At 44.9% G+C, this 144,179-nt stretch overlaps 2 protein-coding genes across 2 annotated transcripts; one reads left to right on the top strand and one right to left on the bottom strand.

Annotated features, from left to right (window-relative positions):
- The first annotated feature begins 40,835 nt into the window (after positions 1-40,835).
- LOC138248875 (uncharacterized) lies at positions 40,836-44,255 on the top strand. Its single transcript, XM_069202844.1, has 2 exons — positions 40,836-43,004; positions 43,531-44,255. Exons 1-2 carry the CDS (start codon positions 41,845-41,847, stop codon positions 43,640-43,642), a joined length of 1,272 nt encoding a protein of 423 aa, XP_069058945.1. The 5' UTR covers positions 40,836-41,844; the 3' UTR covers positions 43,643-44,255.
- Positions 44,256-47,909: 3,654 nt separating this feature from the next.
- On the bottom strand, positions 47,910-112,717 carry LOC138248873 (zinc finger protein 583-like). The gene is made up of 8 exons (XM_069202840.1): positions 112,553-112,717; positions 95,862-95,988; positions 93,184-93,294; positions 91,467-91,676; positions 88,188-88,298; positions 86,312-86,422; positions 52,008-52,280; positions 47,910-49,385 (listed from the first exon to the last, which is right to left on the bottom strand). Exons 1-8 carry the CDS (start codon positions 112,574-112,576, stop codon positions 48,916-48,918), a joined length of 1,437 nt encoding a protein of 478 aa, XP_069058941.1. The 5' UTR covers positions 112,577-112,717; the 3' UTR covers positions 47,910-48,915.
- Positions 112,718-144,179: the final 31,462 nt, after the last annotated feature.

Raw genomic sequence — 144,179 nt, 5'->3', positions numbered from 1 at the left:
CGGTCCAGAGAGGACCTGGCCTAGCAGTTCGGGCTGGACTGTTCCCATGGGGAACAGGGTCAAGACTGATTTGCATATGGCTGGGCCCAAACTGGGTTGACGTTGCTAGCAAAATAACGATGGATTAAACCCAGATCTGTGACTGGGGGTGAGTGTTTGAAAAGTTTCAACACTCCGTCCATTATTTTATTTTGTTTTGTTTTGTGATGTAACCTATAGAAGTAACCATCTCAATGTAAGCATTATAACAAAAGGGTTACGTAAGCGTGGGATGAGGGCGGCACAAATGAATGTTCAGTTCAGTAAACTTTCTAATGTTATAAAAGAGGTAAATAATAAATCTCACAACATAGAATGAACAAGCAATGGGAACTGAATTGAATTATGGCATTTGGAAAATGAACAATGAGTGCCAGACGGGCCTTTTTTATCAATACTACTCAAGTGAAACTGAGGAAATAAAACAGAAAAATGTTGTGGCCAAAACAGGGAATCAAAAATCATTATATCAGGAAGATTGTGTTAGCAGTATTCAGACAAACAGTGTCCCCGGGACATTGGAGATAAGAGAAGATTAGTGGTACATAGAGTGAGAAAGCTAAAAACCTCAAGAATTACATATTATACACAAGAATTGGCGAAGCCACAAGGTCTCAGAAAGTCGAGAGCTATTGGCATTGTCAATGTCTTTTAGCCATGTGTTCTAGAGCGGATGTATGTGGAGATTAAATATGTGTAGTGTAATGTAAATATGTGGCATGGTGTAGAGCTGAATAATGTGGAGTGTAATTATAATGCATGGTGTGGATTTGCATGGAGTGGCATTGTGTGCAGTAGCATGTAATGAGTTGAACTGTGCCATGATGTTGAATTATATTGTGTGGATAGCAATTATGTGGTGAGAAGTGAAATTATGTGGGTTGGAGTGGAATAGTTTCTTGTGGAATTGTGTGGCATGGAAATGAGTGGAGGTATGTGTAGTGGAATTATGTGGCATGGTGTGCAGTGAAATTCGATGGATAACAATTAGGGTTCCATCTTTTTCATTTTTACCAATTCTTACAGATAAACACAGACAGAAAACATTATGTTTCCTGTCTGTATTTATTTTTAAACAAGACTCTCCATGCTGAGATTAATGACCTTCAGGCCAATAGCTGTATATATTGGCAGCATGGGGAGTTAAAAAATTTAATGAGATTTGCGTAAATTACTGCATGTCTCAACATGTGTTTGTGCTATTATGCTAAATTTTAAATGTGGGATTACTATTTTATTATTTTTAGCTGTGTAATGTGCTGAAACCTGACAGGCATCAAAGCATGAGTGCACCTTTATCCATTGAATAAATGTGGAAATATACAAGTTATCACCTCATCTGTTCACAAAACACAAAATAAATATGGATAAATACAAATAAGATGGGCAAAAATAAATATGGATAAGTACAGACGGAAATATTAAAAAAAAAAAAACATAAAACTGGGAGCCCTTATAATAATTACGTGGTATTGAGCTTAGTGGAATTCTGCAGCGTGAGACTGTGTCATGGAGTGTAATTATGTGGAGTGGTATTGTGTGTTGTGAAGTGGCATGCAGTGGAGTGGAAGTATGTGGTGTGGAGTTGAATTATGCAGCATGATGTGGAATTCTGTGGTGTGGGGTGAATGTATATGGTGTTTAGTGAAATTATGTGGTGTTTAGTGGAATTATGTGGTGTGTAGTGGAAGTATTTGTTGTGGAAATACGTGTTGTGGAATTCTGTGGTGTCTAGTGGAAATATGTGGTTTAGTGTGGAATTATGTGGTGCGGAATGGAATTGTGTGGAGTTGAAATCTGTAGTGTGAAACTGTGCTGCTGAGTGAAATTATCTTGAGTGGAATTATGTGGTATGGAGTGGAGTTTGCCATGTGGCGTGGAGTGTTGCTATGTGGCGTGGAGTAGATTTATTTGGAGTTGAATTAGGTGGTGCTGAGTGGTATTATGAGGAGTAGATTTAGGTGGAGTTGAATTACGTGGTGTTGAGTGGTATTATGTGGAGTGTAATTATGTTGGGTGGTGTCAAACTGTGTGGTGTGTAACTGTGTGGCATTGTGTTGAATTATGTAGCATGGTGAGTTGAATTTTGTGAAGTATATTTATGTGTTTTGGAGCAGAGTGGATATATGTGGAATGTAATCATACGTGTGTAGTTAAGTAAGTTGCAGTGGAATGATGTGTAGTTAAATCAACTGGAGCTGAACTGTGTTGGGTGGAGTGGAATTATGTTGTTTGGAGTGGGAATTATGTTGCGTGAAGTGGTCTTAAGTGAAATGGAATTATGTGGAGTTGAATTTGTTGGATTGCAATTATGCGGCATGTAGTGGAATGATGTATAGCGGAATTGTGTGGAGTTGAATTGTCTGACCTGGAATTATGAGAAGTTGAAATGTGCTGTGTGAAGTGGCATTGTGTGGTGTGGAGTTGTGTGTTGTGGAATTGTGTGGGGTTGTGGTGAATTATGTGGAGTTGAATGGCAGCTGAGTGTGGGGCACAGGCAGCATCAGTCGGCTATATTGTCCAGTGATCTCTGCAGGGCTTACATTGGTGCTGATCTGGAATGCAGGCAGCGTATCTCCTGCAGTGCTGAGGTAGTCGCCTTCACAGGAGGTGAGGCAATGTTGTTTCACATTTCTATCCTCTCACCCTTGAAGTTGCATGAAACAGTGTCAATCCCACCCAGCAGCAGTTTCTGCCTCCCCTGCCGGCGCTAGAGTCTTGAGATGACTTTTGCTTCAGGGGGTTGCATTTATCACCGCTGGGTCCACTATATTTACTCAGCGAGCCAGTGGCATTTCTGCAGCTCCTCTCTCTGGTAGCATGTTCACTTTTTAGGTGTATCGGCGTGAGGGGCAGAAATAAAGTTACTATGTTCCTCCTGCTGGACCACAGCAGTAGCAGCTTGCTACTGTACTTTAAATTACAAGCATCTGCAGGGGCAGCATTAAAACAGGAAACAAAATATTTTGTCTGGAGAGGTCTTCGGTCTCCTGTTTATAAACGGAGTGAGGGCAATGGGGGGCATAAAAAAACATGTGCAAGGGCGGATGAGGAGGGGGATAAAGAAAGACATAACAGTAAGCACCATCCACGTAGAAAAAAAAGCAACAGGGATAGGGGTGAGTGGGTTCTCCAGATCACATTTTGTCCTGATGAGGCCTTAACATCCTCCTTAATGGTCGAAACGTCACCGACAGCCAACAAGGAAGGCCTTGCTACTCCTCATCCCATACAAGGATTTATCCTATGGATTTATTTGTTTAAATACCAAATGGAGGCTGTCTTTGTGATACTAAACCAACACACCAATTACTGTAGAAACCACAATGATTTTTTGATTGTCAAGTTTTTGTGGTATTTTTTTCACTTGGGGTGCACTTTTTTCACTATTGCATCCTTTGTTAGTAACGTAAACTATCTCTTATGCTTTGATGGTGATTCACAACAATAAAAGTATATGTCTTTGGTAAACTTTAGCTCTGGTTGCACTGGATATCACTGCAATATTTCTGACAGATTGGGAACTGTCCAGATACAAGCATTGTTCTTTGATTAATTCAGTAGCAGGATTTCCAGCTTTATTGTATATACGTGAGTTTCATGTGAATAAAAAAAACTTTGCACTTGTATAGCGCACTACTCACCCACTAGGGTCTCAAGGCGCTGTACGCATACCACTGTGGAACCCCTCCTGGGTTTTCCCTGTAAGGCACCCACTCCTGGACAGCCCCAGGGTGAAGCCAGGCATCCAAGCACTGTGAGGGCCATTATGGAGATTAAGCAAGCTATTGCCCAGAGTTACAGAGTGAGACCCATTAATTAGATTAGGCACCAAGGCGAGAATTATCTGGTCCAAGGAAATTGAGCCCAAGACCCATGGAGGTGGGAATTGAACCCTGGTCCCGGGCCAGATCTCTGCATCAGGGTCTGCCGCTCGAACCACTGTGCCACACTTCTCCACGTGTATGCTCTTTCAGACTAGGGGAAGGTTAAACACAAGAAGAGGCATGAAGCAGGCATGCCATGGAAAAACAGGAACAATGTTTACGAGAGAGACGTTGAAGTGAACAAATTGGAAGTCTGTGGGTGAGCTGAAGCCCACTGATTGTAAACAACCTGTCTCGATTTTAAGGATATACACATATATATAGTTAAAAACCGGTTTGAGCTTTAAGACAAAGAATTGTAAAATGCGGGCATAAGGTGGTGAGCAGGTCAATTGCTCAATTATATGAAGATGACAAGAAGAGTATATTCTCAATTTATATAAGGTTTTGATCAAAGCTCCATGAACATATTTTCAACGTTTATGTTCATAAGTGATTACTGTTCATTCTGAAGGTGTTTGTTGATATGTCTGTGAGACAGTCCCAGTATCAGATCAGCTTTATAATGTTGTGAAATCCAGGGGAAATGAAAGTTATTGGATTCAGAGAGCAAAGTACCTAAGAGAGCCATACTGGAAGCTTTAATAATTACAAGTCAGATCACAAGAAGAATCATTTTGTGTTTCAATGGTGACATAAGTGATTAATGAGGAATACAGATTTTATGCTCTTAACAGAGTGTTTTAGAAAGTGAATTTTAATATAGCTTGTAGATAATTCGTATCAAAACAATTTGAGGTCGATTATGACTTCGGCGGGCAGAAAAGTCAGTTCACCAATGTCCCGATGGTCAGGTTGCTGCCAGTTCGCCCACCTGTGTTTCCGACTGCTGGCCCAGCAGGAAACGGTCTACAATATTGACACCGGCTCATATTAGAGCAGCGGGAAATGCTGTTGTGTGTAGGGTGCACCAGCACCCGCAGCGATGTTCACAGTCTGCAAAGCAGACAGTGAACATCATGACGGGACTGCCCATGCACTAGGCATGGGCAGTGCAAGGGCCCCCTGGGGCCTCCTGCACCCAGTCTCTGCCAGAAGTTACATGGCAGTGCTACCGCCATGTAACCGCCGACAGAGAAGGGACTTGTAATCCCTAGGGGAGCGTTCCATGCTGCGCTGCCCTGCCCTGGTGGATTAGGACCGCCAGCACCACCAGTCCCTCCTGTGGAGGAAAACTGTTGGTGCTATCGGTCCGACTGTGGGGCTACCGCCACAGTCGTAATGTGGCTTAAGGGCTGCCACATTGGCGGCGGTCCGACTGCCACTGCTGACCTCCTTGGTTATGTATAACATCGTAAAATGAAAAGATTGTGATAAGCAAAAAGGTTAGTTGACACTGGAAAGATGGTGCAACCAGGAGGGACACATATCCCTGATGGAGAAAGTGCTTATTTCATTTTATTGCATTAAGTAGTCCCGTAATCAGTGGGTTACACCCATTGTTGCACACTAAACGCAAAGCATCTTGAAAACAGCTCCTTTGTTATGGTGAAAGATTTTCACCATAACAAAGGAGCTACGAATTTCTTGAGAGCAGATGGTAAAATTATCTAATCAAAATATAATTTTTAATACAATTTCAAAAGGGAGATAATCTGAAATATAGCACTACTTTATTGATTTGAAAAGAGACAGCAGTAATTAAAAAGCATATTCAGAGCACAAGGAAGTTTTAAACACAATTAAAGTTTGGATTAATTACTTTACAAAATTATCCTCAATGAAGAGGGTAACTTTTTTAGCAAGAAAGTTCCATTTATAAAATGTGGGGAAATTCTTACAGTATTTTGGAAGAACTATTACTTCCTTTCTGAATAGCACTGTTAATATGACCTGCTCACAGCTATTCACAAATGTATGATTATATTTTGTTAAGTTGCTATTGTACCGTTATATTGACACTGCAAATTATTTTCATTAAAAATAAATAAAGATCAGGTGGGCAGCAGCTGGAAAACTCTAATGTTCCATACACAATAAACAAATGTTCACACATGTCAAACGACAACCTCATAAGGGTTGGTGCCAAGCTTGCATGAAGAATGAACATTCCTCGTGGAACAGAACCCTTAGTTCAATCACCAGCAGAGCAGTTGTGATCACACCCTCATACTACACACGCACCACTTGTTATGAACAAAAACATGATGGTGCTGCCATCTCCCACTTTACTCATCCATTACTAAGAGCTTAATGTAATACAGATGTACATGGAAATCTGCTCAGCTACAGTGCAATTAGTGCTGGCAATTCTACAAAACGGAGTGATGAACGTGAAAATACCCGACATTTTAGCAAAGTGGTGGTATGGAAGCTAGTTATGTTCCTATGGACGAATGAGAAAAAAAAGAAGAATGTCTTTAATCAAACATGCACGTGGTTGTAGATCCGACAGAGCAGCAATGGTTTTCTCCATACTAACGACTTATTCACTTTCTGTGCATAGAGAGGGGCTTAAGCAGGACTTTTCTGAAGAGGTACTTTACGAGAGACAGTCTACAGCAGTGGTTCCAAACCTTTTGACTCCTGAGGACCCCCACTAAATCACTACTGGAAGCTGAGGACCCCCAAGCAATTTGTATGATTTAAATTTCAAACACTGAAACAGTAATTCACAAAAAATACACAAATACTCAAATTAATAAAGATATAATTATGTTATATTGAAACAAATATGCAAAAAAAAATGAAAGATTTTAATGGGAGGGTTAGTGCTGCATCTCGGTGACTAACTTTTTATTGTTTTATTTTATTTAGCAAAGCTTGATCCTCAGGTCAGATTCTACTTTTCAAAAGTGATTTCTGTTTTTATTTTTTAGATGCAAACGATCTGAGAAAGCCTTTTCACATAATTGTCGTGGGGACAGGAAATAAAACCATAAGGACCTATTCTCTCCATAGCTTCTCTGTCACATGTATTGTATTTGTTTTATAGCACCTTTCATACCAGTGTAGGGTGCCTGAACACTTTACAGGGGACGACTAGGTGTAGGATTCACATGTCATCCACAAGGGGTAGACATTTTCTGAGAGTGCATGGTCTATAGAAGTACAAACTCGGGATTCAGAAAATAACACAGTGGTTAGTGTTGACTTTAATAATAAAAATGTATTTCTACACAAGGACACCTTTTTTACCTGCATAAGGATAATGAACGACTGGGAAAAAAACATAACCTTCTAATTTGTGCCATGCAGTTTACATGCATCTCTTTGGCAGTTCATAGCTCAGTGTGCTAGATTACTATTGTAACTTATGAACTGCACAGTAACAAAAGAATATATGTGTCAACAGCAGTAACCCACTGTTATATGCACATAAAATACTGTTCTTTGCATGATACACAGTGTTTGCAGCAGGCATTTAACCATCTGCACTACCTTAGATGAGTCACATCTGCCACTAGACAACACTCCCAGGTCTCTCCAGCAGGTACAGTAATCACCAGAAAGCTGCTGGACAACTTTGCAGTTCTTTTAAAACTGCTGCACTAATGAAGTAATAAATATGGAAACACTCCTGTGTTTCTGTCAAGAAGGCCCCAGCAGGGGAAGTGATTTCCTGCCAGCCCAGGCCTGGGGACCCCCCAGGAATGTGTCACAGACCCCCAGGGGTCCGCGGGCCACAGGTTGGGCACTGCTGGTCTAAAAATAAATAGAAGCACATTTAAAACCCCAAACTAATATACATTCCTCTCAGCACACATTCAGGTGCCTTACTTAGCACTCCTGCTTGTTGTTTGCTTTACATTCCCATAACATACCTTGTCTACTTCCGACTTAGCATGAAGATAGAGGAACTCATTCAACCACATCACATTTATAAATATGTTGAACTATTAAGTAAGGTGCCATCAATCTGATGAGGCACATAGATGAAATGTTAAAGTTATATATTCAGGCACTGTCACATGTTAGTAAATTACAAGAATAGGAGGATCTCAATATGAAAACTGAGACACAATTAGACACCAGAGCTCAAGAGTTTGTGTGGTTATTTTTCTGAGCCATGATAAATATCAGTTAACTGTTAGCTCTGTAACCAAATGTAGTAAAAAAAGAAAAGAGAGGTCAGTGTGCCTGGCACTGTTCTTGCGTACCAACATGCACGTTCACGGGTCTGTTTGTGCCCGAGCATTGATGCACAATGTGTAACTGCAAGATAAACATCCTGACCAATCACCAATGAAGCACCAGCACCATTCTCACCCAGGTACTGGTCCTCACGGTGCCCCCTGCCGGAGGCATCGTCCGCAGGGCGCAGGCCTTCCTTTTCCTCTCAATGAAAAAACAGAGTTTGCAATCACAGGAGCTGTTTATAAAATGAAAGACATGTAAGTGATGTACAGTTCCTTAGCCCATGCCCCCAAAGAGCATCCAATCATGAATTTCTGACGAGTGGGATAAGTGGAATGAAGGGCACCCAAACTGTCTAGGAAATGGCCCTTTATTGCCTATGTAAGACGAGGCATCTGTGAACACTTCATCATGGCTATTTACATGCAACAGGGCAATTATACCACCAACACAATAAATAAACAATAAGTTATGACTAACAGCTGGTAAAAGTAAGGTGTATGCAATCTTTGTCGTGATGGTACATTCAAGCATAAGGGCAAGATGGTGATTTCAGTGGCAGCAGCAGGTTGTGTGTTGATGTGTGAGGGTGATGGGTACAAATGTTGACATCTGTGTTGGAAAGAAGGGTGAGGGAAGAAACTGGATTGGAAAGTGAGGGCAGTATGAGAAGCGAGGAGGAGTGCATGGAAGTGATGGGGAACAGGAGGGTCCTTGATGAGGTTGTGAAGGGAAGGAAGTACAGAGAACCTTTAATGTGTTGATGAAAGGGAGGTGGATTAAGGTCATCTCTAGGAGACAGCAGAACATTAAAATGGAGCTTCACATTTAGACAAGGAACGCAAAACATTTCCTCCATCCAACTGAAAGAAGACAGTCACGATCCATAATTTCTTCAAGATTAGCACTGAAACCCCAGCACTGGACAACAGAAATGATCTGAGAAAACCTATCTGTAGTGCTAACCTAGCCAGCAAAATGTATGTCTATATCATTAGGATACTGGCAGCATAATACAGGCTTAATCTGACATGTCTTATTAAGGAAAGCCTTCAAAGTACAGCTCTTTTGGAAGCAATGGGGTCAAGAGGACAATTAATTTCGTTCTCACCCTGCTGGGTACCAGCGCGCCTGCTCTAACCTAGCAAAGGACAGCAGAGCAGACAGTTCACTCTGCTGTAGATCATGACTGCATCCATCTCAAACTGCTAGTATGCGGTTGAACAGTGTGATACGCTTTCTGCTGTGTAAGCCCAAAGATGAACTGGCGTGCTTATCTTTCACTACAGTTGCTTATATGTGCTTTAAAACGCATGCTTTGTAACCTAGGAACAGTTAACCAAATCAGAGACAAGTCTACAACAACCAGCAGGTGTGACACTGCAGCAGCACAGTATGATTTCTACTGCATCTGTGCTGCCTGTTACCGAATGTGATGCATACCACCCCCCCCCCCCAAAAAATCCATGCAGATACAAAGGCCTGCACATGAACCATCTATTGAATAAAAGGTTCCTATAAAACTACATTTAGTAACCTTACAAGGTCTTTCACCACCATATATGACAAAGTTGCACCAGAGTACAAAGGCTTCAAGGAAAGCACCTCTACCATTTCAGGAGAGAAAAAAACATGCAGCAACCAGGACTTGAATCACCTTCTGAGACGGACTCCATCCTGTGACCACCCTATCAGATGGTACCTTGTTAGCCCATCCCACTGTCACTGCTGCCACACATACATCACTTATATTCTCCACCTCCAGATGTGCTTGCATTGATGCACTAACCAAAGCCATTGTGCAACAAGATTAATGAGCCGACATATTCAATCAGGGTCCATTTATTTTCATGTCAGACCCTAAGAATAATATTGTAGTTGACTTCAGATCTCATCTTATATATGCCTAAAAATGATTTAAATTATAGAACAATCAAGTGCAATAATGATGCTAACAGTGAAGGAAAGTTCATGATAGTTGATGATACTCTACCCAGAGACATCAAGACTTGGTGAATTTCCTTCATCAGATTTGCACAAAGATCCATCTGCCATTTGTGTAAAAGCTCCCACTCCTCGTGTGAGAAACAGGCAACAACATCCTGGAACGTATGCAGCGCCTATAAGAAGGATGTTAATTATATCCATTATGTCATATTCTGAAACTCTTACACAGAAAGGTGTAAAGACATGTAATAAACCGGTAGGGGAGGTCCTAACTTGTTCTGTCATGGATCATATGTAGAATTTACTGGATGCTATAATTAAAATAATTAAGAGGGTTGATGTACAAGATCAGGACTGAGTTTTCATAAAACGGAGTCCAAAGTCAACAAAGAACATTTCCACAAGACAATTATTCAAAGTCAAAATCATAAGGGTTTATTAAAAAATAAGATCATTACAGAAAGCACAATTTGTTTAGTTATTATTTAGCAATAAATGTCTCATTATGAAACTAAAGTAATGCAAGAAGATCAACACAAGGTCAACCTCCAAAGCAAGTAATCAGAAAGAACTAGAAGTATAATGAAAAGATTTCTAGCTTACGCGCTAAGAATTTTCAATTCTATTAAGGACACGGAGGCGAGGATTATGCTTTCTCTTTCTTTACTGGTAAATCACAGCAGCCAATTAAAACACGATTAAACAAAAAACAACATTTCCCAAAGTGCTCTAGTGTATAAGTCACATGCACCAATCAACCCTAGTGAACTTAGTCCATAAAGTCCATAACCTCTAACGTCATATCCTCTTTCTTTGCTTCAACCAAAAACTGTAATTTCTTTCTCACGATCTCAAAGTCTTTAGATGATACCAACTCTCATCTAGGAAGGAAGAAACCAACGAAGGAGACCAGACTGAACATCAAGTCGGTTTTCCAATAACGTAGACATCTGGATGGAAAGAACTTCAGGAATTCTTCTGATCAGTTCCTAAGAAATAAAAATAAAAAAACAGCCGGTAATATCTTCAAAATAATGGTAAAAACCTTTTAATATCTTTCACGTCTTATTATATGAGATAAACAGTGGGAGGGTAACAATGAATACAAATTTTTTAAGAGCAATAAAATTATCAATATTCATGAACGGGTGGGATAATCCTCGCCTCCGTGTCCTTAATAGAATTGAAAATTCTTAACGCGTAAGCTAGAAAAAATTTCATTCTATATCAGGACCGGAGGCTCGGATTATGCTAGTTCAAAGCTGACCCATAACAACAGAGGTCACATCCAAAACAGGCTTAAAATAAAACTTACGAAAAGTACTTTCAGACGACCAGTCTGCAGATTTCATAATATCCGTTAAACTGGAACCTAGTGTAAAAGACTTAGAAGCCATAGCTCCCCTTACTGAATGAGCTCCAAAATGACTAGTATCAATGCCTGCTTCATTCATAAGCCATCTTAACCACCTCGCAAGAGTGGCCGAAGCAACTGGTTTAAAGGGTTTCTGAAGCGCAATTAATACTTGCCCATTCATGTCCTGTCTAAACTCTTCTGTAGATATTTCATAATCTTTAAGACACTGTACCACACATAATTTTGGATTATCTTGAAACCAAGGGTACGTTACTGACCTGCAATTGCTCTTGGTTCTTCTGGAGATACTAAAGGTTACTCCCTCCGGAGAATAAAGTCTCCCCGATAGATCTAGGGCTCTCACGTCTGAGACTCTCTTGCACGAGACCAAACATAGTAACATAGTTAATTTAGCTGACAGTTGTTTCCGGGACAAGTATTTGTTACAGGGCCAAGAATCCAAAAATCTTAACACAACATTCACATCCCAAAGTACAGAGTACTTAGGCTGAGGAGGATTCGAAAATATGATACCCCTCAACAGTTTACATACTAGCGGATGTTCACCTACCTGCTTGCCTTCAATAGGTGGATGACCTGCAGAAATTGCTGATCTAAAGTTATTGATTGTTCTATAGGCCAAACCTGAAGAGGCTAACTCAGCCAGAAAATTAATAATCATGTCAATACCTGACCCCATGGGATTAAGATCTCTTCCATTGCACCAACTAACCCATTTACGCCATGCCGATGCATATCTCTTGTGGGTACTCTTTGCCCATGCTCGCTTGATAAAGCCTTCAGCCTGTTGCGAAATTCCCGGGGCTTTCCATCTTGCCCTGAAACCTTCCAAGCCATCAGAGTTAGAGTCTCCGAAACAATCAAGGGATGTTGATGGCCCTCCGGACTGAGCAAGAGGTCCAGACGAGGAGGAATTATCAGTGGAGGAGCACATGCTAATTGAAGGGCAATAGGGAACCACAGCTGAGATCTCCACAACTGGGTCACTAGAATCAGTTCTGCCTTCTGTCTCCTCACTTGAGCCAGGACTCTGGGTATCAATAGGAACGGCGGGAATGCATAACACTGGAACGAGTTCCAATTCTGTAGAAAAGCATCCGTTGCCGAGGCCTGAGGATCCGGTCTCCAACTGAAAAATTTCGGAACCTGATTGTTGAGGCGAGACGCAAAAAGGTCTATCTCGCAGAAACCCCAAGCCTGGATAATTTGTTGAAATATCTGTGGATCCAGCTTCCAATCGCTGGGATCCGTCAGATATCTGGAGTTCCAGTCCGCTACTAAGTTCTGATCTCCCGGAAGATACTCCGCCAACACCACTAGTCTGTGTTTCAGGCAATAATGCCAAAATTCCTTGGCAATTTCTGCCAAAATTCTGGATCGCGTTCTTCCCAGTTTGTTCACATATCGTACCGCTGATATATTGTCCATCCTCAGAAGAATGCAACAATCTGTCCTGATCGGGGATGAACTCTTTATTGCAAAAGACCCCGCCAAGAGCTCCAAGCAATTTATGTGCAAATCTTTCTCTGTTGATGACCAACGACCCCCCGTCGTCATTGAGCCACAACGAGCTCCCCAGCCCCACTGACTGGCGTCCGATTCTATGACAACCTCTGGGTGAGATCCGAAAATGGCCCTGCCATTCCACGCTTCCATGTGGTGAAGCCACCACTGAATCTCTTCCTTGACCTCTGAAGTCAGAGGAACCTGGGCTGAGTAACTCAGCCCTTGCCTCAAATATTGAATCTTCAATCTCTGGAGGGCCCAATAGTGTAAGGGGGCAGGAAAAATTGCTTGAATGGATGAGGCTAACAGACCCACTAGTCGAGCAATGCTCCTTAGCGAAATATTCGGCCTGAGCAATGCCGCTCTCAATTCTCGTTTGATATTGCGAATTTTCGCAGCTGGAAGTATCAATAGGGAGAGAATGGAATCTATCCTGAAACCCAAAAACTCTATCGTTTGGGACGGTTTCAACTATGACTTCTGCGCATTGATAAGGAAACCTAATTCCTGCAGTAACGTGACTGTCCAATTCAGATGTGTCAGTAGCGTCGTTGCATCCTGCGCCATCAGTAAGATGTCGTCCAGATATATGATAAGACGAACTCCCTTGGTTGTCAACCATTCCACTACCGGTCTCAATAGCTTTGTGAAGCACCAGGGGGCCGAGGAGAGGCCGAATGGGAGAGCCATGAATTCTAGGCAACGCCCCTTCTACTGGAACTGAAGATACTTCCTGTGGGGGGCGAAAATCGTGATTGAGAGGTATGCATCTTTTAGATCCAAACGAACCATCCAATCCCCTTCCAAAAGAATGTCTCGCAACATGTGAATTCCCTCCATCTTGAAGTGTCTGTAAACAATCCAAGAATTGAAGTCTTTCAGATTTAATACCAACCGGTGACCGCCTCCTTTTTTGTCTACCACAAAAATAGGATTGCAGAAGCCGGTAGGGTGTGGAGTTGAAAAAGTTACTGCACCTTTGTCCAACAATGCTCGCACCTCTAGATCTATAAAATTCTGATTTGATTGGGAAAAACACATGTTTATCGGAGGAGCATGCTGACACGGAGTGCTGAGGAACTCCAGGTGAAAGCCTGACACTGTCTGAATAACCCAAGGATCTCCTGAAATCTCTCTCCATTTGTGCACAAACAGACTGACTCTTCCCCCAAGAATAACCTGTGAATGTAGAATAATTCTTACCGTTAAAGGAGGGGTCTTGTATAGCTCCTTGCTGGCCTCTACGGTAACCTCTGCGGAACCTGGGTCTTCCTCCACGGGGCCGTGAAGGGTAGAAAGTGGTGTCTGCTTGATCTCCAGACCAGTTACCTCTACCCCTTGGGTAGTAATTTTGGGGACTGACAAAGTTACCTCGGCCGGGCATTTGTCCACCGTAACGCCCGGCCCTGACAAAAAGGCCCCTTCGAAAAACCTTTTTAAGGGACAGTTGAGCCTTGTCCAAGGTTGAAAAAGTAGAGCAAAATATGGCCAGTTCCTTAATGAAGGATGAGCCAAAGAGGAGACCTTCAGGTGCTGGTCCCGCTTCGGAAGAAGCCAAGTCTACTAGCTTAGAATCCATCCGCCTCAGTATAGATTTCCTGCGTTCAGTGGAGATAGCACAGTTTGTATTGCCTAAAAGGTAGACCGCTCTCTGGGCCCATCCCAATAAAACATCAGTGTTCACTGGGGTGCCTGATTCCTTGGATGTGGTAGCTAGATCAAAAATTTTTGTCAATGGGCCTGCCATGTCTAGTAATTTGTCCTGGCAAAGGCGCCAGGATCTGTCTAGGCCCTTTTTGGGATCTTTCCCGTATTTCTTCATGAAGGTAATCAATGTGGGATCAATTTCGGGAGTTTCCGCTACATTATTATCTAACTCCGGTCTGGGGCATTCCGCCTTGAGCCGGGAACGCACCTCTTTATCAAAACCTTTCCTTAAGTTCGCATGAACATAAAGTGCTACCTCAGGAGTTGGGAACCAACTCGAAGATCTAGGGTGTATAATCTCTGATGAGTTAAAATCTAAAATTTGAGGTGTAGTGGAGGTAGTTTTTGATTTTTTACTAAGGTTTAGGGTGGTAATGTCATCGGAATCTGATTCATCGGAGTCTCCCGATGAAGAGGAATTACGTTGGGAGCCATAATTGTGCTCCACGCTTCTTTTCTTGCGCAATTTTTCAAACATGTCTGCATGTAACTCTCCAGCTGAGTCTTCCTGTGAGATATTCTTAGATTTTGATTTAGATTTTGTGGGAACAGGTGTAGCAGTGTCTTTGGAGGAGCGGGAGGGGTCCCCAGTCATCCAGCCCTGCGTTTGGGCATATTCTAATAATTGGCCGAAAATGGGCCAAGAGCTCTAGCCAGAGCCTCATTAACCGACTGTTGCACTCTTGAATCTAGTGCTTCGACCAAATTTATCTCTAGTTGGTTGTCGGTATCCTCAGGGTAGAACCCTGCATCCTGGTCACTCCATTGGGCCATATTGAGTAAAATATATGACCAGAAGACAATAATAATTACAGGGGGAGTGAAAAAACCCCAGCAGGAGCACTAGCAGGTCAAAATTAAATATATATATACTTAAAACCACACCTAATGAGAGGTAAGTATATATATATATACATCAATAATAAATCACTGAGAAGGATGCCTGCAGCAAATAATTATTTCACTCTAGGCCCAGCCTGTGTATACATTTTTACAACCCAGTAAGCGTTCTCCTTATCTGGGCGTCGGGGAGGAGGTGAGCAGTTGCTTCAGGCAAGCTCCGATGCCTCACGCGCTGTCAGAGAAAAAACGAACCAATCTCATGTAAGGGCACAGGGGAAAGAGATCGGTTCGCAAATGACATGCGCATTTGGCAACACCGGTTGCCAGAGAAAACAGACTGCGCGTCTAAAGCGCAGCCCTCTCCCGTGTTCCCTTCACAAGGGAAATTCAATTAAATGACACTCGGTAAACTGAAAGGAAAAGCGCAGCGCGCTTGACATTCTTTACAAGAAAATTAATAACTCAGAGAGATTCCCTCCACGAGGGAAAATCAATAAAGGCACTTAACTCTACAAGAAAAATCAATAACCCAGAGAGATTCCCTCCACGAGGGAAAATCATTAAAGGCACTTAACCCGGTGGGAAGCCGAGTGCAGAGAGAAAATCAATATAAACAATTAACTTGTTAAGAAGCCAAAACCTAAAGGCTTAAAGTAAACACTGAGGCACCAGACTGCGGTGCCTGTAACATTTAACAATTTAACAATTTTAAACTTCAATACAAATAGTACAAGTGGGAATAGATAAAGTGAAAAGTTACTTATCTGCTGCGAAGCAGCAAAGAAAGAGGATATGACGTTAGAGGTTATGGACTTTATGGACTAAGGTCACTAGGGTTGATTGGTGCATGTGACTTATACACTAGAGCACTTTGGGGAATGTTGTTTTTTGTTTAATCGTGTTTTAATTGGCTGCTGTGATTTACCAGTAAAGAAAGAGAAAGCATAATCCGAGCCTCCGGTCCTGATATAGAATTCAGGAAGAGGACCGGCAGTCTGCATTACTAGAAAGCCCAAGAAAGTCTAGCACATTAAAAACAAAAAATATGTTATAAGACTTTGGACACAGAAATCACACATTTGTGGTGAGATATGACATTGAAGGGTTGGTCTAGCACTAGTATTACTCTAGTAAGCCAATGAACATTATAAAACATAAGATACATGCAATAATATACATATAGGAACACCTACTCTACTGCATATTAATGAATGGGGTGTGCATACCAAATGAAGGAAATGACATGATGTTTAGGGAACTGAAAACCAATCGACAGTTCACTTAATGGATGGTTCATAGAAAAGACTCAGGCAAAAAGCCTTGAAAGTTACAAAAACAGGGACATCCTAACATGGTGTCCTTGACAGGAACATATATGTATACAATCTGGTATTAGAGAAACCATGGCTATGGCTTCTATTTCACTGATTTTCTGAAAAGAAAAGGCACACAAAGAAACACATGCACGTGGAAAAGCCATGTTCATGTAAAATAAAACTGCATGCTTCTTTCTGCAAATATGAACTGATGTCAATGTAAGCTGGGCACGCCCGGGCTGCTGCCTAGTCATGCTAACTAAAATTCATCTGAATTATCCATTATTTTCTAATTAATAAAAACACTAACAGAGGCGGGTCTCTATTCCTGAATATGGATTGAATGACTGTTCTGATATACTAAATGTTCTCTTAGGCCACAGGGGGAAGTGGTCAATGTTGTCTATTGTGTCTATTCTTCTTTCAAGGGCACTGAGGTGGTTTATCCCAATTTCAGAAATGTTCTTCCAACAAAACCCTCAAATAGCCACTCGGAGGCTTGTTAAAAAATATATGATTTCTTATAGTAGTGGCCTGAGATGAATCTGTCTTATCAAATCACCCATGATATGCAACACCGAAAGTTAGCCTACCTGAAGCCTGTGTCTGTGTTAGTTGTGGTAAAACCCCTGCACATCTGCTGCTAGGGCACACATAACAAATTGCACTTTTTAAGAAGTGAGTGGCAAAGTTGCTTGCAGACTCCCTTGTTTCTGACCTTCAATTGCTCTTTCAGAGACAATCCGTGTCACTCTGGCATTGTTATTATAGATGTAACTCTACCGGAAGACGAGATTACTGAATATAGGTTACTATGGTGATGCATTACAAGGCCATCTTTGGAAATCAAAGGGCTGCGAAAACACCAATGCAGCACCATTTGGGCTCCAAAGATATTTGTTGTTTCAAATATTTTAGTTAGATCATAACTGAATTCACACCACCCAAAAATAACTTTGTTCACATTCCCTTTATGTATTTACTAACTTGCCCTCTACATTTCCACAGTGCCAGTCATTCTCACAATCGGAATGATCAGTTTCCACATTCTGTTGGGGGGTCCCAGGGTGCGGTGGAAGATGAACAATCTCTCTTCGGCTAGCAAAGAGATTTTTTATTTGAGAATGGGGATTCACAGATCCTTTTTCATTGTATTTCAGATAGTTGCAGATACAGTATATGCTCAAACCCAAATCCTTGATATCTTTATTTTTGAGGCGTCTCAGGTTTGGTTTACTGATAATCTGATAGATTCTCATGGCAATATCACCCTTAACTGCTGTTGCTCTAAGGACCTTAATTATATTGAGTGTGCTGTTGAATAAATGTAGCTTTTAATGCTACTTGTTAGTTTGAGAAATGTATAAAACTCAATTTTTGGCAGCATTTCGGGACAGTGTTTGGGCAATTGATATGCAGAAGCACTCTTTAACAGGTCTAGAACCCCTCTTTATCACCCCTGATAAAATCGTATTCCCTTTATTAAGAGGAGGCAAGCCTGAAGAATACATTTCAGAGCATGAAACACCTCTACATTTCCCATTATGCGGACAATGGTATTGATTTGATAAAACCTTGCTAGTAATATCAAATATAGGCAACAGACACAGAGAGTTATACACCCTTGGAGGAATTTAAAAAATGTTTAAGAAAATGACCTGATTGTCACTGTTAGGTGGGAGTTGCCTCAAAGTCTGCTCTCTATTGATGGACCTTTCTGGCTAAAATCAATATCCATCACAGCTAGGTGGCATAACTGATCAATTTATTAAGATTATTTTTTGCAAACTAAAGGAGCAGTCATTTTGAAAGATGCACACTCCCGCAAAGCTCACAATAGAAAGGGAAACAAGGTTGGTTAGCCTGACAGTTGTAACAGAGTAAGGACGAAGGTGACTTCATAAACAAGTGGTTTTCACAAAGGGTGCAAAGGTTCTGAAATTCAGCCTAACCTTCAAACTGGCAACAGATCAATTTGTTGCATGTTACAGCAAAAAACTGAACAAAACAACTATAAGTTGCAAGTGCTAACAAGAGAATGAACTGGGAAATAGTAGGTTAAGGGACAGACAGTACCAATGACAATACAAAAAGTTAAAAACAAAACATAAACTGACACAGAGCTTAACATAAACTCAAGCAAATTAAATCATGTGCAATCTTATTTGCCAACCCATAAGCATCATTTCACTAATTCAGTGGAAGTTGTAGTTACAGATGGACGTAAACTTGAGAAAATGTCAAAAATATCAGAATTGCAGAGAACTTTAATTGAGGCTACGTCTGCCGATATTACAATTGTGAGATGTAATTATTAAATTTAGCAACATACCTGTTGTGTCACTTAACAATGAATAGCAGAGGAGACACGTTTTACTTCTCACTATTAAAGGTGGTAGGACATCCAATACCACAGCTAGTTAGTTAAGTAATGACTATAAAGTCACTAAGATCTAGAAAGATTTACATGGCTGACTCCACAGTTCTAGACAAGTTGCATTCCATTAGATAACAATTCAGAGAATTTATCATTGTAATGAATCACTTCTTAAAACCATAGTATCCCTCAATGCTTACATTTATAGACATCAAATTTGGGGACCACTTCCAGTCACCTAATGTAGGAATAGGAAATGATGTAGGATTCTCAATGCTCTCAGAGGTGGCTCCAGATACAGGGAATTGGCATAGTCTAGGTGGAAGTCTAACAGTAGTAAAAACACAAGTTTATTAGTTAATTAAAACCATAAAACTTTCCTTCCACATAAACATTTAACAGAACAATTTTAGTGCAAGAAGGCAATTACAGTTCTTTAGCTTAGGGTGAAATGGTTAGAGAAATTTCCTTCCACATAAAGATTTTAAGAAAAGAACGTACTCGTGCAATAAGGCATTAATAATAGGGCAACAGAACAATCTTATTGTGATTTAGATAAATACAGCGCCAAATAAAATCCTGTGTTTAAAATGAAATGATATATGAAATTTCCTTTCACAAAGAAATTTAAAGAGAACAGTAACAGACCAATGAGGCATTGGTAAAAATAGGACAAAGTGGGAAGAGACCTTCTATCAATTTTATTTACCCCTACTTAAGTCTGATTGTTGATACCGGACTTTATTACGACACCAGCTAAACAACCCAATAGACTACCTAGGAGCCTTCCCTTCCTTGAGATGTTCAAAGCGGGTTATAGGGATTTCGCTATCGTTTCCGCCCTCCCTCTGTCTTGGTTATTTGGAGAGGCTGTGGTTTTAAGAGTAAAAATTTCCAAATATTGAACAGCCTAATGTTCAATATTGTATTTCGAGGGTTAAAAGCTGCAGTTAGTGCTTGTCTGCAGGATCTAATTCTTAAACCGTTAAATTATTTTTTCAGTAAGAGTCTCCTTTCGGCCGCCAAGGCAGGACAAATGCAGACCACATGCATCAAGTTTTCATCTGCTAGATGACAGAGACGGCACTCCTGGGAGCCTGCTTGCCGCTCCTTCTTCCATTTTGGCATGAGGTCTAAAGTAGGGACTTCACCCAGCCTAAGTCTGAGAAAGGATTGCTTGATTTTCCATGAGTAGGAGCCAGCCATAAGTGGTGATTCTTTAAACATTTTGTAGGAGTTAAGGATCAACCAACTATGCTCCCTTTTGGTCAATTAGATCTTATCTTCTAGCAAGCTCTGTAATTTACTCGCTTTATTCACTGCTTTATTGAAAATGGGGATGGGTAGAGACCGGTTCCATACCTCATCTAAGTTCAAAAGACTCTTACTTTCTTCTAGATATCTTATGTAGTTGGAGTTCCCTCTTTCTAGGATAATTTCCTGCCAGACTAGATTGGCTAAAGACCCTTTTGAAGCGCGGCTCAGTTTGTAGCAGCATTTAATATATGCCGCCGGTCGGGCTAACGACTGTATGACCAGCATGAATTCCAGTCTGACCTGGGCTGGCGATGCACGCCCAGGTAGCCGAAAAACTCACTTATAGGTTTTTATCAGAAGCTTATCCAGAAGACCTACTTCCATCCCCCTCATTATTTCGGTCCTATAGGTGATAGTTGGAAGTAGCTTTGCTCTCATTACAGCTGTTAATGGGTTCAGAGCATGACCACAGATTGAATTTGCTAGCTTGCAAAAGGCGTAAATAAGGGACTGCGTCTTGTTTTTTATTGCTTCTTTTTGTGGTGTGTAATTACCTCTACCATCCACCACCAATCCTAGGTATCTGTATGATGTTGCTTCCTCTAGGGTTTTCCCATTCATATGCCATTTACATTGGGTGGTTGGCCTGTGGTTTAAGGTAATAATTTTAGATTTTTTATGATTAATTTCTAAATCATTAGAACCTGAGTATTCTTCTAATGCCTTTAACAATTTCTGCATGCCTATTCTGGTATTACTGATTAGTAGTAGGTCGTCTGCATATAGTAGGATGGATACTTGTTGACCGCCCAGTGAGGGAGAGTGGGATGAGTGACCATTTAACTTGGTCGGGAGATCTGCTATGTACAGGTTGAAGAGTGTTGGTGCCAATACACAGCCTTGCTTCACCCCCACTGTTGTTTTGACTGCCCTGGATAGGTGAGAGCCTTCCCCCAATTTAACCTTCACCCAAGTATCAGAGTATATCATTATGATGGCATTTAAAATAGAATGTGGCAGCCCCCACTGTAGTAATTTGGCCCACAATTTGCCGCGGGAGACGCAGTCAAAAGCAGCTTTAAAGTCAACAAAACATAAATAGGTTGGAGTCCCCTTTGCTTTTGCTCTGTTTATGATCAAGCATAGCCCCATAATATTTGTTAATGTTCCTTGGTGCTTGGTGAACCAGGTTTGATTAAAGGGTAGAATATTGTTATCTGCAATCCAGGCTTCTAGATGTTTTAGCACACAGCAGGAAAAGTACTTGAGGTCAACGTCCAAAAGAGCGATTAGTCTGTAGTTGCTTGGGGAGAGCACGCACCCACCCTTATATATGGGGTGGATTATTGAGCCTTTCCAGGATGCCGGGACGTTGCCTGTTGTGGTCACGTCATTAAACATTGCTGCCAGGAAATTGGCCCATCTTTCAGTTTCTTGTTTAAATAGTGCTTGCGGTAAGCCATTGGAGCCAGGGGCACAGTCCATTCGTGACTTTCCAATGATTTTTAATAGTTCTGGTGCCGTAAATTTCAAAGGTTCAGGGATGTTGGGATCCTAGCCAATCATATGCGACTGAATTTGAGAGCCTTCTTCGATAGTCAGTTCTTTTAGATGGGACTTTAAATGGGATACCCATACTTCCTCTGTTATGTTTGCGTTATTGCCTGCTTTTGCACCATTGTCTATTGTATCAATGATTTTCCAAAATCTTTTGGAGTCAGATGTTTTGGTCGCAAAATGTAGTTTGGCCCACATGACCTCCTGTTGACCTTTTTTAAAGGTCCATACAATCCCTTTTATACAATTTCCTTTGCTCTCTCAGGGCGGTCAATATTGATCCATTATCTGGGTATTTACGCAATGACCTTAGTAATTTCCCTACAGCTGCTTTCCTTTTGCGCACTGGCAGCGGTAAAAGTGAACTCTGGCGGTGATTCCATTGTGCTACCTTTCTCGTGTTACTTAAGGAATCTTTTTTTTATGAGGTCGAGGGCAAAGTTCTCCCAAACTGTTGTCAGCTTTGCCCCACTTGTGGTAATTGATTCTAGCTTTCGTAGGGCCTCTTCTGCTTGACTTTCAATGGTGTCTGAGGACCATTTGAGTCGCTTTAGATTTTCGGAGCCTAGTGTCCCATTTAGGGCTGCCACTTTCTCCGTTTTTTGCGGTGATGCACAGATCCCAAATACCTGTGGCTTATGGTCGCTTTCCGTGCGGTCCATGATGGTAAAGGTGTTTACTAACTTATATAAAGCAGGAGACACCAAAGTGTAGTCTAGAAAGGAGACCGATTTCCCGGAGAATCTTGTCCATGCCGGTGGGATATTGGGGCACTTCCGTCCGTTTAGCGCGAAGAGGCCTACTAATTCACAGGTGCGTATGAAACTCTCCCCTATTTTGTCTTTCCTGAGTTTTTTTGGGAGGGTTTGGCTGGGCATTCTTGCCACTGTTTGGATGTGGTCCTCACTGGGGTTGTTAAATAAACCGAGATTGAAATCGCCCGATATTAACCAGAATGCTGATTTTACTGTACATTTTATCCTTAATAGGTGTGTTAAAAATTTGTTTGCTTAAATTTTTTTATTTTTAGGATTGATGTATGTGTTGACCAGAATCAATGGCTCCTGTGTGTTTTTCCCCCAATTGTCTAGCTGGAGAAATTGGAAAGGTTGGTCTTCCTCCTTATGCTCAGAGATTTTTACCAAAAGGCTGGTGCTAACGTAAATGGCAAGGCCTCCCTTTGGCCTACCGGGCCTATTTGTTTTCGTTGCTGGGTTAAGATATTCCATGAATCCGATTATTGGTATTGATTCCATTGCCCAGGATTCCTGTATGAGTAAGATGTTGAAGGTGCTGAAAATTTTTATTACTGCAGAATCCTCCAGTTTTGACCGTAGGCCACCGACGTTCCAGGAGCAAATGGATAATATGCTGTGTGGGGGTTGATCCTTGCCAATTCAATTGTTGCCCATCGGTCTTGGGGGTAAAACCGTTGCTACCCATTCCCTTTCTGGATACTTTTGTAGACCCAAGACCATTCTTTCCCTCCCTTCTTCTCTCCATACTTGGACTGTCAGCGGGTGCTTAGGTGGATTCTCCTCACTGCACCTTTCTTCCATGGGTCTGCTGGCCTGATGTACTCCTTTCAGAACCGACCATGTGCATTTGGGAGTTCCCACGTATTGTGAGGCTAGTAATGGGGTTGGATAGCAGTCTCCTTCGTAGGTGGTTACCTCAATGCCCCAGGCTTTCAATAGGTCCTTTCTTTTTATGATCTGCTTTGGAATATCTGGTGCAGAGAAGATGGTGAGTGTTGGATCAGTGTGTTGGTTGCCTCTTGCTTGGATAAATTTTATAGCTGTGAGGTCCTCCGAGGCTACTAACTGAAGATCCGGTAAGGCTTTTATGATTCTTAAGATAGAAGAGCGATTAAGAACATCTGTGGGGGACCTGGAGGTGAATTCTGGAATCCAGAGTAACTGGAGGGTGCTCATGTCTGTTACAAGTGACTGATTTTGCTCTATGTGCCAGTCTTGCTCCTTATAGCCATCTTCACTCTGACTAATGGCAGACTTGCTGCCCACATTAACCAGTGTTAGTTGGGGGGGCAGCGCAGGCGTAATGGGTTTTGGTTTTATGCTCTGCTGGCCCCTTGTGAGGCCAGGTCTTAAGTTCGTTATAGTGCCAATTGCTTCGGGTGGTCTCAGGGGGGACTTTGTTGAGTGGTAATGTCTGCTGAGGCGGGGAGTGTTATCCCATCTACTATTGTGTTAGAGCTTGTACTTATGTGGGTAGTAATGTCTCTATTGTACCCTCCATTTGACGTCGCCTGGTCTTTAGGTGGATCCTTTGATGAGTTGAGTTGATGAGGTTGGGCGGACTTCCTTCCCTTCCTTGCCCGCTTTCGTTCTCTCTTTGAGAGGGTCCGGGTTGTGGGAAACTCAGGGTTCCCGAGCGTATTGATGGACTGTAGCGGTGGATGATTCACCATGGGTTCCATTCGAGCACTTGCTAGTTGGCGGCTGTCAGCCAATATTCTCTCCTCACTTATAATTGATGAAGCGGGCGCCAGGGAGGAAAGGGGCTGCTGCTCTTTTTGTTTCTGCTCCCTCGGAGTAGATTTTAGCATGGTGGCGAGTGGCTTAGTACATGTATGTTCATCCTTCGGGTGGAGCCGATTTCTTGAAGTATTCCCTCTAAGATTTGCAGCAGTTGAGATATCTTTTCTACTATCTCTTTACAGGAACAAATTGTATAGGAGAGACAAATATTGCCAGGGTGTTTAGCAAGTCAACTTGAACATATATTTTATTTGAATGAAATTGCAGCGCCATGACCGTTGCTTGCATTGAATTTAGGATTGCAGCCCACATTTCTTCGGACCTGACTGCCACTGGGGCTTGTAGCTTTAAGTCGGGCTCTTGGTTACCACTTGATAGTACTTTGTTTATTGTTGTTTTATGAGGGACTTTCTGTGTGGCTGTCACTGTTTCTGCTTTTGCTGGTCCGTTTATGAAGACCTGTTCTATACCCCAGAGGTCCTGTTCTTCTTTTTCACAGTTGTACGTTGGGAATGAGTGAAGTTTTGGACTTTGACAGAATGGGCCACCTTCCTGAGATTCTTGTTCTGAATGTTCTGCGATCGCTACCAGTTCTGAGTCCAGGATAGGTAGTTTCGCTGGACTAGATGTCCATTGGTACTTAGTGGCATCTAGGGAGTTATTACATAGAGTTAAGTCTTGCCTAGGATTGAAGACGGATCCTGATGTAGGGGTTGCTGGTACTGCATTGTCCTGGACTATACTTGATGCGTCTACTTTCGTAGGGTGATTTTTCCTGATCACTACTGTTGGCGATAGGGGGAGGGGAGGAGGTGAATTAATTCTGAGTTTCTTTTCGCTGCTTCCTTGCTGTTGCCGGTCTTGGCTGGGTGAGGTTATTTCCCCAAAACTTGTTTGGGTTGGAGCCAGGGAGTCGATCCTTTTCCTGGTGGCGTTGGTACCAGTAGTAGTGAAATAATCGGTTATCTTGTGATGCTTGGGAGAGACACGGACTCTGGAACCCCCTCAGGCGGGGTCGCCTCCTTCCAAATGCCAGGTTCCCCCCAGATCGTTTCTTCCATGCTGGAATTTTGGTTGCCTCCCCCGCGAGTGCCATTTGTTAGATTTTGCCTCCTGCATGGAAGGGGGAGGGGGAGATCCTGTTTGCTGCTTGCTCTCCTTTTTGGAGTTGCTTCATCCAGAGCCAGGTCTCCTTTCCTTTTTCTCTTTCCTTGTTTTGCTGGACGGTTGGTAATACTGCCTCGTGCTTTGCCTGATCTCATGATCGGTAGGTTTTGCTGCCTTAGAGCGGGGTGATTTTGGGCGGGGTGTTGGAGTGAGGGAGAAGGGCCTTGTTGAGCCTTTTTGTGCCTTTTATTGTTTTGAGGCCGTTAGGGGTGCCGTCCTCCAAAAAGAAACTTTAACGGACGTTGATTTCTGAGTGTGCGATCACCCTCCGGGTGAATTTGGAGCTTTTGAGGGCCTGGGTCTGGGTCCTGGGGGGGTGCAGAGAGTCCGGAGTTGCTGGACCGTGCCAGTCCTTGTTGGGCCGTGTTGGTCCTTTCCGCTCCTGGCCCTGGCTACCCTGGGCAAGGTGCAAGGGCGGGAGGGGGAGCAGGGCAAGGGGGGGTTGAGGCCACGAACTGCCTGTTGGGACTACCGGGGTGGGTCGGGGTGAGGGGTGCTGCACGCCCTGGTGGTGGAACCAGCACCAGACCCTGGAGCAGCTTCCCCCCGCCCTGTTGCCCTCCTTGCCCCCCCTTTGCCCCTTTGCCCTCTGTTGCTCACCTGTTCACTTGCCTCTTGCTGGGGGTCACGTCGCGGTCAGCACCTGGAGCAGAGGGCAGAGGGCCGGAAGCTGATGTCCGAAAGCCTGGTGCCGTCCTTGAGGGGCCCCTCCTTTCTAGCCACCATAAAGTTTGTTAAAAAAAGAAAAAAGAAAATTATTGTAGCCCCTAAGCCCCTATGCCCCCCGCAAGCCGCACCCGCGATCGGGCCGCTTCCGCGGGGGTCCGCAGAGGGGGGGGAGGGGGCTGTCCTCTGTGCACTCTGTGCACTCCGCGCTGTCAGGGTGCTGCGGACAGGGCAGGGCTGCCCGTACTAGGGGGCTAGGAGCACTAGGAGCTCACCGGTGTGATTGCGGGTGGCTGTGTGCTCCGCTCCGTGCCCTGCTGGTGTGGTTTGCGGGTGGTTTGCGGGTGCCCTGCTCTCCGCTCCGGTCACGGTCCGCGCTGGCTCCGGCGCATGCTGACTTGACCCGGAACCGGAACCGCCGAGGAGCCGCCTTCCGCCTTCCTGCTCTTCCGCTGAAGCTGATCCAGTGGCTGGCCGGGAGTCGGAAGCGTCGGAGCCACGGCAATCTTTTATGACAGTGATCTGACCAATTACATCACCTAACTCCCGAAAAAGCAAGTACCATCACCTCTCTCTTCGTCAGATCTGCCAGTAGCGAAGTAAACATAAAATACCAGGGCAGTAGCAGCCATGTTCATGCTATCAGAAGACAGATAAGGTAGAACGTTTGTCAGCACCCTGATGTGGAAGGTGCAAGCCGAAGCTACAGCAGAGACTTGTATTGACATAGGTAACTGACTGTCAAACTTAACCCCTTGACTTTTTACAGTCTTGTCCGGTTCTGGAAGTGCACCTAGCTCAGCGGGCCAATAGGTGTTAAGCCATGCGCTGCTCTGTCCTTTGACAACAATATATAAATAATAAATCCAGGATTTGTAAAGCGCGGTAAATCACCCATGATGATCTCAAGCTGCTTAATTGTAGGCACTGGGAGATTAAGTGATTTCCCTGAATCACAGGATGTTGAGCCAATGCTTGAACCTGGTTTACCCAGCTCTGAAAATAGGCAATTCAGGCTGTTGGGCCACGTCCTCTCCCCTAACAAGAATTTCCGTCTACTTAGAATTAAGTTTTAGCTTGCTGCTACCCATCCACTACCAAATAAAATACATCTTATTGAAATGCAAATGAAAGGTTGTATTATTATCTAGACGGAGCAAAATCAGAGTATCTAGGCTACCTTTATGGTGTAACTCCTACCTCTGAGAGGGCATTTATTGATGGCCTGATCTATGCACTGAATAGGTGGTACATAGGAGGGCATTAAGTTTCACAATTTGGAAACAATGAATTACCTTTCTTTCCTCGAATTTTTGTTCTCCTACTTTCCCAACAAGAAGTCGTCTTTCGGGGTATAACTAAGTTTAACGAACTATCCTTGCCATTTTTAAAAAAAATAAAGAGTCTGTCTAGTTCATTAAACATCAAAGAAAGATCCAAACACAGCAGTCAGAAGATTTTTTTATTTTTTAAGGAAAGCTCCATCTGCCAACCCAAACAAGATATTTAAAGCAACTCCCTCAGTTAGAGCGCTTTCAGATGCTTAGAAGTAAACAATCCCAGAGCACTAGAATGGGGCACAACTGAGGTTCCTAAACCCCTGCTAGACTGCTGACCCCAGATACCACAGTATTGCTGAGGACATAAAAATGTTGTATATAATTTTTTTGTATTAGTAGTTCTAATGTTTTAATATCTGTTTAAAGCTCACTAAAACCTTAGCACTAGTGCACATTTACACATTTTAAACACAGTGTAATTTTGTTATTTCTATTGCAGATTGCACTTTTAGCCTAACTGCTTTAGTACTGAAGGAAACATAAGAAATGATGAAAGGGGTGCAAGACTTAATATCAGCTACTTCTACTCGGGCCACATCCCAATCCATTGTTTTTTTGCCCACAATGCCACCTCAGCTTAGACTCTGCTGCAAGTAAATCAGCCTTAACTCTGCACCAATAGGAATAATCCAGACCAGCCCAAACTGCCAAGCCAGTTCCTTTCCGAACCAGAACACAGGCAAGCCAAGACCGATTTTGCCCTCGTTGGGCGTCTTCAATCTGGTGCAGCTTGGTTCCAGTGCTGAAGTGAGCACAGGACCGAAATCTAGTAATACCCATCACATTTACAAACCTGCACTGAAGAAAACAAAAAAGTGATGGGAGGAATGCTTATATCAATCTCAGTCATTGGTAATTACTTGCGACGCATCCCAGCCCATTGTTGTTTTGCCCAAAATACTACCTAAGAATAGACCCAGAAATACGCAAACCAGACTTGGCCCTTGTTAGAAATGGGGTCTCTAGTTGGCAGTCGCTTTGCACCCTGTCCAAGTAGGGACCTTCACTCTAGTCAGAATAAGAGAGATACCCGTTCAGATAATCCCTGCTCACCCCCTTGGTAGCTTGGTACGAGCAGTCAGGCTTATCGCAGAAGCGATGTGTAAAGCATTTGCACATAACACACAGTAACACAGTTAAAACACTACAAAAGGATACCACACCAGTTTTAGAAAAATAGCAAATATTTATCTATTTAAAACAAGACCAATTATGATAAAAATCCAACATACAGTAATAAAAATATGAATTCTGCAAGATTTACTCAAAAATACTATTCCTTGAAGTCAACAGCTCCACCTGGGGCTATCACAGCATCGTGATCAACAAAACCAACAGTTCAGGCCAGCAGCGGCGTCGCGGGCCAGCTACGGTGTTGGGAAGACCCGCAAACAGTACCTGCAGGATGTTGTGATCCTCGCGAAGAGCTCTGGAGAGAAGCGCCGCTGACGTCGCGGTGTCGGTTCCAGAGTCGGTGCAGGAGTCTTCGGGCCCTTGAAATCACACACGTTGCAAATCCAACTCCGGCCTCATGAAGTCAGGAGCACTGGCGTGGATGGTGTCAGGGCTGTTGCAAGGGAATGCCTCCTTGGCATGGTTACCCCCTGACTTTTTGCCTTTGCTGATGCCAAGTTATGATTTGAAAGTGTGCTGGGACCCTGCTAACCAGGCCCCAGCATCAGTGTTCTTTCCCTAAACTGTACCTTTGTCTCCACAATTGGCACAACCCTGGCACCCAGGTAAGTCCCTTGTAACTGGTACCTCTGGTACCAAGGGCCCTGATGCCAGGGACGTTCTCTAAGGGCTGCAGCATGTCTTATGCCACCCTGGAGACCCCTCACTCAGCACAGACACACTGCTTGCCAGCTTGTGTGTGCTGGTGGGGAGAAAATGACTAAGTCGACATGGCACTCCCCTCAGGGTGCCATGCCAACCTCACACTGCCTATGGCATAGATAAGTCACCCCTCTAGCAGGCCTTACAGCCCTAAAGCAGGGTGCACTATACCATAGGTGAGCGCATAGGTGCATGAGCACTATGCCCTTACAGTGTCTAAGCAAAACCTTAGACATTGTAAGTGCAGGGTAGCCATAAGAGTATAGGGTCTGGGAGTCTGCCAAACACGAACTCCACAGCACCATAATGGCTACACTGAAAACTGGGAAGTTTGCTATCAAACTTCTCAGCACAATAAATGCACACTGATACCAGTGTACATTTTATTGTGAAATACACCCCAGAGGGCATCTTAGAGATGCCCCCTGAAAACATACCCGACTTCCAGTGTGGGCTGACTAGTTTTACCAGCCTGCCACACACCAGACATTTTGCTGGCCACATGGGGAGAGTGCCTTTGTCACTCTGTGGCCAGGAACAAAGCCTGTACTGGGTGGAGGTGCTTCTCACCTCCCCCTGCAGGAACTGTAACACCTGGCGGTGATCCTCAAAGGCTCAACCCCTGTGCTACAGCGCCACAGGGCATCCCAGCTAGTGGAGATGCCCGCCCCTCCGTCCACTGCCCCCACTTTTGGCGGCAAAGCTGGAGGAGATAATGAGAAAAACAAGGAGGAGTCACTCCTCGGTCAGGACAGCCCCTAAGGTGTCCTGAGCTGAGGTGACTGACTTTTAGAAATCCCCCATCTTGCAGATGGAGGATTCCCTCAATAGGATTAGGGATGTGCCACCCTCCCCACAGGGAGGAGGCACAAAGAGGGTGTAGCCACTCTCAGGAGGGCCAGTAGCCATTGGCTACTGCCCTCCCAGACCTAAACACCCCCCTAAATTGAGTATTTAGGGGCTCCCAGAACCGAGGAAGATAGATTCCTGCAACCTAAGAAGTAAGAAGGACTGCTGACCTGAAGCCCTGCAGAGAAGACGGAGACGACAACTGCTTTGGCCCCAGCCCTACCGGCCTGTCTCCCCACTGCAACAGCGACGCATCCCACTGGGTCCAGCGACCTCTGAAGCCTCAAAGGATTACCCTGCATCTAAAAGGACCAAGAAGCTCCCGAGAACAGCGGCCCTGTTCAACAAACCTGCAACTTTGCAACAAAGAAGCAACTTTTAAAGACCACACGTTTCCCGCCGAAGCGTGAGACTTTCCACTCTGCACCCGACGCCCCCAGCTCGACCGGCGGGAAAATTAACACTACAGGGAGGACTCCCCGGCGACCACGAGCACATGAGTAGCCAGAGTTGACCCCCCGGAGCCCCCACATCGATGCATGCAGAGGAAATCCAGAGGCTCCCCTGACCGCGACTGCCTGCTTCAAGGAACCCGACGTCTGGAGACCACACTGCACCCGCAGCCCCCAGGACCTGAAGGAACCGAACTCCAGTGCAGGAACGACCCCCAGGCGACCCTCTGCCTAGCCCAGGTGGTGGCTACCCCGAGGAGCCCCCCCTGTGCCTGCCTGCATCGCTGAAGAGACCCCCGGGTCTCCCCATTGATTCCTATTGAAAACCCGACACCTGTTTGCACTCTGCACCTGGCCACCCCTGTGCCGCTGAGGGTGTACTTTCTGTGCCGAGTAGGGGTGTACTGCAGTATGTTCCGGAGGCAGAATGTAGAATCATTGCCTGTTGTGCAGTGCTGCTATTGAAGGAAGGGCACATAGTGCAGACATTCAAACAATCATTTTTTAACTAAAGTGCATGTCAAATTAACTTCAATAATGTTGACAAGTTATGCCTGTTGACTGTTTGCTTGAAAATAAATCTTGTTCTTTTTTTCCCCACTGGTTTTACTGCAAAGAAATTATAGCTGCTGAGCATGACAGGAACTCGGTACAGACAAACTCTGAGATACAGTAAACAATATGTTTACAGTGCGTGTACCTGCCGATGACATGTTGTGAACACTACAAACAAGTGTTAGGCTCGGAACTGTGCAAGTTATTTCTTATGAAGGAGTTTTAATTTCGAGGTGACCTGGGTACCCTGCCTGAAGCGAGCAATGGACCAGGGCACATATTCCCCTCGGATCATTATTTTCCGCCCTTGGGTTCAGATATGTTTTGATTACTTCTTTACTGCTGCCAATCGGTCAAGAACTTTGGCGCTAGAGGACCTTAAAACAAAGACTTGCAAACAGTGCATTGATGATCACCCAGGACTAGGGTTGCTGAAGGTGCCGTAGCCCCAGCAGAGAACCTTGAAGAAGGTCAGATGAAGGGAAAGCAATAAAGATGGAACTGAATTGTTTTCTTCTGGCAACATTGGCTGAGTTTTCCAAAGCAAATTGCCAAACATTAGGCAACTTCAATGGACAAACTGATACTAATTATTTTAACATGGTGATGTGTGTTTTTATTTTCCTTTCTTTGACTCCAAAGTGGAGGGATTTTGTAATTTATGCCTAGTAGCCCTCACACTGGTTTACAAGAGGAGTGAGGACGGCGCAGCACTCCCAACATTTTACTGCACAAACTAACTGTTGCAGGCATTTCAAGCGTTCCAAGGAGCACGGGAATCACACATGAGCATCGTTTAATTTTATATGCAGAAATGTGAAGGGAGCAAATGTTTTTGAAAGCAAAGCCATTCTAATCATGTTTACTTTACGTGATCCAGTCAAGCAAGGTTAGACCTGTTCTGATTTATGTGTCATGTCTATTTATTTATTTTCAATGACTCTGTTGGAACCCCAAACCCAAATCACTGTATTTTCAATGTAACAGGCAGTCCAATTTATTATTCGTCATGATCTCTCATTAATATTAGCACTCGGAGTGCCGCAGAATATCTGCAGAGACCCGGCACCTGCATTCATTAGTCTTTGCACCCACTGAGGGTAGCTGTAAAATTGCTTGTGTAATACATTTTACCACACCAGTGGAAACTGCATCATGGCATCAGTTCAACCTGTAAACTCTTGTGGTGAACGTGGAAGAAAACATCTGTAAAAGCTTGTGATAACAATGTTATTGCATGTCAGGCCTCATTTTTACCCCAAAAGTGCAAATTGGGAGGTAAGGTCTAGTTCTCAATTTTGCACCATTGTGTGTTTTTTACTTTGTAATCTTGAATGTTCCATTCTGTGTTAGTGGGTTTTATTTAGTTTTCAGTCTTATATTCTTTATCTCTCTCTTTATGCGCTATTGTGTGGCCGCTTTATTTTTATTGGCCCTCAACTGTTGCTTGGCAGTTTCTCTCCTAATCCTTCAATCAAATGTTGAGATGTGTTCTTTGTTGTGCATAAGTTGACCTAAGTATAGTGCTTACCAAGCTGTACAATACACCTTTAGGCTCTACAAAAAATAAAATACTTGACTAGTAGAGTCACCGTTGGATGGTACAGTATTAAATAATAGTAGTAATTGAAGTACACAACCGTGGGACACATTGTGAATGACAGTGCTTATGGTGGCAAAATGTATAACAATAGGCCTTCATGTTTATTTTTAAATATTTTAGAATGCTGCTACTTGTTGTGACACAGTATTTCTACTGGCGCTTTGGCCCTCATTTTAACCATGGCGGTCTTTTGACCGCCAGGGTTAATGTGGCGGTATCACCGCCAACAGGCTTACAGTGGTTATGCCACATTATGAGTGTGGCGGGTTGGCCGCTGCCAACCCTCCACATCACCACTCATACCGCTATGGCGGTATGAACCACTGGGCAGGAGATAATCATCTCCGACCCGGAGGCCCACAGAGTACCGCCAGCGGCATTATGAGGCAGCCTACCGCCATGGTTTCAGCGGCGTTAGCAAGGCCACGAAAACCATGGTGGGAGAGCCTACCGGTGACAGGGAATTCCTTCCCTGTCACCGGTAGGTGGCTCCCTGTGACACCCAGCAAGTACCAAACCCCCCACCGCCCATCCAAACTCACCCCCCCAATTAAACATACACCCCCAGACCCCCATACACGCACACACCCGATGACACAACGCCCATTCATGCACACGCAGATCCACACCCACCACACAATTGCCCCCCAGCCATACACTCACACAGCCATATCACCCCTATCCCCCACCCCCCTACAGTCACAGCACCTCTCAACCCACCCCCCCCACATACACGCACACAGACACCCACACGCAGCACAGATACACCATTCACCTACACTTCCATGCACGCATTCACTCATACATACTAACACGCTTTCAGGCACACATTCATACAGACATCCAAACACCCATTCAGTCACGCATACATACTGACATGCAGACACACACTCACTTCAACTTTCATACACGCATACAACCACGCATAGACCACATCACTCACATTCACACACACATGCATACACACAGGCAGACACCACACACATGCACAATACACCCCCACCCTCCAACCCCCCTCCCCTGTTGGACCCTGACTTACCTTGTCTGACGAGAAGGTCGTCCGCCAGGGAACGGGAAGGGGTGCAGGACACTGCCATGCTGTTCTAATGGCCTTAATACGGCTGGTGGCATCCTACTGGTGGGGCAGTGCTGGTGGTAGCAGCGCCGGAGCACCACCGTCCACCAGCATGGCTACTGCAGGATTTCCACCCTTATTGTGGCGGAAATCCTGCAGTGTTCATAATATGGCAGGTGGAAGACCGCCAGCATTGGCGGTCTTCTGGTACCCTTGTCATCAGGGTATTCATAATGAGGGCCTTTGTGTTTCTGAAAGACAAAATTTGAGAAATTTCACACAGTGGGCCCCAGTCGCTTTTCATATAAATATAAATATTTGGACGTCAATTGTGAAAATGACATTACCTAAAATGTCACAGACCTGAATCAGAAATTCCCAAGATACTGTAGGGAAGGACAGCATGGGAACAATCAAAAAACTTACTAATATCTGCCTTGACCTCATTTCAGTATAGGGGTAACACACCCTTCACTCTATACCTGTTAATGTTCTGCTCCTAACCAAACGACTGCTATGGAGTTGATGCATTGATAACTGGAACGCTGACTCTCTATGATCTCCTCTGCTCGGCTTCCAAGGATAGCTGAATGGAGTGAGACTGACCCACCTTAAGTCCGGTCAACAAAAGTTATTTTAACTTACATTTGACTTAACTCCAACAGTTAACATTAAACACAACACTTGAAACCATCATGCACATGAAGAGGCTCTAAAATATTTAGGGGGTCATTACAACCCTGGAGGGAATTATGACCGTGGCGGAAACCGCCAACATAGACAGGCACTTTAACACACCGCCCGCCACGGCGGTACAGACAAGCAGCGTGGCGGTCACCGCCAACAGACAGGCAGAAGACAATGTACCTCCCACAGTATCACAACCCGCCAATCCGCCACCTTTTCCGGGGCGGATTCACCGTGGATAAAAACACGTCGGAAACAGCTTTTGCAATGGAGAAAATGCTCACCTCAACACACTCCACGAGGAAGGAGGACACCATGGAGCCGGAATTACAAATGCTCCCTGCCCTTGTCTACCTGCTCATCTACGAACACCAGCAACGGCGGCGCCGAAGACAACGGTGAGTACTGCACCTACGACATAGGGGAGGCAAAAGTCAGGGGGACACACACGCAACACCCCCACCCCCACTCTCGCACATTACAACACACACACCAATGCATTTCCAAACTTCACAGTAACAACCCACAACCCCCCCCCCCGGAAGAATGCAAAGACAAAAGGAAATCAGTCCAAACATTGTAATGTATCAAAATACAGTTCCAAATATATACAGATATATATACACATTCAAAATTCTATACATTACGAGAAGTACTGCAGGTATGCACATATCAATGTCCGTGCACCACTGGTCCAAAAATGCATGGGCGAGGCCCACACTAGATACCTGTCCACAAACGGAGAGAACGCTGCAGGGGCATCAGATAGAAATACAACAGGCACCTCAGGGGGAAGGGAAGGGGGGGCACCTCAGCCGGATCACAGCACCACGCCAGATCCACGACGGGGCTTCATGCCCATTGATGTATCCTGGGGAGTGCAAAGCCACCGTCTCTCAAGTCTCTACAGTGGGTGGATTGCCCACTGTACCATCCTGGGGAGTGCAAAGCCACAGTCTCTCAAGTCTCTACAATGGGTGGTTTGCCCACTGTTCAATCCTGGGGAGTGCAAAGCCACAGTCTCTACAGTCTCTACAGTGGGTGGATTGCCCACTGTACCATCCTGGGGAGTGCAAAGCCACGGTCTCCCAAGTCTCTACAGTGGGTGGTTTGCCCACTGTTCAATCCTGGGGAGTGCAAAGCCACAGTCTCTCAAGTGGATAACAGTCTCCATTGGTTCTGGTGTGGGAATGGTGCCCAGAGTGCTTCATCCTGTTAAGGACAGACGAAGTGGATGCATGTGTCCACTGGATCTGGAGGGGGAATGGTGCCCAGACTGCATCAGGCTCCCTGTTCCGTCACTGTCCCAGCTGCACATGGGATAACGATGCTTGATGTGGCGGTGTTTTCCTTGTTCAGCGGTGCTTTGCCCTGTTCAGCGGTGCTTTGCCATGGCGGTCTTTTCCTTGTGCAGCGGTGCTCTGCCATGGCGGTCTCTGACCTGTTCAGCGGTGCTTTGCCATGGCGGTCTCTGACCTGTTCAGCGGTGCTTTGCCCTGTTCAGCGGTGCTTTGCCATGGTGGTCTCTAACCTGTTCAGGGGTGCTTTGCCCTGTTCAGCGGTGCTTTGCCATGGCGGTCTCTGACCTGTTCAGCGGTGCTTTGCCCTGTTCAGCGGTGCTTTGCCATGGCGGTCTCTGACCTGTTCAGCGGTGCTTTGCCATGGCGGTCTCTGACCTGGTCAGCGGTGCTTTGCCATGGCGGTCTCTGACCTGTTCAGTGGTGCTTTACCCTGTTCAGCAGTCTTCACCATGGCGGTCTTTTCCTTGTGCAGCGGTGCTTTGCCATGGCGGTCTCTGACCTGTGCATTGGTGTGTGGCATGACGCTCCCTCATTGCCCAGCGGGGCTGTGGCTGCCAGGGCCCTCCTGGGCACTGCCTCCGGCGGTGGTCTCCTGACCAGTGACGATACTGCTGCCCTCCTGGGCACTGACTCCGGCGGTGGTCTCCTGACCAGTGACGATACTGCTGCCTTCCTGGGCACTGACTCCGGCGGTGGTCTCCTGACCAGTGACGACGGTGCTGGCGGTGGCGTCCCGGCCGCCGGGGAGGATGGCACCCTTCTCCACCGTGCTGCTCTTACCAGACTTCTTCTGGCCCCTCACCACCTTTGGAGGAGTCACAGCTGACTCTGCAATCCCCCTGGGACCCTTGTGGCCAGTTTTGCCGCCAGGAGTCTTCACCCTGTCCCGTCGGCCACTTTCCAACTTGAGGTGCTTTGCAGGGGGTGGACTGGCAGTGCTTTGGCTCCATGTCACACTGGCTGCCCTGGTGGCCGGTGCACTCCACACACCTTGAACACGCACCACAGGTCCTGGTGTTTTTTAGATTGAGGTGCTACTACGGGACTTATGAATTGGAGGGGTGGGGGTGGTGGCAAAGAGGTCAACGTTGCTGAGGAAGAGTTGCTGACGAAGACTGGGATGGGTAGCTGGAGGGGGTCTGGGAGTGGAGGAAGAGGAGGTGGTTGTAGGAGGTGTAACTTTAGGTGTTTTGGGTGTAGGTGTAGGTACTGGAGGCTGTCGTGAGGTGGATGGATGTTGGGTGTGTGGGTGCCCGCGTTTGTGTACCTGTAGAAGTGGGGGGCACAGATGGTGCCGCCACCACAAGGGAGCTCCCATCGGCGGACAAGTCCGTGTCACTGGTTGGTGATCCTGTGCCCGACGTGAAACTCCCCTTGCCCTCCGTCCCACTGGTGTATTCAGAGTCTGTGGTGTGGCCCTCCATGGCCATGTGGGATGCAGCTCCCTCATGCTCCAGTGCCACGGTACCTCCGCCTGATGATGCTGATGCACAAAAGAACAGGGAGAGCAGAAAAAGGGGGGGGGACGACAGAAGGAAGACAGGTTGAGTGCATACCGCTACCGTTGGCGGACAATACAGACACAGCAGCCCCCTGCATTACGCCGTGCTCTTGGCCACTACAGATGCAATTCCTGGGATCTGGCCTACATGGCTATGGTGGACATCTGCACACATGGATGCCACAGGGGCATGTATACCTGTACTTGGCCCTCTACTGAGGTGGGGTGGAGTGGCACATGGCCTGCATTACAGAGGGGCCTAGCCTACGTAAGTCGCCCTGGCCTAGGGAAACCCACATCCCTCCTCCCCCACCCAGACCCCTCCACTGCGTGCAAAGTCCCCAGAATGAGAGTGTACTCACCCCCTTGTGTCTGCTGTGATGCCCTCAAGAGCCCATCCAAATCCGGGTAGGCCACCGCCAGGATCCGGAACATCAGGGGGGTCATGGTGCGACGGGCACCCCTCCCACGTTGGGAAGCCATCCCCAGCTGAGCGTCCGCCATCTTCTTGCTCCAGCGGCGAATGTCCTCCCATCTTTTCCGGCAGTGGGTGACCCGTCTCTGGTGGACCCCCAGGGTCCGGACGTCCTTGTCGATGGCATGCCAAATGTCCTTCTTCTGGTGAGCCCTGACCTACATGACATGCACAGGGGAAGAAGAGAAGTCATTACCAACTGCCCCGTCGATGTGAGTGGACCCCATCCCTACCCTTGCCATGTGGCACACACATTAACAGTCCTTCATGTTCCCTGAACTCTGCCCCCTTCCTTCTTACAACCAGCCCTCTCCACCCAGGCATAGCCCATACAACGTGCTCCCTGTGTACTTACCTGTTGGTCTGGAGGACCGTAGAGTAGCGTGTACTGGTGAGGACCCCGTCCACGAGCTTCTCCAACTCCTGAGCAGTGAAGGCAGGGGCCCTTTCCCCAGATGCAGCAGCCATTGTCTCCTCCAGACCGAGGTCACAGCAGCACTTGCAGTGTAGGTCCTCTCCTGTCGAAGATCAGGTATTGAGTGATTGAACTGATAGAAAATTGCGGTCACGTCCGCGGCGGTGCGTATCATCAGCCCCGGCGCACTTCATCATTGGCTCCTGGGACCCATATGGTCCAATGTTAACCAATGCAGCATTGCGCCGCAGTCTACGACCGCCTACCGCGATGGTGTACAACGCCTGCGCAGATACCTCACATCCCATTGTCCCAGTTTAGAGGTCAGGCATCTGCCATTTCAGGGGCCCACATGGCTTCATTTACTACTGCGTCACACATACCTAGGCCTACACTCAACACACATACAGGAAGAGTTTAGTGTTTGGTGTCGTGTTTTGTGTATCTGTGGGTACATACCTGGAAATTTGTTGACTCTGTGGTCGCTGTTGTCCTTCCTAGGCACTGTCAGCTTGGACATGTGAGAAGATGGCGGAATCCTCCGGTATACCGACCGCTGGTGGACCTGTTGACAATGGAGGAGCGACATTTAATCATCACCTACAGGTTTGACCGTGCCACTATCCAGGAACTATGTACCCAGTTGGAGCCGGACCTGATGTCACCAATCCGCCATCCCACTGGAATCCCCCCTGACATTCAAGTGCTGTCAGTGCTCCATTTCCTTGCTAGTGGGTCTTTTCAGACAACAGTGGCCATGGCATCAGGGATGTCCCAGCCTATGTTTTCCAACGTGTTGTCCAGAGTGTTGTCTGCCCTGCTGAAACACGTAAGGAGCTACATCATTTTCCCTCAGGTGGAGGATTTGGCTACAGTGAAAGGTGACTTCTATTCCCTTGGACATATCCCCAACGTCATAGGTGCTATTGATGGCACCCATGTAGCTCTCGCCCCCCCCCCCCCCCCACAGGAGTGAACAGGTGTACAGGAACCGGAAGAGTTATCACTCCATGAATGTACAGATGGTATGTTTGGCAGACCAGTACATCTCCCAGGTAAATGCTATGTTCCCTGGCTCTGTGCATGACGCCTACATCCTGCGGAATAGCAGTATCCCGTATGTGATGGGTCAACTCCAGAGGCAACGTGTGTGGCTATTAGGGGACTCTGGTTACCCCAACCTGTCCTGGCTATTGACCCCAGTGAGGAATCCCAGGACCAGGGCAGAGGAACGCTACAATGAGGCCCATGGGCGGACTAGGAGGGTGATCGAACGGACCTTCGGCCTCCTGAAGGCCAGGTTCAGGTGCCTCCATATGACAGGTGGTTCCCTATTCTACTCACCAAGGAAGGTGTGCCAGATCATCATCGCCTGCTCGATGCTTCACAATCTTGCTTTGAGACGCCAGGTGCCGTTTCTGCAGGAGGATGGTCCAGATGGCGGTGTTGTGGCAGCTGTGGAGCCAGTGGACAGTGATGAGGAGGAAGCGGAGGAAGAAGACATAGACAACAGGGAGTCAGTCATACAGCAATATTTCCAGTGACACACAGGTGAGAACATTTCTTTCTTACCATTACATTCACTTTCACACTTCTACCTCTATCATGTCTGTCATTCCATAGCACTATTTGGTCACTGAGTTGTACCTTTCCATTACGGTTTCACAGGTGTGGTTACCAACGTGTGTCATCTGCTTGCATCCTTCCAGGACTTGTGATGTGTGACAAAGGTATGTTGGCTTTACAATAGAAAACGCATTTTGACACTGTCATTGATAATACAAATTTACCAAATCACAGACTGACTCCAGATTGTTTTGTGGTTCAAGGGTGTTTATTTAAGTGCTCAAAAATGGAGGGGGGTTGTAAAATGGTGATGGGGAACGGTGGAGGAATGTCCATGGCAGAGTCCAGTCTATTGGTCACACAGCTGCACTGCCCATATGGGCATAGGAAGTGGAGCTGGGGCAGTTAAAGTATGGACAGGGTAACAAAGTGGGACAGTGGGAGGACAATCAGGGTGGTCTCATTTCCTGTCGGGGGTCTTGCCATCTTGCTCTGTCCTGTTCCTGGATCTCTGGGACCACTTGCGTGGTGGTTGTCCGTCTGCAGGGGGTGGGGTGCTGGTGTGGTGGTCCTGTGGTGGTGCCTCCTGTCTACTAGCGCCGGCGGAGGTGGTGGGTAGTTCATCGTCCATGCTAGTGTCAGGGGCCCCTTGGAGTACCATGGTGTCCCTCATGGTCTTTTGTATGTCCTTTAGCACCCCTACGATGGTGCCCGGGTGTCCTGCCATTTGATAAAGTTTTGTTTTGACCAATGACTTTGTGTTTCACCACTGCGCATATTAGTTGCTCAATGTTCACCAGTAGCACATGGTATGTTTTATTCAGTTGAGCCGCCTATGGGCTTTGACATTGCATTAGCCATTACATTCTGTATTCTGCCTATTGACTTTGACATGCTATTAGATATTCTGCCTATTGGCTTTGACATGATATCATATATTACATTTTGTATTCAGCTCAGCTGCCTATTGGCTTTGACATGATATTATACATTGCATTTTATATTCAGCTCAGCTGCCTATGGGCTTTGACATGATATAAGACATTGCATTTTGTATTCAGCTTAGATGCCTATTGGCTTTGACATGACACTAGACATTGCATTTGATATTTAGGTTAGCTGCCTATTGCCTTTAACATGACATTGCATTTGATATTTAGGTTAGCTGCCCATTGCCTTTAACGTGGAGTTAGACATGGCAGTTGAGAATCTAAGCTGTATTTTTCCAAGCTGTGTTTTTGCACCAGAGAACCAAGATGTTTTGCTCTCACAGTAGACTAGACCTGATAAGAGAGAGTACATGGGCGTCGTTTCTCTTCCCTTGAGCTTGGGAACAGGAGTAGTCTTGGAGACCTGGCCAGTCTCCAAAAGGCTTGCTCAGTTTCCCAGGTCTGAGGGGAGGGGGCACACCTTTGTAACGAATGTAACAGGCTGCAGAGAGTCAGATTCGAATCTGCCGGACCTCGTGCTGGAGCTTGGCGCCAGCTGCCAGCATCCCGTGTGGGTAGATGACACTCTTTCTCGCGGCTGACAGGGGTCATCAGCTTGCAGACCTTAGAAAGATGTAGCTGTAAATAGTTCCTACACGGTGAAGTATTTGTTTTGCTTTGCATTCAATATCTTATAAATATAACCTGCTGTGTATATTGCAAACTGATATATTTTGTTTGATTAACGCGGACTTGAAAGCTACTAATTCGTCATTCATATAACAACAATAAAAGTCTTCTTTGACCTCAGAAGTGCATTTCTGTTGTGTTATGTTAGTGCTTAGAAACTAAATAAGAGGAAAGCACTACAATTGGTACCTGGAGTCGTGGGGTCGGTCATTAAGAGGTGATTAAAGGGTTTGACGAGTTGGTAGATTTCTAAGTGCACACTTTAAAAGTGTAATTGTTTTTTTGTTGTTTGGAGAATTACAGAAATTGTTTTCTGTTTGGAGAATCACAGTAGCACGGCAGACCATGTCTGAGAATACATGTGTTGATGAACTGCCTGATGGTGCTAAGAAAAACTGTGAATTGTTTTCTGTTTGGGGAATTACAGAAGAAAATGCATGTGTAGCTAAAAGGCCTGATAAGGTTTTGAGAAATAATTCCCGTTGTATATATGTAGAAAACGTGTGTTTTGGAAGTAATGATGACAGAAAGGTCTGGATACCTTTATCTGCTTACAGAGAAATGCAGGAGAAATGTAGGAAGTTGGAACATGAAAATAGGAATTTACGTGAGCAAATTAGCCAGGATACAATAATTCAAAATAAGACTGAAAGTTATAAAAGGGCTGTTTTTGAAGAATCTTTCCTGTCCCATTCCAGTAATGAGGGGGTTAAGACAGCTCCGAGCTGCACTGAGTTTCCGTGTGAGCCAGGGTTTTTGGCAGCCAAAATGCATTCCTTAACTGATAACACGGAGGAGAGAGACCAGAATGTGATTTACGAGTTACCGTTGCAAAATGCACAAGTAAAACGAAAGATATTAGAGCAAGAGACACCGAGTTTCATTAGCTTGTTTGATTTTTGGAAAAAGAATAGCCCTCATTTGAGAGGAATCCTAACACTTTTGTATATGGTCACTGTGGAAAATAATATGCAGCTGCGCGCTTGTGATTTGGCAAATGAAATAATGCAGACTTTAGGTTTCTGCGCAGTGCAAGAAGGAAATACTTATGTACATGTAATTCAAGAACAAGGGAAGAAAATACTGCCCCTAGCTAGAATCATACAATGGATCTGGTACTTGCAAGACAGGGCTAGAGTACCACAGATAAAAGAATTACCAATGAAATTGTGTGCACCATTTGAATTCGTGTCCACTGAAGATAAAAAGCATGTTTGTTTTACTAATGATTCATTGACTGAAATGTTGCTTTCTGGCACAGTAGAAGGAACAGAGTTGTATAATGTGTGTCAGATTTTAAAGCAAGAGCTACGTGAGATGTGTCATTTTTACGCTGATTTTTGGTTCTTTGATAATGTTTTAGCCACATGGCTTGTACCTAACTGGTTCAATTACCTTGCAGATGTTAATGAGAAAAATGCAGAGAGAGAAGTGTTCACCCAGAATTCTGCCTTAGTGGGGATGGCTATGTGGGTGCCCCAGAAATGTGAAAAGGCCACTTACAGGTGGGCAGAGATGAGAGAGATGCACATTCCCCTAGATTTGATAAAAACTGTGCAGCACGCACAAAAGCAATCTGTCATGCAAGCAGTCACAGAGCAGTTGGGGAGAGGAAAGTTGCCAGAACAGAAATGGCAAATTGATCAGGTTTTAGGGAGAGTGATTGATGCAAATTACCAAGGAAAAATCGAAATTATGCTGATACCTAGAAAAGAATCTGATTCATTCATACAAATTGGAGACAGAATGGCCCAACTTGGCAAAAATGCAGTGAATGGAGGTTTGGTAAAGAAGGAGTCTGCCCCAGCCCTTCTGACAGTGCAAGAAAAGGGGAGCTGTGGCGCAGCAGATACAAACCTCAGTGCTGATGTGTGGGCTGAAGCCCCAAGTGACCCTCCAGAACCTGCAGAGAATATAACAAAGGGCCCCAAAAACGTCCTGCTGATTATAAAACAGGGAAAGAAAGAGGAAGGGTGCAGTTTAAATGAAAAATGTTATTTGCAAGAAAAGTCATACTTGTTTCTTTTGCAGATCCGACCACGTTTCGCCACTGTCCCTGAGTGCGCTGTGTGGTCCCCCTTCCGGTGTGTGCGTGTGGGGTCGGGGAAGGGACCGAATCCCCAACCTGAACCTGGCTGAGTAAAGTGCCAGCACCATGGATCCATTTTGCGCAAACTGCGCCTTCAGTTCAAGTTCAACTTGTTTGCTGTGTTTTTTTTTTTTTTCCCCTCTCGTATGGAACTCTGACTTTTGCTTACCTTCCAGCAAACCTTTCAGGTGGACCGTGCACCTTTACATGAGTAGAACTCATGCCACATCAAATTGCTAACACTGTTGAATTAGAGACTCATTCAGAGAAAAAAAAAAAAATGTGCCCAGTCTTCTCTATGTAGATGTAGCTGATGTGAAAGGTTATGAGATCAATGTGTTAATTCACTTCTATTGCTTTACAGGGATTGCTTTGATCATAATGTTTTTTTTTTTGTGCTGATGTTTTTTTTGTTTTTGGTTTGACACAAGAGATATGTGAAACAAAAATTCATTGGTCAAAGGGCGGAATGTCCTGCCATTTGATAAAGTTTTGTTTTGACCAATGACTTTGTGTTTCACCACTGCGCATATTAGTTGCTCAATGTTCACCAGTAGCACATGGTATGTTTTATTCAGTTGAGCCGCCTATGGGCTTTGACATTGCATTAGCCATTACATTCTGTATTCTGCCTATTGACTTTGACATGCTATTAGATATTCTGCCTATTGGCTTTGACATGATATCATATATTACATTTTGTATTCAGCTCAGCTGCCTATTGGCTTTGACATGATATTATACATTGCATTTTATATTCAGCTCAGCTGCCTATGGGCTTTGACATGATATAAGACATTGCATTTTGTATTCAGCTTAGATGCCTATTGGCTTTGACATGACACTAGACATTGCATTTGATATTTAGGTTAGCTGCCTATTGCCTTTAACATGACATTGCATTTGATATTTAGGTTAGCTGCCCATTGCCTTTAACGTGGAGTTAGACATGGCAGTTGAGAATCTAAGCTGTATTTTTCCAAGCTGTGTTTTTGCACCAGAGAACCAAGATGTTTTGCTCTCACAGTAGACTAGACCTGATAAGAGAGAGTACATGGGCGTCGTTTCTCTTCCCTTGAGCTTGGGAACAGGAGTAGTCTTGGAGACCTGGCCAGTCTCCAAAAGGCTTGCTCAGTTTCCCAGGTCTGAGGGGAGGGGGCACACCTTTGTAACGAATGTAACAGGCTGCAGAGAGTCAGATTCGAATCTGCCGGACCTCGTGCTGGAGCTTGGCGCCAGCTGCCAGCATCCCGTGTGGGTAGATGACACTCTTTCTCGCGGCTGACAGGGGTCATCAGCTTGCAGACCTTAGAAAGATGTAGCTGTAAATAGTTCCTACACGGTGAAGTATTTGTTTTGCTTTGCATTCAATATCTTATAAATATAACCTGCTGTGTATATTGCAAACTGATATATTTTGTTTGATTAACGCGGACTTGAAAGCTACTAATTCGTCATTCATATAACAACAATAAAAGTCTTCTTTGACCTCAGAAGTGCATTTCTGTTGTGTTATGTTAGTGCTTAGAAACTAAATAAGAGGAAAGCACTACACCGGGGCGGAGCTGATGGTTCTGAGTTCCTCTCTCAACCCCAAATACTGGTCCTCCTGCAGGCGCTGGGTCTCCTGAAACTTCGCCAGGACCGTCGCCATTGTCTCCTGGGAGTGGTGGTATGCTCCCATGATGGAGGAGAGGGCCTCGTGGAGAGTGGGTTCCCTTGGCCTGTCCGCCCCCTGTCGCACAGCAGCCCTCCCAGTTCCCCTGTGTTCCTGTGCCTCCGTCCCCTGGACCGTGTGCCCACTACCACTGCCTCCAGGTCCCTGTTGTTGTTGGGGTGGTGGGTTATCCTGGGTTCCCTGTAATGGTGGACACACCGCTGATTGACGTGTCCTGGGTACGGAGGTATGGGCCCGCTGGGTGGGTGCTGTGCTGGTGTTACCAGAGGGTGGAAGGTCAGTGTTGGGCTGTGCCTGTGCGAGGGGAACCGACTGTCCCGAGGCCCACGATGGTCCAGGCTGGTCATCTGGATCCAGTTGGCCAGAGCTGCTGTTGTCACTGTGGGCCTCTTCTGTGGGTGGAATGGAGATGTCTGGACCCTCCGGTGTGGTGACGTTCCTTAGTGGTCCTGCAGGGATATGAGAGCATGATTATTGCATGTGTGTGTGTAATGGTGTGCAATGTGTGGGTGTGCGTGTACCCCAGTGCAAGCATTCCTGTGTGTGGGTTTGTGTGATGATGGTTAGGGGGTTGTTCTGGGTATGTGCAGTGAGCATGCTTCGGTGAGGGGTGACCATGCTTAGTTGTGTCATGCAGGGCTTGGTGTTGGGATGAGTGGTTTGTGTTAGTAGTACATTAGTGAGGATTTGGGGTGATAGGGGAGGGTGTGAGGGTGGGGGTGTGTGATAGCATGCAGATAGGGTGGGGGATATGATAGTTAAGATTTGACTTACCAGTGTCCATTCCTCCACCGACTCCTCCGAGGCCCTCTGGATGCATGATGGTTAAGACTTGCTCCTCCCATTTGTTAGTTGTGGGGGAGGAGGTGGGGGTCCGCCGCCAGTCTGCTGTACCGCGATGTTGTGCCTGGAGACCACAGAACGCACCTTCCCCCGTAGGTCGTTCCACCTCTTCCTGATGTCCTCCCGATTTCTTGGATGCTGTCCCACAGCGTTGACCCTGTCCACGATTCTGCGCCATAGCTCCATCTTCCTGGCTATGGAGGGGTGCTGCACCTGTGAGCCAAATAGCTGTGGCTCTACCCGTAGGATTTCCTCCATTATGACCCTAAGCTCCTCCTCGGAAAACCTGGGGTGTCTTTGGCGTGACATGGGTTGGTGTGGGTGATGTGTGGGGTGGTGTAAGTGTTGATGTGTGTGGTGATGTGTAGTGGTGTGTTGTGTTTTGTGCGTGGAATGTTGTATGGGTGATGGTGTTGTGTGCCTCTGTGTGGTGGGGTTCTCAATTGCTGTGCTCTCTGTCTCTCTGGCCTTCCTTCGTGAATTATGGTTGTAGGGGTTTGTGGGTGATGTGGGTGTGTGTTTTATATTGAATTGGGTGTGTGGGAGTGGTGTTTGTATGTGTGTCAGGTGTGTGTATTTTGAATTGTCCAATGTGGCGGTGTTTTGGAGATGTGTGTGTATTTTGAGCGCGGCGGTGTGTACCGCCAATGGAATACCGCGGTTGAAAGACCGCCGCGTGCATTCGTGTGTCATGATAGCATGGGCGTGTTTCTGTTGGCGTGACGGTGGAGGAATTGTTTTCGCCAGTTTAACACTGACCTTTGGTGTGGCGGAGTCGTGTGGGTGTCTGAATTTCGGCAGATTCCGAGATGTGTGTCATAATAGCTGTGGTGGTATTCCGCAGCCGCGGCGGTGTTTTGGCGGTCTTCTGCATGGCGGTAAGTGGCTGTTACCGCCCATGTTGTAATGAGGGCCTTAGTTGTCTAAGTGCTTGCCACCTCCACAACACATCCATATCAAGTTGTATTCAAATGTCATACTAAATGAAAAGGTTCACATTAGACACAACAAAACTCCAGGCCACTTAGAGTTTCCTAAGCATCTACCTCCTCAACAACGCATCTAGAAATATTTATAGCACCTGAGCAATGTATATATCAGCCACCCATAAGAAGATAAGCTAAACATACCACATTTATGTTCACATTGAATTTTATCAAGGCCATATAACACCTGAAGATTCATCAAAACGTAATAGTTCCATGGATGGGCGCAATGACCGCATGTTTTGTATGACCTTGTGAGTCATCATATCAATTCTTGGAGCTTCAGGACTACAGTGTGGGGGTTGGTACTTAGATGAAGCTAAATTGTCAGCAATTATATAGCAAGGAAAACAACATATTGGTTCTTGGCTGCCTCCAGGCACTTAAAGAGTCAAGAACAGACCTAGAAATCTCACCTCATGTCACATTTTCTTGAAATCCGTGGTAAAAATAGGTGCTCGCTTGAGACAAAGCAGAGAATGGCTAATTTTGGTTAATTTAAGGTTTGCCTACACCAATTCACTCTCCCTGGGATATAATAAGTAATTGGCAGAAAAACCTCAAGATGCCCAAATGGGGAGTACATTTGTGACACAAATAGAGCCAAGCTGAAGTTGTGATGGCTGAGAATTGATGATCATGTTTACGTCAAAAGCCCTAGTATAAACCACTGTATATTTATGGCTCTACCATACCATGTAATGATTAGACATCCCAACGCTATATGAATATGGAAATCTTTCCTGGTAGATAATACAGATATCACAAAGTGAATCAATAATACAGTTATTTTGGTTTATAAAAAATAACATAATTCACATCATAAAACATTTATTATACAACAAGCATATCAAATTCCAACCTTATCAAATGACAATCAATTCATCATACTTATGATTTAAAATGATCCATTACACTTGAACCCGTTGACATTAAGCTTAACTATCATCATCCCTTAGGCAATTCTAGTTGTTGGTATTAAAAAGGGCAGAATTTGCATTGCTTAGTAAACCTGTCTCCCTGATTTGAAGTATCTGTTTAGATGCTGTTACCATGAATTTCCTCATGTGGTACCAAACTTTAGGGGTTTTAAGCAGCACTAAGTACATGCAGGCAGATTTACATGGCATAAGTTCAGAGAGCACAGAAAACCCCAAAATTATTTCTAGATCCATCGCAGAAACAGCAAGAGAAACCAAAATGCATGTTGGTTTGGGCTGAGAGCTTGTCACAGGGTGGTGAATTGTTGTTGCACATAGGGTGTATCCTTGATGAAAGTCTAGTGTGTAAATCTGGCATTACCCCTCAATGGTCTGATATGTTTGCAGATCATTTTGTATTTGACCTTGACGTTGTTTGAAGGGTCACTGCATAGTAATGGCACAACAGCAATAAATAACTGTCTGATGGTCCTGTTTGCAGCACACAGTACTCTGGGCTTTGTGAGTGCTATTGTCAAGACTTAGTGGTGCGCTGTTATGTTTGATTTTATTGCCAACACCTGCATCAGGTGTTGTATTGAGGTTCAGATTGGTCCCTCCTTTACCCTTTGGTGGTGTAGGGAAATGAATATGTTTTACTTTACTACCACTAATAGTGCAGGATTAGGATTGGATTTTCATCATTTGATGGATTCAGATCCTCAAGGTGGGAGTAGTCAGCCAAGACATGGTAGTGCGGTGATCTTAACTATTTACTCCTTTGTCCCTGTATGAATCCTAAGGTGCTGTACCTTTGAGTATGTATCCTCTTGGGCTTGTCCTGGCAGGGCTCCCATCCGTGTGAATTAAAGTAAGAGTAAAGATCCTACCACATACAGTTCAGTTTAACTGAGTCACTTCCGTGTGGATACTCAGGTGCCGTTTAAGATCACTGTTGCGGGTAAAGCTCTTCTCACACACAGAACAGCAGAAAGGCCTCTCTCCTGTGTGGATCCTCAGGTGCTGCATAAGAGCATTGTTACGTGTAAAACGCTTCTCACACTCAGAACACGGGTACGGCTTAAATCCACTGTGGAGTCTCAAGTGGTCCTCAAGATGTTCCTTTTGATTAAATCTCCTCTCACACTCAGTGCAGGAAAAGGGCTTCTCTCCCGTGTGTATTCTGAGGTGACGCCGAAAACCAGACTTTAAAGTAAAGCTCTTCCCACATTCAGTGCATTCGAAGAGCCTCTTTCCTCTCTGGTTTCTTTCACACAGCTCAAGCCTGGCTATCCAAGTGGAGTCCTTCTCGCATCCAGTGTGCGCGTATGATTGTTTCTCGCTCGAACTTACTTTCTTTGATAGGTCTCCTGTTGAATGAAAATAAAACAAATGATTTATTTCAAAATAATGTGTAGAAATGAATATGATGCAACTGGGTGTATTCTAGACAGCTATAAGGTTATCAGGGAGGTAAACGATGCAGTAAAAGAACTAAGACAACAAAATGCAATAAGGAAGTCATATTTTCTGTTTATTCACAAATTATGAAAAATAAAGTATTAGCAACTGAGGTCACTACAGTAGCAGGGATAAGAAATTTCTATCGCTCGAAGCTCAGTACATATTACTTGTGGTCTCGAACAACAAGTTTTCATTTTTGTTTTTTCAATGGACAAACAGGCCCACAATCTGTGAAAGAGAATTCTTCAAACTTGTACATATGATTCATTACAGCACTAATAGGAAATGCACTGAACGGTGATCATTTTTCTTTTTGGGGATGCACTGACCTCTGAAGTCAGTCTGCATTACTGACAGTGGTTACAGTATATAAATCACTACACAATATTGCAACAGTAATAATTTGATGGTAGCTTTAATGCTCCCAGAAGGATCCCTGATTATATGCAGATATATGTGTAACTATGAAAGCAATATTGGTGCCTGTTTGCTTTCAAAATAAAATGTACACAAAAAATGTGCAATTTGAAAAAAAGGTTTTAACTATTGTGCAACTGTAAATACCATTTCTCTGAGGCAGATTTTAGTAAAACATGTTTGAGGTATGACAATATTAAAAAAAAAATAATAACGATGAAGAAGTAGGGCAAAATTATGGGGGACATAAAAATAATGGTTCAGTTCTTTAAGAAAGTCAATTACACATCTGTCTTTCTATTAATGCAGATGCAAGACTTTCAGGAATTTACAAGAGTTTAAAGAAAATGTACTGCTAGAAAACTTTTTTGACTTCCATTTTCACACACGCAAATATCCACATGTACATTTGCCTAGGTGTAAATCTGTTGAGCGATTGCAAATTTGCTTTCCCTAACGCCACTTTTATTCCCACCTTGGAAGATATTTTACTCCTGCCCATGTGAGGAGTACATTTCCAACCTTTCGAGTGTGGCAGGAGATTGGAGAGGAGCTGGTGAATACTGTTACTTTTGGGTGTGTAGACTCACAGGGCAATCCAAGCCGGGAACTAGTTCTTCCTTTTACTTACAGTCGCTGTTTGTAGATTTGCAAAAAGATTGTAAAATCAGAGCTGTGGTAAAATTCTAATTCTGATGCAATATGAACCCTGACAATCAGAAATGCTGTGATCAGCGAATACAGCCATATTTTGTCAGTGAATTGCATGGTGCAAAACAGCCAAGTGAATTGTTTTTTACAGAGCACAGATTCTTCATCATCCTGTCACTTGAGGAAGTAGGCAGTTTGGATCACTGACAGAATATCGGAACCAAAAATATAGGGCCTGATTTAGGTTTTGCTCGAGAGAATACTCTGTCACAAATGTGCCGGATATCCCATCCGCCAAAATATTATCTCCATAGGAAATAAGGGATTGCAATATGGCAGACGGGATTGCCGGCACATTTGTTACGCAGTATTTCCCTCCCCCCCAGACCTAAATCAGGCCCATAGTGTGGACAGAATATCATGTCAAAAATAACGAGGACCAAAATATCGAGAAGGGAAGTGCATGGAGGTAAACAGAGATTTACTATACTCAACTTCACATCTACGTACCTTGAAGATATACATATCGTCAACCTATACATAGTTGGAGAGATATATAGTTAAACTTTGTTTAACTATGGAAACTTACCTTCACAAGATTTTTGTCCTCGATATTCTTGGCATGATATTTAGCCCCACAATATTTTTGGTTCCGATTTTCTGTCTAAACACCAGAAAATTCCTCACCACTGCAGTAGCCATGAAACAAACACATTCACTGTTGAAAAATAAACAACATAGTATATAATGGATCCCACACATCAGCCTATGGATCCCACACATCAGCCTATGGATCCCACACATCTGCCTATGATCCCACACATCTGCCCATGGATACCACACATCTGCCTATGGATCCCACACATCTGCCTATGGATCCCACACATCTGCCTATGTCCTCCTCCTAAAACCCACAGGATGCCCCTCGGTTGTGCACGCTGTTGCTTCACCACCACCTTTCCCAGACTGACTCTTCGTCCTGCGCAGCGTGACCCCGTCACAACGAAACTGCTGCTTAGATTTGAAGATTCCTTAATCTCCCCAGTGGGAATAGTCACTAGTTCCTCTTAAGTACAGGTTCCCTGGGGTAGCCCCCTAGAAATATCTCCAGTGTACAGGCTCTGAGTTTACACTGTGCACAACAATGCTCCTGTCTAACCTGTCTATTGATTATCCAAAGGTCTGAAGACTGGAATCCACATGGCGTTGGTGATGATCTTGTGCTTTGGAGTCCTCATGAACAGCCACACAAGAGCAACAACATCCTCTGGCATTTCACTGACTGAATGTGCAAGTGTCTCAAACCCTTCAGTAATATTGGAGCTCAGCTCCTGAACTCTGCTACACATGAGCTGAGCAGCCCTCATGTATGTCTGCTGGGCTCTCAGCAGCAAGTATTCTTGTCGCCTGATTTGTCTGGCACATGGTATTCTATCTTCAGCACCTGAAGTCACTGTTACCTGTTGCCTGATGGTTGGTTGTCCCGGGTCTTCTAGCTGAAAGCCATTGGTGGTGTGTTGATGGGGCTGGAGGTTGAAAAGCTTGCATGACTGTAGGTGCTGTTGCTAAGGCTGAGGGAACTGTGGTATCCTGGGCAGTTTGTGTTGTTGCTTCTGCCTTCCCTGATGTGGAAGCAGGTACTCCCCCGGTTCCATAAGGGGCCGCTGTGTCAATGTCCGCCTCTTGAGTTTGCATATTCTCAGTGTCCTCAGGCGCTGATACAATCCTTCGAACTATGACAAAGAAGAACAGGAACACTGTGAGGGAGCTCGGGGAGTACAATTTGATGTTTTAACTTTGCTTACATGCAGTTCTAGTAGGGCTTCTGAATGTATGCCTAACTCTAATCTTTGTTGTCTCTACCAAGGGTGATACTGATTGCTGCCATTTTGTGATGCTCTTAAAATCAATGTAGGATTAGGCATTTTTACCTGATGAGCAAATTCTTCTGGGCAAAGGATTCTATTGAAATCTATGCTGGACATATATTCTATTAGGAACTGTTAGGCAGAGAACTGAGTTACGAAATACTTGTGAATGCGATTTGGGGCCTGTTACACAAATCTACAGGGGTCCTACATTATCTACAATAAAAGGATGCATTTTGACAAGACTCATGTACGTATGCCAGGTGATACACATCGTAAAGTCCAGTGCAATGTGTTTGTATGTAAAAAGGGTGGGATGTAGCAAGTGTGAGTTTCCTCTGTGTGACATTCACTTAGATGCATGCTGGGCGTGTGGCGAGTCCGTTCCTGACCTCATTATAAACTAACAAAGAGGAGACTTTCACCTGCCACATTAGACACAGTTGCAGAAGTCTCTGTGCTGCTGACACCCACTATTGCTCCAGGTTGGAAAGAAGTCTTGATAGCTCTAAGGGTGTGGGTGGAGGTCCTATGCTTGTTTCACGGCCTGTTGCCCTTGCCTCCTGCTTTCTGGTAGTGAATCGCTCTTTGGGACATAAGCGGAGATTGTACTAACAACAGTATGACCGGTCTAGCTGAAAGAGCCAGGCCAGGCCTTCACTGAACGGGAACACAAGCAATCACAGACTCGTTTTGGCCTGTTTGGACTTCATCAGAAGGGTGCAGTTTGAGTTCTAAGGCACAGTGCACAGCCCTTCACACTTAGGGTATCACAGTGGAGACAACAGTTCAGGCCCAACTGTTCCTGTTCTGTCTGAGATGGCACTTTGAAGCCCCCAGTACCGAGAAGCCCAGTGCATGATAACCACACCACGAGTGGGTGATTTTAGGGCTCACTCCCTAATGATCATGTGCATGTATCTGGTGTCCATACATGAGTTCAAGGGGACTGAACATTACTCCTTTTAAAGGTGCCTGTTGGTCTGTGGGTGGTGGGAAGTAGAGAAGTGGTAGTTTAACCATCAATTATTCACATGGTCTTCATGTATGAAAACATGAAGTCCCTTTTTGAGTTCAAAATCACAATCAAGAGACAATGCCAAGCCATACACTAACCACCAAAATGGCAACATTGCTCCCCAAGGGCAGAGACTTGGGGTACAAACATATATTTTTTCATGAGCTCCAACAGGCCCAAAATACCAATCAGCTTCTTAAAATGCCCTGCACCCCAAAAAGGGAAGGGCACCAAGGTGCCCTGACAATGCCCCTGACTTTGCACTGAGCTGGAGAACTGGGCAAGTCTTGAAAAACCTCTCTTTAACCTGAAACGTACTGGGCCAGTAGAAGAGAAGGGTCAGATTCTCATTAGCCTCTTTGATGGCTGCTTAAGGGTGTCTCATGGGGCAGTAGCATTAGGAGATGTCTGTGTCTTTGGGAGATTACTAGACTCTTGCTAATCCTTGGCTAAGGGCCTGGCAACTCGGCGGTAACAGTCCATCTTCCAAGGGCACCTTAAAGCCTCCAGCCACTATCCCAAGGACTGAGTTTTTTCAGACGACCGAGACTAGGACTTTCTGTTCAAGCTTAACAAAACTATTCAACAATTGTAGCTGAGAAACGGAATGAGACTGCAGAACGGTCTTCCGCCGCACGTTTGCCCTCCTCCCCACCTGGTACGAGAGGTTCAGGGCCCTGAACTAGTGCATCCTTTTGGGTTTAGGTTCTGTCCTGCCCCTGTGAGGTCCCTCCTCTTCAGGGTGAACCTTCTCAATGGTCTTGAGAAGGTTGGCAGCCTTAGATTGAGCCCTAAATTGAGTCAGGACTGTTTTCCACCATTCCGCAGGCTGTCAATTTTGCTGCTTAAAAAACAGTCTAGCCCAATGTCATCTGTGACCCTAACACCCTCAGGCTGAATTCTTGATTATTACTTCAACCAGGTGGAAGAAAAATATGTGGTCATCAGACGTCCTAAAAGGACCTGTTTTCTTGGAGTCAAAGAAGTGTCTCTCTTCCATGGTTCTACTGGCTCTGTACAGCAATCACCTGGCATGCACCATCTCCACTGAGATAGAAACACAGTCCTTAGAGTTCATAAGGAGACTGACAACCTAGGAAATGGATAAGGCTTCTTTGTTGGGTAATCCTTATTTATGTTGCCCACCAATTTTTACCTGGACTTAAACTCAGTGAACGTGGTTAAAAATAGAAGAAATATTATCCTAGTGTGGGGTTAGAGGATGTCACTTCCATCTTTTTCTCAGACAAATGCCATTTACTCACCGGTAAGATTACTGATGCTGCCTTTCATCTCCTGGTGGGCTCTGAAATACGCCTCCGTCTCCTCTTTGATGTTTGAGGAAATAGGAGATGTGACATCTGCCATGTCTGAAAATATTTATGTATCAATCATTCCTTGGAAACAAAAGGAGATGGGGAAGAAAACTGATCACTATTGACTATACTAAGACGGTGAGATGACTTCCTTGTTCTGGTCTGTCCAAGAGCCTCGCTGTGAGCTGGGAACAATAAAGAGAGTTAGGGGGAACCATTGCAGATGTGAATCCTTATATGGAAATAAAATTGATCAGAATATGTCAGATCTAAAGAGGGACCTGTCAGACATTAAGGAAGGGGGTGTTGTATCACTCTGTCAGCCATTAAAAGGAAGGCAGTTGTGAAACACAGCTTTTAAGAATAAGCGGGGTTGTATCAGACTGTCAGTTTCTTAGTTATATAATTGTATGGACCCAAGACATGTCTCAAAGAATTTCATCTGAAGCTGATACAGCAGCTTAGACAAATGTACTTAGAAGCAGCACAATAACATGTTGACACATTTCCAGGTTAGGATCATACAAAGTTTTGAATAAATGGGGCTGATGTTGTAAGAGTCAATGCAACAGATTCAAAGCCAGCAGACCTGGCCCTCTCCACCTCGGGTCCTTTTCTCTCTGGTAGTCATCAAGGTCTTGTACAGTCCTCGGCCTCCGTCAGCTCCCTAAGATTTCCCATGCTCACTCCACTTCCACATAGGCCTCTGAGTACTGTGTGTCAAGCCTACAAAGATCTACGTCAAAACCTGGAACTACCTGCCCCTCCCTCTCTATAGTGTTCCTCTGGAATCATCTGCTTGCAACACTCAGGAGAACCTTGTGACTTTCTTCTGATGTATTTACCATTTTGCAGATTATCACACTGTTAGAAAGCATATCCATGCAGCTCAGCAACTGTCAGAATCTCCCTGTGCATATACTCTGCACATTTAACCTAGCATCTTCCCTGCCACTGCATCCACCTCCCAAGTTCTGCAGCCCTCCTTGCCCATTTCAATAGTCTCACCTCACCAGTTATGGCAAGGGACCTCTTGTGCCCCTGCACCTGTGCCCATCTCACCTCCTTTGCTCCACAACACAAGAGTGCTGAACTGCCCAGAGAGCACTTCCATTCTTTCCTGTCACTTACTGTAGTGTAGCTGCCGCAAATCTGAGCAGAAAATTCAACATTAATGGGTATTTCTTGACAAGGTCTAAGACAGGCTTCTCCAACAAGTAGCTCCTGAGCTACTGGTAACTCTCCAGCTACCAGTAAGTAGCCCTCCTGAGTGCAACCCAGGGTACTAAACTAGACGCTTCTACGTGGTTGAATTAATAAGTATATACCAAAATGAAAAGGGTGTATTCAAGACACAAATATGTGTATTTTCAAAACTCATCATCATCTGATGTTTGGAGAAAAAAACGGTGTAACTTCCAGTTGAATTTACAATGCAACCATTCCAAACATTGCATTGGCTAACTTCACGGCAATACGTGTTTTGCTATGTTTAAAGCTGATATATAAGTGATAAATTATGCAGCACTGGGGAGACTTTATATGACTTGGTTCCAGCTATGGTTTTTATGTAGAACCCATATAGGGACATTTCAAATTGATAAAGCCTTTTTATTACATCAATGCTGGCCGATGTACTGCGGTGATCACTGCTGATAATTTTGCTTTGGTGGCTACTAATGGAATCTTGACCTGATGTGGCCGCTACCACAAAACTGATAATATTAGTAGCTCTGGATGATTTTTATTGAACAAAAGAAGCTCTCATTACAAAAAAGTAGGAGAACCCTGGTCTAAGATCAGCTCAGAGTGACATGCAGCAGTGGTGCTCTTGACGCAGTCTAATGCCGTCTTGCAGTGACAAGCAATGGCGGAGCCCTTGAATCTGTCTAACAGCGCCTCACGGTGACAAGCAGCCAATGAGCCCTTAATGCAGTCTAATGGCATCTCACAGCAACAAGCAATGGCAGAGCCCCTGATACAGTCTAACACAGTCTCACAGTGACAAAAAGTTGGGGAGTCTTTGATACTGCTGAATGCCATCTCACAGGGACAGGCAGTCAAGGTTCTTTGATTCCCCCACTAAACAGAATCAAGACCAAGGCCTATGCGGATGTCCAAAGTCCTGACATTGACGGACCCCTGAAATCTACTGAGGTTCTTACTTCCTTTACCTTCAAAGTCAACAATGTCACGATATTTGTTCCGCATGGGAACACGTTTAACTCTGCATTTTCTCTGACAGCAAGAAGCAAGCGTCTGCCCTAAACAATGTAATCATGCCTTTCTTTCTCTGCTTTGTTTCGGCTAGGTAAGTGCTATGTACATACTACATACATTCTTGCATACATGTTTGAGGCAGTATTATTTTTTGGAGGCATTTCCTCTAGGTCCTACAGAAATCAATGTTTTTTACAATATCTTTAGTGGAAAGTGCAATTTTTCTCTGGTGTTTTAAGGGTCAGGTAATATTGCATCCAAATAGATAGCAAAGGGCCAGAAAGCTTTTTACAGTTGCAAACCTTCTAATTCGCTAAATCAGAGGGTCTGTGACTGTTAAAAAGGCCTTTCTAGTGTAAGAAACCTATTCAGTGAGTCACAAAAGGTTTTCTGAATCTCTAAATGGGTTTAGAAACAATTTCCGAATTGGTATTTGGAAGGGACGTTTTGGGGGCATTACTTTCAAACAGCAATTATGGCCATGATGTATCAATGTTTGCAACAATAACTCTGGGTGCAAACCATGGACCAGTTTTTTAACACCCTCCCGTTCGGGAATCAGATGGTAGTTTGAAGGGGAGCAGAGAGCGGTATAGGGGACCACAGCCTGCTCTCGTCAACATTTTTCAAAACACAAAAACTTTTTTAAAAAAAATAATTCGTCCAGGTCCCCTAAAGGAACTTATGTTGCTTACAAAAATCTGTTTTGGAAAGCAATCACTGAGGTGGTGGTATCTTGTCCCTTGCAAGGCACATTTAGTGTGATTATAGCAAACCACCGGCCATCGCACATTACAACCTGCCTAATGAATATTAATTAGGCAGGTCTTTCTGCAATTCAGTATTTTGAACCTGCCTATTGATATTTAAGTCAGTTTACGAAATCAGATTGCATTCACAAAAAGTTCGGTGAGCAATTTGTGGCCAGTTGTAGCTGATGTGTTGCTTATTCTTTGTACATCAGGCCCTAAGTTACCTCATATGAAAACTTGACTATGTAGGCTCAGCAGTAAAAGGGCTACTCCAAGGGGGCTGGTGTGTTTGGAACTTAGGGCCAGATGTAGGAAAGGTTTTTACCCATTCTGTGTCTATGGGAAAAAGTGTTCGTACATATGGCCCTCAGATACAGAATAAAATAGTAATCACACATGATACATGCAAAGTCCTTTCAGAGCTGTACACAGTCCAACAGACCTTCCCATTTAATTTCATTATGACCAATCATCACTAGGTTACCGTGCACTTTTTCTCCCCAAAAAATGTCTTCTAAGCTCCGAAGGGGGTTCAATTGACTAAATTTATCAATTAACTAAATCCAGCTAATGTTGAGCAAATTGTTCTCAAGTCCTTGAAAGGTGTTATATTTGAAGGCCAAACCTTGTAATACTGTTGCAGACTATAGGCACAGGACTTGGAAAGCTAAAGCTGTAAGAGAATAAACACTACCTAAGACAAATACTTTCAGACTGAAGAACACAGACGTGTAGAAAATGAGGCTCTGTGCACCTTCGCCAAGAAGGCTTCCATTAATGCCAATGTAGGTGCCCTGAGCACAACAGCTGGTAAACCACAGGCATCAAAACAGATGATTCCTACAATGATTATTTCAACTTTTCTAGCGCATGTGCAAAATTGGAGGCCCTAGAGCAGAGATAGACTTCCTAATCAATGGAATGTGTATCTCTGTTGATGAGGAAGTTTCTTCCTGTGCCTCCGGGGTAGGAGGGTCAATTAGGTTTAGTATTAAGAGTTGGTGTCACCCCAGAATCTCCACAAATAGGGCAACTGAGGCACAGACACTTGGTATGGGGATACCTATATTCATCCCTTGGTTTGGTGGTGTTCATCGCCGCTGGATATTTAGTGCACCCAATTTATGATAGTGGTTATTGATGTGGTAGAATTGCAACGACTTCTTACACTGGGCTTCAGCAGCGACTACAGACAACTCATCTCTGGGAGTCTGCAGCAGCTGGATTTGGCACACGACCAGCTGCCCACAGACTAGAGCTACCCCCTAACAACACTGATCTGACAGCTGCTGGTAATCCTCCACCCTTTTGGGTACAATTGTGGCTTACACAACATGCTGACATCTCTGCTTTATTGGTATTCACAGCACTGTGCTGTTGAAGAAGCAGCGTGTAGCTTTCCTCTAGTAGACAAAAACACAATTTACCCCTTTAATGCGGGCGTCGGCCACTGGCCGACACCCCCACTACCTCCCTGGTGCGGGTCACGACCAGTGGCCGACACCAGGGAGGGTGTTAATAAATCCTCGGGTGTGTCGCACCCGAGGATTTTTTTTTTTTTTTTAATCCCCGGGAGACCCAGAAGCTTTTCCGTGTGTCCCCCCAGACCCCACCCACCCCTTTGTGACGTCAGCTCACCTCAAGGCTGAAGAGGGGATGAGGGCAGATTCCGTACTATGAAATTTACGGAATCCATGTTGAGAAAGATCGAGCCCCTCTGAGTCCGGCAGAAAGCTGACCAATTCTCTGTTAATGTATTTTTAAAACATTTTGGCCAGAAAAGGGAGCTATGGGGCGAAGATTGGTCAAATCATCGTGTTTCCCCGTTTCCTTCTTCTTGAGGGGTATAATGATAGTTTCTTTCCAGGCAGAAGGGTAAATACTGGAAGTGAGGACCTCCTGAAATATGGGGACCAGCGCAGTTGCCACCAACTCCGGAACCAATTGCAGAATAGCCAGAGGGCAGGGATCTAGCGGAGAACCAGATTTACATTCCTGAAGCAGCTCTCAAATTATATCTTGGGATGGCGTGTTAAATTTAGAGAGTAAACTCCCATTATCATGCGTAATGCTAGGTGAGGTGGAGGAAAGCAACACTGACATGTCAATTATAGGGGAGTGCCCCTGAGTCTTATCTGAAATAAAACTAGCGTAAATGTTTAAAATTTTACTTTCAAAGAACTTTGCTATTTTATTACAGAGATCTTGAGAGTTCTCCAGCTTAGTCGTATGGGGGGTGGTAAGGGCATTAATAACTCTGAATAACTCTCTAGGAGAATTAGTAGCTTTTCTAATTTTAAGCGTGAAATAGTCTGCTTTAGCTCTGAAAAAGGCCTCCTTGTAGTTAGTTAAGGCTAATTTTAAATGAGGTTTCTCGCTGTTTCCAGGGTTGAGTCTCCAGCGATGCTCCTGCTGTCTATATTTCCTCTGGAGTGCTTTAAGGTCCTGGGAAAACCAAGGTTGGCTGGGATTTTTGCCAATGCGTGGTACATAAGCCTTCAGGGCTAAGGAGTCGATAGCCAGAGTAATTCCCTGGTTAAAGCCAGCCAGTGGTGGTAAAACAGACAATTTAGGATCCTTCAAACTACATTTTAATGCTTTTTCCAGGGATTTGGCCTTGATGGTTTTCCATTGTCTTAGAGGTCTATTTGGGTGTGTGTGTATAGGAGGGAACTGTTTCTCAGTGAACTTAAAAGTCAAAAGTGAATGGTCCGTCCAATTTAGCGGGGCAGTGATAAGCATTAAATCAGGACGTGTAAAGATCCCGTCGAGGGAGTGACCAGCTATATGAGTAGCTGGACCTTCCTTTAAAACCCAATCTTAAGAGGCCATGAGATAGAGAAATTCAGTAACCAACGGGTTGCCTCTGTCATCAAAATGAATGTTAAAATCTCCTAGTATGATTGCTTTCGGGGCCATAACAAGAGGTTCCAGCAAATCGGTGCATTCCAAAAGGAACTTAGGGAGGGGACCAGGAGGACGGTAAATTAAGAGACCTTCGGAAATTACGGAATTGCTGTAGAAAAGTTGAAAAACCATTATTTCACATACATCTGAGGTAGTGCTCTTAACCGTCCAAGTGCAGGTGAGGTCAGATAATGGCCAACTCCCCTCTTCTGCCCGTTGTCCTGTCCGACCTATGATAAGAGTATCCTGCGGGGGAAGCCTCAATAAAATCAGGGTCCGAGTCAGGCCTAGCCCAAGTGTCCGTTATGAAAAGGCAGTCCATATTAAGGGAGGAAATAAGTTCCCAGATTTCGAATTTGTGCTTGGGAAGGGATCTAGCATTGATAAGAGCAAAACACCCCAAATCTCTCAAGCCCCCTATGCGCCTGCCTTTGGCATAATCCAACTTACTTCCAACTGCCCTCAAACCTCTGTGCTCCTCCACTGTTAGGGGCCTCACCGGGGACCATGCGCAGCGTGCACATTTCCAGGGGGCAGAGTAACCCGGCATAAACGTGTGAGGGCAGGGACTACCTGCCAAACTGCAAGTGTCTGGATGGGTGAGCAGGCCTTCTATGGGCGAGGATATAGGGTTCCTGGCCCGTCCTGGCGTGGACGGGCGCAGACGGGCTTGCCTTTGGTGTGCATTTGGCGTGCCAGCGGCTCTCCCGCTGCGCGCGTCCGCTGCGCGGCTGTGTTGCTGCTCCCATTAAATCCCCCAGTAAAAAGAACTAGACCGCTACCCAACAGGAAGCGGCCCTGCCGGTAGACAGGAAGTGGGCTCTAACAGGCCTAAACTTCCTGCAAGGTTCACCAACCAAGATGGGCCCCCGGCTAAAAATTGAGTTTAAAATAAAGTGAAGACAGCCCCCCACAACCACTGCGCAAAGCGCTAATGCGAAGATTTAGTAGTGTAGTGTTGTTAGTTTTACGTATCCTTTGCGCATTAGCTTCAGGCTTAAGGCCTTTGAGCACTTTGCCCTGAATGTATTTTATTCATTTGCTGACAGCTTAGAGCCTCTGTGCACTTTGCTCTAAATGCTTTTTATTAGGCTTCGTACTGTTATTTTTCAAACAGCCAGTTCTACGGTGTTGCTTTTTATTCACATCACAGTGTTTTGCCTACTTCAGCACTGGAGTTCTTCATAACATATTCACTCTGTGCTTCAGTCAAGGATACAGTCTGGTACATTGCCGATAGACGTGGTAGGAGTTTAGATTTGGCATTCCTGCGTAGGGACATTTTGTGATCACAATGACATGTTAGTTATAAAATGCAAGAGGGAGGTTCCGACCAGAGACCCACAACTAGACGCTGACTGCCTCGTTGCAGATGCTGAACCAGATCACAGGCCTTTGCTCAGGTATGAGGGCTTATGTCTCCCCAGTGATTCAGAAAGGCAAGCTAGAAGCTTAACATGCTGTGCTCTAAATAGAACAAGCAGAGGGAGAGTAGAAACTGTTAGGCAATATGATAGCTTTGTTCTTATGTTTTACTCTCCTGGTGACTATTTCAATCCTACTATGTTGTATTGTTCTGGTTATTGTGGCTCACGCCTTATTATCTAAAATACAGTCGTTTTATTAAAACATTATATAAAACTTATACTGTCTTTGTCATTTGTATATGAGACCATATTGTAAATGAGAGAGTTGGTTTGGATCTGAGTGACCACGACTTCCCTGAGAAGTTCCAAAGATGTCATGCGCTCGGCTGCCTAATAATTTCTTCCCCATGGGAGAAATGAGGCACTGCTAGTTAGCCGGAGCAAAAACCGGATTTAGGGTGACAGAGTTCTTTACAAGTGGGTTAGACTCAGTCCCCCACACCGTTATCGATCCTGCTGCCTAGAAATCCAGTAGTCTCATTTAGGATAATGAGAGCCCACGCGACATGGCGCCGCCAACGATTGGTCTGACTCTAATGTTTAGGTCCGACTGACTCTCTCGGTCTCATATATATTTTGACTCCTCGGTTCCGTACGCGGAGACGTCCGTGGGACTGAGGGTTTCCGCCACCACGGGATAGGTACGTCCTATTGCTTAGTGGTTGGTTGTTCAAGCTTGAACTTTGAAAGGAAAAACCCCGATATTGGTGTGCCTTCTCTGATCTAGAGCTATTTTTTACAAATGGCGAATCCTAATGTAGTGAATATAGCAATCAATATGCGTCACCCGCTCACAGGACATCTGATAGCACATGGACTGACAGTCACTTTTGTGGTGGACGCCCATGCAGCCTAGAGGACAGAACTTTTTTATTCTTGGGTCGTATTTCCAGCAGCTGATGGGGCTACAAATACTTTTCACGAATACACTGTTGCGAATGTCCCTGGACAATACAGGGCTTACGCTTACTTAGAGATACCTCTATCTTATCAAGAACACCATAATTGGCTTGATGGCGCACTCCCACATACAGTAGCACAAGTGAGGTTAGGTCCGTTGAGTAATGATGGTCCGACCTGGCCTTTATTGGCTACTTACACACCATATCCTACGGTTGCAAATTTGGCAGTGGCTGATGTGCGTCGTTTATATATAGACTTAGCAACAACATACAGAAGACTGGTTCAGTTTGTAATGCAGACATTAAATACTAATGCAGCGCGTGCTGCTCCGGCGCACCCACAAGCAGTGGTTCCGGGAATCAATCCGGCCACTGTACACTCAGTTATGGGTAAGGTGCCGGCTAAACGTGAGGAAACTCCATTTTGGCTGGCGCAAAAAATTAATACGCTGGAAGCAGTATTTCCCCATACGGGACCTCAGGATAAACATAGAATTTTGACAATGTGTTTGCCGTATGGGATGGTTCCTCCGGTGGACCTTTGTAATACCTGGGGCACGGTGTTTGCCGCGCTCTACACTACAGCACACGGTACGCCGACTTTAGCTAATTTACCGGAAGTGCTTAAACAAATTCAAGATGAATATGGGGCTGCCCCTGCCTTAGATTTGGGCATGCAGTTAATGGGCAATTTTGCCGCAGTTTCTTCTATTATTTTGAGTAATCTCAAGGGAGAGTCAGTAGCACTAGCAATGCGAATGCGTCTTCGGGACGTTCCGAAGATTAATCAGGAATGGGAACTTCCGAGAATAATAGCTGAGACATATTCAAGTATTGGTCGCGATAGCCTAGGGGCTAGACCCCAGAAACCCCAATTGCAGGGTAAAAATAATAAAGATAATGCTAAGCAACAGCAACCTGAGGGTACAAAAAAGCGCTGGGAAAAGAAACAGCAAACACCTAAAAAAGATGGGGGACAGTCTCCGCAACCGGAGACCCCGCAGAATAGGTACAATCTCAGGAATAGGGATAATTTGAAGACGCCTGATAGATATCAATATATTGATACACGCCAATCTCGTTCCTTTCAGGACTCCTCAGAGAAGAGAAGTGAGAGAGGTGGGCGGTCAGAGCGGAGGACGGAGTACGGAGTACGTGAAACCGAGACAGGATTCACAACGCTCAGCTGAGGTTTCTGTTAAACAGGAAGAGAAACCGCTGCAACAAAAACAGCAATTTAAAAAGAAGAAAGTAGCAGCAGTCTCAGTTAGACATGCCGCTCAAGAAGAGAGTTCTCTTGACGAACAAGACATGGGCGTTAGCACTGTTAGACAGCGCGGCAGAGGTCACAATAGTTCGCCGGAGTCTTCTAGAGCATCTGGAGGTGAAAGCAACTGATGACTTCATACAAGTCGAAACGGCGGACATGCGAGTCTCTGATCCTGATAGAGTATATCAAGTGACTCTACGATTAGAAGGGGACATTGACCGCATTGTACACGCCATCTTTTGGGACCATGTGGTAAAATCATATGATGTTCTGTTGGCCGAACAGGATTGGCCACCTGACTTTGTTCGCGACTGTCCGGTTGGGGAGGATGTTATAGCACCTTCCTTCTCACCACTTGTTCCGAGAGAGCTAGCGGAGTCCTATGGTAAAACATGGGCTCTAGCACAGGCTCCCGCCCTATATAGAAATAACGTGGGGTGGGATAGACAATCACCTTATCATGTAATTCCAATAAAGGGCACACCTCAGCCACAGCCGCAGTATTCTATTAAATTTGAGGCAAGGGCATCGGTTAGAAAAATTCTTACACAATTGGAGTACCAGGGTGTAATTGAGCCCTGTGTCTCGCCGATAAATAATCCCTTATTTCCGGTTGCTAAACCGGACCATTCATATAGGATAGTGGTGGATTACAGACATTTGAATAGTCACACACACACATAAGCAATACAGAATTCACATAGCGCAGCGCTTATGAACAATAGTGCGTAAGAAATACAAAACAACGTTGGATATCTCGAATTGATTTTTTTACTGCCAAAATATAGCGCCCGAAAGTCGGGACTATACCAGTTTCAGTGCGTTTGGCTCTCAGAAAAAATTTTGTCGTTTGCCTCAGGGGTATAAGAATAGCCCAGGACTGTTTTCGGCTCGTGTGACTGAAATGCTGCACGAGTTGGACCCTGAAGCGTTATCATATGTTGATGACATATATTTGACAGACGATGAGATTCTGCAACATCTAAGGCGCGTATCGCGCATTGTTGTGGGGTTTGCTGATATTGGCTATAAGTTAAATTTTAAGAAATCAAAGATTGCCTTCCTCAGCGTAATTTTCCTGGGTTATGAGTTATCGAGTGAGGGCGAGAGCCTAGCGCCACATTTTTTGGAGAAATGTGCTTTATTGCAGCCTCCTAATACGTTTCGGAAGCTCCAGTCATTGTTGGGGTTTCTGAATTTTGGCAGAACTTACATTCCTGATTATGCTACGCGTATAAAACCCTTATACGAACTGATTCGCCTGAATTTTTCGAGTAGATTTTGGACGATTGAGCATACACACATACTGCTAGAGTTACAGACTGATCTCTTAGCAGTTAAACACTTACACACACGGGACAATAAGACACATTTAGTCATCAGGGTGATAACTGGGGCTGTTGGGTTTACGTATGTCACCTTTAATGAGGGTGAGACAGTCCCGATTGCATACAAGTCCCACTTGTATTCTGCTGCAGAACAACGATTTGCACAGACTGAGAAAATACTCACTGCAGTACAGATGGCTGTGATTAAAGAAAGACCGCTTGCCCAGGGCCAACGCATCATTGTCGTTTCCCCGATTCCGGCCTTATAGGCTGTTACAAAAGCGAGTGTTCCTAATTCGAAAGCTTTACACCCTCGATGGATACAATGGGCTACGTCTTTGACAGCCACTGATGTAGATTATATATTTGACCCTAAATTGCAGACTCAAGAATTTCTTCAATATGAAATAGAGTACCCAGTTCCTGCTGGCACATTGCCTATTGACCAATATCAAGTGGTCATGTATACCGATGGCTCTGCGCAACCAGCGGTTGGGACTAAACAACAGTATTCTGCTGCATGTGCGGTGGTGAGCGGCACTATGGAGGGGGAAGTGTTCTGCCCCCGACATACTTATACTAAAACCTTGGGAGATTGCACGGCGCAGCTGGCTGAGCTCAAAGCTCTATTGTTAGCATTGGAGCACGCGGAGCCGGCGATTTTGACCTTGCTGGTCTGTGACTCCTGCTACTGTGTTCAGTCTTTCAATGAATATCTGCACTATTGGAAGATGAATGGGTTCAGAGATTCTAAAGGCAACACCATTAAACATAAATTGTTGTGGGGTAAGGTTGCGGATCTGAAAGAAACGCTTCCTAAGGTCCATGTTGTGCATACACTTGGACACCAGCGTGTTGGAATACATGTTGCTGGGAATACTTTGGCTGATGAAGCCGCAAAGTCGGCAGTGGCTGTCGCCACTGTGGCCGCAGTGACTCGTTTGAGTTCCAAACCAGACACAGAGATTTCGGCTGCCATAAAAGCTACGGCTGATGGCACGCCGTTTCCTAAAGGATTTCCTTCTAAATATGGTTACTGCTTGAGTAGTGCGCTAAATGCTGTTGTCAATATTCCAGGCATTGGTGTACGTGAACTACCCAATAGAATTGAGAGACCTCGATTAATTTCTGCAGCACATGAGGGGGTGGCATCTGCACATGCTGGTGTGGCTGCCACGATTTCACTTTTACAGGCTCTTTACTGGTGGCCTGGTCTCTATAAAGAGACAAAGCAGTATGTCCTTTGTTGCGACGTCTGTCAACAAATTAAAGCTTCGTCGGCTAGACGCCCGCAGCAGACACCCCTTCTGATTTCAAACAAACCGTTACAGTGTGTGTACTTGGATCATTGTGGTCCGCTGACACCAGATAGTGCATACAAATATATATTGGTTGCTGTAGATTCGTGCTCCAGATTTGTGTGGGTATGGCCACAACGCTCGGCTGACGCTCGGACTGTTATTAAAGGTTTGCGCATCTTTGTTGATACATTTGCAGTTGCGGCTTTTCATTCAGACCAGGGCCCTGCTTTCACCTCTAAGGTATTCAGGGACGCCATGGCTTCGTTGGGGGTCCAACTCCAATTCTCGTCTCCATTTCATCCCGAGGGAAATTCTGCCGTGGAGCGTTTAAATCGTGATTTAAAACAATCCTTAAGAGCCAGGGTTATAGGTACGGGTCGTAGTTGGCTAGCCCACCTATATGGAGTACAGAGAGCACTTAATAACTTGCCTAGACGGTCACTGGGGGGTCGTACTTCATATGAGTGCCTGTTTGGAACACAAATGTATGTTCCTGATCTAGATGGTCCTGGTGTGGATGCGGCAGTTACGCCCTTTGACATAAATGATCGTGTCACTGTTTTGCAGGATTTACAACAATTCCGTGAAGATAACTCTTCTGCAAGTGCTGCCTCCTCAGGAATTAAGGATGAGCCAGTAACACCTACTGGTTGGATACCCAGGATTGGGGATCTAGTGCGTGAAAAGGTAGCAGTAAAGAAAGAATTTGGTCCTTCTTATCGAGCACCTGTCCCTGTGTTAGGAGTGAGCGGCACGAGAACTGTGATTTTACCGCTGCTGCAAGGGGCCAAAGGAAATCGCTTTGTTTCCATTGATAATGTCAAGTTACAACATGTGGCCGATTCTGCACAGCAGACCAAGAGGGACACCCATTAGTTCCGGCATCCCTCTCACTACTGGGGAAGAAGTCCCGCTGCAGGTGATTTACACTGACGCTGTTTCCTCTCCGAGCTTAGGGAGGGTGGAAGATGATCTTGCGATTGTTCCACAGACAACGATTAATATGGAATATTTTGATCAAGTTGCTGTACGTTCTACTGATGTTTCTGAACATGTGGTTTATAGCGTGCCTAGGAGAGAGCCTCCATCTGCTTCTTTGTTCACAATTGCACCTTTTGCAAGAACTGCCTCTGGCTGCTTCAACGACGCTGATGTAGCAGTGTCCAGCTCTTCGTCCTCGATGTCTTCTGTCCGGGGTCCATGTAAGCTGTTGAGTTGGCTTAAACGCACATATTTTGTTTTTCCTTGGAACTATTTGTGGCTTTTTTTGGCTGTAATGACTCTTTTTTTATGGTTGGGATTTGTAGTTACTTTTTTTCTAGTAATACATGGTCATTTTCTTCCTGATCGATCTGACATTGAGCACGTGGAGACTGTGTTGAGACCACATTTTTCGTCTCATTTGGTTCGAAGAGACTTGTCCAATGTGAACATTTCTGCAATACCGATTCCGGATGGGATTGTGTGGGATAAAGTAATGTTTGATATATATGGTCCCACTGAATTGATTCAAATACCGTATGTCCTCAAGTTATCAATGAATGATATTGTTATACCAGGCATTGTTTCTGATGATTGGGATGTGAAGACAGTAGATTCTATGCTAACAGATTTGCAATATTATACTGTCTATGACGATGAAGATGCTTACCAATTTAGAGATAATCATGGTGACATGTTTTGCTACAACTATTATGGACACCACTTTATTCATAAAGCTAGTAGCCCTAAGTCCATTTTTAATTATGTGCAATGGGAACATTGCTCGACTCCTCCACAAGGGAGTTCGAAAACATATTATGATAAGTTTGCATATTTTTCTGGGCATGATCAGCGGATTGCTAAGTCTTACTATTTTAAAGTTGCACCGTATTCTAATAAGCAAATTTTATTGACCGATACTAAATTACTGTATTCAAATTTGTTTGTATTTAAACTTGCGGTCGAGGGGTATGAATACTGGTTTAAGACTGTTGACTTGAAAAGTGTTTGGGGTACGAAAAATTGACAGATGCAAGGCAGGGATACATTATTTAGAGCATGTATTATCCCTGTGCAGATGATTTTCCTCAATGACACAGTACAACAGACTAGCTGTTTGGGCTTGGCGACAATTAGAGAGTTGAATTTGCCTAGTATACCTGTCCCTTCCAAATTAAACAACTGGCAGCACTATGTGAATGCTACTTTTAGTGAATTTACACATTGGGTCCAGAATGGTACGCTTAACACTTCATCGTTACATCCGGGCGGGTGGTTATTATGGCCTGTAGACGCTAATAAGTGTCATCAACGTTTTGTCACCTCTTCAGGGGAGTTCAGGACAAGTAGGGCAGACCCTTGTTACATTTCACCAGAACATGCTGATATTATAACTATGTACAGCGTGGGGAAGCTTTGTCAACAATGGTTGAAGTCATCCACGCTGGATGCAGTTAAGTCACATCTCAAGTTACTGTCTAATGGTACTGATTTACAAGATTTTTTGTCAGGTCCCAAGGTACCACGGAATAAAAGGTTTTTATACGAAGTTTATAATGAGATTTGGAAACTTTCACAACAGGAGGCTGCAGCCCGGTTGAGGCAGATTGATCAGGAAAATCTGCTGCAGACTTTGTCTGTTGTTGATAATGGCATGCATACCCTTTCTGACCGTGTTTACACGATTGACAGCATTGTTTCCTCTGCTATTGACATTATTAAATCGGACATGTCTTCTTTATATCATGGGCAGAGTCAGACGCGGTCCATCATGCAGCTGGGTTGGACTCTTCAAACCTTGAAGGCGGGTCGCGTTCCATGGCAGCACATTTGTGCCAGAGAGATCTTTATCTCCTTCAATTTGACTCGTCAACAACAGTTGATGGCTAAAAAGGAAGCGACATATGTTATGTTGAATATTGAGAAATTGGAGAAACTGCCTTTCACGGTGGCTGAGATTCCGTCAGCTGAGTGGTTGATTCATGGGGTTATTAATTTGCCTATCTCCACTCTGCAATTTACTTCTTGTTTGAAGCACATTCTGGTGGGTAGATATGAACTATTGGGAGACAGTTACATACACGAGGGGTGGGAGCTTCCCTTTCAATACAGATGTGATAATGGTTTGAGGGAGGTTTTTCTTAGCGGTAGCGAATGCGAAGTTTCTGTCAGCCATTCCATGGTTTGTAAACAGCTGTCCTTGCACGGAGCGTGTAACGCTTCGATTGCTAACTTAGCTTGTTATTTGAAGGGTGTTCCAGTCCCGGTTATTAAAAACACTTTCCAGGTGCTTTCTAACGGCAGTTACATTGTTCTTAACAGCGAACGCTGCTGTGGCATGCGTGCCGGAATAGTTTACGTTGTCGTTGTCAACAAGGCCGTTACGTGCTGTGGGAATGTGTTGTTTCCCCCCACTCAAATTAGGGAGGTAGCGGACATCTGGCCTCATATTGCTACTTCCAACGTTGATTTCGACAAGTTGAGTCGGCTGAAAGCTTTATTGTTTCAAAAGCATGTGGCCCTTACATCTGCTAGCGAGACCTACACACTTCAGGTGGCAAGGTCATCGGTGGAGATACAGTCCCTTTTGAATACTAACTTTCCAAGTCACTTCGGTGAACTTGTGGGACGTATATTTAATGCATCCAGCACTGCTGGTATTGCTCATTTTTTCAAAGCCGTTGGTGTTGGTTTCGCTCACACCTTCTCTTCCATATTCGGTTTGATACCTTCGGCTACACACTCTATTTTTGGAAGCATTTTTGGGGGTTTCCCGATTACTTTGGCTTTGTTGGCTGGAGTCTTGCTATTGTTGCTATTTTTTCGCAATGGCTGTCCTGCCACGACGAGATCCTATATTGCTGCTCCCGCCAGCGCAGCTGTGTCGTGAACACATGATGCAGCATTTTGGAGCTACACTCCTGGGCCATTTGGAGTGTGACTGGTCTCTGTCATTCAGACCGGTTTTGGATTGTGTGCAACCCGTGTTTCGGTGCCTCTGGTGCTCGTTTGAACATGCACTGGCTTTCTGTCTCTCACTGCAGAGCCCTCCGGTGGTCGATCCTGATCTGTTGATGTTCCCGATTAGGGCTCATTCCCAGACTTGTGCACTACGGTTGCGTTTGTGAGGCGGTTTATGAGATTCTCTTCCTGGAAGAAGATGGTATTGTCTCTTTCATAGGCCCTGCACGGGGTGCCGCCCTGAATGGTTTTGGGGCTTTGGAACACACCTGCTCCATGGTACTTTGTGGCGTGGATCTTCCGATATTAACATATATCGAAGTGGAGGAGCTCCTACGTTCTATTGCTTCTGTCTGACAATTTGATTTTTTTTTCTCTGGCAAAATTGACACTATATTGAATTTGGCTTTATCGTCACATGTTTCCTAAATTTATGACTTTGTTGTCTTCGTTATGAAAAGGCAGTCCATATTAAGGGAGAAAATAAGTTCCCTGATTTCGAATTTGTGCTTGGGAAGGGATCTAGCATTGATAAGAGCAAAACACCCCAAATCTCTCAAGCCCCCTATGCGCCTGCCTTTGGCATAATCCAACTTACTTCCAACTGCCCTCAAACCTCTGTGCTCCTCCACTGTTAGGGGCCTCGCCGGGGACCATGCGCAGCGTGCACATTTCCAGGGGGCAGAGTAACCCGGCATAAACGTGTGAGGGCAGGGACTACCTGCCAAACTACAAGTGTCTGGATGGGCGAGCAGGCCTTCTATGGGCGAGGATATAGGGTTCCTGGCCCACTGGCCCGTGCTGGCGTGGACGGGCGCAGACGGGCTTGCCTTTGGTGTGCCTTTGGCATGCCAGCGGCTCGCCCGCTGCGCGCGTCCGCTGCGCGGCTGTGTTGCTGCTCCCATTAAATCCCCCAGTAAAAAGAACTAGACCGCTACCCAACAGGAAGCGGCCCTGCTGGTAGACAGGAAGTGGGCTCTAACAGGCCTAAACTTCCTGCAAGGTTCACCAACCAAGATGGGCCCCTGGCTAAAAATTGAGTTTAAAATAAAGTGAAGACAGCCCCCCACAACCACTGTGCAAAGCGCTTATGCAAAGATTTAGTAGTGTAGTGTGGTTAGTTTTACGTATCCTTTGCGCATTAGCTTCAGGCTTTAGGCCTTTGTGCACTTTGCCCTGAATGTATTTTATTCATTTGCTGACAGCTTAGAGCCTCTGTGCACTTTGCTCTAAATGCTTTTTATTAGGCTTCGTACTGTTATTTTTCAAATAGCCAGTTCTACGGTGTTGTTTTTTATTCATATCACACTGTTTTGCCTACTTTAGCACTGGAGTTCTTCATAACATATTCACTCTGTGCTTCAGTCAAGGATACAGTCTGGTACATTGCCGATAGACGTGGTAGGAGTTTAGATTTGGCATTCCTGCGTAGGGACATTTTGTGATCACGATGACATGTTAGTTATAAAATCACTTCCTTGTCCCAATACATGCAAGAGGGAGATTCCGACCAGAGACCCACAACTAGACGCTGACTGCCTTGTTGCAGATGCTGAACCAGATCACAGGCCTTTGCTCAGGTATGAGGGCTTATGTCTCCCCAGTGATTCAGAAAGGCAAGCTAGAAGCTTAACATGCTGTGCTCTAAATAGAACAAGCAGAGGGAGAGTAGAAACTGTTAGGCAATATGATAGCTTTGTTCTTATGTTTTACTCTCCTGGTGACTATTTCAATCCTACTATGTTGTATTGTTCTGGTTATTGCGGCTCACGCCTTATTATCTAAAATACAGTTGTTTTTATTAAAACATTATATAAAACTTATACTGTCTTTGTCATTTGTATATGAGACCATATTGTAAATGAGAGAGTTGGTTTGGATCTGAGTGACCACGACTTCCCTGAGAAGTTCCAAAGATGTCATGCGCTCAGCTGCCTAATCATTTCTTCCCCATGGGAGAAATGAGGCACTGCTAGTTAGCCGGAGCAAAAACCGGATTTAGGGTGACAGCGTTCTTTACAAGTGGGTTAGACTCAGTCCCCCACACCGTTATCGATCCTGATGCCTAGAAATCCAGTAGTCTCATTTAGGATAATGAGAGCCCACGCGACAGTAGGTGCCTGTGGCAGCAGAAAAACTGACAAAACGGGGTAAAGATTTAGAACTGCTTAGCCATGTTAAATATTAAATTTAAATGTTAAATATTCTGTGCACTAAAAATTATCACTTCGTTTTAAAAATAGTATATTTAGAAGGTAAAATGTTTAATAGAAAAACAGACAGCAGACGCTCACCTTAATCGGCGCGGCCATGTTGCTGCTCCCATTAAATCGCCCAGTAAAAAGAACTAGACCGCTACCCAACAGGAAGCGGCCCTGCCGGTAGACAGGAAGTGGGCTCTAACAGGCCCAAACTTCCTGCAAGGTTCACCAACCAAGATGGACCCCCAGCTGAAAATTGAGTTAAAAATAAAGTGAAGACAGCCACCCACAACCACTGCGCAAAGCGCTAATGCGAAGATTTAGTAGGTGCCTGTGGCAGCAGAAAAACGGACAAAACGGGGTAAAGATTCAGAACTGCTTAGCCATGTTAAATATTAAATTTAAATGTTAAATATTCTGTGCACTAAAAATTATCACTTAGTTTTAAAAATAGTATATTTAGAAGGTAAAATGTTTAAAAGAAAAACAGACAGCACGCGCTCACCTTAATCACAATACATGTGTGGTTTCCCTGGGGGCTGCGATCGCCCCCCAGGAAAAGCAGACCCACATATAAAAGTGATCTATATATATATATATATATATATATATATATATATATATATATATATATATATATATGTATGTATATATATATATATATATTTGCCACCAGTTGTCTTGCAGTTGCAGCTTGCGTCTTCAAAGCAATGCACATACTTCAACTGACGCATTTCAACTGTAGCTTTTAGGCAGCAATAAAAAAGTCAAGTAAGTATTGTGATTATGTTTCTGCTACAAAAGGATCAAACTTTTGTCTAGTGGCAGTTTTAGTGCCATAAAGAAGCGCAGAAGGTTTATATGCCTACTGCAAAGAGCAAATCTGTATTTTATGTAAATAGCTGAGTACATTAGTAAAGTCAGCCATTACCTGCGCTATAGTACAAATGAAGTGTATGTGCGGGGCAGCTATGGCGAGATGAAGGGCACTTTTGCTGGGTGGTAATGAGGGAATCCGAGGAGGAGGGAGTGGGAGCACCAATAATGATTGTTGGACTGGGCGCAGGAGGTGCTAAAGACTGTGACGAATGGTATGTGACAAGGTGTTTTTTGAGTGTCTTGAAAGAATGTGCTGATTGAGGGAAGAAGCGCAGGTAAGGTGGCCTCTACTGTTGCACGTATCTCATGCACACCATCGATTTTGTGACTGTCTACGTAGGCTAGTGTTTTAGAGCAACAGTTTAGCCAATAGCAGCGATGGCATCTTGATGGATGACTGCTGCCGTCACTCGGGTTATAGAGGACAGCTCTGACATAGGATCAGAGACTGAGACATCAGATACTGAGACAGCATCTGAGGGATAGGACAATGGCGCAGACTCTGGGAGTGATTTTTCAGTCGGAGGAGTCCCATTCGATAACTTCTCTTCCAGTAAATTACGAGGGAGGTGATGAGGACAGTCCTGCTGTCCCTTCGCAAGCAAAGTCTGCGCAATGGGGTAATAGTGGGTTAGCCCAACCCAGAGAGCAGGTTAATGCGGCGGCAAGCAGAGAGAGAGAGTGCTCTCTTGGGAGCTCCCCAATTTAGTCCAGCCCCAAATTCCACCACCCAAATCGTACTGTGGAGACATCAAAATTATCTATCACAAAACAACTGTTTTTGTAAGGCAGGCACCTGTGTTTTTGGTCCTGGGTTCGGCAGCCATATAGAGAAACATACTAAACCCAAACATTTCTGGAAACTAGACATCCAGGGGAGTCCACAGAGGTGTGACTTGTGTGGATTCCCCAAAGTTTTCTTACCCAGAATACCCTGCAAAGCTGAAATGTTGAATAAAAACTCTATTTTTCTCGCATTTCAGTCACACAAACTACAGGAATAGGCTGGGATCCACAAAATTCCTACCACCCAGTGATTCCTCACCTGTCCTGATAAAAACACTACCCCACTTGAGTGCCTATACCTAGTGCCTGCGTCAGGAATGGATCACCCCAGGGTCAACAGCTGCCTCATGTAAGGACCAACATTGACCGCTGTGTGATCTATTCCTGTCGCGGGCACCAGGCCTACCCACACAAGTGAGGTACCATTTTTATCGGGAGACTTGGGGGACGCTGGATGGAAGGAAATTTGTGGCTCCTCTCAGATTCCAGAACTTTCTGTCACCAAAATGTGAGGAAAAAAGTGTTTTTTTAGCCACATTTTGAGGTTTGCAAAGGATTCTGGGTAACAGAACCTGGTGACAGCCCCACAAGTCACCCCATCTTGGACTCCCCTAGGTGTCTAGTTTTAAAAAATGCCAAGGTTTGCTAGGTTTCCCTAGGTGCCGGCTGAGCTACAGGCCAAAATCCACAGCTAGGCACTTTGCGAAAAAAAGGTCTGTTTTCTTTGGGAAAATGTGATGTGTCCATGTTGTGTTTTGGGGCATAACCTGTCGCGGGCGCTAGGCCTACCCACACAGGTGAGGTACCATTTTTATCGGGAGACTTGGGGGAACGCTGGGTGGAAGGAAATTTGTGGCTCCTCTCAGATTCCAGAACTTTCTGTCACCGAAATGTGAGGAAAAAGTGTTTTTTTTAGCCACATTTTGAGGTTTGCAAAGGATTCTGGGTAACAGAACCTAGTCAGAGCCTCAGAAGTCACCCCATCTTGGATTCCACTAGGTGTCTAGTTTTCAAAAATGCCAGGATTTGCTAGGTTTCCCTAGGTGCCGGCTGAGCTTCACAAAATCCACAGCTAGGCACTTTGCAAAAAACAGGTCTGTTTTCTTTGGGAAAATGTGGTGTGTCCACGTTGTGTTTTGGGGCATAACCTGTCACGGGCGCTAGGCCTACCCACACAAGTGAGGTACCATTTTTATCGGGAGACTTGGGGGAACGCTGGGTGGAAGGAAATTTGTGGCTCTTCTCATATTCCAGAACTTTCTGTCACCGAAATGTGAGGAAAAAGTGTTTTTTTAGCCACATTTTGAGGCTTGCAAAGGATTCTGGGTAACAGAACCTAGTCAGAGCCCCACAAGTATCCCCATCTTGGATTCCACTAGGTGTCTAGTTTTCAAAAATGCCAGGGTTTGCTAGGCTTCCCTAGGTGCCGGCTGAGCTAGAGGCCAAAATCCACAGCTAGGCACTTTGCAAAAAACAGGTCTGTTTTCTTTGGGAAAATGTGGTGTGTCCACGTTGTGTTTTGGGGCATAACCTGTCACGGGCGCTAGGCCTACCCACACAAGTGAGGTACCATTTTTATCGGGAGACTTGGGGGAATGCTAGGTGGAAGGAAATTTGTGGCTCTTCTCAGATTCTAAAACTTTCTGTCACCGAAATGTGAGGAAAAAGTGTTTTTTTAGCCACATTTTGAGGTTTGCAAAGGATTCTGGGTAACAGAACCTAGTCAGAGCCCCACAAGTCACCCCATCTTGGATTCCACTAGGTGTCTAGTTTAAAAAAATGCACAGGTTTGGTAGGCTTCCCTAGGTGCCAGCTGAGCTAGAGGCCAAAATCTACAGCTAGGCACTTTGCAAAAAACACGTCAGATTTCAATGTAAAAATTTGATTTGTCCATGTTGCGCTTCCTGTCGCGAGCATCAGGCCTACCCACGCAAGTGAGGTACCATTTTTATCGGGAGACTTGGGGGAACACAGAATAACAAAACAAGTGGTATTGCCCCTTGTCTTTCTCTACATTTTTACCTTCCAAATGTAAGGCAGTGTGTAAAAAAGACGTCTATTTGAGAAATGGCCTGTAACTCACATGCTAGTATGGGCACCCCGGAATTCAGAGATGTGCAAATAACCACTGCTTCTCAACACCTTATCTTATGCCCATTTTGGAAATACAAAGGTTTTTTTGATACCTATTTTTCACTCTTTATATTTCTGCAAATGAATTGCTGTACAGCCGGTATAGAATGAAAACCCATTGCAAGGTGCACCTCATTTATTGGCTCTGGGTACCTAGGGATCTTGTGAACCTACAAGCCATATATATCCTTGCAACCACAAGAGTCCAGCAGATGTAACAGTATATTGCTTTAAAAAATCGGACATTGCAGGAAAAAGTTACAGAGTAAAACGTGGAGAAAAATAGCTGTTTTTTTCAGCTCACTTTCAATATCTTTTTATTTCAGCTGTTATTTTCTGTAGGAAGACCTTGTAGGATCTACACAAATGACCCCTTGCTGAATTCAGAATTTTGTCTACTGTTCAGAAATGTTTAGCTTTCCGGGATCCAGCATTGGTTTCACACCCATTCCTGTCACTAACTGGAAGGAGGCTGAAAGCACCAAAAATAGTAAAAATGGGGTATGTCCCAGTAAAATGCCAAAATTCTGTTGAAAAATGTGGTTTTCTGATTCAAGTATGCCCGTTCCTGAAAGGTGGGAAGATGGTGATTTTAGCACAAGAAACCCTTTGTTGATGCCATTTTCAGGGAAAAAACCACAAGCCTTCTTCAGCAGCCCTTTTTCCCATTTTGTTTTTAAAAAACGAAATTTTCACTGTATTTTGGCTAATTTCCTGGTCTCCTTCAGGGGAAACCACAAACTCTGGGTACCATTAGAATCCCTAGGATGTTGGAAAAAAAGGACGCAAATTTGGCGTGGATAGCTTATGTGGACAAAACGTTATGAAGGCCTAAGAGCGAACTACCCCAAATAGCCAAAAAAGGGCTCAGCAGGGGGGGGGGGGGGAAAGGCTTGGCAGCTAAGAGGTTAAGGGAAATATATCTGAACAATATTTGCTATATTCAGGAAGTAATTGAACTAAGGCACAACAGGCTTCTGGGAAAGTCAGCAAATGGTTTATACTGAAAAGGCCAATGCAGGGCCTTAAGCAGGTATAGCCATGAAATGAGAATGAAGTGTGGACATGAATTGTATCTAGCTGACATGGTTCCCCATGCTACATTAAAACTGTTTAGGTGCATGAGGCACGGAACCCTCGCATTCCTGGCTGTAACTGCTTCCTAATAACTAGGAAATAATTGGGCTGGATGTAGCATAAATATACCCAAAGGTTGAATGTGAATACAAAGTAACTTTAGTTTACAAAGCTGACTCTGTAGGGGCAAAACTATTGGAGAATATGCACAGTAAGTAATATTTGCGTTGCAGCTGCAGAAAGAAGGGGGTTCCTTATGCTTATCATCTGCCTTCATGTTCTCTTGGGTCAGCCCCTATGTGTCTCTAATACTGACTCAACGATCATCACTGTGTGAGCTGAATTGTTTTGATGAAGGATAAGTTATCGTAGTTTACTAACTTTTATACAACCTGCTTAGGACTTTTGTTTACAGTTTCTATTTGATATGAATTAAGGTGATTTTCTTTCAGAGTTTTCAAAAATTTGTAAACATTAGTGTTTATCAGCATTTACTCTATTTTCACTGTAAAATTACACACTGATGGTGTTTTCCAGTGATGATGCCAACCTTCAGCTTTTTTTCCTTCATTGCCTAGTTCACTCCATTTCTCATTACTCCATTCCTTCTTTCTTGCCCCTCACTTCCTTTATGTTGTCCTTAACTTGAATTTTCTCTTCCATTTAGCTTTTTGTTATTTCTCAAGTGTCCCAGCCGTTCTCATTTCCTGGGACTCAAGGAAGTCCCCACCCCGGTCAAGAATGGCTGGAGATAGGTTTGCACCTCATCTCATTAAGAATTGATGCCAGCAGCTAAAAGGTTAATGGTGGTCAACAAATGCATCTCTCTGCTCTTCTTTGTGAGGCGATCCAATAAATGTCACCTTGCTGTGTTATTTTTCTCCAGATTCCAAGAAAACATTGGGGAAAAACGGTATCACCATTGTCTCGTTTAAGCAAAATCCTGTTCTCCCTGGTCAGAGGGATTAATATTCATTCTCCTGCTGTATCATCTTTCGTGATCGCGAACTGTGCTTCTGTATGAAAACATAGCCAAGGAAATAAAGAAACTTTGTGACCTGCAGGAGGCCTTTAGTTGTTTGCCAATCTTGGGAAACTGGAGCATGGACCCCTTCTTCGCCTGCACATGGGTGCAGAGAATACCCTCATGACATTGCCCCTGATTCTTCCACATGAGATTCTGAAGCTTTCACAGCCTCTGGATGTAAGACTCAACACAGGAGTGTTGGGTACAGCACTTTATTGGAGCACATTGCCCTGAGCTTCAGAAAGCAATGCTCCAGTCTGATTTCAGTGGAGGAGGACAAGATCATTGTAGTACAGATCACCCTGCACTAGGACCAGAGTTCAGCAACAAACCTGATGGCCACAATGCAACAGCACATCAACAACAGCAAACTAAAATCAGATGAAGTGAGCCATGTTCCCAAAACAGCAAGTGCTGTATTGTGGGTGTAGAGCAGCTGAGGGACCTCAGAGGCAGTCATAAGGGCATGCTGAGATTCTGAATGGGGCACACTGGGAGCATCTATCATGGAAAAATGCTCACAGATAGGGACTGCGCATAAACTGCTTTGATGTCCTCTGTTGTCATACAAAATAAGCGCCTAGAAAGTCAGCCTTTCCTTTTCCACTGAAAAGCCAATATTCACATTGGTGCTGCTTTACCAGTTATAATATTTTTTTTAATCAAAACTGGAAACTTATTTCCAGTACACAGTGACATATTTTACTGGATTTCTGATCTGTAGATTGAAGAGGTCTGAAGTGACAGCAATACTTTGAGGAAAGTGAGCTCAGATTGGGAATCTCTAGCTTGAGACTGCCTTTAACAATGACTGACAAATTACTTCCCTTCTGTAAAGCTCCTTCTGGTGGATACTCTATCTCAGTGATCATCAGTGTAAGGCCCGGGGCCGCATGCGGCCCTCCTGACCTTTACATGCAGCCCCCGTCAACAGCAGCACTGACTGCTGTTTACTCGACTCAGCACTAACATTAAAAAACAGAAGTTAAATAATCAGGCTGGCTTTTATTTACCTGTTAATTGAAGTTAAAGAAATGATGTAACTGGGTTGTCCTGCACCACTTAACGTTAGGATCACCTTCGTTTTTAAAGGCATCTTGCAGGAAAAGTGTGAAAATATGATAATGTCGCTTCTGATTTCAAAAAGTGTACTTTTTTAACATGCAGAACGTTTCACCTTAGTAAGTGAGATTATAGCAGTGCATTGAAAAGTTTTTTTGTTTTTTTTTAAGTGGTAATTTTCACACATGAATTTAGATATATTCATTCTTTGCCCACCCTGACAACAATGCCAACATTGAGCTAAGAGGCAACTCAGTCGTTAAGTGACCCTTTGGGTGGCCTGGGTTCCTATTATGCACATGAGAACGTTTTGTACGGTGTGCGGCCTGAAGTGCTGTATTTCGAGGTCATACGAGAAAATGAAGAAGACAGAGGGAATGTGGAATAAAACAAGTGCCTAGGATCACACAGCTTGGTAAATTGGGGAAGCAAGGATTAATGCCAGGTTTCCTGGTTTTACATTGTGCACTTCAGCCACTGGATGTATATGCTTCACTTCCCCTAAACCAATCTTACTTTCAACACATCGCTAAACAATCATTCCCAACCACCATCCTGTTGACATCAACATGGCTCTTGGTCACCCCAAAACCAAAACTTTGGACACTGAAACATTTTGGTGAGTACCCATGCACCAGCTAATCACATATTCCTCACCTTGTGAATACCTCCAGGTGCCAGACAGGATCCAGAAATGTTTCTCAGCAATTGCCCAGCGCTGTTAGGTGGTGTGGTGCAGCTCCGCACTTGGTCTCTCCCACCTGAAAGGGATGTTAAGGCCACGTACAAATGCCGCCTCTGCATGTGAATGTCAGTTGTTTTCTGATATCTTGTTCCTCTAAAGGATATTTCTAACCGCAGATTCCTCATCTTTTGAATAGATACCAAAGCAGTACCTCCCAAAGTGGTGGGTTTGTAGAATGACTCAAACCAAGAAACACTGCAGTATTGAATGAGCAAGGTGCCCTTCCTGCCGGACCTTGCTAACCAGGCAATAATGGTTCATTAACGTGTTAACAGGTGCCCAAGTTGCAGCCTGGCAGAAGTCCCAGAAAGGCACTTCTTGCACCAGCGAGGTAGTAGCAAGCTTCACTCTTTTGGAAAGAGCCTGCAGGCCTTCCAGAGGCTGTTTCTTGGCCAGTCTGTACCAGTTCTTTAAACAAAGGTCAATCCATCTAGAGAAAGTTAGCTTCTGTACTGCCTTTCCCTTCTTTGTCCCTGACAACCACATGGGTTGTCCCCCAATGGTCCTTGGTGCTATCAATGTAGAAACTCAGAGGTCTTCTGAGATCCCTGCAATGTAAACTTTTTGTTCCTCCTTGGATGGATGAGGTGGCACAAAGAATGTTGGTAGAGTGACAGACCATCTGATACAGAAAGGAGTGACTCATTTGGGGAGGAATGCTTGCCCTGTTGCTGCAACAGAAGGTTTTACAGAAAAGTAGTTGATCGGAAGACAAATGCTCATAGTCAGACGTTCTGGGATAACATTCTCCTGGTCCAATTCGGTGCTACTATGATGACTGGAGCCTTGTAGCCCTGGATCTTCTTCTGAACACTGGGCAGGAGAGGTAGAAACAGGAAGGCATACATACAGGTTTTCCAAGCTCCAGTCCAAGCAAAAGGCATCTCCAAGGGAGAAATGCCTCGGGAACTCCTGTGTGCAAACTTTTTAACACTGCACTTCCTCAGCAGTGACAAATAGATTGAGCCAGGGTTCCCCCCAACTGCTGGAAGACGCCCTAAACCACTTCTCAGTGTAGAGGTCATTCATGATCTGAGGCAATGTCATCTGAGTTTGTCTGCCCTGGATTTTAAAGATCCTACCAGGTGTTGTACAATCAGGGAGATGCCCTGGCGACTCAACAAATTTCAAAGAAGCACATGACATAGGATCAACAACTCTACTCTGCCCTGCTTGTTGCAGTACCACATGGTGGTGGTGTTGTCCATGAGGACCTGCATCTGTTCCCCCTTGATGGACAGAAGAAGGCTTTTAGTGCCAAGCACACTGCCTGCAAATCCAACTGACTGATGTGGTGGCGGGTCGAAACCAGAAAGCAGAAGCCAAATATCTACACCTTTCCCAGATGACCTCCCAGCAATGAGGCATCCATCATGATCGTTACCACCGAGTGGGAAAGGGGGACGGACTGGCCACTGGTACAACTGCGATCTAGCTGCCACCGCTGCAGATGTTTTGAAGTCTCCTGTGACACCTGGATGGAATCTGATAGGTTCTCTTGGAGCTGAGCCCATTGAGACTTCAGACCTTACTGCAGAGCCTGCATGTGCCACCTGGCATGATCCATTTGCAGAATGCAGGAGGCCCAGACGTCTCAGAGTTGCTCTCACTGAGCCACAGGTCAAGGACTGAAATAATGGACTCATTGAGGTGGAGGTAAGGCTCTGAATAGCATTGTATCCAGGATGGCTCTATGAAGGGGAGTCTCAGTGAAGGAATCAGGCATGGCTTCAGCATATTGATGGAGAATCCCAGTGATGTCAATAAGGTGGTCATCATCTGGAGGTGGTTTGAGACAGCAACCAGTCATCAAGGTATGTGAATACTGGTATTCCCAACCCCCGAAGATGGGTAGCTTTCTCCTCTATCACCTTTGTGAACACCCAAGGGGCAATGGTGAGACGGAAGGAGAGCACGGAGAACTGAAAGGGCTCATGGCCTACAACCACAGGTAGCGCCTGTGGGACTGCAGGACATGGATGTGGAAATAGGTGTCCTGCAAGTCCAGCACCAGCATCCAGGCCAGACAAAGCTTGGGCAGAGTGAGCATTTTGAACTTGTCCTTTTTCAGGAAAAGGTTCAGCGGGCACAGATCTAAAATTGGATGAAGTCCTACTTCCTTCTTCAGCACCAGAAAGTAAAAGCCATTTCCGAACTCTGATGCTGCCACAGTCTCTATGGCACTCTTGTTCAAGAGACCTGGTATCTCTCTCTGTAGAATGGACAAGAGTTCATCTAGAAGCCATTGTGGTGTGGGTAGCGTATGGATGGCATGTTTAGAGGGGTGAAGAGGAAGGGGAGGACATAACCATCCCTGGACAATTTGAAGCATCCATCTATCCGCTGTGATTTTGTGGTACCCTGGGGGGTAATAACTCACTCAGCCTCCAACCTGGGTGACAGTGTGTTGCTGGGGGATGGCTAAAGGATTTTCCAATGACGACGGTCAAGGGTTTGGGCAGTACGTTGCCACTAGGGGCCTGGATGCTGTCTGATAGTTCCTCTGCCTCTACCTTGAAAGGCTTAAGATGTGTTCCTGCACAGGGAGGTTTGTCACTGCCTCTGCTGGATCCCTCTTCTGAAGCCTCAAAAGGGGTGATATTGTTGGGGGTACTGCTATAAAGGAGGTGTGAGGTGAAGACAAGTCTGCTTTGCCTCCAAAGAGACGGGTGTAGTGAGAAGGCATGTTTATTATTGATGCTCATAGATCTGATCCTTGCTTGGCCCCAAAGCACCACACAGGTACCAACTGCCCCATGCCGACAGTCAGTAGTGTCTAGTTCCAATTGCATCACATAATTTGCCACGTCTTCGTTATCTTGGATTATTTGTTGAAGACCGGCCAGAACATCATCAGGACTGCAGTCAAGATGTCGCTCACCATGCCCTGCGAGATGTATCAAGAGGCAACTCAAATTTACAGACCTGAGGGCAAGGCTGGGAGAGGACGACATCTGTTTTCCAAACGTTTCCATGTTTTTTGACTCTCTGTCTGGTGGGGTAGTCTGAAACGTATTTGGATGCTTGAGCCACTAGGCTCTCTGGTGTTGGGTGTGGAAGGAGGAATGATGGGTCTCCTTGAGCTGGTCCGTGTCGTCTGGCAATTTGGCTGTTGTCAGGAGGGCAAGAGCCTGGCTTCACCCAACTGCTCAAGAGGGTGTCTGTAAGGGCTTCATTAAATGTTCATTAAATGGGAGGAGTGGTTCTGAAGAGGTCTGCCCTGGCTGCAGAACCTCCCTAAAGACATTTGTTTTTACCTCCACTGAGGGAAGCTGAAGGTCAACAACTTTTGCCATTCTTCTAATGACAATTGCAAAGGAGAAGAATCCCCATAGAAGGGCCAGGTGGAGAATTGAGGCCAGTATCAGAAGATGTTTCAAGGCCTCAGGCCTTCTGGAGGTTCAAAAACAGATTCCTCCCATCATAGAGTTGTGATTGATTATCACCATCCCTGTTGTCATTGGTGTCTTGTGGTCCGAGTTAGGAAAATGATGTGGTATTGGAAGCATCCTATCAGAGTCTGATTGGGGTTGAGGTCAAGGTGGGCACGAATTCTGCTGAAGTTCCAATGAATTTGCTTTGGAGTCCAACTTCACTTTGGGTGCTTCCTCCAGCATTGGTGGCATCACTCCTGGGTCGATGTGCAAGGGACCAGCATCGTTAGAAGAGATGGAGATGGCATCACCCCCACAGCTGAGGCAGACCACGGAGAGGGATGGAAATGCACAGTAGGAGTCAGGGACAGATCAACCAACAGTGCATGATGGGAGGACCCCTTGGATCCATAGGGCCGAAAGCACACCAGAGGAAGCCAGTAGGGTACCAAATATGCACTACAAAGTGTCCTTGGACATTCGTATCTATTGCAGCATCACTGATGGCCCAGAGAACTGAGGCTGAAATGGGACTAGCGCAGGGATATGTTCTGTGGCGGGAGACAAGAGACCGAGCGTTACCTGACATCCGGACGACTTCCCTTAACCAGAGTGTCAGGAACAAGGGAAGTTCCGTTTTGACTTCCTGTGTTTTTTCTTTATCTTGGACTTACCTGGGGATTTTGAGTGGATTGACGTCCTATCCCAGGAACGAGAATATGTGCGCATCTGCGTCCTCGACTTTTCACAGAGACCGGGCCTTTTGAGTCTCCCTACCTTGCTAAGCAATGAATAGCTTGGCCTCATGGTTCCGGATGGCATTCTTATTCATTAGATCACTGTCCGCGCACAATTTCAAGCCATGACAGGAACCTAGACATCTGAGACAGACCTTGTGAGGGTCAGTCTTTGCTATATGTGTGTGGCAATCCTTGCAAGGTTTAAAAGCTGTTGCTTTTCAGGGAAACAAGTCCTTTGCACAATGCATACGTTTTCAGAAAAATGTTCTGTCAGGTAACAGTAATTTAGGGAGAATGGAACTGACGTCGACACACAGAGGTGGCAGTTATACCTAACTGCTGCACCACTTCAGGGTATGACAGTCCGTACACAGAGCTGCATAACACCACCTACAAGTGCATAAGGCAACTGCTAAGAAGAATCTATGGATCCAGTATGGCAGAAGGAAGTATTCACAAGGTGCAGAATTTGGAATCTGTGGTTAGAAGTGTTCATCAGAAAATGCCCTTTATGTTCTTTCAAACCCTTTTCCTAAGGCTGCTGTACATGAGTAACTATATATAGTACACATAAAAGTAAATAATTGACTTTTCAGAAACTGCAACAAGAGGGGAGGGTACGAGCAACTTATGTGGTTCATACAATCCATTGTGCAAAATAAAGAGCCCAGTTTGTCTGATTGGTTACTGGTTCTACGATCAAGATACATTTGTTGAAGCCTTCCTCCATCTCAGTGGGACACCTATGTAGGTCTTGTAATTCCTTATTAAACGCACTGAGTATCTGCTGCAGTTACACTGGCCTTTCTTATGAACTTTATATAGTTTCAAGTCTACAGGAGCTTTTTCTTTGCTATCCTTAACCAGTATTTGTTTTATTGGCTTTTTTGATACCACAAGAAACAACACATCAGAGTCAAAGCATAAACCACTAACAGTACATCAGGAGCTGTAAAAAAGCACAAGAAGGCAAACTGTCAAAAGTACAAGGCACACACAGCAGCCAAAGCAGAGCAAGTCACACAAAGGTGGGTCGGACCTTCGTCAAGGTGTAACCACTAGTGTTGTCTCACAAGCTCTCGGCCTGGCCGCCATATACTGCACAAAGGGTACCCATACATCTTTTGGTCTATTAGGAGCCAGCATTAAAGTCCAATAATCTTCCAGGCTCCCACGACAAAACGCAGCATCAGCGAGCCAGGCATCAAAGGTGGACACTGCAGCACGGCCCAAATCCTTAACCAGTTAATGTTTGTAGCCTTCTGTGTCTGGACCCACCTGTAAGCCATATGTTTCTGCTAGGGTGGACTTTATTCCTAACTGTGCCACAATTTCATTTATATTCTTTCTGTGTCTGCTGACTCATACCAGTGGCTGGATATTCAACCTCAAGGCAGCACCCCAGCACGCTGAGGACCAATATCAGCTATCCCTTTGATTGACGTGTTTAGTTTCATACTTTTATAATAGGTAGAATGAGATGACTTACCTGAATGACAGGTTATGTTTTTAACATCCTCAAAGTTCTGCTCAACAATGGAATGGGCCTTTTCTTCTTCTTTGATGCTGGGAGAGATCATTGCTGTGGAGACCTCTTCTCCTGTAATATTAGAAATATCAAAGCGTAATTTCACAGTCAGCCGCAAGGGCTGGAGGAGGAACCTTGGACCTTGATGACTTCACAACTCACCTCATACCCTTCCGGTGATCTCTCAGCCATTAGAAGCTCACCACAGCATTTCTTATCCAGTACAGGAAGTGAAAGCGATTTGCATAATATTGACCACTATCCTAAATTGTGCTTTGTACAGCAGTCTATGATCACCAATAACTACTGACATTGATGAGTGAAAACATGAGTTCAAGCAAGAAATTGCAAAGCAAAGAGGTTCTGGAATGGGTCAAGGCCATACAGAGTATATACAGACACTACAATACTAGAAAGATGGTAAATATTGCTGTGAAGCCTAAAGTCAGTCACTGTATGAGAGTTCACTATCCATTGTTGAGGAAAAACGGTTTATATTTGAATATTAACCATGTACTGCACTAGATCATAATACAGGATTATTGTTCTGGGTGATGGGTCCAGGCCTCTGGTCAATTTATATGTAAATAACATTATTGGGGTGATGGTGAAGCTACCTGAGGTGGTCTTGGGCAAATACTCCATAGTTATGGCACACCAACAATTATCTTGAAATTGCTCACGGGAATGACTTGCCCGCCACTGTGGTAAGTGACCAGAACAACGGCAGAGCTAGTAAGCATCTTTGGGCCAAGCAAATATTGTACCATGCCTTCTCACCGACTATGCGTTAAAGACACTGAGGAAAGGTAGACACTAGGGCCCTCATTACAACCCTGGCAGTCGGTGTTAAAGCGGCGGTAATACCGCCAACAGGCCGGCGGTAAAAAAGTCAGGATTTGGACTATGGCGGTTACCGCCATCCAAAACCGCTGTTTTAACACACCGACCGCCAGGGTGGTAACGGCTGCTGGGCTGGAGAGTTTGGTCTCCAGCCTGGCGGCCATCACATTCCCACCCTTGGGATTACGACCCGGCCTACCGCCATGGTTTCCGTGGTTTCTGTACTGCCAGGTAAACCATGGCGGTAGGCACTATCAGTGCCAGGGAATCCATTCCCTGGCACTGAGAGGCCTCTCCCCCACACCCCACACCCTCCCCAGAGTCCTCCACCACCCGCTCCTGCCCCCTGCACATATACACACCGACACGCCCACGATATACACACATGAACACATGAATACCCACCACCCACGCATGCATACATGCCCACACGCCACAACATACACCCACAGGCCTTGATACACACATGCATCGACAACACAAAACACACACAATCACTCATTCACGCATGCATCCACTGCGACTGACATCTGCACGCACGCATCCCAAAACAAACACCACCCCCCATACACACAACACCACCCAACCCCCTCTCCGGTCGGAGAACCCGACTTACCTGCTTGCAGGGGGTCCTCCGGCTGGAGAGGGTCAGCGGCGTTGCTGGCAGCAGCAGCATCTGCCAGCAGAACACCGCCAGGCGTATCATTGCTCATGATAAGGTCGGCAGTGTTTTGCTGGCGTGGCGGTGCTGCTGTCAGCAGCACCGCCTTACCGCTGACCGCTGCCATGACCGTCAGCGGTGTTCCAACTGATTTCTGGCAGTGTACCGCTGGTGGTCATAATACGTGTTGCCAGCCAATGTTTTTTGCCTTCTCTATCCCCGCTCTCCTCTAAGTCAAAGGTTTCCACCAGAAGGAGGACCAACGAGTCTGACTCCTTTGATTCTTGTGATTGCTTCTAATATACCTATGAGAGGTATAAGTAGTCGACTTACCTGCAAGGCAGACAATGTTTTTAGTATCCTTAAGAGTCAGATCAGCAATGGGATAGACCCCCTTATAACTTTTGATGCCGACGGAGATCATAGCTGTGGTCACCTTTTCTCCTGTAATAAAAAAAATATCAAAGTCTGGCTTCACAGTCAACTCCTGACTCCCCTCAATAAATCTACTGTTTTCACACTGATTTACAGCTGAGGAAGCTAGGGTTCTGCACCTCTTCTGACCTCCCCTTCTCCACCAAATTCATTACAACCATGGGATCACAGTCAGTCACAAGAACTGAATTAGGAGTCTTAGACCTCAGTTACCTCAGCACTCACTCGCCTCCATATACTAATTGATTTTACAGTCAAACAGTGTCACATCAGCCATTTCGCATTCAGTATAGGAAGTGAGGGTTTTTGTCATTCTCTTAGCTACTATCTGAGACTCTCCTTATCTAGTCTGTCATGAATATATGTAGCCACCCTAGGTGAAGCACATTTGTCATGTCTCCACCTCTTTCTTGTTCCACTCATGGGACTATATTAATGCAGGTTGGATTCAGAAGTGTTGCCACAAGCAAGTGGGTGTGTGACCATGCCTAGAAATGGCACTGCTTGGCTGAAAATGTGCATGCAATATTCTAGTTATTGCAAAGTTACGGATGAGTTGTGGATGTCACTATTAATGTGTTACGTGAGGAAACCCAGGACCTGATTTAGACCTTGGCAGTTGGGTTTTTCCATCACAAACAGGACGGATATCCTGTCCGCTGTATTATGATTTCATTAAAGCCAATGGAGATCGTAATACGGCGGACGGGATATCCGTCACGTTTGTGATGGAAAACCCCTCTGCCAAGATCTAAATCAGGCTCTTAGGTATATCGACTACTAAGCAAGGCTCTAGATCATCGTTGGACATGTGGGGCATTTGAAATTAAAGTTATGAGTAAGAGACTTAGGGGTGATTACTGTTTTTTTTCAAGTTTAATATAATTACTTGTTCGCGGTTTCCAAAGAGATCAACACATTTTAAACACAATCATACCATATAAAAAATGTTTCACATAGAAATTCACTAAAATAATACAAAGTTTTCAAAAGTGTTAAAAAACAATCTGAATGAGTATGTGGAATCATGATATAAGCCAAAGTTTCTTTTGCAGTTGTTATTCTGTTATAAATGAGCATTGAGTGTAATAATCTTGATGAAGTATTTTTCAAAATTAGATATATAAATAGAACATAGAACAATAGATCCTCTGTCCCATATTTAAATAAAGGAGTTGGACAGTGGTCTTTATTGAGGCTTGGCAAGTTCCAGTAGCTAAGAGTAAACATCAAGTCCTCAAAAAGATGAAAAGCCTCCATAAGCAAAATTCCCTTATGTTGCATACAGAGTCTCCCAGAAGGAAAGCGAGCCTGTTGTCTGTGCATTAGGCATCAACACCTGTCCATGGAACCCATAAAGGAATCAGCAAGGCCATGGGAGAAAGTACCACAGGCACCATGGGCCTGTTCCAGGTAACAGCTTAATACATTCTAAACATTTGGTTGGAAATGTGCTCATGTTTGTTGTTTAATAATAGAAGCGGTGTGCTGTAATGGGCGGTTTATAGGATTGTATGAACCAGAAGTATTGTGTCACAGGACCTGAAACGTAGAGGACACTGCCTGGTTTGTCAGATGATGTGACAGGCTGAGTAAGCAAATTTTTCCTGTTGTTGGTGTTTATCTGGGGATAAACCTGTTAGGATTGACTGTGTGTAGAGTGTATCAATGGGAATGAACTTCTCACTCATTTATTTGTTGCCTGACTGTGGCATAAGAGCAAACCACAGGTGTCCCTAAATATACTATGTTGACTCTGTCACAGGCTCTAGGGCAGGTATCTCCAACCAGTTGATCACAAGCTACCAGTAGCTCCCAGACACCTTTAGGGTAGCTCGTGGCCCTGAGTTCATTTTTAAATAAGCACAGGATCACATTTTCTTTTCAAGTGAAGTCTGTGAATATTTTTACATTATTATCATCACGTTGTATATAGCAGGGCCTGATAATGAGCAGTGCTCAGTCAGATTACCACTCTTCTGCAGCTGGGGCACAGAGGTGAAAAACTGAAGCACCGACGTATATAACTCTTAAATAAAAGCCCTTAAAATAAAAAGTTACCTTAATGATTAAGTTACTTTTCATTTTACTGCTCCACCATTTCAAAGTGTCACATTTACAAACAGCAGGCCTCTTTCTCCCAGTGGCCAGTAGAATTTATTTAAAATGGGAGAAATTTAAAGTGCAGAAAAATGGTCCATATTTTTAACATTTCTGCAGAATATTTTTCTGCACTGTAAATTTCTCCCATTTAAAAAACATGGTAGTATGTTTTTGTTATACATGTAACAGTGCCAGATATGGTGAAAGGTATATCCTGTGTCACAGGTACATATAACACATGCTCTCAGTCACCCATGCACATATATCCCATGCATACGCACACATGTTTTTTTATCCTCCAAAGGCCACAGTCTCACTGAAACACATGGCAGCCTTGTCATAGAGTCCCCAGTCAGTATTTTGTTCAAACAACAGTATGTGGCTCTCTGGATATTAGCTTAAAGTCAATGAAGCTGGACGTGGGGGTGTTTGGTAACTACGCAAGTGCCTGGCCTTCAGTAGCTCACTATGTTTATCACTGATCAGAAGTAGCCCTCGCTGCAGAAAAGGTTGGAGACCCTTGCCCTAGGTCAAGAGGGGGAATCTCTTTAGGACTATGAACCAAGGAGGCTTAGTATTTAATGGTAATGAAAGGAATAACACAATGACAGGGTTCCCTCTTCTGTGTCAACAATAATCAGCAAATTATTCTGAAGCTATAAAAGACTGTTGGTTTCCAGAACTCCACCATGAGGCCCCTGGTATTTTCTAATCAGGTCTAAATTCAGGCAGTCTGCAGGGACAGAGTCACAAAGTGTCTCTCATCAGAGAGCTTCAAGCACAAGAGGAGCACAATTATGACAGGAACAAGAGGTGTTTGGCAAAAGTTAGGGAAATGTCCAATGGTGGCTCGGTGCTGGGCTTTAGTCACTCAGCTAGACCTGGAGAGGCTGGGAACAACTTTAAACATATCAACAGACCTTAATTGCACCTTCTCTTTATCAGACATGGGTCCGGTTAACCCTTTCAGCTTCATTTAAAAGAATACGTTTGCCATTTTCCACTGTTGAAAGTCTGGGGCTCCTGCGTTACAGTGAATCTAAAAACATCAAGCATTACACTAGTTCTTCTGACCTGTGTCGAGTAAGCTAGGGCTCTCCCTTCCATCTGTGCTGAACAGATCAGGGATCTCCCGTCTGGCTGTGTTGAGCTGATCAGGGATCTCCCTTCTGGCTGGGCTGAGATGATCAAGAATCTTCCTTCTGTCTGTGTTCAGGGCAACCCCTGGACACTGGGTTTCTTCTCTGCTTTGGCTGAACACATCCAAGTGAAAATGTGTACCATCTGTAAGAAACAGTAGTATCTTCATTGGAATGCAATATCCACCAATTGCACTGAGAATTAATTTTCATGTTCAACTTGCGTACAATGCGTAGAGCAAAGAATACATTTCAAGACACCTGTAAAATACAGCAGCATAATGCTATTACTATAAATTACTGTTTTTCACAGAAGGGGCTTAAAAGGCCCAGAACACGCCTTTATTTTATTACTTTTTAGACTTGGTCCCTCATTACGAGTGTGATGGTCTTAAGACTGCCACTCTCTGGGTAGTGGTCGGACTGCCGCCAAAGGAGCGTTCAGACCTCCACATTACGACCGTGGCGAAAGTGCCAACGGCTTGAAGGTGCCAGCAATCTTAATCTGCCAGGGCAGCGCTGCTAGATTAGGGCTAGATTTAGGCTAGCAGCGCTGCCCTGGGGATTACGACCCCTGTGTCCGCCAACTTTTGCATGGCGGTTCCACCACCATGCAAAGGCTGGCGGAGACGGGGTGCCGGAGCCCAATGGGGGCCCCTGCACTGCCTGTGCACTTAGCATGGGCAGTGCAGGGGCCCCCATGGACTGACCAGTTGTGCTTTTCACTGCCTGCATTACAGGCAGTGAAAAGTGCGACAGGGGCTGTCGCACCCAACGCACCGCACATTGCCACCGGCAAATTACGAGCCAGCGTCAATGTTGTGGTGAGTTTCCCGCTGACCCAGTGTCCGCCCCCTGGCCCAGCGTAAAACTCATAATAGGGCCAGAGGGCGGAAAACTGGAGTGGCGGTTTTCCGGTCCAAAGAGATTGGCGGGCGGCGGACTCATAATGAGGCCCTCAGTGTGAAGTCCCCTACAGAGGGGTGTTCCGTGGCAATATAGAACTGGCCTCAAGGCACCTTTCAAAAATGCAATTTGTGGACACTGTCTGAGCACGTGCTCAGTTGCAGAAAGGTTTTCCCACTGCACTTGTGGTAATTTTCTTGATCCACTCTTCGGCAAGGGTATATAATGCAAGATACCACTGGTCCTGTCGAAGGGGTGTAACAGAGGCTTCTCATGTCTTTACTGACGGAGGAGCTCTGCCAAGTTCTTTCACAAACAATCACATCTTTCCTGATTATGTAGTTAGTCAGAAAGTGACTATATACACTTAAATGACCAATTCAGTTTCTTTTATTCACTTCATTGTATCAAGAAGACTTTTGGTGCATAAAGTACCCTGAAAAAGTCACTGCACAAACAAATGCCACATAGCACTGGTGCAGATGCCTGAATCGTTGCAACTACATCTCAAGCAGGTATATCTTCTGAATCAAAGTGTTTGCATCTCTCTCGTTGTGTAAATGTATTTTTGTATTTTCGAATGAGACTTAATACACAAGCTTGTGGCTGCATGAAAACAACCCTGCTTCAATCAATTGATCAAGTTGTATTTATAGAGTGCGGCCTATCAGAGGCATCCAGGCGCTTTGCTGCAGGTCTCAATTTAAAACAATAAATCTAATAAATAATCTTTTTTCTCTTCTTACTTGAGCAATGGTCATCTCTGTGACTTCTATCAGAATCTTCTTTGTCCAGAGGGCCCAGGTCTTCCCTTTCTATGGCTCTTAATGAAAAGACAGACTTTGCAATCACAGGACCTGGTTGAAAAAAATTGAAGGGAATTTGAAAGTGATCAGTAGCTCCTTCAGACATTAACCAATACAGAAAGTGTGTGAAGGGAGTTTCTAAAAAGCAGCAGAAAAGAAACGAGGCTGCAGTGTGTTGGCAGCCATCGTCATGTGGGCGCTCTTTGGTGGTGTGCTGTAAGATAAGGCATTTGTAAACTCTTTGATATTGATAAATATATGTAAAAGCACAAACACTAGACCAAACTGTTAATGAATAATCAGTCCCAGCCATCATCTGGTTAATATAAAGTAACTGTGTAATTATTCTCGGTGGCAAACCATTCAGTGGTAAGGTTAAGGTCATAGGTTCTGTAGAGGTGGGGCCATTTTGTAAGTCTGATGGAAGAAGCTGAGGTGAGGTGGGACCAGGTAACCAACCAGGCTATTAATCATCTCAAGGATGTGAACTTTTCTCATATATATTTACTTGTCTAAGGGAAGGAAACCTTCAAAAATCTACTTCTCCTGTAAAGAATCAATTTGTCCCTTTTAGTGCAATGCATTAGGGTGGCAAATTATGGCAGAGTTCTCATACTGGAGCTATGATAGCAAGTTACTGACCTTCTGTAATGCTGCTTCTAGTAGAGACCCTAACTAGCCACAAATTCCTCACCTGTTGACTATTCGCCAGGTGTCAGACTGGATGTGGAAACTCATCAGCAGTACCTCTTCAGTGGTAGGTGACACGATGTGGCTCTGCATTGATGCCATTCTGCTCTGCAAATGATGTGTGAAGCTTATATAGGTGCCACTCCTGCGTGCTGATGTCAGTTGCTTTTGAGACTGTCTGCGCCCCCAGACACAGAGCCCCAAAAGCAAATTGCACTGACAAGTGTGGCAATACCTCGACTTGAGATTTTATTAACGGACAGAGTTCAGTCACAGAATGGGGAGGATGGGAGGGTTGGTGAGGAATCTTTGGCACCTATATGGAATCTGCATGTCATTTCCAGAGAGGAACAGCGTCAGAGCCGAGCTGCCCACACAGCATCACCTAAATATGCTCAGAGGTACTGCTGTAAAGGTTCTGAATCTAGTCTGATGCCTGGTGAATATTCAAAAGATGAGGAATTTGCGGCTAGAGGTCTCTATTTGAAAATTGCCTCACTGATTATGTCAGCTTTCATTATAGTAGGGTTTAGTTTCTAGTAAAGCTTTGATTCTGCTACCTTTCCAAAACGCAACATAGCTGGGCTGGAGGTAGGTGGAAAGCAGTGGTTCAAGGGCTGGAATCCCCTTTAAGTCGTTGCACACCCACATTGTACATCTAGGGGTATTCATCAACTACTAATCAATCCCTTCCCACATTGAAAAAAGTTGTGAATTTATTCCTGCCAAGGGCATTAGTAAATCTTTTTCCAGAGTGAGAATAAGGGGTGTGCAGGGAAAGTAAATTTACAGTCACTGAGAAGATTTTTGGGAGACCAAACGTACATGTACACTTGCTCATGAGAAAAAGGAAAACACATGAATTTCCTCGAAGTATGGTTTCCAGGCCTAATTCTGTAAAGTTCTTGTGAATTTCTCGAAAGTCATAAATCTGTCCCAATGTAAGGACATATGCCGACTGGGCACAATTTTTAACTATAAGAATTGGGCCTCCAATTTATTTTCATGTCGTCCATAATGTTGCCCATACATGTGTTACACGGATTATCCACTGGTAATGGTTTTTGTTAAAATAGTGACAAGCATTAAACACATTTTATTAAATGCTGCCACAGAGAAATGGTATTTAAAGTTCCAAGTTAGATTAGCAAACCAGTTTTTTCACAGAGCTATTTTTCATGTCAATTTTATTTTGAAAACAATGAACATTCTTGCTTTTGTACTTTTGTATGCATTTGCATATAAACATATAAGCATTATACGTAGCCTCAAATTGTTATATTTTACAAAATGTTATACTGGAATCACTGTCAGTATTTCAAGCTGGGATCTCTCCATTTCCTTGGAGTGCTTGCCCTAAGAGTAAAGGCTTTGCATTAGTCAATTATATATACAATTCAAACAACTGATACATGTGTCCACAAAACCTTGCCTTACCAGCAAACAATCCTCTTTCACTGACCCATATTGTGGTGCAATAAACTGGCAGCCAAGGAGTTTGCGCTGCAGGGGCTTCTGCTCACTTGTCTAGGGGACAGAATAAACCTTTAAGTGTATTGTCCTTGGTATAAATGTGTCCTAGGCCTTGGAGAATGAAGCTCCTCACCCGACATCTTCTGGTTTAGATCCCTTCATGCATCTGATACTTGGCGCAGTATATTGACTCCACCCTCTCAGAGGGCACCTTGTTAGCCTATCATGCTGTAAATGCTCCCCTACAAAGATTCCCTGTATTCCATGCCTTCATCTGTGCTGCCTCTGATGCACTGATCCATTCATAACATTCTGAATTCCGGAATAATGGAAAAATTCAAGCAGTGAAGCAAAGAACTATTTTAAAACATCTTAAAAAGGCTCTTGCGCCAGCAAACTGTCTGGTGATATAAAGAGTGGGTGATCTTCAGAAAATAAATTCAGCGTAACTTTACCCAGCGACATCAAGACTTGGTTAATTTCCTTCATCAGATTTGCATAAAGATCCGTCTGCCATTTGTGTAAAAACTCCCATTCCTGTTGTGAGAAACAGGCAACCACATCTTGGTATGTCAGCAGGACCTGAAAGAAGAATGATATTTATAATCAGAAATTGAATACAAGCACAATAAAGAACAAGCAGTGTTCAGGGGACACACAGTGTTAATTTCTCCATCTCAAGGCACACATGATGACACACCACAGACAGTGACCAACCTCAGGTATCTGGTTAGCAAAGTGAAAGCAGAAGAAGTTAGGCTACAGGAGAAGGAAGCAGAGAGGAGGAGAGGGTAGGGGTTTAAATCTGGCGCGATAAATAGCATCAGAAGGTAGGGTGTGATGGGAAGTTACAGACCATTTAGGAGATGCCAGCATCATCCAGGTATCTAGATGATCTTGGCATTGTAGGTCTGCACTTTCAAGTAAACTTTCTCTTGTAAATGGTAAATAGTGAAAAGTAATACATTTACTACAAAGTGTAAGAGTAAACGTACATGTGTAGATTTATCAATCTGTCAGTTTACCTTTGTAAATAGGCCCTTCAGTATGTAGTCATGGAATGTATCTTTGAAAATAATTCCTAAAAAATGTGTTAGATCATTTAAGCAAATGAAGACTACAACTACCAGAATGCAGCAATTTGTTAAATTTAAGTCCAGGACCAAGAACATGGTGCCTGACGTACAATCTGGCTAAAAATCTACTTGTTTTCATATTCCTGCTTTTAAAGTAAATGCATCTCATTAAATGAAAAAGCACAAGAAAATACTGTACATTCATCTGAATTACTGTGCTGTGATATGGGGGTTTTAAGATTTCTCATGTTTTGTTTACTTGCTTTAACTGAAGTTATGCTTTTTACCATTTGCAACCACTAATTAAGTTATTTTTGATTATTTTAACATATCCATCTATCTTCATCTATTTATTTTATTTGCTAACATTTGCATCCTTATATTTAATTACAGGATGTTAGCATCTGCCAGCCTCACTATGATGGTTCATGGAGGTGTCACAAGAAATGCATGTCTCAAAGTGGTCTCTGTAAAGACGCACTTAGGGCCTGATTTATAGTTTGGCAGATAGCTTACTCTGTCACAAACGTGACGATAGCCCATCTGCGTAATGGAAAGTACGTTCTAAGCTATGGAACTTGTAATATGGAGGATAGGATAACCATCACCGTTGTGACAGAGTAACCCGGCCGCCAAACTGTAGATTGGGCCCTTCGTTTCTATCCGCTCCAGTGGGCCTCCAATGGAAACAACTCAGAATGGATTAGCATATTAGCTATGCAGACTCCATTCCTGAGCTGTGGCGTCTGCCAATCTCTCTCTTGTAACCAATTACAAAGCAGTTATACCCGCATCCCTCTAGTCCCTTCTTGCTGTATACTGTATACAATAACTTGTCACGAACGGAGCATTACCCATTAAGTCAAATATAAAACCATGGGCCATGGAAATGGAATTCGGTGGATTTTCTAAAAGGAGGGGGTCATGTTTCAAAGTGGTCTTGGGACGAAAGTCCGACATCCAATGGTGAATGCAGCAAAGGCACCCAAGATCATTCAGCTGTTGTGATGACATCCCGAATCCTTCCGGATTGAGTGACTTTACCTAGTAGTAGAACTACAATGTGTAGATAGTGAACATATTTACATAAATAAGTAGTAAACGTCCTAAATGTAACCCAAGGGCCATCAGGTGCTGGAGTGAGAATCAGCTACATGGATGTCCCCAAAAACAAAGCAGGTCACAAAATCTGACCATAACCACTGAGACAAAACAGCATTTATTTGCTGATAGCCAGATTGGAAAAATAGCCTTGCCATGCTCATTGTTAATTCCAGAAGAAACCCTGCATCATCTTAAAGCTGAGATGACTGCACTGACTCCCAAAAACTGAACTGATAAATAATGGATTGCAATTATATGCTGCTACACAATAATTATTCTTGTTACTGATCTCAGGGACTGAACAAAGTATACCTATGAGCTCAGGAGAACACCATCATGTCCATGGCCTGATGGAGGGAGAGGGGGTGCCTTACATTGGGGCATCTGTACCCTGCTGAAGCATTCATCGACTTCGAAAGAAGCATGTCAGATTTTCTCGGTAGGCCGGGGACAATTTTAGATAGGCTGCGGACAATATGGAAAGCTAAGAAATACTGCCAGAGAGATATGGACTGACCTCCCTGCCATCCTGAGGATGCCCACAGCACTGGAGGTAGGATAGGGACAAAAATGGCCTTGTGCCAATAAAAGGCTTTCAAGACAGAAAGAATGCAACTAACCTGAAAGCCAGGAAGAAGTGGAAAAATAACTTATAGGTGTCTCTCACTGACAGTGGGAGGGAAATATCATGTGTCCAGGTACAAATAATGCAAGATTTAAACAGGTGCATTACTATTTCCTGTATCTACCTCACTCCCGCACAAGGTATATACAGATAGATCCCACACATGCCCAAAATTTGGAGGGTAGATGGCTACATTCCAATATGTGTCCTGGATGTATAGATTTTTCACTGAATTCTGGATGGTGGTGGTTACAACACTGAGATGGCTCACTGTCAACAAATAGAGATCACAATAACACAATTCAATTTCTGCTGGGCTTTATCCCAAAAACCTAGGAAAAAAGAGGATGGAACATAAATTTGGCACCCTAGGTTTATTTTTGGGATAACATAGAATAGCTATACATTTGTTATGTTATGCAGATTTGTACAGCACACTATCACCCGGTAGGGAATCCTGGCACTGAGCAGGTGAGAGCCTAGCCAAACCTAAGGCCTAGTGGGACTACTCGAAAAGCCAAGCCTCCAGCTTCTTGCAGAATTCAGGAAGTGAGAAGGAGGCTCTTATGTGTAGCAGCAGGTCGTTTCACGTTTTAGGAGCAATGTGGGATAAGGCTTGTTCCTGGATCTGGTTTGCCGTATGCATAGGATTTGTGCAAATAGGAGTCCAGGCAGCGAGCGTGGTGTCTAGAAGGCTTGTGAAAGTAGATGTAATTGTTGTGGTATGCTGGCCCAGTGTTCTGTAGGGCCTTGAAAGTGTGGATGAGGAGTTTGAATTGTGCTTGTTTGTTAACTGGGAGCAAGTGGAGCTTCTTCGGGTGTGGTGTGATGCGAGTGCGGCGTAGGAGTTTGAGAGTGATGCTGGCTGCTTGGTTCTGAATGGCCTGCAGCCTTCTGCTGAGTTTTTTGTTGATCCCAGCAAAGAGGGTATTCAGCTTGATTATGAGAAGGGTGTGCACAATGGTTTTCCGGGTGCTACTTGAAAGCCTTTTTATAAATCTGCCTCAGCTTCATCAGGGTATAGGAGCGTGAGGTGATGACAGCATTAACTTGGTCTCCCCAAGAACCCCCACTGCATCTGTGTGGGAATGGAACACACTGTAATGGATCTGGGCCAAAGAGTGGCGCGGGAAAAAGGTTAGAACAGATGAGGGGGCATCCACAGACTTGGACATATGGGTGGAAATGATCAACTCATTAACCTGACCACCAGAAGACGACCACTGGTAGCATACAGATTCCAGGTGGGCCAAGTATTACAACATATGTAAGGAAAACTATACTGACATCAGTATGGTCCCCTCCCTGGAGTGACACATATCAGCCTGGGGTCTCGCCACTTTGCAAGACACCCTGCAAGTTATCAGGGTCTAAATGCACTTCCAATAATGTGCTAACACTGTTACAGAAGAATCGTGCTGGCTCTCACTGGTACTGAGGTATGATCATTTAACAGGAATGCTACTAGCTGTGTGTTTTTTATGTTTAATGTTTCATCTTGCACTATTTACAGTCAGCCCTGCAAATGTCACTTGTTAAACTAAAAGCACACTTTTGTTAGTAACGCATTACTGCACTGAAATAAATTTGTCATACAGTTCAGAGCTCTCCCATTTAATCTGTTACATGACATACACAGCATCTGTGAAGATTGCTAGCTCTGACAATGCAGAATTTAGCTTATAATGCAACCCTGATGTCAAGGAGAGATCAGGCAGTTGTTCGGGTGAACTGTGTGGTGTGCACTCGCCCTCCCTTCCTGCTCTCTGCTGAATGGGCCTCAGAGTAATGATGTTTGTTCTCTTGGCACCGTGGGCCAGTGAAGTGTCCCCATGCTCGCTTTCAGTTACTCCATCACACAGAAACGTCACCTCACCACCAGGGGCGGCTCCTCCGTAATAGTGGAGGAGCGTCACCCCCTGCTCAGTCAGGCAGTGACAAATGATTATTTGTCACTGTGTGACTGAGCCATGGGAGTCTAGGGTGGGGCGGGCCATGGCAGGGAGGATGAGTAGTGGGCACTGTAAATTGTGCGTGTCATTTGGCAGGCCATCTTAGGCCGGCAAAACGGACATGCACGCTTACATTTCTACAACTCAGCTGCATTACGCAGCCAAATTAGAGAAATGGCACAGGCTCCCTGTGCCTGAGCACGTGTCATACCAGCCCACTGAGGTCAATCCTGGCCCTGATTCCATGCTTGCTTTAGCATGAGAGCAGCGTCTGGATTGGGAGCCTATGCTTTCTGCCCCCGTGCCAGGAAGAGAGGAGCACCACGGAGGTGGCCGGCAGCAGGAGTGTCAGGCATGTACGTTTTGTAAAATATTTTGAACCCCCTCCCCAATGACAGTTCTCTGCCCGGCCGCCACCTTTGATTGGCGGCAGCCACCACTGCTCACCACTACATGACTAACTCGGCCTTGCTTTGGAGGGGGAGGGCCTCAGGATTCTCCCAGAGACTTCTTACTCTTTAGTGCCCTGCACTAGCCACAGCAGTGTCTGTTGCAGGGCGCGTTGGCTTACATACTGGCTGGAAAGCTGAAGCAGGGAATATTAGATTTTAAAAGATCTTCTATTACTAGGAGACAGCATGTAGGGCCCACCAGCTTCGGAAAGGCTGGTATTCATACAGACCTCACTCTGCCAACCTCACTGGCTTACATCATGGGAAATAAAAAGCTTGAAACTGTTTTCATTAGGTTCAAGATCCGTCCACTTAACAGTGAGGTTTTGTAGGGTGCTTGTTCCAGTGATACCTACCCCAAATTCTCCTGTACTACATAAACATTGGATTGAATGTCAATATTTCCATTTTAGGTGTTTCTTATTCTGAGTACAAGAACATTTAAACAAGAATGTCAGTGTGTCTTACAAAGTGGTAAATTGACAGTAAAAGGATATTTAACTAAGACATGTAATCGTCCTTGTGATGTAGCATCATGTTCTGTGAAACAGTCAGACTTAACAACAGCGCTTTAAGTTCTTGAATTGTTAGTGCACATTTATCATTAATAATAATCACAGGTTTAATTGGCACCTGGGCTATGTCAATTGTTAAGTGTTATTAAGCATGAGGATATTAGTCCTTCTTAGGACAGAGAGGAAAAGGAAGAGTGGGGAGAGATAAAGGGAGGATAGAGAGAGGGCAATGGGTGGCAAGGGATACAAAAGGAGGCGAAAGATGAGACAAAAAAAGGGGTGAGAAGAGAAAGGAGATAGAGAGAAAATAAGGCAGGGCAAGGTAGCAGGCTGTAACTGAGGAAGTCCTCTTGAAGTCAGATAGCCATCGGACAAAGGTCCATTGGTTTTAGCAGGAAAAGTTCTGAGGGGCAAATGTTCAAATTTCACTCCTAGAGAAGTCCTCTTATTGGTCGGATACGTTTGGCACCGTCACCCAGTCAAGAGTTCTATATTCGGACTTATTCAATATTTTGGGAGTTCAGACTGAACCTGGGAAGGTTGTACCAAAGTCAGATATCGGGGATCCACTTGAAATGGATGTTTAAGTGGCAAAAAGCTTCAGGCAGGAGCAACCTGATTTTCTTGCCCAGCGAGGTTGTGCCTTCGGCAGATTGACTTGGGTGGTTGGCCCTGGTTCTCCAGAGTCCAAGTGCCCAAAATGTTTCCAAAACCAAATAGTCTAGAGATTTCAGAGTAAGTCTTCTTGACACCACTGAGGCTCATAGGACCTCAGGAACTGCACTACGGGGTACAGACTTACTCAAGAGACCGCCAGCAAGTCCCAATCCTCTTCTAAATGCAATTGGTCCCTCCAGGAAAAAGGCCTTTTGCATCCTTTGATGTCCGTGTAGCCACACAGGTCAGGCAACTGACCCTTGGAGTCCACTTCTTTGTGTTGGGTACAAGTGGGAGCAGGTCCAGCACTTCATACATAGGCGGTCATTCTGACCGCGGCGGTCGGCAGTCGCCGCCCGCCAAGCGGTTCCCGCCGAAAGACCGCACCGCGGTAGACCGCCGGCCGGGCCAGCGGGCCAGCCCCTTCAACAATGAAGCCGGCGGAGTTGAAGGGGTGCGACGGGTGCAGTGGCACCCGTCGCGATTTTCACTGTCTGCTAAGCAGACAGTGAAAATCTTTGTGGGGCCCTGTTAGGGGGCCCCTGCACTGCCCATGCCAGCGGCATGGGCAGTGCAGGGGCCCCCAGGGGCCCCACGGCACCCGTTCCCGCCATCCTGGTTCCGGCGGTGGACACCGCCAGAAACAGGCTGGCGGTAAGGAGATCGGAATCCCCATGGCGGTGCTGCAAGCAGCGCCGCCATGGCGGGTTCCCTGGGCCAGCGGGAAACCGCCGGCTCCCCTTTTCCGACCGCGGCTTTACCGCCGCGGTCAGAATCGCCCAGGAAGCACCGCCAGCCTGTTGGCGGTGCTTCCGCCGCACTCCGCCATGGCGGTCATGGACCGCCAAGGTCAGAATGACCCCCATAGTCTCTTCACAGGTTTCAGCCAGCAGGTTCAGTTTGCTTTAATTCCCCGTAAATCCAGTAATTGACTGAGGAGCTGGTGGTGAGGTCCCTGCTATACAGTTCAGTAGCCTGTGGGTGAAGGTGACTCCTAGACACTTCCTAACCATTGGGGAAAAGTTAATGGGGGCAGGCCTACCCACGTTTACAGCACATCATGTTTGACATATTGCAAACTATCCCAGAATGCACTAATCTAGTGAAACACCAAGATGGCACAGGCCATCTGCCCTTTGAAAGAGATTGTGGCCAGCCAAAGGTGTGTTTAGGGAAAAGAGCAGTCCCCTCTTCCTCAGCTACAGCAAACGGTTTCTGGGACCAGCTCCCCTCCTACTAGGGTAGTGCCCAATTGGCTACCCTGGGCCTAAAGGACAAAGGATTCCCCTTCCTTAAGTATCCCCTTATATCAAACTGTGAATGAGCAGGATTCACTTCTGTCCTTTTCAAGTTAATGATGGTCTTGGAACATCCCCAGCTTCCCTTCTTGAGCTGATACCACACTCTCCGTGCCCAGCCCTGCTGTCAGCAGGCGTAAGCCACTGACATGCACTTGGAACAGTTGTCACACCTAATGAAGGCAAAGCTCTGACAGGGCAGCTGCTGCTCATACAAACTTGCCTTCAGAAGCTCGTACACTGAGCACTGGACAACACTGCCCAGTAGGAGCCCAAAAACCAACACTAAAATTCAGCCAAGAAGGGGATGACCGTGCGAAAAGGGACATTTTCTTACAGATAAGGAAAGAAAGTGTGACTGAATGAATGTGTAAGTTTATGTATGTAAACAATAATAAAAGGTGTAACAGCTAACGGCATGTAAATATTAAGTTTGTATTGTGACCATATTAAATATTGGTCAGTATGAATTGAAGTGTATTTGGAATTTAAATAAAGTTAGATGCAATGTGGAAAGAAGTTTGAAATGCTTATATTTTTTGGTGATAATTTTAATTTTTTTATGCACAAAGCAACAATTTATTAGAAATGTAAACTTTTTCATTTGATATAAAAATAGAAATGTGAAAATAAATTTATTGCAAATTATTGAAAGTATTGATATAAAGTTACAAGCACAAGGGAGAGGAAAAACAATGTGAAGCGCAGTGGGGGAAGGATAAAGTCTGTAATTTGAAATCCTTAAAAAGTTGCGGAAGACTGTTAATATTGGATTAATCGATGTTGATGCACACAGAGATACAATTATATACACAAACGAAGTCGCATCACCACTATTAGATTCCCCTATTGTGAACTCTCTCATGGTCAGAGGGACGCGTGCATTCCCAAACACACCATAAAGTTACATGCAATCAGGACACAGCACACATGCAGCGACCACGCACCCCTCAGGCCCGACATCTGGACACATACTCACTGGCCCACACTGTGCCAGGCCGAGGCCCACCTGCATTCACTATCTGGAATTGTATTTAGGACTCCATGACAACTGTGCATTTTTTGTCAAGAAAAGGATGTATTTTATGGCTTTATGGCACTCAGAGAAATGTATAAAAACCTGCTTCAATCCAATGTACAACAAGAGATAGTCCTCAGACCCCGGTTCTGTAACTGCTCTCCCGGCCGTAATGTTTAATGAAACTAGCCGTTCCTGTTTTGCCAGAAGCCTCTTGTCTTTTTTTTAAAGTAAATTATCATTCAAGGAACATTTTGACAAGCAGATAGGAGCTGATGCGTATCTCGAACCGGACTGCGACCCAAGGAAGGGGACCCCACCTAGAAAGATTCACATTTGCGCAACAAGAAGGTGAGCAGATGCAGCAATTGATTGGAAGTTCTGATAAATCCACCGGACAGAGGTCCGTCCTTAAGCCGCCAACAGAAGGGTAAGAGGCTTCATCAGAGCCTTATTCCTAGCACATGGCGTTTGGCAAACTAGGAAAAAGCATACCCACATTGTTCACAGAAGTCACCTTTGTTGATCATCAGCGTTATCCAAACTGAGATAGACAAGATGTGCAGAAAGGGAGGTATAGGGGAGGACACTGTTTGGCTCTGAGACTTTTCCAAGAGATTCCTGGAGGTAGCTAAACCACCTAATCAGTGCACAAACACATCCGTTCCTGCTTCCATATGTAGTCCCAGGGTGGCCCTTATGGTATCTGGGACTGTTTTTGTTCACCAAAAATGGACCCCAAACATGGAGTTTTGGTGCAGGGCCATCCACCTCGATGACATGAAGGGAAATGTGTATTGTAAGGGTGGCTTACCCTGTGTCCGGAGATTTGGGACACTGACATAGATAGGTACACGTAGATAGAGAGGTAGGGGCAACCCCTAACTGTACGGAAACTCACACTGTATTCCTAATGTTTCAGCGGCTATGGAACCATCCCGCTGGGCATGAATGAAAACTGTGGCAGAGTACTGCACATGACGGACATACAATGGGGCACCTCCACGCTGATGGACACCTACTGGTGGTGTGTCAAGTTTGCTTACACCCAGCTCGTCCCTGGATGGCATAGCCTCTGCTCTCTCGTCACCATACACACCCCAACCCTGGTCATCCTCTGAGAAGATCTGTCTGAGCTGCACCAGCACTCGCTGAGGAAGAAATCAACTCTGAGGCATAAGGCTCAAAGGAAAAGAACTGCTGATTATTTTGGCTGAGCTATGTACAAGGACATTCCTAAGGAATTTAGACTGTTTATTGATGCACAAGTATCAGCAAGAGTGTCCATACACTTCTTCACCTTGCGGACAAAAGCGAATGCCAGCTGGTTGCAAATAACCTGGCGGGAAATGCTCAAAATGATGAACAGCACTGAGCTTGGCCTTAATGCAATCAAGCAGGAACTGAGAGGCACCCGCTTCATGGTGATGCAACACCCGCCTCATGGTGATGCAACACTTGTTAGACTTGATTACCGATGTTACAAATGGGGTTTCTGGTTGGCTAGGGTCCCCATCTCAGCTAGGCAGAAACCACCACTTTAGTTAGGGCGAGTAGGTTACACACCAAAGATAACTTCTGCTCAGCCCAGGTAGTTTGGCACACAGCAGAAAGGATTATCCCAGAGGCAATGTCACCCAAAATGGACCCCAGACATGGAGAGTGGTGGTTTCTGCCTGGCTGAGGTGCATACCCTGCCCAACCAGAAACCCAATTTTCTGCAGTGGAGCCTGGGAGTGTGAGCGAAGATCGGTGCATCTTGCTGCACTTTTATACCTGGCAATGACATGGGCAATGGAACTCTGACTCTTGCCATTCACGCAGTGAACTGACTACAGAAAGACGTGCATGAAGAGAGCAGAAGTGGTTCACAAACTGGTTCTCCTGGCGCACCCGACGGCTGACCGGTCTGTGCAAGTCACTGTTGCCCGTTCTCATTGTGTTATTGATTTTTGTGTGGTTTCCTGCAAGTGGGAGTTTCTTGCTGTAAAAATGCAGTCCCCAAATTGGGTAGAGTATAAGTACATCCCTCTAGAGAAGTGGGACAACAACAAGCTACCGACAATGTGACTGTCAGGAAGTGTGGGTTTGATGCTGCTGTTGAAAATTCAACTAGACAGGTGTAGTAAGTACGCTACACTTACGTATGTAAATTTCCTTTTGTTAGCGACTAGGTATCACGGAAACAGAGCCAACAACCATCTTCAGCTCTTCATCTGCTCAACTGTCATTCTCTACATTCTATCCTGCCTCATAGCATTCCACGCATTACTTCACCGATTACATACTCACTATGACACACGCTACAAGGGGGGAATGTTAATATATAATCAATGTTGATGCACTTAGCAATACATTTACATACATAAATGAAGTCGCATCACCACTATCAGATTCCCCATTGTGAACTCTCCATCAAGACCAGCACGTAGGTACATGGTCAGGCGGGCTCTGAGATCTAGGCCTGAGGTAAGTGACTGACAGGTCACAGGTGGGGTAACACTTAGCCGCCAGCCAAAGGCACAAACAGGAAAACTTAGATCAGATCCCACAGATAGGCAGCAACACCACAATGGTCCCTGGAGATTGAACCCAATAAAGCACACATGGCCAGAGGGATGCGTGCATTCCCAAACACACCATAAAGTTAGATGCCACATGTAGTTAGGAACACATAGCCAATCAGGACACCGCACACACAGCCACAACATGCCCCTCTGGACACATACTTGCTGTCCCACAATGTGTCCACACCAGGTCGAGGTCCACCTGTCCTCACTATCTGGAATTGTATTTATAACTCCATGACAACTGTGCATTTTTTACCAAGAAAATAATGTCTTTTATATCTTTATGGGATGTATAAAAACCTGCTTCAAAGTGATGTACAATAAGAGACAGTCCTCAGACCCTGGTTCTGTAACTACTCTCCCAGCAGTAAGGTTTAATTAAACGACCCGCTCCTGTTTTGAGAGACGCCTCTTATCTTTTGTTTTGTAAGGTAAATTCTTATTCGACCAACAAGACCAAAGAATTAACATAAAGCGCAATGGGTGAATACATTTGTAAATGATCTATAAAATATGCTGGAAAGGCTGTAACAGTGTATGGGGGAGTAAACCTGTAAATCGACACAGGGCACAAGCATAAATGATATGTAAAATTTGACATTTGCTGACTAGCAACCAGTGTATATATGGCAGATGTCTGGTGCCTATGATGCACATACTTATGCTGCAGAATGTATAACGAGAGAAGGAGCAAACATAGGGCAAATGACACAGCAGATATGTACAAATATGAAGGATATGTAGTGCCCAGTATTTTGCAATGGAAAGAAAGACTATAAGCCTTAAACAAGAGGAGCACATAGAAACTGAGTATGAAAGGCGCATTGCATAGAAGATGTGCTCGCTGTTGAAAATAATGCAAGGATGCAGAATTTGCAGTGCAGTAAACAAAGTGGCCTGTAAATTACACAAAAATGTCACCTCATGGGGGATCAGGTCAATGGGGCAACCAACATGAAGGGCCGGGTCAGAGAGCAGAAAAGGGTAGAGAGCTGTGATTTGATAAAACAAAAAGCACACACGTGTGGGTAAGGGAAGCAAGAAGAAGGAAGAGAAAATAGAAGACTACAAGAGAAGGCAGAGAAACACACAAGGAAGACAACTGAAAATCAAATACACCCTTGTGGAGTACTTTAACAACAACAACAAAAAGTAGTTCCCTAAAAACGAACAGTGGAAGAAATAAAGCCAGCCATTCAAAGAGATGGTAAACATGCTATGCTCCTTAGGAGGGACAAACACAAGATAGATAAGTAAAGCCACGAAATAACAGGCAAGCGAATTAGAGTGACAATAAAGTCAGTTAATGGTAAGTAATGGGCGTGAATTAAGCCCAGATAATCTTTCGGAAAGCCCAGAATAGGTTTTCTGAAACCAGGTAGCTTTGCTGTCTGATACGCTCAACCTAAAAAGGAGGTGGTAGTCAGTTACCCCAGCTCTGGAGCTAAAAAAAAAAACAATTGAACACACTGATGCATGTCTCCACGCTTGGTCAACAAAACCCGGGCCAAGAGACCTACTTTTCTCCGGAGCATTTATGCTTGGCTAGCAGACCAAAATGTGGATTTAAATTGACCATTCTTCTTTAGAATTATAAGTGTGGACATCCTACTATAGCTGTCTCCACCACAATCTTTTAATCCAGAGATACATTAGGATATTGAGTGGAACTGGATATGACCTGATAAGGAACATGAGTTAAAACTCAAAAGAGTGGGTGTCTCTGCAGGCTCCTCTCACCCTCCATTCCACAGATAAAAAAACATAACGGATTCCTGTCCACAACTGGCCCAGCACACACAAACAGGCCCAACAAATACCATATATATTGTATGTTTCTGTGCATATGCTCCATATCTATGTCCCACATGGATGGGCCTCAGTGAGGAAGACTAGGCTGCTGCTTTTACACAGGAGAGGCTTCTCCCATGGAAAGCAACAGGGAAAGGCCTGTTCCTTCTAACAGAATAAATGCTGCCACCACTGTCAATCTTATTCAGCCAGCAAGCAGACAGGAGTCTCTCTCACTGCAAGGGGTGCACTTCTGGTGCCCTCTGGAAACCACAAGCCCTGATCTCAGGACTCGTATAATTTACCCAGGTGCACTCAAATGAAAAAGTCCAAACACAGGGACATTAGATACTAGCTACGACTGAAACACAGGGCAGGGATGCACACTTGTTGTCGTAAGGACCTCTTGGACCTGAGTTTGTTCTCCCTGTTTTAGCTTCATTTTACATTTCATATTTTATTTGTTTTAGCTAAGCTGATTTTAGCAATTACACTTACATGCATTTCTTGCATGATATTCTTCTAGGAAAATGTGGTACGAGTTGCTTGTTTAGTTAGCCTTTGCACAACATGTAATCAGTACTTCCTCTTCGAGACTAGGAACAGTGTACACAATATCCTAATTCTTATGTTGCCCGTTCAGGAGACAACTTCTAACGTCTAGGCACAGCACTGAACTAGAGCTGTGCTTCCAACACAGGGAGGCTTTATTATATAAAGGGTGCACTGACCCAGAAGGGGCAGAGGGCATTCCAGCCACAAGCGTCCCAGGACGAATGCTGTGTTCAATATGCATCTCTGCTGGCGCTAATCTACCAGCTCCTGAGAGGATTGCCCTCTACACCGCAGGCCGACTCCTGACACTGTCTCTAGGTAAGGGTTGGGGATAATCCCTTAGATCAGGCCAGGAGAAGGGTACACCTGCTACACTCTCGTTGTAGATTAAGGGTTAAGTAGGGACCTATAAAAACCTCTAGAATATCTAGAACCACGTTTACCATGGTTGGATTGTTTATCTTCTTTACCATGTTTGTAATGCATATTACTTTGCTTGTTTCATCTGCCTAATTATTGCAGCTTAATCTCTTTATGCCAGACTGCGATTGTTTCAATAAAAGTATTTTATTAAAACTTATCTTGCATCTCTTTGTGTTTTGCCTTGGCCTGGACAAGTAAATCCCATGACTTCCCTGTCGTGGAAGAGTGTCATGTTCAGGATGCTATAATCACCTTCCACCCTGGTAGGTTGAGGGGTTTGGGTAAGGCACTGTGAGCTAGCCAGGAACTGGGCCAACAGTTATGGATGCTATGGATGGACTCAGTCTCCCACATTCTGAAGTTCTGCCTTCCCAAATACGCAGTCCTAATATCTGAGTAGGAACCGTATAACATTGCCAGAACCACTCTTAGGGCATTTCCAACCCAACACTCTAATTCTGATCTGAAAATAGCTTGCTGGCCATTGCCTTTAAACCATAACACGTGGGCCCCACTACCTATTCTTTTAGTCGAAGGTACTAACTGCCTAGGCCTTGTCTTCTTCACCCTGAGATTGTGGTGTATTCTGTGCCCTGTTAGCAAGCAAGTTCAACAATGCCTGAGTCATACCCACCGAGGTCCTCTGTGGCTCTCTCATCTCTTATTACCATCCTCATACAAGGTTCCTCCGCTAAAGTCCACTCTATCATGTGTCTTTTCCACTTTTCCATGTGCTTACTTTGGTACCTTAGGAATGGAGCTAGCCAATGGCTAATTGTTGCTTTGTGAGAGGAGCCCCAGCCAAGCAAATCTGTTTCAAGTCTAACCCTTCTTTGGTTTAGGAATGACTCCCAGCAAACACTGCTTAGGGGACACCCCAACACAGACACTTATCCCAATCTGTATTACTGATGTCATTCACCTCCTCACAGTAATTCTTTATTGTACCACATTAACACGTAACATGGATATATATAGACTCAAGTGCGCCAGACCAGACCTTGGAAAAGCTGCAGACCTCTCTGGTTATATCTACTTCAGTTTCAGCTGGGTGAGGTATGTATGGTGTGGGCAACAAACGTGTGTGAGTTTAAATCTTGCATTGCCGGACACCTCTTTTACTGGGGCACATGCAGTGTTTAACTTGTAAACGAATGAGTGCAAGTGCCCAGGGCTTGACTCAGATGACCATGGCTGGTGCAAATGAATGTTGCAACACCAAATACCAAGGCTGCGTAGCGCTAAATCCGCATCATGCCTCTTTGATCTACTACCAGACACTCACTACTTGTTTATCTCACTCTTGTATGCTCCTGTTTTCTCCCCTTGTAAAGGTTTTTGTCTTTCTCTTTCTCCGTCATTCCATTTTATGTTTTTTCCCTGTTTTGCTCTCGTAAATGTCTGATGTGGATAGATAAGTGCTGGTCGCCAAAACTGGGTGCCAGTGGGCTCCACTGGCAACCACCAACTCAAATTAAGCACTGGGCGCATGCCTTCTGAATGTCCTCTCCCCAGAGTAGTCTTTCAGTAGTATTTTTTTCTTGTCCAACTTCAGAGCTTTACATATTAGGGATATCTGGTGTGCACCAAACCCAGCTGAGGTATTGATTCAAGTGTATGTGTGGGATTAGGAGCATTTGGAAAATCTGCCCAGCTCTCTCTGTCTCTCTGCCTGCTCTGGCTAGTTTGGCATATTGCAGTAATTCCCCTGAGTAATCAACGAAGTTCCCCCGAGCCTCAGGGAAAGAAATTAACCTTTCTCCAAGTAAAAGGTCACCCAGTAAGTTTTTTCGTGATCTGTGGATGCGTGGCATCATAACACCACATTCGATTCAGCTACCATTCCATTCTTGCTCAAATGGGTAAAAACACAACAGCTATTCCGCCTTTCACCTGTCTGAGTGCCATAAAATGAGAACTATCAAGAATAACTTCTCGGGAGCCCCCAAGTCCCCAGTGCAGAGTTTGCCCAGTCATAAGCATCCATTTAACAGCATAGTACCTCTAGAATTCTTTGTCCACTTCAATTAGAGGAAAGCACCAGATTACAATGTTTTTGTGGCTGTTATACGAATGCTTGCAGGTTCTATATGCTATACATAATATGCTAAATAGATCTTAATGCAGGGCCACTAGAATTATGCAATTCTGCAGGAGCAGTGTAATTGCGGATTTGCTGCATTTGCCATATAATCCATTATCTGCCTCATAAAGTGCTTCTATGTCAAATGGATCAAAAATTACTAAAAACAGGGGCGAGTTGTTGCTGCAGAGTGGAAGACCCTTCACTAAGATTGACTGGCAACCTTACTGTTGCTTATTGCTGTATTTGTTTGTCAAACTCACATTAACCTTCGTCCAGCTAGTGTTGACGTGTAAAAACTGCAACATAACGAGGTAATGCTATAAAAGAAATGTGAATTATGCTGCATAATTTCTCTTTTCTTGCCACATAATTTAGTCAACTCTGCCGCATAATTTGCTCCTTCCCTGCCGCACAAATCCAATGGCTCTGTCTAAAAGCCCTTGTTAATAATGTATAACAAATAGCCGCCCAGTCAGGGTGGGGCAAACTCATGACATATCTGCAAAACAGGCCAGTGTCTTGCAAGCAATGCACAGGTTTAAGGAGCACTCCTTGCATCACATCTACCAAGGAGCTGTTTATTTGCTTGTGATGCTGGAGCTTTCAGCAGCCTCTGACACAAAGGGGCGATGCATCTTATTAGACAGACTGTCCACCATACACGTGTGTTGTTGTGACTGACACCATCAGCCAGTCCTTGCACTTCAGCCAGGAGCATTTAGATTCTTGATAGTTTTGAGTCATTTCTGCACCATGACATCTGCACAAGGGTGCTAGTTTCTTCTCATTACACTCAAGTAGCTGCCTCTATTTTTAAAATGTCACAGAGAAACAAACTGAAAATAATGGAAATGTCACAAAATCTCCTCACAGGAGTCACAGCCAAGAAGTAGGAGAGGGAATGGTTTTATACCAAGGGACAAACTTCGCCACTGTCTGGAGTGCATGAATGTTTTTATGAGCTGGTATTTCACACAGTGCGTGCCTTCCTATGAACACAGATTCTGGACACAGTAGCACTCACGTTTTTCGTTTCTTGGAGGGACATTTTTTCTGCTCGTCCTTTGTACTTTGACAAATGAAAAAACAGTGTCTTTGCTATATCTGAGGAGCAGGAACAACGCACAGCCTCGAGAGAGAACAGCAGGAAAAATACACCATTGACCTCCTGCTTGGTTGATAATAAAGGAGTGTTGATGTGCGAGGAAATGAGTACGATACTACTAGTCTACGCATGCGCACGGAAAAACACTTCTCCACGCACGCTCACAAACAGGAGACCAGTGCGCATGCGTAAGCACACGACACTTCTCACACATGCTGCTAGAAAGGGGACAACAGTGTGTGCCGAAGATACTACTCAGCCTGCTCGATACTGCTCACAGCCAAGAACAGACAGCGCACGCGCAGATCAACCTCCCTAGAAGGGCGACAACAGCGCATGCTCAAAGAAAGGACACTCCGCATATTCAGTCCAAGGTGTAGGTTTTATTAGTTGAGAGATGGGACTTAGTCAGTGCCTTGATTTCTTAATTTAGACGACTTAGAACAGAGTTTGCTCTCGCCATAGGTCCCTATCTGGACTTATCTGTTAGGGAGTGTAGCAAATGTACTCCAGACATTCAATCCACCCGACTTTTTCGGAATTGTCTGATTTTTGGACCTTCACATGAAATTGAGTGTGCTAACCACCAGCTTACATGTCATCGTTTTAGACCAGTAAAGTGGGATATAAAAAAAATAAATGGGAGAACGGTTTCCCCTCCCATTGATTTCTGTAAAAGCAGAGGCAATTTCAGTTGGGTGACTCCTAAAGTTAGGCAGTATTTTTGCTGCAAAACTCTGCAGTCTCCCGCCTGAATTGGGTCAGGTGTCATGTATGTACCAGTGTCTTTCTTTTAGGATAACGCTGCTGTTGCACAGCTAAGGTAAGAGCCCCTGGGCTGGTCACACATAAACATGTGGACACGTGCACACCTGTGCAGACTGCACATGTGAGACTACCATTGTGTGAAAGCTGGTATCTGCGCACAGATAGCCCATCACAGAAGGGAATCTGCAAGGATTGGTACTGACCTGGTGTAGGCCCTATACTATTGGTGGGAAAACACTGTGGTTACATTGGGCTTACTTTAAAATATGTGGTGTACCACTGTACTACCATTGTAGACAAAATCTGCCATAAAGAACAGTTTAGCACTACTTAGGCCTACAGAGTGCAGCAAGGTAAAATATATATCCACCAAGTTTAAATTTGTAGACCCTAATAACCTACAACATCTTATGAATTTGTCATATTTTCCTGGTTCATGTCATGATCAGATTCCATGCCTTTGTACCCACAACTGAACAAAGTTAATTAAAAGGCTCCCCAGCAGAGGGATATAATGCCTCACCACTCAAACAGGCAACCAACAGTGACTGACATAGTTCCTGACAAAACGAGATAAGAAGGAAATCTGCATATCATAATTACCTTGTCACACTGCACCTGGGCTGGGACAGCCCTACAGCATCCATTTTAGGACATCCTCATTCCTCACTCCTCATCCCTACTTCTCAACCCTGCTTCTCATCCATCATCCCTACTTCTCATCCATCATCCCTACTTCTCTTCGATCATCCCTTCTTCTCATCCCTGCGTCTCATCCCTGCTTCTCATCCATCATCCCTACTTCTCATCCATCATCCCTGCTTCTCTTCCATCATCCCTACTTATCATCCATCATACATCATCCCTACTTCTCATCCATCACCCCTACATATAATCCATCATCCCTGATTTTCATCCATCATACAGCATCCCTACTTCTCATCCATCGTACATCATCCCTACTTCTCACTTCTCATCCATCATCCCTACTTCTCATCCATCATACATCATCCCTACTTCTCATCCATCACCCCTACTTCTCATCCATCATCCCTACTCCTCATCCCTACTTCTCTTCCATCATCCCTACTTCTAATCTCTCATCCCTGCTTCTCATCCCTCATCGCTGCTTCTCATCCATCTTCCATCATTCCTACTTCTCATTCCTCAGCCATCATCCCTACTCCTCATTCCTCAGCCATCATCCCTACTCCTCATCCATCATCCCTACTCCTCATTTCTCATCCCTCAGTCATACCAACACATTTTCGGTTTTGTGAAACACACCTTCACACTGATTGGTTGGGAACAGCCAATCAGAGTTATGAGAGAGAGCTGCATTCTATTTCAAAGAAAAACAGCCTCCTCATTGCACATGGTGGGTGAAGAGAGAGGAGAGGAAATGCAACTGTGTGCTTGTTTCCAGTGAATTCAAGGCTGCACAATATTTCATTTTATTTAACTCAGTGTTTTTCTGTTTGCACAGGCCTCTGCAGAAAATGCTGCTGGTTTGGGAAATACAAGGAGCGCACAGCCTGGACCATAAATCATCTCTTGGAGAAAGGGTTATACAGGTCATCTACAGTTCAACCGAAAACCTTTCTGGTTTCAGTTTCATATGTGGAAACAAAATGTTTAAAATCAACTCTGGTGACAGTGAAATCCAATTCATCCAAACCTTTTCTGGTTTCATTTTTATTTGTAACAAATAAAGGGGCTCATTCCGAGTCCGGCGGGTGGCGGCCAGGAACAGGCTGGCGGGAAGGGGGTCGGAATCCCCATGGCGGCGCTGCAAGCAGCGCCGCCATGGAGGATTCCCTGGGCCAGGGGAAAACCGGCGGGAAACCGCCGGTTCCCCTTTTCTGACCGCGGCTTTACCGCCGCGGTCAGAATAGCCCTGGAAGCACCGCCAGCCTGTTGGCGGTGCTTCCGTTGCCCTCCACCCTGGCGGTTTCAAACCGCCAGGGTCGGAATGAGGGCCAAAATGTTTAAATCTGAGCCTGCTTTTTATTTGTAACAAATACCATGTTTACATCTGAGGCTGCTTTTATCTCAGAGCAGTTTTTTTTTCTTTTCTGAAACCAGAAAGATTTTCGATGAACTGTATAACCCTTTCTCCAATAGCTGATTTATGGCCCTAGCTGTGGGCTCCTTGTATTTCCCAAACCTGCATAGCTGTAAGAATGCAGCTCTCTCTCATAACTCGGATTGGCTGTTCCTCACCAATCAGTTTGAAGGTGTGTTTCACAAAACTGAAAATGTGTTGTTATGACTGAGGGTTGAGGAATGAGGAGTAGGGATGATGGATGAGGAGTAGGAATGATGGCTGAGGCATGAGAAGTAGGAATGATGGATGAGAAGTAGGGATGAGAAGCAGGGATGAGAAGTAGGGATGATGGAAGAGAAGTAGGGATGAGAAGCAGGGATGAGGAGTAGGGATGATGGAAGAGAAGTAGGGATGATGGATGAGAAGTAGGGATGATGTATGATGGATGAGAAGTAGGGATGATGGATGAGAAGTAGGGATGATGGATGAGAAGTGAGAAGTAGGGATGATGTATGATGGATGAGAAGCAGGGATGAGGAGTAGGGATGATGGATGAGAAGCAGGGATGATGGATGAGAAGTAGGGATGATGGAAGAGAAGCAGGGATGATGGAAGAGAAGCAGGGATGATGGATGAGAAGTAGGGATGAGATATGATGGATGAGAAGTAGGGATGATGGATGAGAAGTAGGGATGATGGAAGAGAAGCAGGGATGATGCATGGGAAGTAGGGATGATGGATAAGAAGTGAGGATGAGATGAGATGGGATGAGAAGTAGGGATGATGGAAGAGAAGTAGGGATGATGGATGAGAAGTAAGGATTATATATGATGGATGAGAAGTAGGGATGATGGATGAGAAGTAGGGATGATGGATGAGAAGCAGGGATGAGAAGTAGGGATGAGGGGTGAGGAATGAGGATGTCCTAAAATGGATGCTGTACAGCCCAGACCCACTGGAACAAAGGAGGAAGCTCAAACCTCTGGAGCCAAAATAGTAGGGGATTACCTTTGGAGTTTTAGTGGGAAGGGATCAAACAGCTTTGTCACCAAGGGGTGGAGCTAAGGCTCTCAAGGGAGATCTTGCCAGAGACAATTTTAAGTCACCACTTTGTATTGCCCTTCATTGTTGAGACAGGGGTGAATTGATGATGTAGCATCCCAGGATTGGCTGAATTACCTGGCCCCTAATTCTGTCCACCCCCACTTAAAAACACTTGCACAAGGGAGAGACAGTTAAGAAGACCTTGGACGTGGGAGTAACAATAACAGAATTATGTCTGACTAGAAGGAGAAGCCACCTGATGCACTGCAAGGATGGACTAAGGAGATTGACTCCAGCTGATCCTCAGTACTAGGATTGGTCTCTCCAGGGCCTGAGGTGCTGACTCCCATATCCCCCTGATGGCTAGTTGGGGGAAGATTTGGATTCCACTGTCCCCAGGTGCTCTGCAAGACAAGTAGGAGGTTCTGAGGCCTAGGGAGTGCAATTGAGAAAATGTACATAAAGTTAATCATACACCATAGCTGCTAGGCATCTGTTTATCTTTATTATGTTGCCATGTGCTCGACAAATCTCCTGAACTTTGATGATTGACCTTGTGCTCGCAGCCTTGGGCTGCAATCTGCTTATCGCTGCCATATTACTTTTTCCAATTACAGTTCCGAGAATAGTCGTGCTTAATCAGTAACTGCCAGAACAAGTTTGTACAGGTCGTTGCCACCTTCTCCCCCCACACGTGTATCCCTGAAATATTCTGAAGACCGCAGAGGACCTTGAATACGATAGGGGTGGAGTTGTCCTCTGACTAAGCAGTTTTGTGTGTGTATAAGGTTGGGTGCCCCAGAGTGAAGGGGCAGCCTCCGTAGGATAGTCACTTGACTGTCCTGGGACTCTGTATTAACTCGAGCTATAATCCATGTAATAAACTTCTCTTTATTCCTCCAGTTGGTGACTCCGTCTGATTTGTGAACTCTCTGCTAAATTGACCCTGAGGACATAAAGGGTGTCCCTCCACCGCTGGGAAGGAGACCCCGGGTCGGGGTCTAATCTTTCCTGGTTCCTCATTTGGTGCCCGAACAGGGACCCGAGTCAGGCATCCAGGGGACCGACCAGGTGACGGAGGACTCACGATTGGATTTCCAAGGGAGGCGCCCCACACCAGATTCTGAGCTTCGTTCTCTGTTGTGGACCTGCGGATCTCCACTGTGTGTCTTCCAGCCGGCTCGACTTCTCCTGGCGCTGTCTGAATTCGGGTCTCTGTTTTCCGTGGACTACTGGAGTCCCCAACTGTTGGACTATAACAGAAGTGTCAGGTAAGGACGGGAGTTGAAAGATTCCTGTCTAAAAATAGGTCTCTGAGTATTGTACGGTTTCTATTGCTCTTTGCAAAGATCGACGTCAGTGGTAAGACTGACCTCAGTTGTCATTTAAGTATATAGGAAGCAAAAGGCATATTTGCCACTCATTTGGTGTATTCAAACCACTGGTGTAAGATTTTTTTTTTTTTTAAATACTGGAAGAATGCCAGCGTTCAGTTGTTTCAGGAAATTGTGTTGTTGTCTTTGCAGTAGGGACTCCCGCCTGGAGGAAACATGCCCCGCTCCTCCGGCCGGGACTCCGAATTATGATATATATGTTAAATATGGCATAGGTCCGATTATCTGGTCTGATATATGGAGAAAAAGAACCAAAGGTAGTTCTGATTTGCAATGGCCTATTCACAGGACATTTGATAAAGATAAATTAGACTATTTACAGGAACGTTTGTTTGTAACAAAAAGTAGACCAGGGATGTTTGATTCACTACCGACGTGGCAGAAAGAAGCAGACCAAAGACGCAGGAAGGCAGAGAAAGAATTACAGAGACATAAGACCAGGACGGTGACTGAAAAGGTATATGACTCTGACGTAGCTGAACATCAACAGAAAAGTTTAGAACATGACCGAAGGCTTCACTTACAAACTGATAAGTGTTACCCTTCCAGGACAGTAGTGGATAAGCCACAAGAGGAAGACCCCCTTTTAAACGATATGTTAGATAAACCCCCGTTATATACTCCACCAATATATCCTACACTACATCCTCAACCTGCACCAGGTGACCCTATTGTGCCACCCCCGGTTGGATCTCAGGCAAGTGCTCCGCCACCCACCACCACCCCTCCTGTCACCAGACCTATAGAGGATACACCCCGCCCGACTATACCCACCCCTCGACTGGCCCCCGTTTGGCCCACCCCTGACTCCTGTTTAGACACCACACATACCCCCCGCCCCATGACCCCGCGAAAGCGCACCCTGCGCGGACATTTGTTCTCTAATTCACAAGAGGAAGATGTCATTGAAGAAATGACATGGAGGTGGATGACTAATTGGAATGACTATGGGGTCAGGGACATTGTCCACACTATGAAACAATGAGATAGTTTACTTCAGTTACATGCAGCCACCCTTATGTGCAACATTATAATACAAGAATATGAGGATGATGGTTCCTCAGCTCCCGCGGGACTGGTGGACCTCCGAAAACACGCCTCTACTGGGCTGCTGTTTGATTATGGTCTATATGATTATGTTGTTACTCTTCTTGTATATAGGGACCGCCTGTGGACATGTAGCCCTTCTATAAGGGCATCCATGTTTCCCATGAGAGAGGTTCCGCCGGTTTGGCGAGAACCGGTGACGGGTGACGCTAGCCAAGTTATTACCGCAGGGCATTTTCAAAAAATGTGGGTACACACCCCATGGAAAAGATCTGAAACATATACCCTAAAAGCCGCCTTACCTGACCCCCGTAAGAACCCTGCAGGATATTATAAAGAATTGCAACAAATTCTTGAATCATGTACTATGACGTTATCCGATATTGACATGTTAATGGCAGCAGTAGTCCCGCAGGAAGTATGGTCAAAAGTACAGAGGCACAACCATGCTGAACTAGGGGGCACGTGGGACCAATTGCAAGCAGCAGAAAGAGACAGGGTTGGGGGAGCGAAACCAGACCCACTTATATTGGCTCTCCCACTGCGTATTTTGGATTTAATGAAGACCATACTTGCACCACACAAGATAAGTTGGGATAAATTGGCCGCCTGTAAACAGAAAAAGGACGAGGGTGTTTCAGACTTTTATACAAGGTTTGAGGGTGTCTTTTCTGATTACAGCGGCCAAGACATGACTACTGAAGGGGGGGATAAGACTCTTTGTTGACAAATTCGTGGACAATTTATTACCAGACATAAAGGGAAAATTTAAATTGTGTGAAAGTACGTGGCCAGTCTCTACTGCCACTGGAATACTGACAATGGCCCAATATTATTAGAACAGGGAGATAGAAGAACAAGAAAAGAACGAGAAAAAAACGAAGGAGTTGAAAACGAAGGTGTTATTTCAGCAGGCCTACCCTCAGACCCGTCAACAGCAGTCCAGAGCAAGGTCACAAGGACCTCCCAATGACAGAAGGCAGTCCCAATGCCCTCCCCGTTCTTCCCTCTCCTACAATCAGTGCGCCTATTGCAAGCAGGAGGGCCACTGGAAGAATGACTGCCCCAATAAGGACAACTCCACAGGCCGCCCCATGCACCCACCGCAACAGGACTACAGACCACGCGGTAGGTCTTGTCCTGCAGACAGACCCCGCCAGCAGGCCCCTCCACGGTCCCACAGTACCCCCCGCCCGAATTATTTTGATGCTTCATCCCAGCGTCAATATTTTAATGACAACTATGATGCGTATGAAGGTCAGGGGTCCTCATTTGACTAGGACAGCCTTCGACAGAGGGGGGTTGGACCAGTTTCTATTCCTGTTAGGCAGAATGGCCCTCACGTTGAGGTACAATTAGACGGTATTCCACATGATTTTTTGGTAGATACTGGGGCCACCAAAAGTTTTGTTAAACAGGAAGAGGTCCAAGGGGTCCCTCTGTCTGGCAATATTAACGTCTCTATGGGTTTTTCTGGTGTTCCGGTGGCTAACCCTGTCTCCCAGCCGATGCATGTTGCTATAGGTCCTTACACCATTAGCTCCCCTCTCATTCTTACTTCGGCCTGTAGTGAGAATTTATTGGGTTTGGATTTATTAAAGAAATTGTATGCCACCATTTATTGCTCTCCGGATGGAGTTCATGTCACTCTAGGTCCAAATATTTCCCCGTCACAATTTTTGTCAAAACCACTTACACCCGAACTTCGAGATTTGCCAGACATTTTATGGGCCACACATAAGGACGATGTTGGATGTCTGGACATACCACCGTATGTCATACGTTTGAAAGCCAATGCCAAATTGCCTTGTCTTCCCCAATACAAATTATCCCAACACATTGAACAACAACTCAAAAATATTGTGACCCAGTTGATTGATTTGGGTGTCATTGAAGAAACGCGTGGTAATGATTGTAACAGTCCTGTCCTTCCTGTTCATAAAAAATTATCTGATAGCACCACGTCTCCAGGACTCCGATTTGTTATTGATTTACGGGCGGTCAATAAGATTGTAATACCCCAGTTCCCTGTTGTTCCTGACATTACGACATTATTAACAATGATACCTGCCTCGCCTACTTGGTTCTCTGTTATCGATCTTAAGAATGCATTCTTTAGCATTCCCATTCATCCAGATAGTAGACACATCTTTGGGTTTTCACTGGGTGGTCGCAGTTTCCGGTTCTGTCACGCTGCACAAGGCTATACTGAATCGCCTAGCATTTGTAGCCAGGCCCTCAAGGGTCAATGAGATGCCCTTGTTTTTCCTTGCTCCTCGACGCTGGTTCAATATGTGGATGACCTTTTAATAGCATCCACTTCAGAACAAAATTGTAAAACAGATACTGTAGCCTTATTGAAACATCTAGCACACCATCACCATAAGGTCTCCCTCTCCAAATTGCAATATTGTAGACAGGAGGTTACATACCTAGGACACCTCCTGTCTAAGGAGGGACGTATGTTAACGGCTGAGAGAATACAAGCTATACGAGACATACCGGTTCCAAGGACACAGAGAGACGTTAGGGCCTTTATAGGTATTACCTTCTTCTGTCGTCAATGGATTCCTAATTATTCTCTTTTGATAAAACCATTTTTGCATCTCACCCACAAAGATTGTCCTGAAAAGATTGAATGGAATGATGACTTTCAGTCTGGTTTTGATGAATTGAAAAATACACTCTGCACAGCACCTGTACTGGGTACGCCTGATTATCGTAAAGATTTTCAGTTATATGTGAGCGAGAGAAATGGATGTTCACTATCAGTGTTAACCCAAGAGTATGGCGGAAAACAACGCCCCTGTGCTTATTTTTCGGCCCTACTGGATCCAGTGGCCCGTGCACTCCCGAGCTGTCTACGGACAGTAGCCGCTGCAGCGGTCTCAGTGCGCCAGTCGCCCGGGATAGTCATGGATTCACCCCTCACCCTGTTGTTCCCACACACTGTTGACGCACTATTAAACAAAACAAAAACACAGCATCTTACTAATGCACGATTAACTACTTATGAACTGACACTTTTAGCTAGTCATATAACATTAAAAAGGTGCAACACGCTCAATCCTGCCACTTTATTGCCAATTACTGAAAAAACTGAAGATTCTTATGATGACATACATGACTGCATTCTCCGGACGGAGGATGAAACAAAAGGGAGAGTGGACTTACAGGACACTCCACTGAAAGACCCTGATGGCATATTATGCGTAGATGGCTCATGCATCAAGCTACCCGATGGCACTACCTCTGCAGCCTATGCAGTTACAACAGCTACCACTGTAGTTGAAACAGCTAGAATACCACATAACTCTGCTCAGGCCGCAGAATTAATAGCTCTAACACGAGCCTGTGAGTAAAGTAAAGGACTTAGGGCCTGATTCCGACGGGCCGGGGTCGGCGGGAGCACCGCCAACAGGATGGCGGTGCTCCCCAGGGTATTCTGACCGCGGCGGTTCAGCCGCGGCCAGAAAGGGAAAACCGGCGGTCTCCCGCCGGTTTTCCGCTGCCCTGTAGAATCCTCCATGGCGGCGCAGCTTGATTCTGACCCCCATACCGCCATCCTGTTCCTGGCGGCTTCGGCCCCTGTGTCGTGGGGCCCCTGGGGGCCCCTGCAGTGCCCATGCCAATGGCATGGGCACTGCAGGGGCCCCCGTAAGAGGGCTCCACCCTGAATTTCAGTGTCTGCTTAGCAGACACTGAAATTCGCGACGGGTGCTACTGCACCCGTCGCACATCCTCCACTCGGAGCCGGCATCCTCATGGAGGGGTGTTTCCCACTGGGCTGGCGGGCGGCCTTTTGGCGGTTGCCCGCCAGCCCAGTGGGAAACCCAGAATACCCGCGGCGGTCTTTTGACCGCGCAGCGGTATTCTGGCGGATCCCTCCAGGCAGGCGGCTCCCGCCGCCCGCCGGGGTCAGAATGACCCCCAATATGTGAATGTTTACACGGCTAGTCAGTATGCATTTGGCGTAGCACACAATTTTGGTCGCTTGTGGGCAGAACGAGGATTCCTCATTCACATGGGACACGTATTCAACATGGGACCCTTATAACTAACTTACTTTCTGCCCTGGCGTTGCCCAAAACAATGGCTATCATGAAGTGTAGTGCACACAAAAAGGTGACAGATGAAACTGGACAGGGCAACGCCCTAGCCGATCAGACAGCAAAAGATACAGCGTATGCAAAGACAGGATACATGTATGTGGTAGATAGTACAGAGAAGGTTCGTCCCCATGAAATATTTGGGAACACGGTAGAGAGTGTCAGGAAGATACAGGATGAGGCAACTGAACAGGAGAGAAAGGAATGGGAAGAAGGGAAGGCCAAGTTAGATGAAAATACGCTGTGCTGGACAGATCTGTCACAGAGGGAAAGATGGATGTTACCCGATGCATTCGTTCTGCCAGTAGTGGCTATGGCCCATGGTCCTGCACACGTTAGTGCGAAAATCATTTGTGATTTGCTTGATCCGGTTTGGTCTAATAAAAATATCAGAAGAGTAGCTGACCAACTGGTTCAATCCTGCATGATTTGTTTACAACATAACATAGGGAAGGGTGCCTCAGTCCCCGCTGGGCATTTTTCCCCACCAACGTATCCCTTTGAAGTACTACAAATGGATTATATTGCGATGGAAAGATGTAACAACTTGAAATATGTCCTAGTTGTGGTCTGTATGTTTAGTAAGTGGGTAGAAGCTTACCCTACTAAAGATAATACTGCCCTTACCTCCGCAAAGGTACTTCTGAAGGAGTTATTCCCACTGTTTGGGGTCCCAAGGTGTGTCTGGTCAGATAATGGGAGTCATTTTGTAGGGCAGGTGATGAAAAGGGTGTGTGAAGGGTTGGGCCTCCGCCAGAAGTTTCATGCAGCTAACCACCCCCAGTCAGCAGGACTAGTTGAAAAATATAATGGCACACTTAAATTGAAGATGTCAAAGATATGCGCAGAACGCGGCATACGGTGGCCGGACGTGTTGCCCCTGGCTTTAATGTCTGTCAGGATGACGCCTCACTCTAGATCAGGGTTGTCACCCCATGAGATAGTGATGGGTAGGCCAGCAAATGTCTGGGGGGTCCCTCGACCTCACAAGTACTCAGAACTAGAACATCCTGTTTTGATGGACTATTTAAATGCGTTCTATTCACCAACAGGTGCGTGAAGCACTCCCATCTGTATCCACTAATCCAGGCCACAAGATACTACCTGGAGACTGGGTCCAAACAAAGAATTTCCAGCGGAAAAAGAGTCTCGAACCTCGATGGAAAGGTCCGCGACAGGTCCTCCTTGCTACTCGAACAGCAGTTAAAGTCGAGGGAGCTAAGAATTGGATACATGCATCCCACTGTAAGAAAGTACCCCTACTCGTAACCTGTGATGAAATAAAAAGTGGTGACCACCCGACGACTGAGGACCATTTCAGCAACACTACGCGGAGTGATAAAAACAGAACGACAGTGTGCTGCTCGAGGTTCCCTCAGATTTAGGTCATTCTGAACAATTGTTTCCTGACCATACTATACCATACCACAGTCCACAAGATACGATTTCCGCCCACGAAAATAAAATAAGAAAATGAACAATGAACTGATTGCTTGTCCCCTGTATTAAGTCTGACGATAGCTGCAGGGCCGTGATTTTGACTGTCGGGGCGGACCAGAGTGTGTCAATAGGACTGCTGGAATCACCCCACAGTGAAGCAACCACCAGTCACGGGCAGCACCTAGGTTGGACTGAACTGCTAGTGGGACAAGCAATAAAGAGAAATGGATGTTATACAAGAAGACAAGAGGAAAAAGAAGAAAATAAGTAATTTAAAAAGACTATGAGGCCCACGTATCGCTTGTCTCACCATAACGATACTATTTTTGATACTTCTGTCCTGCATTGGGTGGGTAATACAAGATTCTGACCCAGAGGTCTCACCAACTACGCCACTGCCTCCAGAACACAGCCATGTTTCCTTACCACCCCATGAGGAAGGACGACGTAAGGAATATGAAAACAATGCCTTCATATCTATGTTACATCAACATCAGCTGGCTGTAAATAGAACAAATTGTTGGATATGTGGCTTGCTACCGAGTTCCGTGCAAAGAAGGTTGCCATATATTGCATTCCCTTTTTCTTTTGATGGCTCCTGCAGCGCCTGGTATGAACTATCAGCCATTTGGGCTACCTCAATGGATGCTACTAATTCCGGACTATTGGTCACCCACCTATACCGGTTATGCTGGCCCACTGGAACGAGAGTTTATGGAACAAAGGAAGAAAAGTCAGAATATGCTGACCGACGAAATAGGTCTACTGACATATATTTTTTATCCTTTAATACCACACCCCGGATTGGCCGAAGATTTTTTGTAACACAGGTCAAGGCTCCACTTTGTTTTCAGAAAAGTGGTAATAGAAGTGTAGGTGCCAGTAACTGTAATGCTACAGTAATATTGATTGGAACTAATTGGCCTACCATGATACCATCACGAAACTCGTATTTTGTTTGTGGTAATAATGCCTACACCTTCTTGGTGCCCACCTGGACCGGCACGTGTTACATTGCTTGGTTACTACCACCAACTTACACAGCTGGCCCTCAACACCACAGGACTCGGAGAGGGGTAATATCTGCAGAAGATACCTCAGCACAAGAAGCATTGGACTACTTTAAAGGAGTCCTTCCATTTTGGGGCCCTATGATGAACAGTAGGGATATCAGACATCTCACACAAGCTAAATTGACCCTGAGGACATAAAGGGTGTCCCTCCACCGCTGCGAAGGAGACCCCGGGTGGGGGTCTAATCTTTCCTGGTTCCTCACAGTCATGAGGGTGCCCTGCAGGCTGGTAGCTGAGGGGCTGTACAAGATGCCCCAGCCAGCAGGAGAGGAGCACAATGAGTCAATCAGAGGAGAAGGCTTGTCAGTGAGGCAGAAAACACAGCTCCTTGCTAAGGGCACACTTTTAGAGGTCAGAAGGCCTTCTTGCTAAAAATGCTGTTGTGGCTCACCCTGGCCATCAGGGGGAAACCGAGCCAAAAGCAAAAATTGGCCCAACAGGACCGGAGATAAGCTGATTGAAAGATTTGGCTTTTTAATCATAGGAAAACGAGCTGCAAAATGTGTGGTGCCCAGCCGATGGCCTGGGGGTCAGCAACAAATTATGTATTTATCTGGGGAGGAGGTGTGTGTGTGGGCCCCCCCTCCCATCAGTGCTTATTGCCCACCAGAGGCCCTTATCTCCGTGGGGGCAGTTGCAAAAAAATTAGGAAGGTATCACAAAGAGAAGTCATCCTGGGGTCCCCAGGATGCAGCACAAAGATGATGAGAGCTTGAGGGCTGCTCATCTTTCCCCATGCCCATGCAGACCGCATAGGCAGGAGCTCTAAGGATGCTGGCTGCCACATGGGGAGCCGGCTGGGGCCTTGAAGCTCCCCCCAGGGTTCTCAACAAACCCTTACTAGTCATAGGTTGTCCTAGTTGTGATCTGGATGGCAAAAACAAATGAAAGGAATGCAGTGGGGACGTGTTAATCACCGCCCCTGCTTGCTCATTTCTTATACATAGAGACAGATGAAGGAGCCCTGTGAGGGTTTGAACATTTGAAGATTTTCAGGGGTACTATTAGCAAGAATGGCAAGTGTTGTGGGGGTTGCAGGGAGTGCATCAGCTCCCAGCAGCGTTTTATTGACGCACAACCCTTTGTCTTCTGGTGCCTAAAAATTAAGACCCGGGGTGAAGCTGTCATAGATTTTATTGATTTTTTTTATAACCACATTTTATTGTATTTTTATTAAATACAACATACACAGTGCTGTGTCATTGCAGATATCTCAACAGTATTACATCCATCCCTCTAAAACAAAATAGTCCCACCATTTCTGCCATATTTTAAAATGCTTTCGGGGGCAGCCTTGTGCCACATTTATAGCCTTTCATGTTTTGCGCAACAGTCCATGACTGACTGCCATTTCACAGAGGGGAGGAATGTCAGAGTTCCTGTATTTTGCAATGTCCCTTTTGCCGATCACAGTTTTAATTCCCACTAGAGGACATTTACCCTGAGCACCTCTCAAATTCTCCAGGATACCCACCAGCACAATCCTGGGCAATGGTTTCTTCAGTCTTACTATTATTTCTGATAGAGTAGTAAAGATCACGTTCCAGTATGTTGCAATGATAGGGCATGTCCACACCACATGAAAGAAATTTCCTTCTCCTGTTTAGAAGTGGAAGCATGTGAGTGTTTGTTCGCACGCCACAGCCTCTTGCATGGGAACAACCAGCAACTCTAGGGGCAGCAACTGTAGCACCTTGAGACCCTCACGGGTGATTTGCCACGCTTTACAAATATCCGACTGATTGATGAACTCATGAATTCCGTGTACACCAGACATCTCAGAGCCCCAAAGAAATTATTCAGTCCACCAATATACTTACCCCCCATCCCTCTAGAACCCATACAGTCCATATCGGGCACCATCATGTCATTAAGTACCCCCTATAACAGTAGCACTCTGTGGTAGACCAGGGATGAGCTTTGTGAGTGTATCAAGGGTCAACCTAGCTAGCAGTGGTGGGATATAGGTGCTTAGTAAGTTATATTGACGAACCTCAAGAGAGCTTTCAGTTATGACATATCTCCCAAGTGGGTCCGAGTAGGATTTAGAGACAACAAGGGGAAATGTCTTATGAATAAGGATCACAACCCCTCTAGAATCTGTGGTGTGCCCTGCATGATAAACCCTGTCATATCCAAATCTGGCAAGGAAAGTGCAGTTGGTCACCAATAGATGACATCAGAATGGCTGGCGCATTGCATTTTGGAAATCTAATGACCCCAATGCCTCCTGATATGGTGGTCTAGGCTGTTGACATTCCATGACATATTTGTAAACTCATACATGGTGGTGGTAATTCTGAATCTGTAAGTGTGCAAGAGGCACTGGGACCCAGCACCAGTCCTGGGTGGGTGAAGCCAGAAATTGTTGGGTACCTCGTGCATGGATGATGCTTGTCAGCTTTGGAAAAGCACTGTAAATAAATGTAGCAAGCACAACATGTAAAAAGAAGCTGCATACTAACCTGGCAAATAAATAATTCATTGACAATATTCCCTTTCCCCCTAACAACTCCCTCCCCACATTTCCATCCTAGAAGCATCAGTCGCCCCAGTCAGTAACTAATAAACAGCAGAACTAGATTTGGAACATTCAAAGCCAACCGTCAGCCCCCCTTGAGAGTATTGATCGAAGGATATGTCATTGGTGGCAATGGGTTACTAAGAAGCCAATTATGAAATTCTGATGGGGATGCACACTGAGCAGTATAGTGAGGCTAAGTTTCCCTCCAGTGAAAGAGAGCCGGTTGACACAGAAAAACAGAGGCCCCCATTACGACCCTGGCGGACGGGGGAGAAGTGGCGGTAAAACCGGCAACAGGCCGGCGGAAAAAAATTGAATTATGACCATAGCGGTTACCGCCATGGTCATCCGCCACATCTCCACTCCGACCGCCAGGGCGGTGACGACCGCTGGGCTGGAGACTTTGGTCTCCAGCCCGGCGGCCGCCACCAGACCGCCATCGGTATCAGGACCCTGCATACCGACATGTATTTCGGGTGGTTTGGAACCGCCACGATATCCATGGCTGTAAGCACTATCAGTGCCAGGGAATTCCTTCCCTGGCACTGATAGGGGACTCCCCCACCCGAGTCCTCCCCCCATCCCCCCTGCCACCACCCAAAGGTGGCAGGACCCTCCTCCCCACCCCCAACATGCACATACACACACCCCCTCCCCACCCCCACCCCCAACATGCACATACACACACCCCTACACGCACACATACACTACAACACATACCTGCACACATACAAACAGACATGCACACAGACCGACCCGCACACATTTCCCATACACACAACATACCCCTGCATGCATACACGCACTCACACACCTCCTCTACATACTCACACGCACCCCCCCATGCACGCACACAACACACAACACCCCCTCGCCCCCTCCCCTAACGGACGATCAACTTACCTTGTCTGTTGATCCTCCGGGAGGGGGATGGGATCCATGGGGGCTGCTCAGCCGCCAGATCCCCGTCACCAGAACACCGCCACACCGAATCATGGGACGTGATTCGGTGGGCGGTGTTCTGATGACGGGCGGTGGAGGTGGAGCAGACTCCACTTCCCCGCCGACCGCCAGTATGGCTGCGGGCGGCTCTCCATCCGAAAAAGGACAGAGGGCTGCCAGCAGTCATAATACGCTGCGTGGAAAACCGCCTGCACTGGCGGTCTTCAGTACTGCGGTACCTCGGCGGTCTTTAAAAAAGACCGCTGAGGTCGAAATGAGGGCCAAAGTTTTTTTAAGTGTAGTGCCTGCGGTATATGTAGGTTTGCAGACTTTTCAATATAAAACTGACATTATATATCAGATATATTCTAATATGTAATGTTTTGCTAAATATGTTGTATATGGATTGTATGTAAATATGGAATAGTGTATATTGGTAGTACTATCAGACCATTAAGGGAATGTATTCTGGAACACCCTGGGGCAGTGGTTCCCAACCTTTTGACTTCTGTGGGCCCCCACTTTATTATCAATGCAACTCGAGGACCCCCACTGGATCACTATTGGAATCCGGGAACCCCCTCACTGAGTCATTACTGGAAGCTGGTGACCCCGAACCAAACATTGTTGATGATTTGAAATGCAAAACAATACGCACAAAATACAGAAACAAGCATTCATCAAACACATACACAAACGAGAACACATTTTATTCCATTTGCAAACAAAAATACATTTAAAAAATGATTTTTTTTTCATTTTAATAAGAAGCTTGGAGCTTTTCTAAATTCAATTGAAGCCACACACCATCCATACTGTATTCTGTTTGACGCACTTGCACTGCTCCCACAAATCAATCTGAGGATACTAATTAAATTTTTAGCCTCCAATTTCAAATTCCTTGACATTACAATACACTTTAAAATTTTCAGTTGTACATTTTGCCACTTTGTCTATACACACTTTATTAATCTAAGCATTCGATGACCCCCTGAGGAGGCTTTGCAGACCCCCGTGGGTCCCCCGACCACAGGTTGGGAACCACTGTTCTAGTGCAATTCGACAGAAGAATGAAAGATACTCTTTAGCCTTACACTATCTCTCTTCTCTTGCAAAATCTCAGGGAATTATTAAGTTTCATGGTATACAGCATATCGCCACAGAACCAAGGCATATAAAAGAGACCTAACCCTACATAGATCTGAGGCTATGTGGATTTTGAAAAGGAGAGTTATTGATAAATGTATTAATATTGATCAAGAATTATAGTACTTTATGGCTAGTGATGTATGTCAACAATATTTCAAATAATATATCTGTAAATGAGAGACATAATACTGATTAATGGATGATTAGCTGTGTGGACTAGTGGGGAATTATATAATGCAATATGCACAAAGTCAGTGTGGCCAGGCTAATCTATTGCTAGATTAGGTAACATCAACATAATTCTAATTACTTGCTCACAGTGATATAAGGCTTGGTTGGTGGGTGATTAATTATACCGATAACCATGTCAGAGGAGAGGCATTGGGAGTGTGTTAATATACCTGAAACCCTTAGTATCAAGGCTCTCCAATTACACCAACACTGTTTATTCAATCCCGCTACAGTACCCAGGGATGTTATTTTAATTATCCTGGATTACATTGTATTCTTCTCTTTATTAATTATCCTTACTGTGATTTTCAGATGCTTTGGGTATATTGGGCAATGGATTTTGCTGTTTTATATTTACAAGCAATATTTACTTACATAAAATGGAACCAAATGGTTAGCCCCAGTAGTGATGGCCCGTAAGGCGAACGGTGAGGTGAGATTGTGTTGGATCTCAGCTGAACAAGTGCTTGGTAGTTAATCTTAACCTTTGCCTAACATAGCTGAAATGTTATATTTCCTAGCTTGTGCATAACATTTTTCTTCCCTGGATATCGCGTCTGCTTATCATCAAGTCACATGATATCCATATCAGATAAATTAATGTTATTAGTTACACCTTTTAGAACTTACCAGTTTATGCCGGTGGCTTTTGGTCGGATGTCAGCCTCATCAGGTTTTCAGATGGCTATGGAGAATGTTTTGAAAGGTATTGATGGGGTTAAGATCTACTAGGATGATGTTTTAGTCTGTGCTAAAAATTTGGAGGAACACAATGTCAGATTGCAATAAATTCTGAAAAGGTTTGGGGGCGAGTGGTCTTACCCTCAATTGGAAAATGCAACTTCAATGTCTCTGAAATAATGTATCTAGGGCAAATGATCACACCAAAGGGTATACAACCTAAAGAAGATTTAGTAAACTCCATAATAGGGATGCCTTGTCCTGAGATTAAGAATGAGCTTTTATAGTTTCTGTATACGGCAGAATATTACAGGAAATGTGTTCCAGGTTTTGCTGAAAAAAATAGGTGTATGAGGAATTTATTAAAGAAGGCCACACATTTTGTATGGTGTGAGAGATGTGAGGTGTTTAATTACATTAAGCAATGTTTATGCAAGGCTTTTAGCCTGAGCAGGTTTGCACCAGGTGCGAAGATGCTTTTGATGACTGATGCCAGCTCGAAAGATTTAGGTGCTATTCTTTTACAAAAATCTGGTGGGCAGGAGAAAATCATCTTGTTTATTGCATGTGGTTTGAAGAGGGCTGAAGGTAACTATTTGAAGGAAGTGTTAGCTGTATATTGGGCAGTGAGAAAACTTAGAAGATTATTGTGGGACAATTCTTTTGAAGTTAATACTGATCACAACCTCTGAAAGAGGTATTTGCTAAAAAAAAAGTATTGATTTTATCTCAAGTAGCATCCATAGTTGGGTAGTAACTCTGCAGGAATTTTTTCTAGGATGTTTGTAGTGAGTCTGGAGATGAACATTTGAATAGTGATTTTTTCAATAACAAACCCTGAAGAAGAACATGAAGAAGACATGTATGTGTAGTCTCTGGGTGTATCATACAAGAGGAAGAATGAGAAAAGGAATACTAAGGTGATCAAGCCTTGTAGGATGTGATTCGTGAGATAAAGGAGGGTTAGAAAAGTGTATTGGCATGTAAAGGATAAACTCTCTCTTGTGGATGGTCTAGTCTTGAGAGGGAGTAGGCTGGCGCCTCCCAGCAATTTGAGATTGAGATTAATATCACACTCATGAGAGTCATCCAGGCATATCTAAAACCAAGTAGTGGGTCACAGAAAGTTATTGGTGGCTGGGTGTGGATTTTGTGATTGAAAGTGTAGTGAGAGATTGTTTTGAATTCAGAAATATTGACAATGTTGTGAAGTGTAGGAGTCAACTTATGGTTGTGAGAGAGCTTGCACCTAGACCCTGGGTGGATATTGCTTTGGATACTGTAGGACCAATCATAATTTCAACATTAAATAAGTATATCATGACTTGTATTGACATGTATTCCCGATGGCCAGAAGTAAAGATTGTGAATTCGGTGGGGAGTCAAATGTTATTAGTTCGTTTTCTAGATGAGCTACATAGGAGGGAGGGCTTCCCTTCAACTTTATTGACTGATAATTTAGTATAGTGTTGTAAGGATTGTGTCTTCCAGTAAAGAGAACCCTTTTTCAATTCAGTTTGAAGACATACGTTATTGAACATGCAGATGAATTGATATTCCATCAAAAGCATGTTTCTAGTATGTGCTATTATTCTGTAACTGCATAATGAATATGTCTGATAAGCAAGATGAATCAAAAACTCATTCAGTGATATTATCATGACTATTTAGTTTAGAAATTATTCCAGGAATGTCATACATCTTATTACTGTTTCCCCCCAGTATTCTATTATTTTAATCACTTGCTCTTAAGCTTCTTTCTCTTAGTTTTAGGCTCCTAAACACATGCAAGATAGGTTACATTTTAACTTGAGTTTCCATTTTAGTTAGCCTGTCCAGCTTGCTTACTTATGGCCCCCAATCCCTCCTAGGTAATGGAGGCTGCCATCTTTGACAATGGAGGCTGCCATTTTTCCTCAAATTATGCAGAAACATCAAAATGTCTGCCTTTGACGCAGATGTTGTCTGTGCCCATCTACCCAAGAACTGTGAAAATGTCACGTCATTCAGATATAGACATCAACAAAACCCCCAGTGTGACATCAGGCTGGGACTGGTGCCTTTTTCAAGGTCATGTAGCAACGCATAACCCAAATAATGTAGTTTATATTGACATATTTTTACCTTATTAGTACATCCACTGATGTATACGTTTATGTCAAAACATTCCTAGGGTGACATTGAATATTCCATCTTAGATGCATAAGGACTACCACTTAACCACTTAGTTAAGAGGGAAACTTCGCCCAGGTCACGGACGCAGATCACAGATCGAGATGAGCACAGCACCAGATTCTATCATGGCCGTAGAAACCTCCAACAAGACTCCCCAGTGTTCTGCAAAGCATTCCATTCTGCCTTCACAAACAAGTGGCAGGGTTATGTTCTTTCATAGTTGCAATCTCCTAGCTCTTTGCCTTGTCCTCGAAATAGCTGACAAGCTATTCCAAACAGACAACACACCTTGTTGTTCAGGGATGCGCACCACCTCTGAAACTCAGGCTTATTATTTATCCATCTGCTGGAACTAACCTAGAGATAGCACAGTGAGGTTTAAGGGCTATAAATTGTTATGTTCCGATATTTCCCTGTTTTCACTGTTCTTGAAAAGCTTAGATGCTTTTTATTATCTTCTGTGATTTTACCAATATTATGTGCACTAGATCCTGGGATTTTAAAATAACTATTTTAAAATAAATATGTTGAAATACACACTGTGTTCCTGGTGATCTTGACTGTGTAAATCGTTAATGAACAATCATCTGGATTATAACCACTGCTCCCAATTAGTAACCCAAAAGCATTGACACCACCTTATTGACATAATCTACACATTAAGCTCTGGTGCATTGAACTAGGTTTACTCATGTTTCCGGTGGGGGTGACAACAAACCCTGTAGAGCTGAGACAAAGACTAAGTTTATGCAACAACATCTATGGAAGAGTTTTGGGTGCGAGAGGAATCAGTCATAAAAAGATGGTGTAGTATCATGCTGAAGCCAACGGCATGATAGAATGGATTAACAAAGTGTTGAAGGAGTCTATAAAACATTCTCTGACTAATGGCTTGAATTGGATAGATTAGTTAAAAAAGAAAGCAAGAATATACAGGTTGGCTTCACATTCTACAACAGGTGCCTCACCTTTCGAGTTGTTTAAAAAAAAACAGTTGCCTCATATGTCCATCCTGGGTGAATGAGAAGCGAATGTACGGTGGGGATAACATGTCTGGAGAGGAAGTTGACTAGAAGTAAAGGGAGAAAGAGAAAGTGATGAAAATGGAAAAGGATTATGAGAAGCATAATGCTGGCAAAGAAAGAAGAGTGTGTGTAGAAGAAGTGGTTAAAATAAAATAAAAAGTCAATTTCTAAATTTAATCAAACCTTTAAGGTGCTAAGAATAAATACTATTAAGATTGGTGATCAGAGGAAGTAGAATATTGGAAGAGCTGCAAAGTGTTATCCTGTGTCTGGATCCAGCATTCCTGTGAAAAAAGATGTTCCTTTCTGAGACACACAGGAGGGCAGGCGGAAGAGTCATTGTATTGGCAGGAAGCCGTCATATCTACATGATTATGTTCAAGCTTGTATGCACTGTGCCAAGTTGTTGATTGGTTTTAAATAAATGTGTACATATGTTTGTTTAATAATGGGAGGTGTATGGTTTTCTAGGTACTCTAGGTATTCTAGAACATTAATTTGCTGCTGGAACTAGGGAGCTTAGAATGTGTAGATTCAGAAGGTGGCTGGGAGATGGAGAAGTGGTTGCTCCAATGGATTGGCACTACTAAGGGCCTGATTCCAACTTTGGAGGACGGTGTTAAACCGGCCCAAAAGTGGCGGATATACCACCTACCGTATTACGAGTCCATTATATCCTATGGAACTCGTAATACGGTAGGTGGTATATCCGTCGCTTTTGGGACGGTTTAACACCGTCCTCCAAAGTTGGAATCAGGCCCTAAGTCTCTCTTCCTAAATAAATCTTTGATTGATTAAAGTTTCATCTGCCTGCATGCTCCTTTCAACAGACCCGTTGGTGCCCTTGGTGTGCTAAATGAGTCAAGTGGAGATGAAGAGAATGAGGTACTGCAATGCAATAGTTTCTAAGCAGGATACCCTTATCTCTGGCACTAAATGTGCTGCATACTCACCACAGTGTCTGGAGATATAACTGACTTGTTTCATCCTTGGAGTCTTAGAGTAAAGTGGTTGTTGTCCCCACTGCTCTGGCTGTCTGTAGGCCCCGGTCTCAATGTGTTCTGTTTGATGTCTGTTGTAATTAAAAGATTCCCTCTTGGGAAGCAAGAGTCAGGTAGCCAGTCCATGTAGATTAACAAGTTGTAGTTTTCTTTTACTTCATAAGAAATTGTAATGAGTTTTAGCAATGAAATATTGCCGAAGTGGCCTTCAAACACAAATTGTTATACAAACCCCCACATCAGCAAAGTTGTAGGTTTCTTGAATGAGTTATAGCTTGGGTTACACGTTACAAGCTACATGATAAATACTCCACCAAAAGCAGAATCCTTACTGCTCAGCCCACTCTTTCTAATTGAGCCTCTTACAGACACTCATCAACCCTCCATGACATGACACACTGGCTGAGCAGCAGGGAACAGAGAATCTATAGAGAGAACGCATTACAGCTAACAGCAGGTTATAGCAATGCCTTTTAGTGATTGTGCGTGCCTTTGAGCATATCATCAGTATACGTTTGTTGATGTGGTTGTCTGTCTTCGTGGCATGTTCAGTTACATCTGGGTAGTCATGGCATGGCTATTGTGTTAAATAATCCAATTGGTTATTGCACCCAGATCACTATAATAGTGAGCACTAATGGTTTTGTACCTGAAGTGTCCATTTTTAAATTTGGGGGATGGGTGCCATACCATGCCAGCAAAGAGGGGTAGTAGCGGCCTGTAGTCTCTCACTGCCTTGAAGTGGCACCCATACAGGTACTAGTGAACATGGGTGCAGTCCCACTTGGTGGCTAGGGTCTCTTTCTCAATTTGTGAGTATCTTTGAGGGCACAGCAGGCAAAAGTGGTGGGTTCCACTAACCTCATCCTTAAACTTGCATAGTGACAGCATGCAGTCATACCCAGCTGTCATCGACTCATTGGCTGGATCAAAGTAGCCCTTAGGTGTGTCAATGGAAGATGGAGTCTTTGATGGATTGAAAGGGTTGATGTTCTGTGTCCCCCAATTGCCATGCCACATTTAACTTGGTCTCCTGTCTCAGGGGCTCAGACATGATCCCCAAGTTGTGGATGAACATCCCACAGTATGTCACCACCCCCAAGAAGCTCTGCACTCTTCCTGCAGATAGAGGTGAGAAGGCACCTCTGATATCCAACACCTTGTGTGGGTCCTCCGTGACCCCCCCACTTCAGAGAGAATACAGCTGTGAAACTTGACTTGACTTATGTTTTTAGAAGTTCACATTTCCACTGGTGTAGTGTCAATTCAAAGTCTGTTAGGCATTGCAGGCCCTCTCTCAATTGTTTATGGTGATCCTGGATGCTGTGTGCCTAGATTAAAATGCTGTCCTCTGTTGTAATAGGCTTCAGTGGAGAGTGAATTTGAGAGATTAGACCTGTTCTGTCATTTGAAGTATGAAACCTATTAGGTTTAAGTTGGAAAGCCATGATTGAATCAGTGAATGTTTAGCACTGATGGCAAACAGGTTGAATTCGATCTTCATGGGGTTTAGCATTTGGTAGTTTGCTGAGAAACAATTTGGGTGTATTTGAAGGCGGCTTTGATTCTCTGCACATCGTTGGTGAAGGAGAGTTTGACACAGAGTAACATAGAGATTTTGACATCAGCATACCTGTAAATCTTAATACTGTTGTCTGCAATGATGGCTCACGATGGTTCCTTATAAAGGATTAAAATGAGGGATGACATGATGGAGTCTTCGGGGTTTCTGCAGTTGATGGGGAGAGTCCAGGTTCTGGTAGTTCCTGTTTCAATGAGTTGCTGTCTGTCAGTGAGGTGATGTGAACTGTAGAATTCAGCCAGTGAAGCCCATGTAAGCTTTCATGGCGTAGACCAATACTGGATGGTCCACTCTGTTGAAAGCTGGAGACAGGGTGAATAGGATCAGGAGGCAAGGATTGTTTTAGCTGCTGAGGAACAGGGCATTGACAATAACCTGGAGCTGTTGTATTACTACACTATGGTCTAAAACCTGATCAATGGTCTTGAAAGAAGTTATTCTTGCTGATGTGAATGGGTGGGATGGGTCCTGTAATTTTATCTATACCTTTAAGCATAAACAATAATAATACCAGTGGCATGAGAGAAAAAAAGAAGCATGATCATAGCAGTAATCACAGGAGTCATCTTAAGGTTCACAATGCAAATCAGTCATTACCACGGCCCAGCAGGACCCAACCCCCTCACCGTCCATCACCAACTTGGAAAGCGGAAACTGCCTTCTTGATGATTTTTCCAACAAATGAGAGGTGCATTTTAGGACAGAAGATGGCTAGGTAGGCCGGATCTCACATAAACTTTTTCAGCAGAGGGAGAATCTGTCCAGTCGGGAGGCTACCTTAGAAGACACCCTGGGTTACTGAAGCACTGACAATGTGCCAAAAGGGGGGTGAGGAAGCACATCTTTGTAGGAGGTGGCTTTGAGTGGGTTCAGAATGCTGGAGAGGTCTGTGTGGGAGATTATGAAGAAGGGTGACCAGTTAGTGGTGCAGCCGATGGGTATAGGAGATAGTATGGCTGACGGTGATGAATGGGTGTTATCAGATCTGATTTTATTGATTATCTATGTGAAGAAGAGCCTGATAGTGTCACATCTGTCAGCTGATGGTGGGATAGGGGGTTCTGGGGTGGGTTGGCACACTGTTTGATAGCCTAAAAGGCGTGTTGCTTCTGGTGATTGCTCCACTGATGATAGCCTTGAAGTAGGTGGCTTTAGGTATGGTGATAATGAAACAATAGTTGGAGCAGCCTGTGTTTTTATGACACACTTGTTTACTGTAAGTTCTTGGGTGTTCCAGGGTGTTGGTTCAGAAGCACAGAGCTTTCAGAGGAGTATAGCTTTTTATTTGGTTCTAGATATTAGTATTGTAGATGTTGGGAAGGGCGTTGACTTCTTTTGAGAGCTTGAACTTTCTGGGTAGATGGGTTTGTGTTGGAGTTCTTCTAAATGGGTGTGCTTGAAGGTGAATATGTTTCCTGATCTAAACCTGCTCCAATTTAGGAAAGAGTTGAAGACTCATCTCTTTAAAGAACAGTACATCACAATGTACTACCATCCACAACACAGCTTCCTCTTCTGTTACACGTTGACTGACTATGTACAATACCCTGTTACCTTTTGGATAGATTCAGACGATAGAAATACTATATACATACATACATACAAACATACTTATGTTGTATGTAGGTGAGATGAAAAGTGGCTGTTTTGCAGGAAGAGAGAGAAAGGTGGCAGAAGGGAAGTTGAAAAGCCTTAGGTGGCCAGTGTAAGCTCCTTCTTTGACTCCCTAGTTCACATGACCTTCCCAACAATAGCCTTGCGTCTTGGCATTTGTGTGGTTCCTGTAGAATCAGCCTTCTTAGAACTCGGGAGTTGAACCCTTGAAATGTCTGGGCATGGATCTGTTTGTTTCTGTAGTCATCATCCGTGCAAATGGCAACCAACTCTCTTAATTTGGCTTAGAAATTACTGTGTCTCTTCCTCTTTTTCCTAAGTTTGGTTTAGTGTGTATAACTTATAGTTAGGGTTTATTTTTGGATTAAAGTGGGTATCAAGCACAGCCTGAATGATCATAATTGTCGTCATCTTGTGCTGAGTATGTTTTGAAAACCTTTACATATTGTTTGCTTAGTCCAATAATAACAATCTTTTGACTCCCCCATCTGTTTCTCAAGTTGCTTTAAAAAATGCTTAAGTGGCCTGTCTATACTTTCCATCACCAGGCCATGCAATAGGGCACTGCCAGTTCACAAAATAGTGGGATGAGAGATGTTGCTATGCTCACCTTTTCTGATCACTGTCTCTTTCAGGTGTTTGAAATATCATTTATTTTCCTTTGCCATTCTCCAACCAGCAGTTGATCTATTTTCTTGTTCAGTCTCTCAATCCTGGCCTTTGTCACAGTAATGGATCCTGGACTGGGGACCTAGAATGAGGCATGTGCAAAAACTTGTGTGCAATTAATAGGACACTTTACTCACAAAGTAAAGACTGTGGCTTGTGCTTGCACAAAACCCTTCTATTTAGACCTTATGATATTTGAAGGGGACCGCAGGGATATGTGTGATGTAGTTGGTGCATGCATCTTATCGACATTAATTGAAATAAGATTAAAAAATGGATAATGGCTGGCCTTAAGTTATACAAAAACTAAAACGTCATTAATTATGGACAGAGCCCCACATACATATGGAGCATCCAATACAAATTCAAATATCACAAAGTATTTAAAAAAAAAGGAAAAATGCCAAACCTCCAGTCAATCAATCAATCAAATATTTATAGAGCGTGACTAATCACCCGGTGGGTGTGAAGGCGCAGAAGGGGGGTGTGGGTCAGTCAATGAGCCAGGTCTTGAGGTCCTTCCTGAATGAGCCAGCGAGGGAGATGGCCTGAGGTGAAGCGGCATCGTGTTCCAGGTCTGCGCTGTGAGGTAGAAGGATCTTCCTCCAGCTGTGTTCTTCTGGATCTTGGGGATGGTGGCGAGGACCAGCTGAGCAGAGCGGAGTTGCCTGGAGGTTGTGTAGAAGGAGAGGCAGTGGTTAAGGTAGGCAGGTGATAAGTTTGTTGATGGGAAGCCAGTGTAGGTCTCTCAGGTGGGCGGAAATGTGGCAGGTGATGTCCAGGATCAGTCTGGCCCTGTGTTCTGTATTCTCTGGATTCTTGTTTGAAGATTCTTGTTTATTCCGGTATAGAGTGCGTTGCCATAATCGAGTTTACTTCTGACGAGTGCCTGGGTGACTGTTCTACTTGGGTCAATGGGGAGCCACTTGAAGATCTTCCGGAGCAGGCGAAGAGTGTGGAAGCATGAGGATAAAATGGAGCTGACTTGGCGGGCCATAGACAGTGAGGAGTCGAGGGTGATGCTGAGATTGTGTGTGTGGTCGGTAGGAGATAGGGCAGTTCTGAGTGCACTGGGCCACCAGGAGTCATCCCAGACGGTAGGGGTAGGGCCCAGGATGAGGATCTCCATTGTGCCCAAGTTAAGCTTGAGGCAGCTGTCTCTCATCCAGTCAGTGACTGTAAAAGCATCTTTTGGCTGTTGATGGTTTGTCAGTGAGGGAGAGAATAAGCTGTGTGTCATCAGCGTATGAGACGATGTTCAGCTCGTGGTGTCTGACGATCTCGGCGAGCAGGGTTATGTAGACATTGAAGAGGGTGGGGTTCACGGAGGAGCACTGGGGAACTCCACAGCTGGTTTCCATCAGCTTCGAGGTGAAAGGCAGGAGCCTGACTCTCTGGCTTTGGACAGTGAAGAAGGAGCAGATATAATCCAGGGCTTTGCTGCGGATGCTGGCGTCATGTAGTATGGTGCACAAGTATGGGAGACTTTGTTGAAGGCGGTGGAGACGTCGAGGTGCATGAGGTAAGCTGTTTCACCACGGTCCACTAGGATAAGGATGTCATCCGTGGCTGCTAGGCGTACAGATTTGGTGCTGTGGTTGCTCCTGAATCTGGATTGGAAGTGGTTGAGGATGTGGTTCCTCTTGATGAACTCGGTGAGCTGTGTGTTGATCGCTTTTTCGATTACCTTGGCTGGAAAAGAGAGCAGTGAGATTGGTTTGTAGTTTTCAGCTCCGTTGGGTCTGCAGAGGATTTTTTCAGTAGGGGGTTTATTGATGGTATGGCATAGTTCAGGTCCAATGGTAACACCGGCTTCACTGAAGATGTGGTGGAGGCATGGGTCCAAGGGTGCATCAGAGTTGATGGTACTCATGAGCTTCAAGGTTCTGAGTTCTAAAATGGGTATATTGAACATACCAGGTACATTTTAAAACCGCTGTCAGTCATAAAATCAATGTATTAAAGTTTTTGAAGATGTTCCATCAACACATATGTGGCTCTGTCCTTCTATTGTGATTGCCTTAAGAACATACAACCACTGCTGACATAAGGGTTCTGCTCCCAGCCACCATGAAAAGTGGTTTCAAGTATTTTCTTGTCTATCAAATGGGTCTCATTTAAATAAGAGCTATAAGATCCGGCCTTTCAAATAGGGAGGAATATTGTCCTAATTCAAGATGTTTTTATTAGAGTGTCAGGTCCTGTTTGAGGGAGCCACAAGGCAAGCAAGGACAACTGTGCCTCAGTCGTGGGGGCTGAGATTGTTTGCCTCTAATGTCCTGAGGTCCTTACTATCATGGGTGTGCAACAGACAACCCCTTCATCACTTGACTCAGTAGTACCGATGGCAAGCAGTCACAGGCTTCTCAGGGTGGGAGGTGTGGGGGATGCAACAAAGTCAGACCTCAGAAATCACCCAGCAGCAAAGTAAGTGATTATCTAACCCAGTGCTTGTCTTTTGTAAAAAAGAGAGTACTCAAAACAAAATGCTACACACTACCAAATGCAGGTATTGTTTTATTGGTGTAGGGGCACCTTACCCTGATGTTAATTCCCTCTCCACTTCCTTTTAATGTATGATAAGGTCTAATGTGGCAGGTGGCAGTAACAGTTGCAGTACTATCCTGTTCCTGGCACGAGTGTTGTGTTTTCAGTCTCATAGTTTGTGTTTCAAGACTTCTCTCACCACAAGTGTACGTTGTTCTTGAGTCCTTCGCTGCCTTTCTAGAGCTTCCACGTAAAGTCCCCTATTCAGGAAAGTGGAGGGATGTGCTGCAAGTATTCCAGCATGAGTCTAAAGCGTAGCACCTGCGGGCCGCCACATAGGTAGGGCTGTCGGCAGACTCTGATGTTGTGGATGTCTATGATGGTTGCAGGCTCTCTTCCGGGTGGCTGGGATGCGTAAGGCAGTGGTCAGAAGTCACAGGTGCCCCTGTCGGTCCTCTTCAGGGTGGTACTCGCTCTCTAGATCTTCACACATTTTGACACTCAGGGCAGACAAACACAACTGTATTTCACGAAGGGTCCATCTCCATCCCAACACATGCACCTGTCAGATCAGGCTTAATCTACAGTTGGAAACTCCGGTCATCAGAACTTCAAAACTAGTGGGGAAGTCCATCCGCATTTCTATATTTCATTTTGGCTTTAAGTTCCACCACAAGCTGTAGATCACATTTAAAAGTGTTTTCTATTTATATTTGCTATTTGAAGTATGTAGAGATCAGGGCCAAAAATACCAGCTTTAGTTGATTTTGCTTATGTTTTTTTCTGGCTGTGAGTGTAAAAAAATGGCCAGGTGGCAACTCTACACAGGGTGCATTCCTGTCCCAACAAAGAGGGGGTTAGAATGCTAGCCCACCTAACTTCATCGTTCAAAAAATGTTCACGGGTATGCCATTTGGGCCAGGAATCTGCAATGTTTTTACATATGATTGCTAGTGAAAGCCATACATGATTGTGTGTGTAATATATGACGCTTCTGCAGTATTTCTTTTATCATGCATTTAATTTATTGATTAGGAGGGGATGCCAAGAAGAACAAGAGCATAATGGCAGGGCTCGAAAAATCTACTTGACCACTCGCATTGGCAAGTTTTATTTTATGAGGTCGAGCTATTTTTAGATTCCACTAACAGGTGTTCTGTTCAGTCAAAAACTGAATTAGCAATTAAGATGCTGTTAAATCTTATTCTTGTCACATTTGCTCTGTGTCTTTCAACCGCGGTATTCCATTGGCGGTACACACCGCCGCGCTCAAAATACACACACTCTTACAAAACACAGCCACATTGGACAATTCGAAATACACACACCTGATACACATACACACACCACTCCCACACACCCATTACAATATAAAACACACACCCACATCGCCCACAAACCCTTATGACCACAAATTCCGAAAGAAGGCCAGAGAGAGACAGCACCAGCAAGAACAACAGCATCCACATGCACACAACACCATCACCCACACAACTTCCACGCACCTCACACAACACACCACTACATATCAACACACTTATCACCACACACTCCACCCCACACATCACCTACACCACCCCATGGCACGGCAAAGACACCCCAGGTTCTCTGAGGAGGAGGTCAGGGTCATGGTGGAGGAATTCGTCCGGGTAGAGCCACAGCTATTCGGATCACAGGTGCAGCACACCTCCATAGCTAGGAAGATGGAGCTATGGCGAAGAATAGTGGACAGAGTCAACGCAGTGGGACAACACCCAAGAAATCGGGAGGACATCAGGAAGAGGTGGAACGACCTACTGGGGAAGGTGCGTTCCGTGGTCTCAAGACACCACCTGGCGGTTCAGCGAACTGGCGGTGGACCCCCACCTCCTCACCCACAACTAACAACATGGGAGGGACAGGCCTTGGCGATTCTGCATCCTGAGGACCTCGCAGGAGTAGCTGGAGGAATGGACTCTGGTAAGCCAAATCTTAACTATTACATCCCCCACCCTACCTGCATGCCAGCACATACCCCCACCCTAACCCTCACCCCCATCACTCTAACTCCTCACATATGTCCCAACATCACAAACCACACATCCCAACAACAAGCCCTGCATGCAACAACAAAGCATGGACACCCATCACCAAAGCATGCCCACTGCACATACCCATACACCCCCCTAAACCATCATCACACAAGTTCCCACACAGGAATGCTAGCACTGGGGTACACCCACCCATTGCACACCATTACACACACAGATTTAATAAACATCCTTTTATACCCCTGCAGGACCCCTACCCAACGTCACCGGACAGGAGGGTCCACACATGTCCACACCACCAACAGAAGAGGCCCACAGTGATGACAGCACCTCTGTCCAACTAGATCTAGATGACCAGCCCGGACCATCGGGGACCTCTGGACAGTCGGTTCCCCTCACACAGGCAGAGGCCACCACAGACCTTCCCCCCTCTTGAAACACCAGCACAGCACCCACCCAGCGGGCCCATACCTCCGTCCCCAGGACACGTCAATCAGCTGTGTGTCCACCACTA

Source organism: Pleurodeles waltl, chromosome 8, assembly GCF_031143425.1.
Source record: "Pleurodeles waltl isolate 20211129_DDA chromosome 8, aPleWal1.hap1.20221129, whole genome shotgun sequence".
Classification (NCBI taxonomy): Eukaryota; Metazoa; Chordata; class Amphibia; order Caudata; family Salamandridae; genus Pleurodeles; species Pleurodeles waltl.
Note: the sequence above shows the minus strand (reverse complement) of the source record. Positions and strands in the feature narration are given on the sequence as shown.

Excerpts from the sequence above, each read along its gene's own strand:
- LOC138248875 (XM_069202844.1), top strand. The coding sequence starts at position 41,845 with ATGTCTGAGAATACATGTGTTGATGAACTGCCTGATGGTGCTAAGAAA. Across the intron at positions 43,005-43,530 it reads TGTGAAAAGGCCACTTACAG|ATCCGACCACGTTTCGCCAC; the intron begins GTGGGCAGAGAT and ends TTTCTTTTGCAG.
- LOC138248873 (XM_069202840.1), bottom strand. The coding sequence starts at position 112,576 with ATGTCCCTCCAAGAAACGAAAAAC. Across the intron at positions 93,295-95,861 it reads CCAAGTCTTGATGTCGCTGG|GTCCTGTGATTGCAAAGTCT; the intron begins GTAAAGTTACGC and ends TTTTTCAACCAG. Across the intron at positions 91,677-93,183 it reads CAGAGATGACCATTGCTCAA|ATGGTACACATTTTCACTTG; the intron begins GTAAGAAGAGAA and ends TGTTTCTTACAG.